The sequence below is a fragment of the Pempheris klunzingeri genome, chromosome 8 (genome assembly GCF_042242105.1).
Source record: "Pempheris klunzingeri isolate RE-2024b chromosome 8, fPemKlu1.hap1, whole genome shotgun sequence".
NCBI classification, from domain to species: Eukaryota; Metazoa; Chordata; class Actinopteri; order Acropomatiformes; family Pempheridae; genus Pempheris; species Pempheris klunzingeri.
Genome location: NC_092019.1, coordinates 6,527,917 through 6,652,121, shown reverse-complemented (window position 1 = coordinate 6,652,121; position 124,205 = coordinate 6,527,917). Strand labels below are relative to the sequence as shown.

The 124,205-nt window shown below is 41.1% G+C and overlaps 1 protein-coding gene and 1 non-coding gene across 2 annotated transcripts; one reads left to right on the top strand and one right to left on the bottom strand.

Annotated features, from left to right (window-relative positions):
* The first annotated feature begins 11,944 nt into the window (after positions 1–11,944).
* Positions 11,945–85,815, top strand: me1 (malic enzyme 1, NADP(+)-dependent, cytosolic). The gene is made up of 14 exons (XM_070835759.1): positions 11,945–12,162; positions 39,884–40,017; positions 43,048–43,197; positions 63,877–63,952; positions 65,972–66,133; positions 72,684–72,787; positions 80,471–80,580; positions 81,184–81,281; positions 82,184–82,297; positions 82,995–83,100; positions 83,304–83,446; positions 83,574–83,747; positions 84,672–84,770; positions 84,866–85,815. Exons 1-14 carry the CDS (start codon positions 12,034–12,036, stop codon positions 85,031–85,033), a joined length of 1,767 nt encoding a protein of 588 aa, XP_070691860.1. The 5' UTR covers positions 11,945–12,033; the 3' UTR covers positions 85,034–85,815.
* On the bottom strand, positions 24,362–24,433 carry trnap-cgg (transfer RNA proline (anticodon CGG)). The gene has a single exon. It is a non-coding gene; the product is annotated as a tRNA-Pro (tRNA).
* Positions 85,816–124,205: the final 38,390 nt, after the last annotated feature.

The window sequence follows — 124,205 nt, the reverse complement described above, 5'->3', positions numbered from 1 at the left end:
TTTTTAATCTTTAGTAGGGCTGTTGAGCGATTTGTTGGGTGAGTGGGTGAGTGATGATGCGGGTACCCATATCTCGTGCAGGCACATGAGGACACACATGCATGTGTGCACATGCACCCTGGTGACAAGATACACATTCCTACCAATGCTGACACGCTATTAAAATTACCTGCTAGTGTCTGTAGTGTGCTAAGAAATGCAGCAATGTGCCTGCAACGGCGGTGAAGAGGAAGAGTAGTGTAGCTAGTCAGGGAAGGACACTAGAACTCTCAATATACACTGAGCTTTTGTTTGCCTACGCAACAGGACATCTTTAAGATGAATGGACATAACATCAAGCATATTTATTGATCTTGTATGTTGTGTTTATGCTAATTGAGTGTTCACACTGAAGATGAACTGATCTGCTCAAATTCGAAAATTAGTCTTGGGTGACCAATCCGGGATTCAAATCAGACTCAATCTGTCTGCTGGGCCTTTTGCATTTGGGGTCATGTTGCACAGTTGGCCATGGAGTCTTTCTCTTTCTAGGCCACCAGCAATGTCTAACAGTGAGAAATTGAGAACTTGTAGCAGCTATAGAGCTAAATAGCAAGTTGAATAACAAATAACTGGCCTCAGTTTTGTCGAGGAGGTCAGTACATTTTATTACAAGCATTAGATTTAGACTTTTTCTGCATCAATACAAAGTAAAGGTGGCGGATTGTGGCAGACTGAATGATCGTCTGTGGATACAGGAGTGATTTTGTTGGTCACATTGGCTAATAAAAAGATTTTACAGAACATCATGCTGTATTATTATTATTGTGTCCTTGGCAACCTGCTCCCCTCCTCAGAGGCCACTCAACATCCCAAAACCGAAACAAACTGTGAGCACTGCTATCGCAACCTTCACAGACACAGACAAAGAAACACAGTAAATGTTCCTGTTTTCAGTTAAGTTCAGGGTCAAAGGTCACAGAAGAAGAGTGAAACAGCAGAGAGAGACAGAGAGAGAGAGAGAGTTGCCTGTGCTCCCAGCCCCGTGGCTTCCAAATAGAAAAGCAGTGAGTGATATTTCTGGTCAGGGTCGGGGCTGTGAGGAGTGGATAGAGGGGCTTTTGTGCCGGGCGTCACACCCTCACGGGAAGTGCTCCCTTTGCGCTCTGCTGTGGTAGATGGATGCTTATTGGTGGGAGCTCAGTTTCAGGAATTTCATTAGTTATGTTTGGGTGTACTGGATGAGACCTTGCCCACCTTCACGGCAATAAACCGGCAAATGGGTGCAGCTCTTAAAAGAGTACCCAAAAGTTTGGAGGGCACTAGCCTTTGGCTTGACTCTGAGTGGCCATCTGCCCTGACTCAGTGTTTCAAAATGCTACTAGTGAGTTGCTATCCTGGACTCATCCATGTGATTTATCAGTGATTTTTTTTGCATTAGGACAAATTTAAGAGAGCACAAAGCTTTTTTCCCATTGAAGTTCTATCTCAGAGGACCTCATTGCCCTTTTTGCAGTGTAAAGCAGCATACATTAAAGGCTGCCTGCTCCTCTGCACAGACCACACTAATAAACCAACTCGGAGGGCTGCAGTGACCCACGGTTCACTTCCACAGGCTTTATTTTGACAACTGAATGGTCTCTTAGCTGTGCTCCACGCTAAACAGACCACCATTGATATGATAGGACTCTCTACCTCGCTGCCTCTCTTTCACATACACAAACATTAATACAGTATATATAGTAAATATATATATATATATATATATATAAACAGTAATGGGACAGTTAGTAAAAAGTCTCGCTTAGATCCGCATACAGTTTATAACCTTTTTAATAGTAAATATTTGGGTAAATGGTTTGCATGCCAGCTTTCAGAGACGAGACTGTATGTGATGAAAGGCTGACTGAAGTCACACGTGTGCCTTTGAATCTCATGTGCAAATGAACAGGCAACCACAGTCCTGCTGCAAAGACAGACTTGTGACTGCAGGTTATAGTGCTGTCATCTGTTTAAAACCTTCAAGAAATGATTTTTTCTGGAAAAAAACATTCCTTTTCATATTGTTGTCCCACAAGAAATCAAAGTTATGCTGGATCGCTCCCTTCAGGGTTGGACATGAGCCACTGCCTCAAGTGAAGGATTCCCTTGGGGTCTTGTTCATGAGAAAGGGTAAGATGAAGCATGAGGGTGAGCAGCATTAGCCGTGATGTGGATGATGTACTGGATAGTCATGTTGAGGAGGGAGCTGAGCCTGAAGATAAAGGTGTGTCAGTCAATCTACATTCCAACCCTCACCTATGGTCATGAGCTTTGGCCTGGTAACCTCCTCAGAAACCCTTAGGAAAAGCTGAAGGACGCAGCTAGGGAGAAGGATGTACAGGCAACCCTGACTGTCCAGATATGTACTGGAAAACTGATGGAATAAAAATAATAAATGCTCAATGTTAAAAGGATTTCTTCACCTAGAAAATATCTGCCTGTGGCCTGTGAAGTCAACAGACACACCAGCAGCTACATGAAGCTAAATGATCATTGTAAAGAGAGCACAATAGATGAAAAGTCCAGATGACCAAAATTCACAAAAAACACCAAATTGCTAAGATGATCCATATAACAGCTGTTAGATGATTTCACTATAAACCCAAAGGTTAGCCTGCTGGTGGTGCCAAGGGGAAGGTCTGGTCCTCACCTAGTTATTAGGAGTCATCCTGTGGGGACCATGGGTGTCTGTATCAAATGTCATGTCAATCCATCATATAGTTGTTGACATATTTTAGTCTGGACCAACCAACAGGCTGATATTACTGTCCCTGAGCCATACTGCTAGCATGGCTAATATTTGCTGTGTTTTAAAAAGTAATTGTTTAAAGCTAGAAATCAAACATCCTGCAACAACTACAACAACGGCAACATCACTTAGCTGTATATCTCTGCACTAAATTTCATGGCAACCTTGTCATAGATTCTAAGCTGACAAGCATGGAAATAAAACCTCCTTGGTTTAGGTAATTATGCAGCTCTTTGATATGCAGATTAGCATGTGAGACTGACCCTGTTGCATTAAAGAGACCTACATGCTCTCCTCTATCATCTATAACTCTCTCTCTCTCTGTGTGTGTGGTCTTACGTTTACACAGAATGTCCATAATCCCTTCCTGCAATGAAAGCATAAAAATATCATTCCACATCACACGCCTGCATGCACCTGAAACACCCACCAAAGATGTAGTTAATCTCCTCTCCACAGGAAAAAAAACAACTACCTTACAGGTAAGATACAGAGTGCCTGTTGCTTTTTCATGGCTGGAGATTGTATTTATATTTGGACACTTGAGGTTTTCAGCCATGATTGATGATCTTGTAATTTGTGCTCCAGTACAGTAATGGTTAGTTCAGAAGAAGCAAAAGTGTATGAAGGAAATGGCATTTAGGAGTTGAGCCTCTTTTCAAAAGGTGAACTAAATATAGGAGGCTCCCTCAGTGCTCTTTCACTGACCTCTCTGTCACATATAGAGATCTTAAAGAGCTTTGAATTTATATTGTGGTTTAACACAGCCAAGAAATACTGGCTTGAAGAAGAGGAAACAAAACAAACATCTCAAAATCCACCTCTTATCGTGATAATAATGTTTGCACACAAGGAAGGGCAATGTTTTAAACAAAAGTTTGCACAAGATGTAGGCTGACATGGAATCAGTTCCTCCACTTTGCAGTAACTTCAACATTGCACACCAAACATATATTTTGCAGATTATACAGTAGATGTACTATCACTGAGGCTCATTTGGCAACAAGGAGGAAAGTGGAACCAACAATTCAGGCCTGTTATTGAACTGAGGGGTAAAAGATCTGCAGTGTGTCCACACTGAGATGAAACTGTTTAGACACGCTGAGACAAACACGGTGAAACGTGACATTTATCCCTGACAGTGCTCTTGTTTATAGTGAGGATTTGGACAGAGGAGGTGTTTTCATTTCACGATGTGCTGCCAGGACTTGAGACATGTGAGAGGAGGGAGAATGCAGGGAGGAAAGGTATTTGTTGAGCTCGGGTGTTGTAGAAATTGGTTGGAGAAACTAACGGATGTGATCAAAGAAAAACCATAGCACGCATTCAAGTGCAAATACAGATCGTGCTGCACAAGACTCCCTTACAAGAAGCAAAATCTGATTTCATCACATGAAAACATATAAGGAATAATAACTCACATATAGGCACATTTGGTTTGTAGGCATTTTTGTCATATGAGGTTTTCAACATCTCACATGATTAATCTGGGGCCTTTCTGATATGAAAACGTATCTGGGGAGGAAACACGCAAACACATATGCAAACAAATGCTCAAAAGTTTGGAATGATTTCATACAATAAGAATGAAGCGAAAGAAGGAAAGTCGAAAAGCCTCTGTGTGTTTGCATGTTGAAAGACAGAGAGACTCACATATTCTGCAGGGTCAAAAAGGTTACATAAACACACTGTGAGACTAGGTTAACACACTAATCTCTGTCCTCTTTCCTGGAGAAGAAAGGGGGTTTTGTTGAAGTGCAATGATGACGCCTCTCTGGCTCATTCTGCCAAATGCCATTTAGTAGTTTGACTGGAGAAGCTCCGCTGTCTCTCTGGCCGAATCTTCTGCTGCCTGAAGTTCAATGCCTCGTTCAGCTCTGTTTGGCAAATGCTGACCTGCCTGCAGCACAGCTGTTTTCAGTCTGCAGTCATACCGAGTTCAGTGGCACACCTTGTTTTGTGGGTACAGTCATCATGAAAAAGGCCAAAACACACCCACATGTTCATGCACGCAAGTACAAACACACACATAGCCTCTCTCTGCCAGAAAAGATTTCTTGTCCAACACTATTGTCAAAAGGTTTCTTTAAAAATATCTATTTCTTTGATTTCTTACCTTAAAATTTGAGCTGCTTTGAAGTTATACTGTATTTGTATGACAGGTTTCAAGGTCAAGTTTCAGGTCTGTGGGTGAGTGTTTCCCATGGTAGCGTTTGACTGACTTTTGAGAGCATTTCAACAAGATGTGGTGTCAGTTTCCAGGCACTATTGACTGCAACATAGCCCTGTATACTCATATCATAGTATTTTGTACCATTCATCACTTTAAACCATATGTCGCTTTACAAACTTCAACATTTGGGAAACTCGCAAGCAAGGTTAACTAGCTTTGAGTGTTTGTCCTTTATTATGGGAAGCAGAGTAGTCAAGTGGTGGCGGTCTCTCTTTCAAAGGTCCAGTTGTGTTGATGGCAAATTACGAGACTGTCAAAACTCACAGTGGGAAGGCTGTAACCTCTGCACTGTATACATTACCCACTGATTCGAATCACAGATGAGCTAACCTTTTCGGTGCTCTGGCTGTTGAATTTAAGAGATATTGCAAACTATTTTTTATGCCCACATACACACAAATAAGTACACAAGTGAAAACAAGCATCAAAAAATATATTGGTCCATTTTTTTCTTTATTTTGTGTTCTTAAGAGGTCACCTGCACAAGCGTATGGCTTCTTGACCGTCCTGTCACATCTGTTTTATTTCAGTCATCTGGGTTTTTCTTCTGTATCGGCTATGTGCAAATATATAAACTAATTTCTTAACTGAAATGTATTTTAACTTAAGTTTGTCTATAAAAATGTAACTTGTTATATTTAAAAAAGTGGACTTTTACTTTCTTTCTTTACTTACAGAGATGAGTAGAACACAAAAGACAAAAATAGAGTAAAAGAGATACAATAAAAAAATAAATAAAAAACTGAAAGAAACACAGTACCTCTATGTGATCAACTATAAATAGAAGAACGTCTGAACGTATGACCACACTTGACACATTCATATGGCTTGTTAATGCAAAGGCTCAGCGGTACCTTCCTCAGGATATGTTCAGGGCTTCCTTGACTCAGCCTGGCCTATTATGATCAAGCTCCTTCTTGCTGTACACTCATGTCAACTCAGCTTTCTCTAATAATGCAAGACAGAAAAGCTGCAGCTTAAAGCTCTCTCTTTTTCCACCTCCCCAAATATCCGTTGGCTCAAACAGTGGGTCATTATGAAGAGTGATCTGTGAAAGGGCCCATTGATTTGGGGGGCTGGGGGAAGGTCATGTATGGACTCATAAGAGAGAGAGAGGGGGAGAGAGAGAGAGAGAGAGAGAGAGAGAGAGAGAGAAGGCAAAGGAGCGAGGGCAGTCATGTATGTTTGCATGTATGGTAGCAGGTTTGGAAGTGCAGCGTCCCTCAGGAACCCCTCCAAAACATCCACCCATTTCCTCCGCTGGTGCTGAGGGTGCTCAGCAGGCCTCTCAGCTGAGTTCTGTTCAGGGTCCAAACAACAACATTTACAGCTTCATACCTAAAGGGAGGAAATGTGGTTCTTATTCTGATTTTCCTGTGCCAACAACATAAATGTATGTGTTGCCAGTTCTTAAAGGTGGGATGGTTAACTATGGGAGTGGTTGTTCAGTACATCCGTGAACCCACTGTGGAAACAAAGCACCCAGAGCTCTTTGTAGGTAGAGTTTTGGTTCAAGGTAGTGATAATTAAAGAAGCTGAAAGGTTGTAACTGTTCAGTTCAATTCAAATCATTTTCTGTGTCCCTCAAAGGTTAATTAGACACAAACAGGTCTAATAATAACCAACAGCACATAATAACCAATTATTTAACATTTAAAAATATACATTATGATAATCTAAAGATTAAAAGAAAAAGCTGAAATGTTTAGGTTGCTTAGGCTTTACTTCATGGCTTTACTTAGAGGTGTAAAACATTGTAAATAGTGATGATCTAAACAGAAAGAAACAAAAGAAAACCTTACCTGAGTTCTTGGTTGTTTTAAATGTTCATGTACAGAGTTGAAAATAAATAATTTGAAGTTTTATTTTCTTCATCTGCTGTACTTCAGGTGTGGCAGCTCCCTTATCTCCCTGCTCACTCACTATATCACCCTGCAAAAACCCACAAAGCTTAATATGAACTCTCTTCCCTACAGTTTATGCGGGCAGATGTCAATACAATCAGGAGGTATGGTTTCCCCACTGCATAGAGTCTGTCTGTAATTACATTTAACGACCACGTTTGTGAATCCTTTACCATCAGCTACGGTGCAGGAAGCATGGCCAGGTGTTGCTGTCAGTATGCAGCAGTGTAAATGGAGGTGAGAGAGAAAACCATGTGTTTGTGGGTGATTTGATTCTCAGTAATTGTATTTATCTTTGTCTGCTGCCTCCTCCTCTTCCTGACCAGAAAAGCCCCACAGGGATAAACAAGAGTCAAAACACAGACAAGAAAAAACAGGGCTATTGTATGATGCAGACTGCATGGATTGGGACACGTGTGTGTTAAGGTAATGTGTGTGTGTGTGTGTGTGTGTGTGTGTGTATTTATGTGTCAGGACCATGCTTATTATTAAAATGCAATGACAGGGGATTATGTCTAGAAAGCATCTGGTTCAACCGGGTCACTAAGAGTTGATTAGGAGGGCTGATCAGATTAAATCAAAGGCAGACTTTGTGTGTAACCTCACTGGTTAGCACATTTATTACTCGCTCTGTTAATTATACAACTGGGTATGGGTTATTACATCACCAGCAATTGTAGTAGGTTTTATGCTCTGTTTTATCTGCAGAGCCTATGAGGTTGCAGCAGGTCAGCTTGACAGTGATCCTTGTCCCTCTGTGTCAGATCATGGCCTTGACTGTTTCCTCCACTGAGAGTTTCCATCATTACTCATTCAAGCTTCATTACTGTGATACTTATACTGTTTATTTAGATTTTAAAAAAATCTTTTGATCTCTTTTGATGATTTTTAGCCATGCTAGTGGTGTGGCTCCATGGATAACAACATCTGGTCACTCAACCCACCACTCTTCTTTAGTCTGAAAAACCTCGACTATTGGATGCCATTAAATTTGATACAGACATACAAGTTCCACTCAGGATGAATCATAATGATTTTAGTGATCTTATTTTTCTTCTTGTGTCATCATCAAGTCCAGTGCTTTTGGTTTATGACCAAATACCTACAAAAATCTCCAACAGAGTGATTTTTGTTAGGTGCACATTTGCATATGTTAACATCCTTACATGCAATATTAGTCTGTTTATCTTTTCTTTGTCAAACTGTCCTGAGTGTCAGCAGCCACCCAGGCAGGTTTCATAGATTTGTTAGCTGAGAGGACAATAAAGTAGTGAGTGATCGTACAATCATACAAAGGCTTGTGCTGGCACATCTCCAAGGTGGATTTTTGCCTGTCGTGTTGTATTTTGCAAAATGGGGCCAATATGTACCTGGTTCATGAAAGCCTTTAATATATACTTGGCTTTCCAAGCACCTGTTGTATGATAGTGCTGTTCTGGTGCACAGGAAGTCAGGCTATTACAACACCAGTGGCTGTATTTTAACTGAAATGAACAGAGGAGGAACTGGGCACCAACACTGATAGCTGTGATGTATTAACAAGTCTTCAAATGCATCACAAACAGAAACGAACCGTTTAATTGAAATATGGTGTGTGGGTATTGTAGCGTTAGCCAATTTTTGCTGTTGGCTAATAAAACATTTTAGGAGCTGAATTTGAATTTTCTCTCCCCATCTGTACGCCACACAAGCATTATCATCAGGTGAACGACAACACCCAGCTGTTCCACCACTGCGATCACCTTCAGTGGGATAATGGAGCTTCCCAAACGCTCCCTGCATTCCTTGTGCCCGCCAACTGGCATCCTGCCTGAACCTCAAAAATAACTTCCTGCTCCTAATACAGGAACAGATGGCGGATGTTTGTCGTCCAGATTATTCATTCAAACAGAGAACGAAAGCCTGATAAACATGGTGATCAGGAGGGGCTCGGTTTTGCTCTGTTAGATAAGGAACTGCTCCAGCTGGAGACACTGATCAATATCAAACATTGACGTCCACAATGCAGCTGCTCCTAGTTTGAGTCCGTCAACATTCCTACAGCTGCTTTTAAACCTTTGGAATCAGCCACTGGTACCATTTTCCATCTTACCAGTCTGCTGAAAACTACATGCTTTTAGGTTTGGCTGATTTTATGTTTATAATGTGGAAGATGACATGGAAAGATCCTTTGTGGGTTAAGCTCTGTCACCAAGCGTTAAAGAAGTATTTGGAAGGACAATGCATGACTGACTGGAGAATTATGGTTAGCGGTCGATTATATACTTTCAGCCTAATCAGTTAATTAAAAGAGTAAATTTCTGCTGGAGGGCGACCCATTGCTCCCATACACAACTTCTTTCTTTTGATATTTCCGACCTCTTGAAGGCCCTGAAAACCTGTTTTCTCAGCCAGCTTGTTACTATGACTGATGCTGTGCTATAACCACACTTAGTTTGCATAGTTTTGCATAGTTTTGGTTATTTCATGTGTTTATGGTGGCGCTGTCTTCTCTGCGCTGCTGTCACTGGGTTAAAGTGGGCGAGGCTAAACTGGGAAAAGATTACATCAGTACAGCCATGAACCAATCAGAATTTAGCAACATTTTAATCAAAATGTGTTGACAGCTGGTGGGTTGTTTGCTTCTGGTGATGTTCCACTTACAATGAAATGTGATCAAACCACACCAACACAGCACAGAGGAAGCAGAGAAGTTCAGTTTTCTGAGTGTTTAATTCCTAAAGGATCGTCCTTTCCAATTTTCAATATGTCTTTGATTTGAAATATTACTGAGAAACACTTAAGATTTGAAACAATGTTTTCAGGGCCATTTTTCAGAATTAGGTGGTTCATATCTGCGGTATCATATATGCAGTGTTTGGCATTATATCTTGATCAGTAGCTGCTGATCTCACAGAGCTCAGACGTGTCTGTCCGTTTGGCAGCAGCAGCAGCCTGATGTTGACTCTGAGCCTTGAGGACAAAGTAGTCGGCCGCTGCTGCCAGAGGGAATCAGCACAAACCCATGTAACCCCATGTGACCTCATGTGAACCTGTTGGTGCCTTTCTCCAGAGCCCAAACCCACTGTACATAATATTGTATTTTCAGAGCTGCTGGACTTAAGTTTAATAACAAAAAAGTTTTTAATAATCCAAAACAGCAGCAGTTCAGCAGTACATGGATAAGTCTGTTGGAGAAGAAACAGAAATATAAATCTCTCCATTAATATTACTTTGACAGGAACAAAGTGAAATACAGCCACGGTGTGGCATGATTTATGGGAGAACATGATCCCTGAATCCAGCAAGTTCAGACAGTGTCAGAAAGCTGACTGAGTTATTAGGTAAAGTTGACAAATAGGTAATTTTATGTGCATGATATCCACAAGACCGATACACTGTAACACTGAATTTCCCTCTCAGAGAGTAAGATTATTATACAGTATATGTTATATTATAAATCTTAAAAACAGCATTTTAATGTTACAGTCGGAGGAGGTGAAGCTCATTTGAACTATTTTATATACTGTTTGATAGTTGTTGGATAGCACAGTTTTATAAACTGACCATATGTTTTGTTTGTAAAATCTAAATCTGAAAAGTATTCAGAAACTAAAGCTGTCGGATAAGAGTACTGAAGTTAAAAAAGTAGAATATTTCCCTCTGAAATGTAATGGAGTAGAAGTATGAAGAAACAGAAAATTGAACTACTCAAGCAAAACGACCTGAAAATTTTACCTAAATAAAGTATTTGAGTAATTGTAGGCTACTTAATTAATGCGCATAATTGTTTGTTCTGCAAACACGGTTCAGATGACTTTATCAGTGTGAACATCTTTACACACTTGGCACGAGCTCAACCTTGACATGAAGTCTGTCCTCTGACTCAGGGTTCAACCTCCCTTTATCTCTGCAGCACACAATGACAGGAGGTCCTTGGTATTGTAGACGATAATCTGAAGAAGTAAATGCTGCAACTGGTATGTCTGTGTGGATGCATGCAATTCTGCAGGGACAACAATGTGCTTGATCTGGCTGCAGTAGTTTGTAATTTTAACATAATTTGACAAATCAGCTGGTTCTGAAGCGAGACTGCAGTGAATTTAGCGCAGTCATCTCGTCAATATTAGGCATAAGCACTAAGGGTTCAATAACCTTTCTCCCATTCCCAGAATACCAGGGTATTCCTGACTGTCAAACTCTCTGCTGCCTCATGTTGCATAACTTTCCTGCTGAAACTGTGTGAAGGCTGAGGGCTGACCTTGGCTTCAGATATCCTCACGGCTGTCTCAGACGCGCCATGACGTAAAATGATCTCATTTTACATGTTTGTGACAAATGTCAAAAACTAGGGGGAAACCTAAATCATGCATGGTAAAATGTGTGAACTGACCGAACAAATCTACTCTTATTCCTGGGAAGGGTGCTCATTCACTGCAACATAGCTACTGCAATAGAAATATTGTTATTACTATTATTATTGTTGTTCTTATCACAGTTAGGTTACTTCTACTCATAGCCTACTGCTAACAATACCGCATATATAATTAAGCTCTGGTTAAAAACTGTTTTCCTCATATAATAATCCTATATGAGTGAATTTACATTGATTTAAACCTTCCATATACATTATTGCTTTATTAACTATGCCAAAGGATTCACTTGAAGGCAGACGGTGGTATTGACCTTCACTAATTGGATTTTGTGGATAGATATAATGGATATGTTGACACCAACATCCCTGCAGCCTGATCAATAAACTTCTTAATACAGTACAGCTCTCATGAATTAGCCAAATAAAAAAACCTAACAACAACCCAAGTGTGTTTAATGAATGTTCAGTGAGTGGAAAGGGAAGACAAAGGGAAATATTGTGCATGTTGGTTTTAGTTGCACATCCGGTAACTAGGATACAACACACCTGTTGCAAGGTGATACCACACGGAAGAGACTTTGCATGGTATCAAAAGCGTCAGAGGCTTATTGGAAACAATAAGAGAGCCCGATTGATAAGGACACTCGGCTTCTCCTGTGTTCATCACACACATACACAGAGAGAGAGAGACCGGAGCTCAGCGGCTGGACCTGCGCATCCACTTGTTGAGTTCACAACAGTTCACCGCGGCTCTATTTAAAGAGGCAACAACATGGCACACGGACTGGCCAGACGGGAGTCGGTGGAAACGGAGATGCACAAGTCCGGAGACCAAAGAAAAACCTCCGTTTACACCAAGAAGAGGGGCTACGATGTCACCCGGAACCCCCACCTGAACAAGGTGAGTGTGGAGTGAAGGTTGAGTGAGTTTTCACTTTGTTTCTATGGGCAAGGTTGACAAGCTAGCTGCTGCCTTCACGGTCTGTGGGAAACAGTATGACTTGTAATAGGGCGGAAGCGCTTGCCCCACAAGTGTCAACAATACCCGGGGAAAGATGTGAGTGCTCAGTGTAATCACAATTTATGAGGTTTAGCTAACTTTTCCGAGGTGGAGGTTCTCAACCAGTGATGGGTTATAGGCTTACAACAACGTTTTGCTAACTGTGACTGTATGCTAATGTTGAAGTAGTTAACACCGAGCGTTAGCTTACTAAGCGATTACATTTTCTAAATAATCACTGACGTTCCTCTTTTACTCACTACAATGAGCAGTAACCATAAAAAAAAAAATGTGACAGGAGCAATGTATCAAATAGTTTTAATACTCTCATAAGTTTCCACTTTTTGCCTCTGGGCCTCCCAGTTGGAGCCCTTGAGGAGGACGTGAACGCCACATTAGCCAGGAGGTTTAGGTATCAGCTTTAGACGCGGTTATATTTAGATTTAAAGAGACCAGGCGCTGCTGGGACACAGAGAGGGGCTCATGTTGATATCGCCCTGTCACGTATTGCTTTAAAGAGACTGTAGCAGTGTGGCAGAAGTGCTTTATTAGCGTAATGAATGGCAACTCAGGCCCCTCTTCTTCCAGTAAGCATGCAAACACAGCACACTGTGCCAAGCTGCTAGGAGCTCACTGTGCAAATTGATGATGCCAAATTAGAAAAGTCACCACTACTCTTAAGGCTACAGCTTGTTTTCACTGTCTCATTATATTACAGTAAAATGAGGAACAGTGTTGGAAGTTCCTCAGTTTTGCAACAAATACTGCTGAGCTGTTTCCTCATAGATCAGGAGACACGGGAATGACTCTGCAATGATCGTACAGAGAGAAGAAACCTGTTATTGTAGTCTCCTGAGATTTGTAACAAAACCCCTACGATTGCTGTTGAATTAGCTCGGCCCCAGGAGTGGCCCCTATGCTTTAAATGCATCCTTAACAAAAGAGCCCCTGGCAGCCATTGAGCCTTTCCAGTGTTTTCTCTTGGTTTGTGTGGTGGGACGGGCCCCCGGAGGTCAGGCTGTGGTGCCATGGTCTCTGTCCATGGTGCTGAATGACCATCAAAACAGCTTGGTTGAAATCAGGACCACTCTTATGTCAAGTGTGGTCTGACTGCTCTTTGTCAAAGTCCGACTAATTTAAGAACACTTGAGCGTGTTTCTGCACGCTCACCGGCCAAATGTGCCTCCTTCTTGGAAGCCACAGGAAAGCATTAAAAACTGTAGGCTTATCAAAGCCGAGTCTTTTTACGCTGTTCTCGTTTATTTCACTGTGAATTCTCAGATATAACAGTCCTGTAAGTCTTTAGTACAAAGGCTGTTCCAGCCAGATTAGGGTTGCAGTTGGTTGGAGCAGCTGCCAGCCTGGGTGGTGTCAACAGCGAGCTGATAAGTGAGGTTAAAACAGGCCAGTGTCTGTGGAGTGAGGGGTGGTGAGCTGCTGGCTGCACAGAGACCTGTTTGTTAAGTTAATGACTCCACTCCTGAGAGCGTCACATGCTGCACATCAACCCTTTGGGTTTGTTTTCATGGGTGTGTGTGTGTGTGTGTGTGTGCATAGTGAGGCAAGGGGAGGCGAGATGTGTGCAAAGATGCATTATGACGTATAAGAACAAACTGGGGTACCCTTGGCATTAAAGAGTGCATTCGCTACTGGAATACTTTTACTAAAACAAACTAGACTGTCACTGAGACTGTCACTGTCCTCTACTTTATGTCATGTTACACTAAGAAGGATGCTGGTTCAAAACAGCAGGAGGTTCTGTTCTTGTAGCATAAATGAAGCAATATCCTCTTTGTTGCTTTAAGTAATATAGTTTATGTGAAATATCCAGTGAGACCTGAATTGTAGCGGGATATCATTTTTTGTGGACATCCATTTGTGAGGGTCAGTTGAGTTTGTCGTCTATCTAATTTTGGAGGCCAGACAGTGACATGAATTCTCCTGAATTCATCATACTTTTTGTGATTATACATTTTCTGAATGCATCATAAAATAAGTACCAATGTTCATGCTAATACTGGCGCCATTTGACCCGTTGAGGACGAGGCTTCGGGTCAGAAATCTTGCTGTGGCTTGATGGCAGAGCTCTGTTGATACCAGCCACTCTTTAAGTCGCTAATTTGAAAACCCCCTTTGATATTTGTGTTGATGTAGTCTGAATTTGTCTTTTTCAATATTTGCCTAACTGATCTGATTTCAAATGCAGCGGAAACCGCTTCGAGTGATCATGTCAGGGGAATTACGCGACCGAGCATTATCAATCCACTTGACGAGGGTGTCTTTGAACACAGCTTTTTTTCTCCATGACTAGCAGCCATGAATGTTTCTTGTTGTTTGAGAGAACTACACAAGGTAGCCCGAGGAGGCTTCACTCCTGCATCTCATTGGCTTCTTTTTGGCATTTGTCATAAGCCTCGAGTACACTACATTTTTCATTGAGAGAAAATGACTTTCTTTTTCCCGTCATGATGTCAGTGCGCACACAGCACCAGCCTCTGATAGCCAGCCAGAGGCAGACAGGCTGCAGTGAGGCAAAGTCTCATGGGAGTTAAGTTAAAAAAAAGAATTGCCATAGTTTTAAAATGGTTTGCCATATATTGTCATGTATGAAAAGATCCAACATGGACACTGAAAGCAGAATTCTTAATTACTAAAGCAAATTATTTAAACAGCATTTGTATAGACCGATATAAAAGTGGCTGATCACTATAACTGTGATGACTAGAAGGGGTCTCCACTGTACTAACCCTTTTTATGATCTCTTGACTGAGATGATAGCTGTTTATAATAGAGGTCAATCTAGGACCTATTCTTCAGCGCTTAAAGCCTGGCCAGTAAACTGTATGTTTACGTCTCAATTTACACCTCGGGGCCTTAAATGGACCCAGTGTACAACAGTGCTCTTAAACAGGGCTAGATAGGTTGACCTAAATTCATGTGAAAGCATGACTGGTTTAAGACTTTGGATGTTCCACTATGTTTTGTCTGTTTTAATGAAAGTCTGCTGCGAGCTTGGCCTGAGGAATTCAAATCTGGAGCCTTTAATAGGAGGTTGAAGATATGTTTAAATCATAAGGTGTCACAGAGACACAGAAATATCATTTTATTCACACTTTTAAGACAAACACCCTCTTTCTTGCTCTTTTCCCTTTCTCCATTTCCTTACTTTTTCTTTGGAGTAATGTTAAGAGTGAAGGTTACGAGAGCAGCACTTCTTTGTTCTTCAGTTTACAAGGAGGCTTTTCTTCTCCCTTTAAAGTTTGCTTGCCTAAATGAGCTCACAATTTGTGTTGTTACACTGTTTTGGAAAAAAAAAGTAAAGTTTAATAAGATTAATTGCACGAGTACAAAAACTGGGCTTAAAACATTCATCAACAAAGATGTGAGATGTGCTCTGACAGTTTGTACTCAGCACAGTAGTTTGTTCAGTTAGGCCACGAAGAAAAACAAGGGGGAATTTCTAAAACCACGTCTCATTTTCATTTTATTTATTTTGACAAGTAGAAGTCTAGCTTATGTCATCATTTTACATTGTCATAAAATTGCCTATTTAGACTAGAAAAGTCACTTAAGCACATATTGCAATACCGTGTTACACTGCAGAACAGGCATTTAGCTAATCTTGCTCGGTGGTTGTATTTGATCAACACGGCCCTCTCATCAGTCGGCTAAAGTGACCCAAAACACAGGCTCCCTCAAGCACACACAGGTCAGAGTCATAGCAGAAAAAAAGGTTTCTTATGCAGCCAGGTGAACCATCCACTGTCAGCCCCGTACATGAACCAGGGCGAGGAAATTGGAGGAGAAGGTAGGAAATGACTGCTAAAGCATGTTAGAGGCCAGGCACAGGCAGGCTTCTGTGGCCCAGGCAGTGGCACATTGTTGCCCTCCCTCTGATTTCAGCGAGCCCTGGGGATGTGGACTGTTTACCTCCCTCAGCTGGCCCACCTCACCTCTAACAGGAGCTGGTCACAGCACAACCTGCTAATTGATGCTGAGGGACGCAGCGCTGAAAGCAGCCTGTCCTCACATCGACAGACTTCGATTTCCTTTTAATCTCTCCGCTCTCGCACTTATACATGCAGAGCTGATGCATGTGCGTAACACGCATACACAGCTTCGCCTCACCCTTTGGTTAACACTCCCTCCTCCCTCTCCAGAGGTGGAACAGGATATTATAGGTGTGTTTTGTGTGTGCTCACTGTGCAATAAAGAGATGAAGTGGGGTGCGAGGTGTAGAAAGGGTTCTCTGTGGCGAGGAAGAGAGCGCTGGCCACGCTCCACAGACGTCCTCTGTCTCTCTGCTTCATCACACATTAATGAGGCATCTGTGTGAATCTCAGCCCTCAGTGCGTCCCTCTGACGCTGGTTCCGCCTGCCACGGCTTTGAAAAACAACAACAACAACAACAACCTCCTTAAAAATGCTCTTAGCACCCAATCAGGGATGTTGTTTCACCTCAAACACTGAACTGAACTGTCGGTGTATCAGCGGGCAACAGATGCCCATTCACTGGCTCTGTACTGTAGGTGAGGGTGACTGTAACAAGTGCAGGCAGTCAGAAAGGTTGGAGAGAATGAGGGCTGCAGCTCCTGTCTGTTTGTTGACCTGTTTTACAGTTTCACAGCAACTGTCTGGCAGGCACGTTTGACTTGTTTGCATAAAAACGTCAAACCTGACAATAATGAATAGTAGACCGACAAAGACTTGCTTTCTAATACAGTCGGCCACTGGGTGAGAAATGGTGCTGTCATTCATGCTTTAACGCCAAATCCCGAGAAAACTCACATTGATCCCCTTGATTAAACAGTAAAGTTCTGTTTATTGAGGTTTTAAAAATCCCTAACATTATGCATCATTAGGGCCCACGAATGCTGAATAAAATGGAGAGCCCATGCCCAGACAGTGCTGCAATTGGATGCCCCATTTGGAACCACAGGCTCCACACATGACATTGCAAAATGGCCCGTCAGATGCAAGACTAGAATTAACAATCTTTGTCCTCGGCGAGTGGTGAACAACAGTGTATCTGATTGGGCATTGAGGACGTGCTGGTATGCCAAATGGCAACGGTCCTGATAACTCTCTGTAGCAACTGGAAGTCATTAGGCTCTCATGTAAGATTTACTCTGGTTTGGCTGCTACTCTCATCGACTTTTGCTCCCAGAGAAGATTTTTTTTTTGTGTCCTCACCAGGTTTGCATTTTCCTTTAACTGAGACCAACATGAATAAATTTAGCAACAAACAAACAAATGGCAACAAATATGCCGAGCTTTTAACTCAGAAATGGAAATGTTCTGTTTCTGTGTGGCTATCCTTTGGGTATGTGTCATGTTTTGGTGGTTGCTGCACAGCGACTGAACTGCTGAGTTTTCCATTTGAAACATAATGCACTCCAGCCGGTCTGTGTCTCTAGCAAGGCCTGATAAGGTTTTTATAACTGTGCATGCACTCTAATACAATTATGTCACAATTGGTAAAAGGTGTCTTGCCAGTGGGAAAACAGTTTGATGGCCTGGCGCTGACTTTAGCCAATGCAGTCTGGAACCATGATTCCCACTGAGTCACCATGTCAGCATGACACGAAGACAGAGTTTGTTTTCTGCACAGTCAAGACTTTTAAAAGCTTTGTGTTGCCAGTTTGTTGCATTAGTGAAGCATTACAGCAATGCTTTGTTTGTGCTACTAGCCAAGATTCCCATGGACCTTGGTGTTCTTTCTAAATTTGTCAGTCTCTTGCCTCTCTGGCCTCCATCCATCTCATAATCAACACTTCATATTCTAGGGAAAACCCACTGCTGGATATATGTGATGATAGGTTGGTGGTTTTAAAGTAAATAATTTCACAAATATTTCTTGACTTGATAAGATAAGGAGTGCACAATTATGCTAATTCTCTAATGTAATGCTAATGCGTTTTTCAAGGACCATTGCACAAGGGAGTCTGATATCGCTGCACTGTCTCTGGGCGGAGTAGAAATCATGAGAAAATGCCAGTATGTGTGTGTGTGTATTACAGGCTGTTAAGTGGTGGATGACAGTGGTTATGTGAGGTTGAACTCGATGATGTTGGCAGTCAGATTACAAGCTTTCGTTTAACTGAGCGCTGAAAATGGGACAAACCTTTCTCTGTTCAGACTCTATGCAGAGCAGCTGCACTTGTCAATCCTTCTCACTAGGTGGACCGCAGAGCACCATTGATATGTGTATAAAAGGTATGGGTGTGTGAGTGTGTGTGTGGGTAGTCCCCAGGTGTGGCCAGGTGTTTCAGGTTGACCGCACGCATTGCTGGTGACCAGACATTCCTCTGATGGACTGGAGTGGATCGGCCAGACAGAAAGGAGAAAGTGCACCCTCGTTCCCCTCCAGTAACCAACCCCTACTTGAGCTTTATACACACACACACACACACACACGTGCACACACAGCCACAAATACATACTCTGACATTTCATAAACCAGGTTAATAGGTTGTTAACCTGCAGCCCCATAAGTGCTTTTTTCTGTGTTTTCTTCAGACATACCTCAAATAAACCGAGTGTAATATGATCAGAATTCAACGTAACCAACCCAAACTTCAGTTTAACACACACACATGTGCACAGACACAAACACACACTCTTGGGATGCTCTGTTTATTCAACAGTAGGTCCCTCTTAATAGCCCTTCCTCCTCAGCCCAGTCTTGTGTTTTTTGTAAGATGGTCTACATTCATGTGAGGACAACGGAGAAGCCATTAGCTTGTTTCAGACAAAGAGGGGGAGACAGTCTGAACCTCATCACCTTCCTATGAAGCTCATCTCAAGCATCCGACCTCTATCAGCCCCTCTGGTGTTTTCCCCCTCCTCTTCTCTTCAATGCTGCTTTTGTCTGCTCTGTTCGAGTGGTCGAAGTCTTGCCATGTCTTAACAAAGGAACAGCAGGGAGAATTTAAAAGTAGTATTTTGTTTCAGCATTCTGCAAAACAGCGGATGCATAACCATTATGCACAAATAGTTTTCTCAGGTCAGAGAGATGGCTATCGCTGAGAGTGATCCTGCGTTGATTGACAGGTGTTTTTGTGTGGTTACAACCCCATAAAAACGACGAGGACATTACTATTAGTGGAATGGATCTGGTCACACCTGCATTTAAAGTCAATTAATTCCAATGGGAATGCTATAATTTCTGGGTTTGATTGTGGCTGCAAAGCAAATCAAACTCAGCTTTTGTGAACTTGACTGTGCTGTTGACCAACAACAACCTGTCTTGACAGTGCTGACCTTTGAGGGAACTGAAAGCTGTAGAGTCTGAAATGGAGGAAGCTAATGTAGCTTATTAGCTGCATGGCACCGTCTAACTCCATTTAAAAGAGGAATGGTTCGCAGACAGTTATGAGATAGGAGTTGATGATAAGAATATGTCTTTTGAATGAATTGTGAATTTATAGTCCCGTTAACCAGCTTGTAACCAGCGTGTTGACAATTAGTAGCTATATTCTATAGTAAATCTAAAGAATCTCTGACAGGTATTGTGACTGACTCACACTTTACAGGCCGGCTAGCAATAGTTTTACAAACCAGCCATGCGAGTTGTCTACATGTTACCAAGTTTCTACATCCAAATATTTTGCAAGGAGGTGACTGAATTTTGCAGTGCTCTCTCTGAAGTCGGCCTTTTACAGCCGACCATGAGCTACAGCGTCACTCACAGCAGTGTTATGGCCTTTTTCCTGTGTTTTCACAGCAGTTATGTTCGCTGTGGGAAGAGACAAGTTCTTTCCTTTCACATTGTTACTGTCTGGAAGAATTTAGAGAACCAGCTACCATGTAAATGGACGTTTGGACAGAAGACATTTTTGTTGTCACAGAAACTAGCAGTGACAGGAACAGGAAAACACATTTCTGTAGGTCCGTCACAATAGCTCATCATGTTCACTTCTGAAGACTGACTCTTAGCAAAGTCACAGTAATCAATTAGCATTTAATTAGTAATCAATTCAATTAGTAATTCACTAAAATATCCTCGTTAATATCCTTGTATGACTGCAGAATTAGATTGTTATTTTGAGGTGGCCTCTAAAATTGGATTGGTTCACAAGGAGATTAATTGGAGATTTCCTGTGGTATTAAGTCGGGTCAGCCTGCGGACACTTAAGTTAAGACATCTGTCATATGCAGCTTTGTTTGGTCGTTGTTTATGTACTGATGCAAGTCACAAGACCTTTGCTTCATGTTGTGTGTTGTTTTGTTTTTCACTGATGGCCTCTCTCCAATATGACTCAGATACAAAGTATTCCTTGTCGTTCCTCCAGAAAGAGGACGTGTTTGGGAAGTGCAGTGTGTGTTAGGAGAGAGTCGCTAACACCTGTAAAATCAGACACGGCTTGTCGAGGCCCATACTGTCGCCTCAACATGGCCAGTGAATGCTGAAGCACGACTAGCCAAAAGTGAATATTTGGACCCAACTCACAGAGCTGCCGATGTCTTTGGAGGTTTGGATACTTTCCTTGCAACACTCAGGCTCCTAAGGGACCTGGACTGTGGAGCATGAAAAGGCTGCCTCAGGGGGATTGGCCGCGTTTGAAGAACCCTACATGTCCGCTACCTCCACCCACTCAAGGCTGCCCTCCCTAAGTCAACAGCAGCTCGGTTTTCAAGGCTGTTTGACCAACAAGCGTGTCTGTACATTCACAAGTTGACACCTCCTGATTTAAGGAGCCCTGCGCTTGCATATTTGCTCAGGATGAGGAATTTAAGACGCTCCTTTTGGTCAGTCTCAGAGCTCAGCGTTGCTAGGTGGGGATCATGACTCATGAAAGTGAGGACTAAATTAGAGACTGAATTGCTGTCTGCTCTCTAATGGCAGATTTGGACGAGATATGTGCTGGTGAAGTACATCTTAGAAGCTTTGTAATGGATGTGAGTGAAGCCAGGGGAATTGACACATACGATGCTGTTTCTGGGATCTTTATTTTTTTCTATGCCTAGTGGATCAATGGAGTTATAGTTCAAATAAATCTAAAATTAAAGTCAAATGTTTAAAATATGATTGTAATACATTCAACATGTGGTGAAATATGGCAAAAATAGACAAAAACATGGCATACAGCAGTGCCAAGTGCACTGTACAAAATAAAGGGAACAGAGAAAATACAAAACAGTGCCTTTAGCATACGGATCTGACACAGTACCTGTAGTAACTGACTTCACTTAGTTCAGACAAAGAAGCATCTCCCTACTGCTTTGTACAGTTTGTTACTATACATATGCAAAAGAAATTAACATTACTACTAAACACAGTTTTCTACTAAACTTTAATGTCAACAAGTCTCTGTGACCTATATGGGAAGATTTCTCTCTATCTGTCTTGTCAGGCCTACAGTATTTTACACAACTATTCATCTCTACACCACTATTTATCCAATTTTCTCTTTGTCAGCTACCTTTTTTCCTTTGGCAGTTTCTTGTTGCTTCCCGAACTTTAGGTAACCACACAGCAAGACTGCAGAACAAGAAATGCATCTGCTTTTTTCTGTGACCTGTTGGTTGCAGTAATTTAAGTCCCTGGAAGTAACTGCTAATCGCTGCTACAGCTCATCATGTGGTGTTAAGGCCTGCGTTAGCCAAAAAGCCAATCTTGTATACACGGAGGCAACAGCACTTAGCTGATATATTTCGAGGCAAATTTAGCTCTTAGCCAGCACACAGAGCACTATTTCTGCCTTGATTGCCCCTCATTTGTTTTGATGCTCATTCTCAGTGCTCCTACCTAACATTTATTAGCACGGTGAATACATGTTGATAGAAAAAACACTAGTTATCTTGCTGATTAATGTGTTTGGCCCCCTGAACAAAGCTCGAGTGCTGCAGTCCTCGGCCTGCTAATGACTACATTTGTTTAGGAATGAGAGTGCACATGCAGGTCTTACACGGCACATTTGTTGGGAGGCATTCATTGGGAAAAGCTTGGTGAGGCAGTAAGATCCTGAGAAGACACGGATTGGAGCTGATGCATGCTCTTTCTCTTTCTCCAGGGAGGAAGGGATGGATTTAAAGGGCTTTATTCACAGGGCAATCCTCTTGAACTCTGTTATGGCTGCCATTATAGCAGGAAACAGGTGGGGGTCATCTGGCCTTTTGCTGAGAAAATATATTTTGACACAATAGGGCAGTCCTTACATCCTACGTGGGCATACAGTTGACAGTGACTGTCATCAAGCTTCAAATTCAATCCTAATAAGTCAGAATTAGGTAAATAATTTTACTACAAAAACACCTTTATCTTATTTTTAAATACAAGAGCTAATAACAAGTTACATTCCAATGTATTTTATTTCATCTGTAATTGTTGTAGACCTTCAGTGGCATGTGACCTTTTGTTGAACTTTTATCTTATCTTCAGAAGTAGACTGAGATTAGCCATTGTGAGATATTTACTGTAAAATAAAAAAAAGTCTTTTCAGTAATAACTGGGAAAAATAATTACACTAACTTGAAGACAAATATTTGTGGAACCCATTGGCCCGTTTTCTAAAGCTTTGTACAATCTGTGCCATGAGACGCTTTTCTGTTCTGCTCTACAAATGATTAACAGTCTCTTTGTGTGTTTCATGTGACATCCGTGCCCTATACATTCTTGCACCTTTTGCTGTTCCTTTTATGAAAGATGGACAAATAGCAACTGTAAAGATTAGACATGGGCTATAAATTCTAACCTTCCTGTAGCAAAACAAATCGGAACAGCTAACAGGCTCAAATCGTATACATATGATTTATTGTAGATGTATTGGAAGTTTTTTAAAAACAGTCCCCATTTTAACAGTTATAGATCTTGATTGTGATGCACAGTACCATGCATTTAATTTTGGAAAATGTCATACTTAATATAACTTAATTTCATTATAGTTTACTTTCGCTGTACACTGTCAGACGTCACTTGGGTTTTTCTCTGGTGATGATCAGCCTTAACGCTGTTGTCTCACATTTTGCACTGAATGACCCATTTGTCTGGTACATAATACAGGTGGTCTGGTGTGTTTCTCCCTCTGGCAGGTTTATTGGGCTCAGTGTGCAGTCCTGTCTGTCACAGCGCTCTGATGGTCTACTAACACGAGGAGGAGAAGGACTGGAGATAATGAGCTATTTTTGATTGCCTCTATAAGCCACCACAGGATACTGGCCACTACGCTACGTCATTAGAGATGGAAAAACAAGATCTAGAGTTGTATAGAAGCAATGCTGAAGTTATGGATAAAAGCCCCAATCATAGTACATGTCATTTTATATCACCATATCTATATATCTCATTATGTAGACCATCTTCTGGAAAAGAGAATGAGAAGCGTTGAGAAACGTTTTATGGATGAAATTATAGAACAAAATAGGAATTTCTGTTTTGGCTAACCTAGCAAACTAAGTACTTGAGAAATCAAGATTAATCAAATGATGCAAAAATTATAACGCAAGATTAAGAGTCGACAGCCATGCCAGCAGGCGTAAGAGGCTGTACTTTACACGGTGGTGTTTTAAGCTAAATGCTATGATGCTCATAATCCAGCATGCTGATGTTCAGCAGGTATAATGCTGACTTTATTAGCCTTCTTAAGCTGTTCATGGTCCAAGCGCAATTACTGACCTTTATAGGCTCAAAGTGCTTTCACTTTCTACAAACGCACTAATTTTGTAACCTCTGTAATTGAATTACAAATACAAATTTAATATTAATATAATTTAAAATACAAACATCTCTCTTTAAAATTCCCCTTTTATTCAAATGAGATATTTTGCTCTTCTTTTGCCGTTGTGATTTTATTTACTTTGTTTCAAGGGAGTCAAAGGTGGGAGTAATGGGAATAACCAGAACAATTTGTTATGAGTGAGATACTGTTACTCAACACACAATAGCTAATCTGATAGTTACCAAAGAATTTTACTGAAAGATTCTAAGAGACACAAACTTTCTTTTTGTTATTAATTCATTATTCAAACAGGTCATGTCATTGAGATCTCTGCACTTGATTGCAGACATGTTTCACCGTGTCATGGAGACCATTATCTTTGTTGTGGAATATTGGTGGAAATGCTGAAGAACAATTGGTAAATGCTAGATTAACTATCTGGGCTCGTCCGGGATTTGAACCCGGGACCTCTCGCACCCGAAGCGAGAATCATACCCCTAGACCAACGAGCCCCACATCAACTCACCCAGTGGGCTTTGTCAACAGCAACTAAACTGGAGCAGATTTTGCTGCACTGTTACACTTACTGACTATTGATGGGAATACCATTAGTCTTGCAGGTATTTGGTGTTGGACAAATTAATGTTTTTACCTGGTGCTAGATAAAAAGATAAGTGATGACCAGTGTTCTTACAAATCATCCTGAGGAGAACATGAAGGTCCATGGAGCAGATCCACGCTCTGATCTCTGGATATCTGAGCTCCTTAAACCATCCTCTCTGTAAGGGTGAGCCCTGCACCCCTAGGGGGAAACTTCTTTCAGCCTGTATCCATGATTTCATTCTTTTGGTCACTACCAGAGGCTCATGACCATAGGTGAGGGTTGGAATGTGGAAAGACTAATTGAAAGCTTTGCCTGGCAGATCAGCTCCCTCTTGACATGACAGGGACCCATGTATGCTTTCTCTACAGCAAGTAAACTCGAAATTTGAAACGTTATTGACTTCAATGTCGACGAAATGTATCTTTCTTGTGGAGGCTGTGCTCTTTTTTCCAGGGCAGATTTTGCTGCACTGTTACACCTACTAAATATTGATGGGAATGCCCTTAGTTTTGCAGTAACGTGGTCATAAAACAAAGTGTTGGACCACATTTTTACATGGTGATGGTACAAGATAAAAAGTCAATTCATCACCAAAGTTCTTACAAATTGTTCTAAGGAGGACATGACTGTCCTACCAAAATTTCATGGCAATCCGTCCAACAAATTCTAACCTCAGGGTGGCGCTAGAGGAAAAGTCAGGGAATCGCCAAAGTCATTAGGATACAACTGTGAATTTGCCATAAATCTGTCAATCCTTCTATTTGATATTGATTTAAGAGATTTCATTGGGAAACTGAAAACGTGGACCTGCTGGTAGTGCTCATCAGGGAAACATGAATATTTGTACACAGCAATACATCCAGCAGCTGTTGAGCTATACAGCTATTCTGGACCAAAGTGGTAGACCAAACACCTGACAGATACATCGACAAAATCCTATCTTAAACCACACTTTGAGAGTGGCTAAAAATCCAACGTTGCCATAAAGTAGTACTGAGTTATTAATTTTATTGTCCTTTTATGATCCTGTTCATTTCGGTCTGGTCTGTTGCAAGGGATATTACTGTAAATGTATATGTTATATGTATAAACAGTATTGCAATACTTAAATTTTGACCTCAAAGACCTTATGGTATATACTGTACTAAATCCTGTTAGTGTAGTGATTGTCCCATATGTCGCATCATGATGAAATAATGGCTGAGTGAACATGTCTTTTTGAGGGGTCTGCTTTTGGGTCAGCTATTTGCTATAGACTATAGCTCCACACAAAAAACTTTTCCACCATTAGCAGAATGATAATTTTAACTTCTCATGCAGGCCTGCGGTTGAAAAGTAATACTTTATTAAATCACTATGTCTGTTCATTGACGTTCACATAGGTCATATTGGTTAAAATGTGAAATGAGTAGCAGAAATGTGGTGACTTTTATGGCATTTAAGCAAACGCTTGTGTGACTGTGAAGTCTTTACTGGAGATTCACTATATTTATAGTGGAATTTCCACTAAAGAGGGAACTTCCCCTTTAACAGAGAGTCGACCAACCTCATGGTCACTCTGGGGTGTCTCAAGGTTCCCCTCAGAACGCCAAATGGTTACACACTCTTGCTCAATTTCTCTGACACACATGCAATTAGGTGCACTTGCAGTCATGCATGCAAGCATGCACATGCAAACTAATGTACACCAGGCCGAGCCGGGTTTTCCATTCTTCTGTGCTACACCTGCAGGCAGAAGGCAGAGACCATAAATAAACCTCTTTTTCAATGTCTGTGTACAATTAGGGTGATTTAAGAAAACCTTCCCTCTTACTTTCCAGTAAAAACACCATAAAGGCCCTCATATTAGCTTTTATATAATGGAGGGGTGTCAAAGAAATGGTTTTTAGGGAAACTCTGCTGCACCTGTCATGTGTTGAACAGAAAACCAGTCATATGTGTTGGAGGGCAGAGGTCAGCTAGCGTATGATTCTCTGGCATGCATGGAGATCTAAAATAAAGCAGTCTGTCCGCACGAAAAGGTAATTTGCCAGCCTTCTTGTTTGCTTTCAGGATGTGCATCAGTACTTCACCTTCTTGAGAAATGAGCACAGGCATCTCTGACCGTCTCTTACTGTCCTGTGGATGTTGAGACTACCACTTGGTTCTGGTTTGCTTGGACTGAAATGTATTAAAGCAAATATCTAATCCAATGGACTTTTCAGACTCTTTTGACATGTTGTTTATATTTGTGAAATTTACAAGCGTTATGGTAGCCATGTGCTCACATTTGTTTTTGACTCATTCTGACAGACTTCCAGTGAACATGTGCTAACCGTGTGTCAGCCTAACTGATCCGCCTATTCCACTAAATAATCTTACATGCTTTCCTGGCTCTAGTTTCAGAAGAATCCCTGATTGAGTTATTTTCAAAGCAAAGCCACACGGACAACTGTGTTTCTCATGCTTGTGCCCCTCTTAACCATAAGCAGATATAAGAAGCCAGTGGGTATAGCTTTAAAGCTGGTTGACAACACTACGATGAAAATAGTGACAAGTACATGGGCAGCAGAAGTGGTTAGTGAGGTCCCAGCTGAGGGGGCGCAGGTTACTGTTCCGCTAAAGTAACTAACTAGGAGATTACTTAACCTCTATGGGATTTGTCGACGATATATGGAATTGGAACAAAAATATAGAATAATGACATACTTATCCTTTAAAAATGAATAATGACATGGTTTATATCCTCTACTCCTGTATGTGATGATGAAAAAGTCATCTGTAGAGCCATTTTGTACCTATATTGTCAAAGTCTGGTTAGAATGAGCATGTGGTTTGTTATTAGGACGCTGCATAGGTCACATCTCTGTGAGGCCACATGTGAGCGGCTCTGCAGCCACAGCAGGACGACTCTGTTTCAGGATAGATGGCCTTCTTATGTTGCTACTGTTTCCACTTGATTGCTGATGCCTATAGAATTTATATAGTGTAGGATGACTGCTATGGCCATTTGGAACAATGAGCGCAGTGATGCCATTAGACTTGCTTCCTCAAAATCAGGAAATGCATTCCTGTGAAGCGTGGGCTCAATATGTAGCTCTTTAAAAAGATGAGGTTTAAGTTTACCATGAAACCTGCAGAATTTGCCGTTTTGAAACCCAAGAACATCTGTGGAACGACTCCATATGGGTGTACAATTTAAATGATTGACACCGACACTGATCCTGGGACCCCCCGTAGTATGAGAGATATCACATCATTCAGTGCAAAATGATTGACGGCAGCCATGCTCTCAAGCGTGCACACATAAAAACACACACACACACACACACACACCCCTCTCTGCCTTTGTAAGTGGTTCCTAGAAAAGAGAGAGGAGATGGATGATGGGCCAGAGATCATTTATAAGTGAGGAGGACAAATATTTTTATATAGGAGTTAAAGGGGGTTGTATTTGTGTTTGACAAGAACCAGTCCAGTGCTCACCTCCATTCAGATTCACGACTGCTGTGTGTTTTGCAGATCAAACAAAGAGAGTGAGCATGAACACACACACATGCATGCTCATACAGGCATAAATGAATGAATGCATTCATTTCTCCTTTACTGCCGCCTTTCTCTCTTTCTTTCCTTTTATCACTCCTCCAACACACACTTACCCACTTATTCTAATGTAAAATACAAGAGAACACATGAGAACACATCATACGTCACTGAAGGGGGTTTGTCGACTGCCCCTGCTGTGCACCGGAAACCACTAAAGACCGCACTATAGAGGTTTAACACCTGCTTTCTTTCTCTCTCTTTCCATCTCCCCAAGAGTTTGACCAGAAAGGCTTCTGAGGGCCAAGAGCAATATTTTGCTGCTATATTCAGTTCCTATGAACATTTTCGTGTAAGACAGAAAAAGAATTAGAGGGATTCAAAGGTCCACAGCTAGAATCAAACTAGGTGATGTTGCATTCATAGTGCCCCAAACAGGGGAATGTGTCTCAAGTTGACAGGAAGTACACTGAAAGATTGTGAAGTCCAACTTGGACACATTAGGTTGTGACTGAATGTGTTAAAAGCTAGTTAGCAAGCTAGCAGAGACATCTAAACTGATTATAAATGATTGTAAAGATAATGCATGGTTAAAACAGATCATCCAAAAATAACAGATAAACAGCTGGAATAGTCAGTCACATGACTGAATGGTTGGAATAGTTGGCTATTAGTAGTAGATAAGTAGTTGAAATGTTAATAGTGTTAAATAACTTCCATTTAAAACCAATGGTACACATTTTGAATATCACAGATGGTGCTGATAAAGGGACAGTTCATCTGACGGGCTGTGGCAGTACGCCTGAAGAAGAAGATCTGTATGACATGCTTCTTAACCACTGCGTCACCACGGCACTCACAAAGCTTTGTAGTCAACGTCTCTTTAAAATTAAGGTCTCCTGTCTTCATTTTTCCTTCCTCTCTCTTCGAAATTCTTCCACTTTAGCCTTTCCTCACACACTCTTTCACACCCACGCCCCCGCTCAGTCACCTCTCACCTCACCTGCTATGAAGGAAACTGAAAAATGATCGGATCATGTGGAGGGGCTGTCCAAACCCTCCTGCTGTGGCTGGATGAAAAGAGCGATGCAGCAGCCCAAAGCTGGCAGTTCTGATAGAAACTCACTTCTGAGGAGGGCGTCACTCCCACAGCCAGAGAAATTATAGTGGAATCTGGTTGGTGTCATGCCTCCAGCTAAACTCTCCTGGGCCTTTTCACTGCACAGTCATCTATGAAGTACTGCTTCCAGTGAAATCTCTGGCCATTGTCTAGAAACCCTTACATTTTTGTACATGGACAACTGACATAAACCAGAAACTTTCAAACACACTTTCTTCTTTGTACCTTAAATCAAGCTTTATTGCTTTATGTGAATTAATTCCATCTCCTGCTCCCTGTTGTCTGTTGGCTATTTTTCTACGTTTTATGCCTAACTGTAATGCAATTTGGGACAATATCAAATTCTAAACACATTGTGGTATTATCAACACAGGTCCTTCAGTCTGGACAAGTTCAGGGTGGTTGATGTTGTGTTTAGGTTTGAAGGTGTCAGTGTCTGTCCTTCCCTCTTTTGTTGTTCCATAATGATCAGCTCAGGGTCACCCAGTTCACTCTCTCTGGGGGCTCTTCTGGGAAAAAAGGGGGCTGAAGTATTCCCTGTCATACAGACGCTATATTCACAGAGAGAAACTTGTGAGAAGACTGAGGAAGGCTGAACAACTGGCAAAGATAGACGTTAAATCGGGATGTGATATGGCCGTGACTGAACGAGCTGAGGATAAACGCCATTTTAAGATGGCCGATAGTTCTTTGTTGCCTGACAAGCAGACTGAATCAACATTTTTTCCAGTTTCTTCAGTTGGCCTTTCGCTGTGTTTTTGTTTTAGCCAATTTCTTGCTGAATACCTTGTTTTGCTTTTGCCTAATCAATCAGTAGCGAGTCACATGTTCATCCCTCCAATGTCATTTTCAAGTTGACAGCTTGGCGTTGATCTCATTTGTGGACATTTTTCTGTCACTATATTTCATGAATATAGCTAGGTAGCTTGTTAGCCTTGTAATAAGAGGATGCTGCCTATTTTCAGTCCTGGCTACTGTGCACTGATTGCTAATGTAAACAGCTGTTTGTGGGAACAACACTTGACCCATTTAAATCAGATATGTTGGTGGCAATTCAGAGATCTATAACAACTTCCTTAATCAGACATTGACATGAATACCTGATTAAATTAACGTGCAGCTTCTCTGGTGCATCAGCGTTTCAAATGAAATGGCTGCAAAGCATTCTAAAATACCAGTTTCTGAGTAAATTTGAGACACAGAATAGGCGTTAGTGTGACGCTGCCTCATTGTCCACAGCACCAAAATCTAGCTGTAAATGAGGTGTAGGAATCTGGAAAATGTTCCTCATAAAGTAGCTCACTGATTGGGCTGACTCATACCTAACTAGACTAAACCAGGTGTGTGTCTGTACACTTACTGAAGACATTCAGCCGTTTGTTTTTTGTGTACCTTCCTGTGAATTGAGTCCTCATTGTGCTTTGGTTCATCGCTTCCTGTGTTCTGGAAAGATTCCCTACTTCTGATCTCACTCTGTGTATTTGGAATGTGCTCGGATGCTTTACTTTGTTTGACTCTCAGTCTTTGACTACTAAAACACGTGTAATTGTACCAAACAATCTTGGCCAGTGCAGCTTTAAATGGTTCCTCTGCTTCCAGCTCAACCCACATATGAGCCTCTGATAGACTCTCCAGTGCTGCATCTTTCTTTCTGTCTCTACGTGGCAGCACCAGAGAGAGGCTGAGTGTGGTGGTGGTGGTGGTGGTGGTGAGTGGTCTGGTGGTTTTGCTGTTATATAACGAGCCTGGTTGCCTGGCTGATCACAGCCCAAAAGAGCTGTGAATACTGGCCTGGTCTGAGTGCTCTGTTACATCCAGTCACCCCACCAGCCAGACGCTGGCAACCTGATCAGTTTGTCTTTGGCGTCATAAAAACGTTCTTTCTTTCTTTCTTTCCCGCTCTTTTCTTTGTTTTTGTCATTCCTCACCCCACTGATTCTCTCACCTTTGGATTCTATCCTCTAATCCCACTTATGATAACTATGGGATGAATCTGTCATTCCACTGGGCTATCCACTCTCTTACCCCCACCAGCTGTTTTTACAGCGTCTAGACACACATGCCGCTACTGATAAAACATGAGGACGCCACAGTGTGCTGCTGGACAATGAGGACGTCGTGGAGTGTGGGTCTTCTCCTGCGGTAGGATTAAATAGACTCACTGCTCATCTGTTTGTGTCGTGAATCTGGGTTTAGGGAGGCTTTATGTATGATTATATCACTGACTTACTAACCCCTTGCATGCCCAAAGGCAGACTGAGATCCTCGGGCAGAGCTCTGTTAGTAATTCCAAAGTCAAGGCTAAAAACCAGAGTAGACCAAGCCTTTGGAGTCACGCCCCCACGACTCTGGAACGACCTGCGGGAGGAGATCAACCGGGCTGGCTTTGTTTCCTCTTTCAAATCTCCCTTTAAAAATGTATTTTTTCAGAATTGCTTTATCCTGAATTGTTTTTTTCCCCTTTTTTACTTTACTTGAGTTTACTGTATTTTAGTAATTCATACCTTGCTTGTCATTGTTACTGTATCAGTTATACTTTTATTTATTATTTATCTAGTAATTCCTCTTTTCTTTTCTTTTTGTAAAGCACTTTGCAGCTTGTTGGTGAAAAATGTTATATAAAAAGTGTGTGGCGGTGTGCGTCTGTGAACACTTGAATTAAATCTGCATTAATATCACTCTTTGTGTGCGCACTGCGTGCATACATGCACGTGTATGTATGTATGTATGCGTGTCTGTTTATAAACAGTGGAGCGGGGATGGAGACAGGGAGGCGTATGACTCAGTCTTTCCTCCAGCTGTTGGCCAGAGTCTCCCACAGTGTGGGTCACCGCCAGCCAAACCAGTGAACTCATCAGGAGGCTTCCTGTGATAGCAAGTTTCTAATTCAGTTTCTGCTGACTCTCAATATTTACTGGTCTACTGCATGAGCCTTGGTTTTGAAATGGGCTTACTTCGCATGTCTGGAACACATATTGTATTCAGGGTTAAGAATAAAGTTGTTTACGTGGGCATGTCTGGACCCTCAAGGCAAAGACATTTCTTTGTTTTCAAGCCAAATCCAAATCCCCATCTTATTACTGTTTGTTTCATCACCTTGCATATATTCCATTCTTCTCTGCTGAGTGCATCAGTTGAAATGATCAAGTGAGATGCGACTGTATGCTGCACATCCTACTGTGACAAGCAGTCTTTTGCTGGAGTCCTGGTGCGGTGTGGGGAGAACACGTGGCGTAATAGGCGGGTAGAGATGATGCTAATGACCATGTTTATGGGAACAACCTCAGCAGTCCTCTGTTCCCTGTTTGGTCAGCTGCAGAAAGGTTGCTGCTGGTCGGAGGAGCTCTGACATCATCAGCAGAAGTGAATCCAGATGCACTGGTCTATGGTGAAACAACAGTGTGGGTGAATTTAACCACTGTAGATGATTTTCTCACAGTTCTGTTGAATGTTGCGCAAATGTTAGCCCCCCCACAGTTTCAGGTTAATTCAAAATCAGTTATTATACTGGCAACCTCAAAAGAAGTCTTATATTTTACAGCCAGCACAGAGGGTTTCCACTCTCCACCCTTCAAGTGAAGTGAAATTATACAGATTCAGTTAGACACAAAATTTATAAAAGCTGTTTGATGCTTAGGATGTTTTTTGAACATCTGTGTCCTTAAAACACCCGCAGCATGATTTGGATTTGGATCTTTGCTTTGGATCTTTTCTTTTACACGAACTTACGTCAAACTAAAAGTGATTCTGTAGTATTATTGTGGACTTGGGTCACATGACTTACACAACATGACTTGATTTTTCAAGGCATAAAGATTTGCAGCACAAATTTAACTTGGATTTGTGCTTTCTTTTGGGATTCAGGCTTTTGACTTTGAAGTACATGATATACTCCCAAAGACCAAAGATTAAAAATTATATTATTAAAAAAAAAAAAGGTGCAGAGAATCAACTGTGGTTTTTTTCCTGACAACAGAGCTTTGCAGAAGCGAGTGAGAAATGTATGCTTGGCAGTGCAGACCGACAGTTAGACAGTATATAATACTAAAGATTATTACACATGAATGTAAGGACTGCCAGGATGTCCTGCTGTGTTTTATAGTGGAGGCCTGCTGCCTCACCTGAAATAAAGAGCTGACTTTAGAATTTATGAATATATTATGAAATATAGTAGGTTTATAAAGCTGCAGGGAAAACCATCACAGAGCAAAGGCCACATATTTAATGAGTGAGGCGATTGTTTGAACTGTCATCTAATAACTACAGTCATAACGAGATCAGCTGGTTCAGAATCTGTCCGATTTAGTCCAGCGAGAGAATGACTGAATAATCACATTGTATGTTCGCAGTAATTAATCAGAGCAGCAAGTCACGATGTCGGGGGGGAAAAAAGAAAACCTAATGAAGTTTCACAAATTGGGGAAAGAGCGATAGAGACAAACAGCCCAATGCCACCCCCTTTGGCACAACATCTGAAAGAAACGGGTTTTCGCTTAGTACTGAAAAATGTGTGTGGGGGTGCGTTTACCACAGTTGCTCACTAATTTTGCACGTTAAAACCTGACAATGCTGAGGTCAACAAAAAGTGTCATCATGCAAAATGTTCATCTTAGAAGTTATTTATGATTGTAATTGTATGACAGCAATTCACACCTGATCAGTTGGTTTTAAAATGATGTGAAGTTTTTACTGTTACTCTAAATATCTAAATATACAATGGCTGTAATTTTGTTGTCTGGCACGGAATCATTTGTTTAAGATCCAAAACATAAAATTTAAGACTTGGACTTGACTTAGGACCCAAACGTAGGCTATCAGCCTAGCAATAACAATTTCCTGCATGTTCATTACAGTCTTGAGTTAACACCTTTTAAAAGCTCTTTATTGCTTTTTAATGTGACTGATGCGGTTTACCTGGTCTTACTGTAATGTGCCTGAACATTTATGTTTTCTTTGTTCTGTTGTAAACTGGCAAAACACTCTGGAACACTTTGTATTTAGAGGCCTCATAAATGTTGTTCACTTGACCTGAATCAAGTTCAACTTTTGGAAAAAACAAACAAAACAAACAAAAAAAAAAAAAAAAAGATGTGTTGGCACTAATGCAATGTGAATACAAGCGGGGTTAAGATGGCTATCACTACACATCACTTTCAGCAAGTGGTTTTACTGATAAACAAGTCATACAAGAAGGCCATCTCTTGTAGTGCTCTGCCTCTTCTGAAAAGAAAGCACTCCCTCTCCCACAGAGCAGTGAATAGAGAAGTGCTCTGTGGCCACACACATCTCTGCCAGGCCGTCTCTCAGTGCCAAACATTTGAGTGGTCTCCCTGTTGAAGGCCTGCGGGCTTTTGTCTCCGTGTCTGATGTGCGACTGTGTTTGAGAGAGGCTCAATAGGGAAAGGCCTCCCTATCGTGTTAGGCTCAGGTCTCTCCCAATAGGGGTTGTTTCTCCCGGAGCAGAGGGCATCTCCATTGAAGCTGCAGCTCAGAGAGCAAACACACAAGAAAAGAAAAGGAGGGGAGTGAGGCAGCATCCAACAGATTTTTATTTAAAGGTGGGATTTGTGTGCTGGAGGGTGGACGGCTGTGAGCAGGAAGGTCCCCTCCCTCACGTCTTATCTGGGAATCTCTCAAGCTGAATTAATCATGGCTTTGTGTGGAATTGCATCATTTTAAAATTTTCCCAGAGAGCAGAGTTTTTCTCTTTCTTTGTCAGCACATTGACAAAATTGTCCATCTAAACCAGTTATTTAGTCTCACTGTGAGTCATAAACCCAGAGTAGAGTCGCTGCTAAAGTGTAAAAATTCAATTTAAGGAATGCCCTTTGATCTTAAATTGTCCTTAAGTTGCAGTAAAAATCTCAAAATTGCATTAATTGGATGATTTGTACCGTGAGATGCTGCTGCACTATAACCAACGTGGCTACTGCTCTTATATGCATAAGCTACTTCAAAGGAGAACAGTGTGTGAGAACAGTGTGAGAACAGGGTTAATATTGTGATAAGGAGCCTTCTCCTTTGGGTGAACTAACCAAACAGTGGCATTAAGGAAAAGTCTTAACCGTAATGAAGGGAGTGGCTCTGCTGTGAGCCTTCAGCCTGCTGTTACACAGAGCTCTGTGTGGTTGTGGCAGACGGAAATTAAAAGGTTGAAGTAGCAGAATGTTTAAATTTCTAAATCTTTACGCTGAAAATGTTGCAACAAACCCACCCTTTGAACTCCCTGTGCAGCGCCGAGGCAGAGAGGACATTTTATCAGTTTCAAAGAATTTGTACTTTCATCTTTCTTGTTTGGCCTGCTGGTGAACTAATTAGCTGTTTCCTCTCTGCTGAATGTTTTAGGGTGGGCATGGCAGCGGTCCGAGGTTATGGGGTGGCACTGGCCAATGGGCAGATTACAGGTTTGGGTTGTTACCACGGCTTCTGGAACATGGAGCTGCGGGCATCACATGTGTTGGCACAGGGTGCGGGCACTTCAGATGTGGTCAAGGACATGTGGAAGCTTTCTAGGGTTTGTCCTGCCCAGCCCAGTTTTGGGCTCCAGAGAGGAGAGAGAGCAGGCATTACAGCAGTCAGACGCTGAAAACCTGTATTCAGACAAACAAACATAGGGATACTTTGTGTGTGTACATGAATGTGTGTGTATGTGTGTGTGTGTGTGTGTGTGTGTGTGTGTGTGTGTGTGCATTTTTACTAGCTTTTGGGTTTTGGATGTGCGGGTGTGTATGTTTGTCACTAGTATTTTGAAGAGCATTAACCAAAAAAATACAGTCAAGGAAGATGTTGACGACTGATAAGTATCTGAATCATCCGTTTGCATGTTTGGCTCATTTAGGTTCACACTTCCTTATTACAAGCAGACCAGGGAGTGTTAGCAGAATTAATAAAGAGTGAGAAGTATGTATAGAAGTGGCAGGTTAGGAGTTTTTGTTTCAAGAGGAGCAGAACTGCTAGATTGAATTTTGAAGATCAAGTGCAGTTCCTCAGATATTCATGGTGCGAAGTCGTCTTAACTTTTCAACAGTGAGATCCATTTAAGATCACCATTCTTGCAGTGGTTTTTCCTGGCCAATGTTATGACAGTGTCTTTCCTCGATACCTAAGAAGGCTGACTGATGGACACTGAAAAAATCCAATAGACGGGACCTTGGAATTGAAAAGACTGGCAGCTCTATTTACACGGTGAGGACAAAGGTGTCACAAAGCCAACATTCAAGTCAGAAGTCAAAGAGATGTCAAAACTGGCGTTAACAGTTCCCACGCTTTTCCAGCCAAAGTCTACGAACCATGCACTGCTAATCTCTCTCTCCCCACCCCTGCTCTTTTCTCCCTCCATCACCAGTGCCCAGCCCTGACCCAACCAGCCGTATCTTCAATCATAAAGTCACTCTGCAAGCCAGGGTTTCCCCCTCTGGATGGCCAAGCTGCCTGCTCCTTTGAGGGGGATGTTAATTGGTCATTTTGGGCCCAACTCCATGGATGGTATCTATTTCACATGTGACACTGGCAGCCTTTGAGGGCCCATAGAGCTGCGTGGGTAATTATTCTTAATGAGGCATAGTATGCTTTCATGGGCCTATTCATTCATAGTGACTGGCTGTGATATACAGTTAAATTAATATCTTATGTTTTCTTCTTCTGTGTCTTTATGCCTCTGTGCCGGCGACAGCTGTGGCCAAACGGCAGACATATGGATGGACAGACAAACCGAAAACATAAGGCCTCAGGTCATAGCTGTCACCATCCGTACGTGCATCTGTCCGTCAATTCGCTCGTCCCATTCTTGTGAACGGGATATCTCGGGAATGCCTTGAGGGAATTTCTTCAAATTTGTAACAAATGTCCATTTAAACTCAAGGATGAACTCGTTCAATGTTGGTGCTCAAAGGTCAATGTGGCCTCACGTCCGTCCCATTCTCATGAACGCAATATCGCAGGAACGTCTTGAGTGTCTTCAAATTTGTGAACAATACTGTCGGTGTCTACTGATCATAGACTAGTGCACGTCTGTTTGTGTGATACATGTGTGGTACCGTATGTGTGGGTTTTTTCAGCATTTCAGTGTCAGCCAATTCTCCAACAGCCAATTCTCTCACAGAAAGAGTGCAAGAGGAGGATGCAAGAATCCCGTAAGTGCTACTCTGAATGTACCTCAGCTAACGAAAGAGCAGCATGAGTCCACGTGAAAAGACAAATCTCACTTTACAGCCTCATATTAAACTCAGTTTGCCTCATGTATTTTAAGACTCTTCTCTTCCGTATTTCCCTCATGGTCAGCTGTGGCAGAAAGCAGACCAAGCGGAGCAGCGGGCCAGCTGCTGTTCCAAGCACACACACAGATGGTTCACTCAAGCAAACAGCTGGCTCTCTGAAAAATAGAAAATCTTTTTTGATAATTGGGGAAGGTTGTAATTCAGAGCTGCTTCTGTCTATTTGAGGTCCGTTAAGTACAGACTGCATCAGGCCTCTGTGAACGTTGGACGGATTGGGACTCGTACTTTGGTGTCTGAAATAACCGATGCCCCTTTTTGAGTCATGCTCAGATGATTTAGCACTGTCAACTGAATAACTTACATGGTCTGATCTGATGTTTACGTGTCGCTCTCTGTTAACATATGTAATGACATACAGTGATCTCTGATAGTTTGTAGAGAGTAAACACACATAAAACCCATTTCTTTAGATGTGCTGCCAAAAAGGAAATGGCGTGTTTTAGCTTGTTTCCTTCTCCCCGTTCCCTCCTTGTTAACACCATTACTCTCCAGAATTGAGATAAAATCTAAAATCAACAGTTTGCAAGCAGTCTGCTTTTTTATTTAACAAAATGTAAGACTAATAAGATTTGGAAGTGCGCTTGTGGTCAGCACTGATGGTTCCTCTGACGTCGAGACCGCCAGATTTTATTCCAAATGCCTTACTCTGTGTCGTATGCTTCTCTACTTCTCTCTAACAGTGCGTCTCGTGTGATCAAGCACATTTTTTTACAACCTCAGAACTGTTTTAACACAACCAGATACACAGAAAGTGCCGGTGGCTTGGAAAGGCTGTAAATGGTGGCTGGCCGGGCCAAGCATCCGTGGATGTGATCCAAATCAGAGACGTTTACAGCGCAAAACAGCTTCTGTCTCAGCAGTCTGCAACAGTAGCTGGCATGTTGAGGCTGAGGTTTCACCGGGTCGCTGCTCTTTTATGGATGGAGAAAAAATAAAAATGGCCACCATACTGGACCATGCCTCACTTGCAGAGAATAGTGGAGAATGCTGTTCCCATTTTAGATATGTAGGTTACTCAATGTTAGTTCTGGATGATTTGAGGACAAATCTTTCGCTTTTAGATCAAAGGAGCTGTAGCTGAAATACCTCAATCTCACACTGTCACCACAGCATCAGATGACGCCTCTCCTGAGTGGGATCTTTGTCTCCTATGTGGAATAAACCCACAGGTCAGAGGTCAGACTCTTCAGGGTTACAACCTTGACACTGAACGTGAGCAGGTTTTTCAATATTCCTGTCCAGAGGTCAGGGGTGAGTAAGATGAAAGCCAAAGTAAAGGTCAAAGTGAAGCTGTTTGTTAGTCTTGGCTTTGTTGTGTGTGTGTGTTTTTTAAGAATGTGCAACGGTGAAAGCGGACATCACGCCAGAATGTGAAATAGCAGTGGCCTCTCTGAACACGGATTTGCTGGGAAGAAGCCCCCCTGAGAGCAAACACCTCGGCTGAACAGAGGACAAGCTTAACATGCCACTTCTCTCACCAGTCAGGAATGTTTGAACAGAAAAGATTGCTGAATATTTTCCTAAATATTCATTTGTTCAAAGCTCAGAGTTTTCAGAGCATAACTGTGCTGGGCGGGGAGGGTGGCCAACAGCACTGCAACTGAAAACCCCTGCGAGAGATCCGTGATGAACTCTAAATAAAGTCAATTATCAATATTTATTTTATGAATTTTTAATCAATGAGGGGCTTATGTTTGTAAAACTTTCCCAGAGCCTCGAATTTTTTTTCTTTTTTCTTTTTTTAGATAACATCATCCGATTGTTAAGTCAATGGGTAGAGTAAAGCACATGTGCAGTGGGCCACACATCACAGACACAAACCAGGAGTGATCAAGATGCAATTTCCATTTAAATAAAAGGACGCCATCATGGTATGCTGTGGAGTCTCTGCACTTGGCAGTTGGCCACAGAACTTGTTGTTTTAATCAGCACTTTTGTACACAGGAAACAAACACTGGAAACAAACATATTAGTTTATGAGGTTTAGAGGTGCTGGTAAGTGGATTTTTGCTACCATAATCACTGCCGATTTGGAGTCTTTATGTCCTGTGTCTCCAGGCAGTAACTTTAAATTGGCCAGACATATAAAAGTGGCATTGATTGTCTCATCTAAATTACAGCAAGAAAGTAACTAAGCCTATTTGCCAAATGTTGAAATATTCCTTAATTGCCATATTAATGTGGTTGACAGGACTTAACGACAGTGGGCTTATTTACTTTAAAATAAAATAAAAGACCTCAAGACACAACATGACCAGACTGAGGACTAAACACATTCTGATAGCATTAAGTGACATCAGTCAAACTAGAGATGTGTCATGCACCATCACGGGGGTGCATACCAAAACTGTTAGAACTGATCTTGGTCTTGGCCCAGTTTTGCTGTCGCTGTATATGTTGGGATTCTGGATTATAATGGAGTTGGTTTGTGTGTTCGTAGGGCATGGCTTTCTCCCTGGAGGAGCGTCTCCAGCTGGGGACCCACGGCCTGTTGCCTCCCTGCTTCATCAGCCAGGATGTCCAGGTGCTTCAAGTGCTCAAGAACTACGACATGAAGAAGGACGACCTGGACAGGTGAGGCTGACACAAAAACATCATATCTTTTTTTTTTTTATCTTATATCAGCATCAAATCAGTAGAATTGCCCAAATCCCAAGAGGATTCCCCTGCCTCTGTGCACGCTGAGAGAACCTACATCTGGAAGCCCTCAAAACAAGAGAGGCAGATTAGTGATCAGCCCTCGGAGATCTATATCCATCTCGTGACGCCACATATTTTACTGAACAAATCTCCACACTCTTCTCTCCTCTTTTCCCCCCATTTCTCCATCTCCTCCCTTTTGTCCTTCACAAGTGTTTTTATAACCTCCGCAGCGACCAAATGAAAACTCCAGCTCAGTTTTGCATGCTTCATTAGTGGCTTAGGAGCCGTGGCTGTTAGCATTATGTAATGAATCTGTCTCATGCTAAAATTTCAGTCGGGGCCCTTTGATCAACAAGATCAGGCCGCAAAACTGAAGTCTGTTTTACTGTTTTGAATTATACACCGAGTGCTGAATGTTATCTATCTGTGAAATTGCCTCTTATTCTAGTCGTCAACTCTCAGTCAACCGTTCCATCAGCTGCCATTCCTAATGTCAAGGATGAGTGAGCTGCTTGCGAGACGGGCTTTAGGGTCAACAGGAACTAGACAGCTTCTTAAAAGCTGCCTCATTTTCCACCATAGCAACATCACAACATCAACATCTAAAAACAGTCATTATGAGCTTGTCATTGCCATTCCCATGCCCTATCAATGTCACTGACAATCTGTCTCTGGGCCTCGAGTGTGTTCCAGCTTTGGGCTTTTCCCTTATGAATCAAGGACTGCTATTTTCCTGCCATAGCTCAAGTCGGCTGTGTTTACTCTTCCCCAACTCCATATCCTTCTTTGGTATTTACTGCTGGATGCTGTCATTTACTTTTTTTTATGACCATAACTCCATACTTTCCCTAGCTCTCATTCCATTTTTATCACAAATCTAGACTGCCATTATTTTTCTTTCAGCGGAATTTGTTGTGTCTTTGAATTATTGTGACAAATAACGGCAAAGAGAGCAGCACTGCAAGCACATGCATTTATGATCTGAGATGATGGAGTGACTCAAGTACCTGCTGTGACTGTGTTTTCAACAGAGGAAATGGATGTTCAAAGGCTTTGCCAACTGAAATACTGCAGTATATAAAATGCTACAGCTAAAGGAAAACCTCCTGTCCAGTGAGGTTGTTAGAAAGCAGTAACAAGATTAAAAAGCAGCGGTTGATCACTCACGCTAAAATAGTTTAAGACAGAGATAGATTATGTCCTGGCTGCCTCAGCGGGTCGACTTTAAAGGAAACACTGCGCTCAGTAAGTCAGCATGGACCCTGCATTATAAAGTAGGGTGTACTGTAAATATTCCTGTTTCCTGGGTGTGGGTAGTGCTCACGCCTTTTATGGTTAAGAATGGAGAAAGAAAACCTTCCTTAATGTTTGCCAGCATCAAATCAAACAATAACACCCTGCAGTAATATGTTAGGCTGTGATGTGGACATAATTCTAATTATAGTATTGTTTGATGAGTCAGAGCAACTGATTGACAGTGAGGAGGGAAGTCATCAGTGAAAGCAGTTGTATATGGTCTTGAGCGGAGCTTTCTAAAGTCGGACAAACTCAGAGCTATCTTGATGTGTACTAGGATCTAAAAGTCAAGATGTCTTATCTAGAGCCGCAACTAAAGAATAGTATTATCATCAATTAATCTGACAATCATTTTCTCAAATAACTGATTCATTGTTTGTGAATAAAAAGTCAAAGGATAATGAAAAAGTCCCTAAATTTCAGGAGCACCCCTTTAATATTAAATACAAAACTGGATCATGTGTCCTTGCTTTCCCCTCTATATTGTTTACAGGATTGAGTACCATTGTCATTTGCATAGATATGTATAGACTATGAGTTGTCTATGAAAGTGATGTTCCATTAATGCCCATAATGTCAGTTTCATAGAAAGTGCTTCACTTCAGTTTTGGTTGAAGCAGTTGTTGCAGTCAGACTTCGACCATCAAGTGTTTGTCTTGAATCACTGTGCTGGAAACTTGTTAAACCTTTGAATGTTGTATTTCACGTGGAAGTGACGAACTGAATGGACCCACAGCAAAAAATACCAAAGTTTTCCACAGCAGATGACGCCTGCTCAGTTTCTATTTATCTATCTCTGTCTGTCTCTCTATCTCTATCTATCTAGTATATTTAAAAAAAAAAAAAACCTTTTGTCTCAATGGAAAAATTCAGATGTGTTAACAGGAACAAGAACACATCTACTTGGGTCAACGACCAATAATCAATCTATGGCAAAATTGATTCAGCTCCACGCTGTAATACAGATACTTGCATACAGAAACCCTTCATGTGATAAATTGCATGTGGCAGAAGCTAATTTGGTTCACCAATATAAAAACAGTTCGCTTCAAGAGAAACTGTCACCACCGTGTATTGTGCAGCTGCTGTGGCCTAACCTATAGCAGGGAGGGCCTGCATGCTTTTTATCCCCTCAACAAGAGGCACCTTGTGCTCTTGGCTTTATGGAAACTTCTCTGATTAGGAATAGAGCCCTTTCTGGCGTGCTCTGCTTAATTTGGGTCATATGCAACCCCTCAGCTCCCGGTCAATCTACAGTCAGAACAAAGAGCTTGTGTAGGCTATCTGAGGGGCTGATTTTTATTCTGCGTATTTTTCCAATCATTTAGAACATAAGTAAAACAAATCTTTACAAGAATTTACTGTATATGTGAGCAGAGTTCTTTTCTTCTCCTTCTGTCTTTGTAACTTCACTGCTTTGTTCATAAGATCCATGTAATATAGCATCCATACGAACACAATCTCATACTTCAAATCTTTTCCTTTTCCCTTTCAAATGTTTCCTTGCAGTTCCTCCAATCTTGCCACATGCATCCCACTCCCAAACACACAGGATTTAACATCTGACTTCAATAAGCCCCTCCTCACTACAGCAGGTATGAGTCCTCAAGATGTTAAAGATTAACATGCTGTGTTTTCCTCCCTGCTTCTCCCTGTCACTCTCAGATATGTGTTTCTGATGGGGCTCCAGGACCGCAACGAGAAGCTCTTCTACCGGGTGCTACAGTCAGACATCGAGAGGTTTATGCCCATCATTTACACCCCCATTGTGGGCCTGGCCTGCCAGCAGTATGGCCTGATATTTAGAAGACCGAGGTGAGATACACTTACAACATTTAACTATTTGAGTTATAAAAAAGTACATTTCCAGGCTGCAGTTTAAAAAATAAACCCAATTTGCATTAAGATTTTTTCAGGTTATTTCCCACTGCTGTGAACAGGCAGTAGGCCAAGAGGAAGCGGTTCCCACCCACTCTGTCTTCCACCACTCAATTATTAGGTGTTTCATGGCATTGGCAGATTCATTGTTTTTGTTTCAGCACTTATTATCAGCCAGTATTTTCTCCTGATGCTGGCTGTGTCGTACCAATATTCCACTGCTTCAGGCTGCCTTTACTCACATATAGTCGACCAGAACTGCGTAGTCTCAAGTTTGCAAAACTCACAGCCCACTGATTCATATATAAACATTTAGCGGCTGATGAAATCAAACGAATGCGAGTCGAGGGTGGAAGTAAACAAGACACCATTACTGTGGTGGCATCTCACGGTTAAACCCACGCAACAACACTGAGTGTGCGTCCACCTGTTTTTATGCACAAGTTTAATTTGCACATAAAACTCCTGAGTGGAAAAAGCATAAAATTTGAAAGAAAAAATCCCCCAACCTTTTCTTTATATTATTGCCTGAGGTGGAAAAGTTGGTGCATCGATGAAAGCAAAATATTACGCTAAATACTTCTGCTCCCCTGAAGAGACCAGAAATAGTTGAAAACGTCAGATCTGTATCGACCAGTGAGGAGACTGTAGGTCTATTTTCAATGCACAGTCAGGAATTTTCTGAACGTTTTGGGACAATATTTTGCCTGAGGCTGCTTTAAATTGGCTTAAAAAACATAGAAACATATCCACGGAAGCTACAACAAATTGTCAAATGATTTGATGTATTGCAATGAAACCAGAAGCTCAAGGTCTCTTAAAGCATGTGCAAGTCCGAATTGGTCTTTGATGTTATAAAACCTCAACCAAATTTGGAGGTTGCGGTAGCTCTTTCAGCTAGAGTTTGGTTAGACAACTCAGCTTGAGGCTAACCGCTGTATGGTGTTAAAATCAGCTCAGGGTTCACCTTGAGTGGATCTGGCTCTGCTCCGAGGAGACAGACGTTCACTGGTTTCCTCTCCTTGTCTACTGTAAACACACTTTCACTCTCTGTATTGCGCGCGCACACACACACACACACACACACACACACACACACACACACACACACACACACACACACACACACACAGACACGCACGCCTTACTGCTCATATCTGTTTTCTCTCAAATAGGTTCATCAGGTCCAAATCTCTCACTCTTTGGCAGCAACACTCCCTTTGCAGTTAGATAGATATAATATTGAGCTGATAGGGCTTTCATTCGCTGTGCTGCATTCAGGGCCACACTCTGTTTTACTTGGCACCGTCTCCCTGCATTTCACCGTACTCAGGTGGTTACAAGTGTTGGGTTTGTGCTTACTCTAATCAGACTGATAGGAGAAAGACCACCCTAGTCAACTGTCCTTCACAGGCTCTTAAGCTCACTTACTGCTGGTATCTATGATCACTGACACCTGCAAGGATCTAAAAGACTACATATAACCCACATGGTAAACTACAGTTGGTAGCAAGTATGGTTTGCCACCAAGAATTTCACTAAAAATGGCTGAAATTTTAACAAACAAGCTACATGTCAGCTAGCGGGATATACAGTATATGTCAGTTAGAAATATGTCATTCCCAGTATTTTCCTCTGTCGTGCAGCTGCTCTTCATTAGTGCCAGAACACATTATTCAATTATTCATTATTCAGTGATGGCTTCAATGATATTATGGCCATGACTGTTTCTGAGTAGCTGTGTAACCTTTTCCTAGTTTTGTCTAAGCAGTTTTATAATAAATACTTACTTTGGGCACTTTTAAAATACTTGGAAACCCAGGTTCTCCCATGCACATAACTTTGTTACCCAACAGCTCCCTGGTTTCCCCATCCCTGCAGAACTATGTGGAAAATATTCCTAGCATGCTTCCCTTCCTCTCACACTGAGCTGGCTGGAGGAGTCAATTTATACACTCCCCCAGTCTCACAGCACAGTGGGCTAGGATCTGCTGCCAGAGCCCCAGGGGTTGGGAGTTGGGCCTCTAATAAATGTACATCAGTGGATCAGTTAGCAGAATACATCGGGGAGAAAGCCCACTGTCTGTGACAGATTTTCAACAAGGCTTTTTTCACTGCTGACCCTGAAAAACGGGAACACACTGAGATCATGATACATATGACTCTACATTTATTCCATCTTTACATTATCTCTATGTTTTTAGCTATGCCAGTGAGGCAGTTTTAGTGATGCCAGTCTACTTCTTTGGTCCAGACTGAAATATCTCAACAACTGTTGGAAGGATTGCCATAAAATGTATAAACATTCATGGTTCCCAACGAAGGAAGCACACTAACTTTGGTGATCCACTGACTTTTCCTCAAGTGCCCCCAAAGTTTTCATTTATCCAGTGAGATATTTGATGACACTCATGGTCCCATTAGGATGAATTGTAGAAGCTTTGGTGATCCTTCTGATGATCTTAACTTTTTGTCTAGCATCAAATCACAATTTCAATTCATCTAATACTTTGGTTTATGACCAAATACCTGTCAAACAAATAAAATTCACATCAGCCACAGCTGTACTTTGTGTTTAGTGTTAGTTAGCAAATGCTCGCAACATAATACCTGCTAAACATCAGCATGTAAGGATTGTCACTGTGAGTATGTTAGCACGCTGACATTACCATTAAGCTAACTACTGTGCCACAAGTACAACCTCACAGAGCTGCTCGCATGACTGCAGACTTGTCTTATAAGATCTTAAGGGATCAGCTCACATCTCTGTTCTCTGCTGAGTGTGTCTGAAATGTAAAGTATTGTTCTGTTTCTATTTAAATCTGCATTTCTATTTAATGCAAAGGGCATTTTATTCACCAGCATTCTCTAGAAAGGCCTGCAATGGATTACTGATGCCACTATGTGTGCTATGTGTGCGCACATGCATGTCCTCCATCCAGACCACCATAGCAGCAGATTAGGTCTCTAATCACTGGCTCTCAGGTATAAAGACTTTCTGTGTGGAAGCAGCAGCCTGTCCTTGTCTTGCCTGACTTTACCCGCTAATCTGCCTCTTGGAGACTAAACACTCCAACACCAGACTCTGTACCAGAGGCCAAAGGTCAAGCGCCATTAAGTGTCAAAACACGGCTGATTCACTGATCTTTAGATGGGGCAGAGGCAAGAAGGAGAGGTGGAAAAAGGAACACATTCACATCATTAAAAGATTAGTGGACATGCACACTTGTATTGGTAGGTAAGCTCATGAGCGGACACAGTGTTTAGCAGAGAAAGTTGGTCTGTCTTCATCACACAAGGTTTATTTCTGTTTTCACCGTAAATGTGGGTTGTGTACTTTGTTTGACAGCTCAAAGTACTCAGTTGTGATAAATGATAATGTTTTGTAGCAGAAAAATGATCCCAAGAATTGCATGAAAGTAATTAGGTGTACTTCAATCATGTCCAGTGTCACTGTGGCCTCTGTGGTTCACTACTACGTAGTGTCCAAATAAACTTGTAATAAGCTCTTTTAAAATAGTCTGACTGCTCAAGGGGCGCTGTGGGTAAGTGACAGGAACCAATCCATCTTGCTGATGTAGATAGATGATCGTTGGAAGCCCATTCATGGATTCCTGGTTAAGGGTCAAGGGTCAGTGACTCGGCTACTTCAGATGTTTGTAAGGAGCTGGAAAGCAAGACCTTCTTAATGTCCCTAGAGCTAGGGTAGGGTAAAGACCAGATGCTGTCTTTTTCTTCTGGCATTTCTATTGTATATGGCCATGGATCTTACAGTCTGTAAAACTGAAGATAAAATATATCTATTTGGTGTCATCTTGTCAATAGTTATAGGTATAATCAGGAAGATGTTTACTTAACATTCACAAAATCTCACTACACAACAAATCTAAGAGGCATCCAATGAAAAGAGCTTAGTGTACACAAGGTAGTTCAGTGCTTATTGAGTCTTGCCAGACCACAAAGACTGAAGCCTAATATGTGGACTGGCTGTGTAAGGTGATTTATTTTGGCTAATAGCACAAATTTACCTCATTGTTATCTGTTTTCTTTATCATCATAATTACATAAGTATTTATGGTGTATGAGATATCAGTAGTAGATCTGTGTGAAAGTATATAAAGTATAAAACCACACAGAAGTTAAGTGCTATTTTATTCATTGTCAGCTACATAAAAGCTGCACAGTAATATAACCTGAGCGCAGCCATGATTAGGTCGTGTTAGGCTGGTCTTTGACTAAAGCAGAGGGTGAGCTGCGGAGGTTATAAAGGCCTAATGAAAGGCATCAGCTGAAGCTGCCTCGGCCACCTCTGGAGCGGCACATGCTGGATGATGAAGCGTTCCAACCTTGCAGATTAGAGGCTTTTGAGCTGTGATCTCACCCCGTTCAGGCCCACACACGGTGTTACACTGCGAGTGTGTTACACTGCGAGTGAGTGCGAGAAATTATTTCATTTGGATTGATGAGCATCCAGAAAAGCAGAAAATAGCCTTGCCTTCTGGATCATTATTCCACACACGATTATTGAACTGTGATGACCTGCTTAAAACCATGAATAAGAAACAATCACTCATTCCACATAACTTGAGTCCAGAGAGAATTTGTTCTCTGATTATGACTGATTGCACGACTTTTGCTGATGTGTTTGTTTACCACATTTTTACTCGTTGGTAGACCATGAGAGAAGCTCACAATATGCCTGTGTTGAGTCGGGGAAGCATTGGAGAAATGAGGAGGAGAGAAATGGTTTGGAATTACACTGACCTCATGAGGAACGTGGCAAACATTTGGGATTAATTCCACCCTGGATTTTGAGGACTTTTTATACCAATATAGAGCTCATGTCCTAGGACGTTTTAGAGCCAGTAAAAGCAAGAAACTTAAAGGCACAGTAGACTGTAACTACAGTTTTCCTGCAGTACCACTTAGTATAATAAATGAATGTATCAGCTAATGCTCAACATAAATCCACAACAGCGTAAAGGTTTACTGTGTAAATATGGAAAGTAATCAAACTAAATATATGCTTTGAATAACTGTCTACTCCTCTAAGACTACCTGGCTGAATCGTCTGTGAACTGCACTACCAGGGACCATTGCTAATTCAAACTGCCATAACTTTCCATGACTTTGAGCATGGCTGGAGAGCAAGGTGGTCGGATTTGGCTCTATAGGAGAAAATCCAGCCTGTTCCATTGTGTCTCTAAGAAACAACCATGAAATAATTTCAAACATATTTATTTAGGTTTTTGGTTGGGCTGAAGGCTAAAAGCCTGCCTGGCAGCTTCTGCCACTGGCTCACTTCACCTGTTGTTGGCTTCAGTCAGATTTCCCAGTCAGGGTCTGAGAACACTGCGTTTGTCAAGATCCGACTTCATCAATTTACCTGCAGTCACTGAAGTTCAAGACAGCAGCCCCCTACACAACACAAGAACCACAGACTACATCAGCTTTTCTGCTGACTGCAACCAAGGACAGGTCTTATTATACCAAACGAACCTCCGCTGCGAAAAACTGCCCTGCTAACATCAGCTGAAGCACATTAAACATCCTCAAAACTTAAAACATGTCTTTTGCTGCGCGACTGACCCACCCATTAAAGAATTGGAGAAAAAATTCCAAACTGTGATGCTGTTGGAAGGTAACTTAGAGCCTGAATGGATCGTAAAATATGTTTTTTCAAAATATGATGAACTTGTTTGCATTAAGATTCATCATCAGGTCTTTAGTTTAGTTCTCTCATTGTCATTTTTGCATTGTTCAAATCACAATTTGCCAAAACTAACAAGCAGACAAGCTAGCAAGGCTACCAAAACGTATCCTACTGATGCCTGAGGGTGTCTCCGTCAGTGAGTCGTTATGTGATGATGCCTTATAGGTCATAGTAGGCCGGGGCTCGGCCTGCCAGCTTGTGGTCAATCTAACCTTCACATTGACATGCCTCTCCAGAATATGACACAAAAAGGAACATTTTTAATATTTCCCCCAAAGACCTTTTTTTCTCTTCCTTTTTATAATGTGATTTCAGTTTGACTTTACTGGATTTGCTGAATGATGCATTGAAACGAGACTCGCCATCGCCACAAAGGACAAAATTATAGAGCACAGTTCTGTTTGGCTGCTGTCCCCACACCATCTCCACTGATCAAACTTTGGTGCACAGAAGTAATATTTCACCAGCCCACACTGGAAAATACGACTTGCTGATGGTCCCATGAAGCTCGTCTGATTCTCTGAGTGAATCACACTCAGCCTGGTTTGCAGTTTTAAAGCAAACCCAAAGGTGTCTCAGCAGCACGCAGCAGAAAATTCATTCAGCATATGTCCCATAAGTTGGCAGCAAGGCTAGATCCTCTCTGATGGCTTTAATGACAATTTGAAAGTGCATTAGAAATAAGAGGGAAACAGAAGAATTTTGAACATAAGAATATTCATCTTCACTGAGACAACTGCCAAAGCTTCCACTACACTAACTTCATGTACTTAGTGTAAATTTGGGCTTAACTATAAAACCTAGAAGCGGGAGATGTTGGTCAGTTAAATGGTGCCTTACGGAATAACCGTATGTTTTCACATGTTGGCCACTTCCACTGCTTTGTACTTATGTGCTCTGTATGTTTTAACAATGTTATCTTTTCTCCGCAATTACTGCTGCAGGGGCCCTATAAATCGACAAGGAGGCTGTAAATTGAAATAAAGCTATATCATTTCTTTATTACACCTGTCAAGGCTGAAATGTGTGCGTATGGTTGGGTGCCAAAGCACATGTTGGAGGTGGCTTTTCGAAAGCTAGTGTAGGAGGGTTGCCAGCGCCTCGGCAGTCATTTCATGCTGCTGGCCTCATTCCTGTGTGACCACGGGCCAGTGGTCACATGTGGTGTAAGATGGTTATATGTGATATAATACAGTGCATGTATGTAATGCATATGTATGTATGGGCCATGGCCATGTGTGGGCAGGTAAGCTGAATTAACAACAGTGTCACTGTCATTTCCCTTATCGACAGGCCTCCCAGTAGCCTCTGCTATTCACAGATACACTGTGAGGAAAGCGGTGGTGCAACTTTGCACTAACTGCTTTCCTGCAACAACAGTTCCAAAATCCACAGCTCTGTACATGAAAAAAAAACCCAGAGGGATTCCCTCACACTAGGATTTTTATCACAGGAATATTATGCATGAAAGATAAAGAGTTAAAGGATATAGAGTTCACATATAAGTGTTAAATGTGGACAGATCAGTGTTGCATGTCAGATCTGCTGAATTGTACACATACAAACCAATACCACCCTGCATGGAAAAGTGCCTCAGTAATTTGTTGAATCCAGCTTTGTTTCCCCTGGGTTGAGTGGAAACTCTAAAGCAAAATTTCCCCGAGTCACAGTCCAACCTCTCTGGCATGTTGTAATCTACAATCTCTGGCGTTCTCTTTCCCTTTCAAAGTTGTGTGTAAAACTCACTCTATGGTATAACGGAATGATGCAAAGATCACAAATGCAACACTAAACACCAAAACAGATCTAACCCATACAAATCTGCTTCCTCCACTTCCTGGTACTCTGATGAGGCTCGGTTACGGCCTGAGGAAGCTGTTTGGACCGTGCGTGTTAGTGAAGAAGATGCAGCTTGACAGTTTTTGGTCACTGAGTCCAACTAATCATCTGATTTACTATAGTGCTTGTTTTTCCAGGTGTGGCACTTCATGCTTCAGTTACAGATGCAATTTTGTTTTTGTTTTTTGGCAACCAAAAATTAGCAGAAGTGAGGGGGCTGTACGGGGAGACTTCACATTTAACATCACCCTAAGGAGTCTTCTAATATTTTGGTAAATGAGAGTATGGGTGAACTTTGACCTCTCATTGGTGATCATCATAAAGCAAACAGGGAAATCTTTACCTTCTACCTGTTTCCCTGTACTTCCACTTTTTGTGCTAAGCTAAGCTAATCACCTCCTGGCTCCAGGTCAGTGCTTAGTGGACAGACATGACCGTGCTATCGATCTTCTCATCTGGTAACCTGGCAAGAAAATACATTACAAATGTATTTCCCAAAAATATTCCTCAACTCTTTACCATATATATCTCTCATTTGAACCTTAAAAACAAAGGTTCACTTACCTTTAACAAATAGGATTTTTAAACTTAAAATCACAGTCTTTTCTTAAATCCCAACCAAATTGTATTTTGCCTAAATCTGGTCAAACTAAATTTTGACAGATTAGGAAATTCGAAATTCACAAACGGTGTATTCCGTTAATTAGTTTAGAGGTTTTTTGTCTTTTTGGGAAATTCAAAAGAAATTCGTTTAAAAAGCCATTAAATCAGTACACATTTATATGGAGGCAAGATGGTTTACAGTCTAGACCAGCAAAAACTGGGTCTGAAACTGGGTCAGCCTCATGTTGACATGAGACACTCCTCACTGATGATAAGAGTTAAGTCAACAGATCACACATTAATCACCGTCCAACTGCACCACTTATATATCTGCACTTAGATAAGACTGTAAATTATATGAGGCCTACAGTATCTGACACTAATATCTCTTAGCGGCTCGGCTTTTTATTTGCCAGTTCAGAACTACCCCAATGGATGTGGTAAGAGAGCACTAAAAGTTAATTTCTCTTTGTTTTGACAGCTCCATCAGCTCTCAGCTCAGCTTTGGCTGTGAACACTTGTAGTCCTGTCAGGCATTTGGCCCGAGGTTAGACAGTGAAAACTTGAAGAGCTCCATCTGCACTTATGGGCTGTGTGCGAAGGCTCCCAAACTGTAAACATTTTCATCATCATTTCATTCACTCACACACACATAATTTCAGAGCTATTTAAGACAGGGAGACACGTGCCGGCCTGTGACATTGATTTGAACACTGAAATAATGCACCTTATCTGACGTGCATGATAGAACAGTACACTCAAAATCATTGTTATGTATTTGACTTGCTTTTTGCTTTGCCATTCTTCACCACAGCATAAAGAAGCGACGCATGTGCCTGTTAAACCCTTTTGTGTTTGAAAAGTTAAAGTTGCCGAATATTAACTGCTAATCCATTATGATATCTATAGGCTTTGTAATAAATCACCGTGAGTAATCAAAATCCACTGTGCAGTGAGACTAAAACACACAATAGGCTGTTTGGCACGACTTCAGAAGTTAAGACGTGCTTATATTTCAGTGTTTAGCACATTTGGTGCTCCAGCGAATCTGCTGCATAGTTTGTTCCATCTGCAAATTGAAACCTGTTCAAACAATAACAATACGAAAACCTATTTGATCCCAGCCTATGTATTGTTATAACATTACATATAAATATGCATGACAAATGTGATTTATGTAGAGCATAAGAGGTTTGGCAGAGCACACTGAGATTTTAAGACGTCTGAAACCTTCCTGCTGTTTTACAGTGTTCATATTGTACGAGGCACAGAGAGTATGCAGGGTTTCAGTGTCACTTTGCAGGAAATGTGACCATTAATGAACACAATAGTTCTTTGGGTAAATTGACCCTCTGGTTATTGTGGGTGATCTCACCTTGGGAGGACTGGTTTTGGTGCTGACGTAGACTAACTCTCCAGCACTCTGTCTGACCTCTGACCACTCTACGGGAATGGGACTTGACCCCCGGTGACTTTCCTTTTTCACTCTGTTAGATCATTTATTACGTGAGACTTGCCCCTGGCCCCCTGAACATTCACTTTGGTTTAGGCCTCAGCATGACATCACTGAGAGCTGCATCTCCAGTTTCCTTGTTAGTGGAAAAATGTCACCATAATGCAACTGACATGTAAATAAAAAGAATGAAAAATGAATGACAGATGGTAAAACTAAAAAAAAAAACTGTATTCTAAATACTAGATACTTGTAGAATTAATTAATCTTTTTCAAGTGAATAACTGTTAATGAATAATAATGAACCTTGTAATGATCACATTATTTTTAATGGAAAGGGACTAATTATAATGTAAGTGTAGTATACTGTGTGGATGTAAAAGCTCATCACTCCCCATAAGGAAGCTCGAAACTCAGCTCAGAAAAGGATGGGGAGGAATGATATTTTTCTAGATTAATTATTTCCTCATCTCACCTGCTGTACCAAATACCAAAACCTGCTCTAGGTTTGGGTATGACAAGACCTTTTTCCATATTTATTACATGGCTGTGTTGAATACTGGATTCTGATTCGTCAATTACTGCATTCTACGGCGGTCTGTTATTTCTGTGCAGCAGACTGTTGCCATGTATAACAGACAGTTTCTGTAGGTGCAGTTTTTATAGCAAAACGAGGCATTTATCCAGGTTAATGGATTACTTGAGTATCCCAGATAATTACAAAATATTAATACAAATATGAAGGTCTGCTGGACAGTAAGAAGGCTGCAAGATGCTCCAGCAAGACTTCACATTTGTATTGATAATAAATTAGTAAAAACTAAATTACAATTGATTTTACGGACTGCCTGTGTTTAGCCTCTCACTAGTGTCATATAGATATGAATGATCTCCACAGCTATAAGTCATGAAGAATTGGAAACTTAAAGCATTTCTGCATCTGTTTTACAGTGGACAGTAGTAGCTTGTCTGCCATCACCCAGTGCATGCTTAAAATTGAGTCCACATTTTTCTGTGAATGTCAAAAGGAATACAATGGGCCATAAATCATTGTCATCCATACAGTGCTCATTGATTTTACAGTATTCTCTTAACCTGTCTCCAATTGTCAGTTATCTTTATGTCTGTTTTTCATGACAGGATGACCTATATAAAGGCATATAAAGCCGCTGTTACTAACTCAAAGCAGCATTTGCACATAAGCATGCTACAACAGCTTCTTGTGTCACTGCTGGCCGAGACGGAACCAATTTCTTTTGACTGTGACTTTGCAGGCCACATGAAACGTCATTGGCATGTCCCAAATGTCAGGATGTGTGTGAAAAGGCGTATGAATGGAAAACGTGGTTGCAGAGGGCTGAAGCTCCTCTAATAGCCAGCTGGGTTCATCCGGTCTGTGCCTCTGATTCCTTTAGCAGGACCTTTGTGCTGGACCGGGCCTTTCCCTGCTGTTACTTGCCCCCTGAGTTATGTAAGGCTGGCTGAGAGAGAAGCTGGACATCCAGCTGTCTGGACACTCGACTGCCTCTCCTTCACCCGCACAGCTACAGTAGAAGACAGGGTTTGAAAGCCCAGAAACTCACACTGTCTGGTTGCTATTTTCATCACCTCCAGGTTGGCCTGTGTCAGAGATTCCGTGCTTTCCTATGTTTTGTCTCAGCGTGTCACCCTGAAGTGATGAAAGGCCGATCAGATTGGCTAAAGTGTGTTCATTTTGGCCTAAAATTCTCTAGAGTTTCCCCTCTTCTCCAAGTCTGGAAAAGCTTCACAAAGGAAGATTAGTTGTTTAGTGGAGGCCGGGCTGATTTCAGTGGGCTGCAGTGGAATGAGGTGGGGGTGGTTCACGGTTTTCCAAGGCCAGGAACTGGAACTGGTTCTTGCTTGTGTAAAAAGAGGGGGTGATTCAGGCAATGTGTTGAATACTTGTAATGTAATGGCATCCTGTCAAAGTCTGAGCATGCCATGGAGGGTGGGAGGCAGAAGAAGAAGAGTGCATTGTCTTGGGAGAGTCATACTGTATGGAGAGAGCAGGGTGTGAAGGGAAAGGAAAGAGAGGGGACTGGAAAGAGAATACCTGCCCGTCACGTTTCATTTCCAAGCGATGAGAGCTGTGTGTTGAACAGAGATTACTGGGTACAGTTGCTTCTTGCTGCTAAGACAAATTCCTGGAAGAAATAGACAAAAAAACTGATGGAACAAACACAGGGGACTGAAGGCTTACATGTGCTTAGATAGAGACTGAGAGGTGGATTATGGGCTGGGTAATTGTGTTTGTTGGGCTAAATTATTCATCCACTATCCGGATCCTTTGTCGTTACTATTTATTTCTTTTTGTGTGTGTTTACTGAGCACTTTTTCCTTTTCCCAGATGTCTGTTGCATATTTAGTTTCTTTGACGATCATCTTTTCCATTGCAATTAGTTATTTTTAAAATGGGCAAAGTTTGCGTCAGCTCAGACTGCAGCATGAACATGGTTATTGATTGGCGCTGCCAGACCCCCTGTTCTCACCGAGTTTTCTTCTTCTCCTCTATTGGTTTAGTCAGTTGCTTGGCTGCTTCATGTGCTGCAGAATAAGTACGTTATTTGTGATGCCAACAGCTTCTCTCCTTTGGCTACTCATACTTAATCGCTTTGGAAATGATCAGTATGAAGAAAACCAAGTACAACCTAAGTATTAAAACTGACTTGCTCTCCTGTCATATGGACACTTATAGATAATTTACAGTTTGTGCATAAACTGAAACTCTTTCCATGGAAATCCATTAACATATTAAATACCACTCAGGAAAGGAAGCAAGAAAGTTGAAACCAGCGTTCTCATTTCTTAAATATTGTGCTGTCAGTCCTTTTCTTCAGCTTGTGGTCAGATACCACATCCAGTCATAGAAATTATTCTGTCTCCGTATGAGTGTACTGTATGTCTGTGTGCATGTGTTAGTGTGCTCAGCTGTCTCATTTGATACCAGTCCTCAGAGGACGCTCTGCTCAGTTGATACGATGACAGACAGATGTATGTTAGGCCCAGACCAGTGTCGTTCCAAAGTACTGATAAATTGCCTATTGGCATTCATTACAAATGAAAACATTGAACCAAAACCAAGATACTGGTTATGTCCACGTCATGAAAGATGAAATGTCTGGTTTACCTTGACAGAGATGCAACCAGGACTCCATTCTTGCCAGTAATAAGCTTAACTTTCACATCCCTTTGTGTTTCTGTTTGTCCCTGCTGTGGCTGCTGGGAAACCGAGGTGGAATGAAAGTGTTGGTGATTGTTCTGAATGGTATGAAGGACGTATGCCCAGTGTTGGGGAAGCTACTTTGAAACCGTAGCCCTCATTGGAAGTCATTAGGGCTAGATTTGTGTAAATGGTAGCAAACTACATTACAAGCTACTTAGAAAAAACTCATTATTTTGTGGTGTAATTCATCACATTACAAAATATAAAGGGGTTCTAATACTGGTTCCAGTCTGCAAATACACTGATAAGTGCACTTGAATGTACTAATAAATGAGCACAGAATTACCAAACAGAGTTAGATTATGGTACATGTATTTTTATAGATATTCACCCACTGATGGCAACATCACACCACTCGACATATGTATTCTACATGATCGGGCTGTGTCCTGCTTTAATAATATTCCACACAGTAACAGTGTATTCTATCATTCCCTTTGTGAAACAGCACAACTGAGGGTTACGACATATTTATGTAACTGGCGTTACATCCAAGTAACTTCTATTTCACTGTGTCTCAATACTAAAAAACTAATCTCAGATCTCATTTTTGTCTGAAACTGCACTAAAAGCAGACAGGTTGTTCTGCTGAATTGTAGTAAAGTATCTTCCATCAGTTTCTTTTAATTAATGGAAATGTCTCTTCACATCACAGAATTAGCACAATATATTCATCGGACTTTTTTTTACAATTATACGTCTTGTTTGATGAATTGTAGTTCTGGGCTGATAACGACTGAAACAGCACTACTCGTTTTTTAAAACACAGTTTAAAAATGCAGACACGACTAATTTTTGGAAACAAAAGTTGGCCTATCAAAATCTGTGATTTATTATTGTGGTTTTAACTCTGTCTCTGTTGTTTGAACCCTGAACAAGTGGCGAGTAGATGAGTCCATTATAATGAAATTCTTAATATGAATCTCTTGCAATTGGCAACTGTATGTTTATGTTTCTGTGAAGGCCTGTTGAACTTCCTAGCTTTAATAAAATGATACCTCTAATATTCCAGCAGCTGGTCTGGCCGAAGGATCCAGTGTGTTAATTTTGGAGTGATGTTCTTGTTTGAACCTGTTTTGAAAAGCAATAGATCTCCATGAGGGAGTTCACCCACTGAATAGATGTGTTTTCCCTGTCTATCAAAGGCAGAATGCATCTTCGGTATATCCCTGCTTTTACAAACCACATGTTATAATGTTACTGTTAATGAATTTTGCAGTTTCTGTTTGCAGAGGTGCATCATTTTAAATGCATGTGCAAAGCGTTCTATAGAGGATCTCAGTGCTCTACATGTCATTACTAATTGGGTGTAACACCACTATGACTGACATGGGATTACATCACTGACAGAGCTAAATGTGTCTCACTATCTCTTGTGTGTGAGAGACTGTTGGTGTACAGTTACTGTCATACCCCCATCTGAGAGGCACGCAGCTTCTCATGGCTTGCGTAACCTTTCTTGTTGCGTAACTTTTAAAATACAGCGTGTCAAACAGCTCTCGGTGAATGAAAAAGTAATTAGTAACAGTTTTCTGGGGCCCAGTGACGGCTCCAGCTGGCTGATGGCTCGAACAGGTACAGAGATGGATGATTTGTATCTCTTAGCGCTATTCTGCAGGCAACATCTCTGAACAGTTCATTTTAATGTCTGGTAATACTGTAATTCTGGGCTGAATGTGAACTAAACACTTTCAGTTATTAGATTATGCACACATTGGACAGTTTGGCCTATTATGCATTTACTTAAAAATCTAACAAGAACAGTAAATAAATACTGTAATAGTTTTACTCTGTAGCCTGTTGACAGTTAAATAATTCCATCTGGTAATTACACATTTTCCAGAATACAAAGAAAAAAGCTTCACTATCTGATTAACTTTATATGTTTTGAATAGTATAGAACTGCAAGTTAGTGATCTTAATCTTATAATACGCTTGTTTAGATCTCAAGGGGTAACAAGGTGATTGAACAGAAAATGCAAAAGCTAATTTCTTTGTACATTTCTCCATTCTTCTTTATTCATTGTTTTTTTTCCCCTCTTTCCCTCTAACTTATTTCATCTGTGTCACTACATCATATATCATGCTCTGGATCATGAACAGGAGAATATTACGGAAGAGCAGAAGATTTGCAGTTGAAATGGCTTCGCTAGATGTGTGTTACTGAAAGGAGATGATAACTGAGCATTTCATCAACTTTTCTTAACGCTGTCTGCACCAGCAAAAACATAGGAGAAAACTCAGCAAGGCCAAACTGTCCTCCTTCCTTAGGTATAGTTACTTTTTTGAGAAAGTGCTCATGAGCTGCAGCTGAGCCTAATGCATTGCTACAGTGTCTGTGTGCCTAAGCTCCATAGCTATTACGTAGATTTTTAATGCACAATAAATGCACCTTAATGTCATACACTGTGTTGAAGGGTTACAACTAGATATTGCTTTATGCCAAAAGAGTTGGGAACCACTGGTGCAGCACATGTACTGGACCTGAGACATGATTTTGGTTCCCATAATGCATTTGGTAAGGTGACAAATGGGACGGATGCCTAGAAATGTTTCATATCTAGAAATCTGTTAATACCCTTTGAATAATGTTTTGTTTTCTCAACCATGGAAGCATACTATAAATTCTGGCATGGGGACATGTACTAGGTTTTATATAACCCATTGTTTGCAACTTTGGCTTTACCTCGTGACAATTACATCACACTGTCAATGTGACATTTCAGAAGCTTTTACAAACTCTTATTCAACAGTTTTTCTTTAAGTGAAAAAGTTACTGTACAAAAATAAGATTTGTCTACTTCACTTAGTTGACTTTGCAGAGTCACACTACAAGTTGTTGGCTCCATTCAGCTCCAATTAGACCCTTGAAAACAAATTTAGAAAATCAAGTGGAAAATCCCTTTGTCATATTTTTCTCAGGGGACGCAGACTAACCAAAAAAACCTGTCTGTTATGGCAGATTTGGAACTTAATTAGTTGGAGAAATCTCATAGTGCGTGACTGTGACCTTTAACACTATTTTCACAGTCTTTTCTCAGTGATTTGTGTCCACTGTGTCAGTTGAACCTTATGTGTCTTACTAAGTGAGGGCTTAAGTGAGGGCATCTAGCACAGGGAAGATTAAGGTTATGTAGTAGGGGTGAAGAATGGTCACTGGTAGTGTTTTGTGTGGACACGGGTCAACGATCGGAGCCCAGCTTCCTCATGTGGCTCTTAGAGTGTTTTCGGGTCATAGTGTGGAAAGCAGCTTTTCCTCCTGCCAACCCCCGCAGCCTTCCACAGTCCCTGGGGTATGTTTTGTGTCAGGCTTCAGGTCATCGGTGGTGCTGTTTCAGGCCATCAGGTTGTTTTCTTTACCCTCTCTGTTCTCGCCACACTCTCTTACAGGAGGAGCCAGACATGGCAGCTTCAGTGCATTGCGGCCCTCCTCTCACCTAGAAAAAGAGGCGACTGCTGTTCATCGTGGTTAAATCAGCAGCAGCAGTCAGACACACACATGCATTCACACAAACACAGACACTTTAACTCCATAAGCATCAATATTAAGAAATGAGTGATATGGGATTCCCCAACAGAGGCTTGAGGGAACGTGGAAAGATACTGAACTAATTTAAAACAGAAAAAGATTTGAATAAATAAAAGTATCCAGACATAATAACTCAAAATAATGGATAAAAGGATGAAATAGTTAGATAAAAGTGGATGAATGGTTAAGATTGCCCCCAAAAGTATGGATAAACACTTCAAATAGTTAGAAATAATAAACAATAATGGCTAAAATGGATAACCTAGCTAAAAGTTATGGATTGTCATTGAAATAGTTAACTAAAAATAATGGAAAAAGAGTTGCAATAGTTTAAATCATGTTTAAAATAGCTGAGTGAAGTAATGGTTTGGCTGTGTCCTTAAAGGGCTCTTCTGACAGAGTACCTCTTCTTGTACTTGTGACAAAAAAGGTTTGGAACTGACGTTGTTGGAGATGAAGAAATATCAATTTTTCCCCAAAAAGCAGTCTTTATAGGCTAAATGATGCAGGACATGTTCTGGTTTAGCTTTTATTAGAAATTTTCCTTTAACCCTCTTCCCAGATCCTAACCCTAAACTAGCAGTAACCCCTTCATGCCAAAATGACTTCATTTCATAAAAATGTTCTAACGCCAAATATGTTAAACACATCTCTCTCTTCTTTTCTCTTTTTTGTCTCCCTCTCTGTCAAACACACACACATACACACACACACACACACACACACACACAGCTTTCATATCATGCACATTCACATGACAGCAGCTGTATATTGTCAATGATCCATTCAACAGTTTTTTTTTCATAATTTCAAAATGAAAAGATCATCATTATCTTAACAGACAGTGATGATGGATTTAAAACAGCATGACTCCTGATGTCTTCAGATACTGTAGATTAGCTCCGTACTCCTCTGGTTGCTGTAGATGCCTCATGTGATTTCTTAGAGAGGTCGATTCGTGTGTGTTTGTGTGTGTTATTTCTGACTGTTAAGAGGTGTCAGAGGCACTCCTGCAGCTGTACATCAATGTACTTGCCAGGGTCAAAGGTCATGACCTCTTAAAGTGCAGAGTGGCAGAAAATAAAAATTAGAGGAGGAATAATGTCAAGCGGAACCTGAAATGTTTTTGGTAACCTTCAGGTTGACAGAGATTAGTCATTACTGCCAGCCTGCCTGTCTGCTTTGATCCATCTCATAAAGTTGTTTTCCAACAATCATAATGTGGGGTCGACCTCTCAGCCTCACTGACACTCTTTCCCCAAAATTCCTAATATTGCTGTAGCTGGCAGTGGCTCATGTCTTCTCCTGGTTCAGGTAAACACACACAGCAGGCTGCATGCTCTCCCCTGGTTCCCCTCTCTCACACACATCCAGTGGGTAAAGACAGTCCAGGTCCATACACTCCCTGTGCACACACTTTCTTAAATTCTTTAAATTAGCTACCTATGGTGCTTTACATTTTCATGCAAATATGTGTAAATGTGCAGATGCATGTCATTATATTGCTTAGAAAAGTTGAAAGTTGTTGATGCCAGATGTCTCTGGCCTAGAGACCCTCGTGTGACCTGCAGAGCTCTTTGTACTGGGAGAAATGTGGGTCTTTTTAGAGCTCCAGTCAATCTCTTTAAACCAGTCACGCTCTCTTTCCTCCAGCTTTTTTCTCTTTTTTTTAGGGCTGCAACTAATGAGTATTTTCATTCATCATTTAATCTGGTATTTTTTCAGTCATTCAATTAATCTGACAGTTGATTAAATCTTTGAAAAAAGTGGAAGGTCACATCTTCAAATGTGTTTTTTTTGTTGGACCAGTAAGAATGACATTTAATAGAGAAAAGCAGGAAGTCCACAGAGAATGACGGGAGGATTTGATAACATCAACAACAATAATAAGCATCTATTAAAGAAAGAATTGTGGTGAGCTCATACAGGTAATACCAATATCAATATAAATACCAAACTTCAATTGTTGCAGATGATCTTTCGATGTATTTAACTTGTGGAAAAATCCAGACAACCTCTGCTCAAAATTTTGTTGGAATATTAAGTGGTTTGAGATTATGAAATGAATATAGGGAAAAAACCAATATAGGGGGTAATAAACCTAGAGAACAAAGATTTAATAGGAAAACATTATCTAAATGATCAGTCAGTGAAAATGTCATTCATTTTCAGGGACTTATTGGCAATTGTTAGATTAATTTCTCCTCTGAAGGTTTTCAGGAGGCATGTTTCTTGTTGTCGTGCCAAAATGTCGTCACTCTTATTAGTCTTATAGATATGTTTTGGCCTGTTTCAAGGGGTAGTTTCACTGTTATGCAGTAAATAGTGCAGCCGAAGCTACAAGTTGTTCAGACTCTAACCCTCAGTATACTGTAGTGTCTCTAAATGTCAAAGTAGCTAAAAAGTCACAATCAAGTTCAAAATAGGACCTACAGTGTTTGAACTCAGCCTAATTGATTAAAGATTAGAGGAGACACAGTGTTTACCTTTGGAGAGCAAACACGCAGTGCCCTGGGGCCTCTGATGGCAGTTGCCATGTGTGAGCGCCTCTGGCATTTAACAAGAGTCATGTAGCCATAGCTTTGGCCATGTGTCCATAAGCTGCACACAAATACCTCTACTCACAAAGGTTTTTGTTCCCCAAAAGTGAGGATTTCTTTGTGAAAAACAAATTGTTTGAGTGTGCCTAAGTTGTTTAAAGCTATGTTGTGTTTCTTATTCTTCAAATTTTCAGATTCAGCTGCTGAAATTGAACGTCTCCTAAAAGTGTATTTAAGACGCTGCCTGATGTGTAGCCTACATGTGGGATTTCCACTTTCCATTTTGGCTCTACGCATGGTGATATCAGTCATCTTTAGTCCAAACTGAACTACCTCAACACCTATTTGATGGATTGCCATGAAGGTTTGCAGACATTTATGGTGCCCAGATGATGAAGGCTGACTTTTGTGACCTCCGGACTTTTGCTCTGGTGTCACCATGAGGTTGACGTTTGCAATTTTGACCGAAAAAGAGCAAGAACTACTGGATGGATTGCCATGAAATTTGGTAGCGATATTCGTGTCACCCTCAGAATAAACTGGCATGACTTTGGTGGATCGCTCACTTTTCATCTAGCGACATCATCAAGTCAAAACTGTATTTTCTCCACAGCTAGTTTATGAAAAACTAATGACACTCCCATCAGCTGAACTTATGCTTAGTAGAAGTTATTTAGCAAATTCTAACATGGTATTAAGCTAAAGTAAGATGGCTAAGACAGCAAACATTACTTGTTAAACATCAGCATGTTATCATTGTCACTATAAGCATGTTAGCATACTGAAGCTAGCATTGAGCCCAGAACACAACTCGAAGTACAGCTTCACAGAGACACTAGCATGACTGTAGACTGCTGTCATTACTCGATTTAAGTGGAAACCCATGCTTTAAGTGCCCCCCACCTCATCCCTGAGACTTTTTATATGACACTTTTATGTATTTCTTTTCCTCACGCTACATTTTATGCTTACTTTTGATGTGTCATACTGTCTGAGTTTGACATCTCTCCACTGTTTTCTTCCCCAATCATTGACCTGAGGGGTGTTTTTACTCTATGAGAAGATTCTTACATAAAGGGATGTTTTCACTGTCACTGGCACATGGAGGAGGTGTTGCCCCTTTACTATAACCAGATGGCTGTGTTGGGTAGGAAAGGCCCTACAGATGGACCCCACGCATAGAGATGATCTCCTTGTCCTGGAGGGAAGAACCTTGATGCCAGGGAGTGAGGAGAAGAAAGAGGAAGGGTTGTAGAAGGGGGTGATACTAAGATGAATTAATATTTAGGGAGCCTCAAGGGTCCTAAGCAAACTCCCTGCAGAGGCCCTGGGCTCAACATCAAAATCCCAGGTGCCATCAGTGTTCAATGAAGCCTTGGTCAGACGAAAGAAAGGCAGAAAATAAATAGCAGCTTAACTTCAAACAGCCTCTGAGGCACTTAAGAACTTCTCATCTAAGATTTGTAGGGAAAACAGTTTTAAGTACAAAGTGCTCATGAGTTATTTGAGTTCATGTTTTGCCATTTTTATTGCCAATGTTATTTTAGTGACATTTTGCCATACATCCTGACACGAAACTTTGGGATTGAGAAATTGGAAGACAGTTGACCACAGTGCCCTGTAATGCCTTCTGAATATGTAAAAAATGTGGTCTGATTCTTAATCTATTGTTGTATTTGTTGTTCTCTGTTCTAGGGGGCTGTTCATCACTATTCATGACCATGGCCACATTTCTACACTGCTCCAGAACTGGCCAGAAAAGGATGTCAGGGTAAGTAATTTCATTCAAAAAGTGGCATGAACTCTTTGATAATACTCGTGTTGTTCTAGCGCCTCCATGTTACAGACCCCTTGGAAACTACTGGAAACTGTTCTGGATAGTAAAGCAGAACATAATTTATGTGTGCAAACATGCAAACAGATTTTTGGTTCTCATTGTCAGTAAATCCAAAGACAAGACCAAAACCAACTGATATAAACCAGTGTAGCACAAAAGTATCCTAGTAAACCAACCCAAAGTAATTTTTTGCAGAAGGAAATAGCAAAAAAGAACTGTACAATACAATGGAGTTACACTCCCAGAAGAGATTGTCTGAACTAGGTTCAGAACTTTATTGTAAGTTAAGTTAAGTAAAAGCAGATTGTTGTGTATTATCATAACAGTGAGATGGGAAATGGGAATTTACTGTAATATAATCCTAAATAGACACAATAAAAGAGTTGCATTGTTGTTTGGTTATTTTTTATTTAAGTTTTGTTTGAAATATGATCAACATTTAAAACCTTTGAAGATTCTTTTTGAACTATCAGGGATGACTTTACCTGTTACATTGTGAAATGATGGTGGTGGAAAGTTGGACTTTTATATCATTATTATAAAAAAGCAATCTTTCTATTACTTAAAGGTCACGCATCTCATACCAGGCTGTCACAAAATAGTTAATGTGGTAAATCCAGTGAATAATTAGGGATCTGTGGATGATTTTGGTATTTGTTCTCTTGACCTGCTGTACTGGCCAATTTCCCAAAAACCTGAAATATTCCTTTAATCTTCTGTCTAGTGCAACTATGTGCAAGTCATAATCTAGACATACTTAGAATGACGAAACCAGTAGGCATTCTTGGCATGTCAAATATACCTGCAGCCTCAGCCACCTGCTCACAGCTGTCAACAGCATGGCATTTACCTCGGCGCTGACATGCCGCCTCTCATTGTCAGGGTGGTCTTATCATAAACTCACCTAATATGTCCTACTGTTAACATTTCCATAGAGAGAGAGCAAACAGTCATTAAAAAAGTTAAACATTCAGTGCACTTTTTATTATCTTTCCAACATAAATACGTGTGAAGAAACACTTAAACAATGAGAAAAGACAAGCTCTCTCTTGTCATTCTGCTCCATCTTTAAGTAAATGAGTGTGAAAACACTCTTGGCCCCTTCCGTGATTTAAGAAGTGGGGCTTTTGAACATGTCACCTCCTTGAGCTCGCTGACAGACCTGCCCACTGGCTGTCCGCAATCCTCGTTATGTCGCTAACACTGGCTACGGTAAAACTAAGATGTCAAAACTACGAGCAAGCATGCTTTATGTTGTTTTGCTATTTATTTGGCAGGCTAGCCTGTTTAACTTGGCGTTAACGTGTTGTGCAGCTCATGTGGACGGTGCCTGCTCAGGCTTGTGGAAACTGACCAATCAGAGCAGACTGTACTTTTCTGAGGCTTTAAGGAGACAAGAGCTAAAACAGAGCGCTTGGAAAGAGATTGATATGAAAATGAGCATAATATGTCTCCTTTAAACCTGTTAGATTGTGGGAGGAATAAGGCTATAAAAAGTTTTAATGCCAGAGTTATCTGCGTCACACCAATGGTGGAAAAAGAAAAACGCTCAGAATTAGGAACATTTCAAATTAAACACTTCTGTTGGTGATATTAAGTGTTACACAATTGATTTGTTTCATGCTGTGGAATCAGCCCAGAGGAACGTATTTATTGCTTAATAAGTAAAGTGACTGGTGAGTGGAAGGCCAGGAGGGTGTAGGAGGAGCTGGCTTACACTGAGGAAAAAAACATGTTTCTGTTCAGCAGGGTGGACTTTGGTTTTGGTAAAGTAAGTTTGTGCTCATGAGACATGTAGGCAGAACTTATTTTCTCATCAAATTCTGTATTAACATTATACAAAATCAAATTTAGGAATAGTCTACATGTAGCAGCATCATAGACAGATTTAAACGCATGAGGTGGTTGATGTGAATGCTGCCATTTATGACTGACAGTTGTGTTAATTGACAGGCGGTGTGTGTGACGGATGGAGAGAGGATCCTGGGGCTGGGAGACCTGGGCTGCAATGGCATGGGCATCCCAGTGGGCAAGCTGGCCCTCTACACAGCCTGTGGAGGTGTGCCACCACAGCAGTGCCTGCCTGTCATGCTGGATGTGGGCACGGACAATGAGGTAAGAGCTGAGGTCTTAATATAAGTGATAGACGTTTACAGAACTGTAAGCAACTTGGTTTGTTATTTCTACATGATTCCCCTCAGAGTTAGAAAGTAAAATTTACTCATGAACTGTATTTCAGCATACATTTCATGCATCTATATGTACTTTACATTTTAAGAAACTATGTTTTTAAGGTACATAATCGCTTTGCAAAGAACATTTTATGTCACTCCAGTTTTTAAAGATTACAGATAATAGTTTTAGACATAACAAATGCTCACAATAATTTGGTACAGAATGAATAACCTTTGGACAGAGCCAGGCTAGCTATTTCCCCCCTGTTTATAAGAAGCTAAGCTAAGCAGCTCAGAGAAGTACTAACTTTTAATCATTTAGGAACAGATGCTGAGGAATAATAGTTTCCTTTACTTTTTTCTTACTCACCTTTCACACAGAGGAAATCAGGAATGAAACTCAAATCATTCCTGTGGGGATATTAGGCTCATTATAGCCCCAAGTAGTAATGATCAACTGTGTTTGGTCTTCTTGCTCACCTCTCGACCTCACTGCCCCAGACCCTTAAACTCAAAATATTGCTTCAACAATTGGACATGCCATGAATACATGATACTGTGTGCCAATAAGGAAATGCTGTGTATCCACCGTAGCCAGGTAGGCCTAGCCTTAGAAATCAGCCAAGAAAAAGAAAACAAATCTCATACTTTACAACCAGGAAACACCCTTTTCATAAGTGAGGTAAGCAGCTCCGTTGATGGATGCCAGCTGGGAAAGTACCTCTCCCCTCTGCCAGTCTGAGAGTAGCGGCCAACAGAGCTGCAGTTACTCACCTATGGTCCTTGTTCTCTATTGCAGGGTCTCTGAAAGATGAGTCAAACTCTGGGTAGGGTAGCACGTGGGTCTGTAGCCCTAAACAGACTAAGAATAGCCTGTGTGCTCTTCTATATATACACAGCTCCTGGTCTCAGCCAAGGGTGTGGCAGCCTCAGATGCCTGTGTGCCCAACACAGCTGAGCTCAGCCTGTCAGAAGCTGTCCTTCATTTTCTAAGTCAGTCTTCACATGACTCAGTCCCAGGACTTCAGTTTCAATCCAAGGAAATGTCTCAAGTGGATTAAAGTTGAGGGATGCTGCTGGGGATAGAAAATAGAATTAAGCAAGAAATAACTAGCAGAAAGAATATGGAAGAGTTGTTTGGCTGGACAGAGACCAAGGATATCCCTGATTTCATGCAGGTGATAGTGTCATTGATGGACTGAGGTCCCTCTGTGACAGCACTTACCCGATACACACTTCATCAGAGTTCTCCAGGTCACAGCAGAAATCCCTTGCATTACACAGAGTCTTCCCAGAAAGCCCATAAAAGATATTACATTACTGCATTAACGTTTTTGTGCTATTTGAACTGGATTTAGAGAAAAAATCTCTCATTCTGCCAAGTCCTCCTCCTCAATTGTCTATCTGTATGAAGCTCTACCTTTTGACCTCTCATCACTATCATTCCAAGTTTCCATACTAAGTCTACTACTGTGTTTGAATTATTCTGGTTTAAGGTGATAATACCATCTGCAGACAAGATTCTTGCATGGCAACATTTATGGGGATCACAACATGACTTTAACAAGCTGTCTGATGATCTTTGATCCATACATGCCTCAATCTGCCTTATACTTCCTGCCAATACAATGGATACAATAGCTGTGTGTATGTCTGAGATGTGGAGTAGGATGTAGAGCTCACAGTTGATCAGGTTGTTGCAGTACACAAATACGCAGACATTTTGTAGGAATACTTAAGCATACACTTAATTAGCTTTCTTTCCAAGAGCTAAATGAGAAGACTGATACTAATCTCAGGTCTGTGGCACTAGTGTAGCCTAGTGTAGCTTAAAGACTGGGAGCAAGACCAGCATGGTTCCAGTCCAACTATAGTTCCTAGTACCTCTAAAGCTCATTGATTGATGAAAGTAACGAAGATTATAGAAATGTGATGTGATGTGAAAAGTGATGTAATGAGCAATGTAATCAATTAACTTCAGTTTCAAAACTTCCATTAATTGCACTGGACATAAAACTTACTGCATATTGATCTTCTTAACTCTGAGAAAGACAATAAGCTTGTTTTTATTTTAGATAAAGACACTAACTAGAGGAATCATATACATACACTTGGAGAAGTAGTATTGCTGCTTATGCTTTAAGAAATAGATAAAAAGAGATTTTACTGTAGTCTGCATGGCCATGGCCTACTTTTCCATTTCTCTATTATTCTAAAGAGATGACAGGCTAAATGAGTTGTAATGGGATAAATGGTGTGTGTGTGTGTGTGTGACTGGCTTCATGGGAGGCAGACTAGCTTGCTGACTCTTGGTACCTCACCTCACTCTGCAGCCCTGCCTGTGAAGGCAGGGTGGGAGCAGATGGAGGTGGGAGGCTATGAGGTAGTGGTAGCTCTAGCTAATTATTAAAATGACTGTTATTATGGGATTATATTTGTCCTTGAGTGGATGTGAGGGTAGAGCGAGAGAGAGAGAGAGGCCAGTAGGCAGGCATCAAAACAGTCAAGCAGACAGACCCTCTGACAAAGACATATTTGTTTGTTTTGTTTTCTTAAAGAGTGGTAACAATCTTACAGTATATCCCAGTGTGAAGCTGGTTGTCAGGAGTTCTGACAAATATCTGTCCAACACTAACATGTACCGGTTTGCAAGATTCACTACTAAATGGTTGGTTTATGGGCGTCACTATTTTGGTTTCATGGTCGTCACCATCTTGTTTTTTTGGAGCCAGAAGTGACGTTCATTCCATTTACTAAATGAACACCACGCTGTGTTGAAGAAGACTTGGAAATAGAGACTGACACCATAAACTCATTAGGAAAAAGTTTACTTGGGTAATAAATCAAGGGGAACTGTACTAAAAGTGTTCCCAAAATGTCAAACTATTCCTTTAATCTTTTATCAGATCATGGGGAGGCTTAGTGCCAATAAAATGTCTGTCTGGCTGCTGTGTAGTTGTTATTTTTTCTGCAGAGGAATGTGGTAGCTGTGTAATCTCGTGTTAGACCGAGCAATAAACTCTCCCTACCTGGACAGCTCGTATCACTTTCTCTCATACAGAGACCATACAAGACCTACTGACTTGCAGTATCTGCTGGGAAAGAGGCTCAGAAACACACACACACACAGCATGAAGAAAAATAACCAAGCTCCTACTGCATCATCCTGTTATCTTCCTGGACTGTGCACTATCTGTCTGTGTATCCCTGGGCCTGATGTCACCTGGAATAACCTCAGCACACACATTCATGCTGAAATCAGTCAATGATGTCATCCAGGACAATATGCTGTTTGTGTGTCTGTACTGGGTGGGCTTTCTCGTATTCAATGGCGGGTGTCCTTTACCTGGTCCAGGATATTCTTGATCTCGGGCCTAATTCCACTGCTTCTTTAAATGTAATTCTTCATAAATGCTGCAGTCACATTTTAAACACTAACAGCTACATGTTTAACTACATAAAGTCTCTCATCAAAAGTCCAGTGCAACAAAGCAATCAAGTAATCAAGTATAACTTGATATTATTTCCCTGGTGTCCAACACTCATCAGTTTGGAAACAGGGAAAATGGAGCTTCTGTGTTTCTAGCGAGCATGAACTGTAAAGCCATACACAAGGACTAATCCCTCCTGAGAGAAAAGGGGCTGTACTACACAGAGGACAGTTTTGCCAGTCAACAGAGGATAATCTTGGACAGAAAGACAACTCATGTCAACAGTTCAGCGCAGTGTCATCGAGGTCATCCCACTTAAAACTCACTCCTGATTGTCTGAGTCACCTACAGTGCAGCCAGACAATAGAAGACACATGAGCTGCAAGTGAAAATCCACTGCAGAGGTGGACGACGGTAAAATAACATCTTTCTTCTTGCATGCTGTTGCATCATCTTGTGAAATTACCACCCAAAGTTCTCTCTGATATCAAACCACTTCTCTGTGGGATCACATGAAAATGTTTTGCTTGTTTTGGTTACAGTTGAACTTGGCCACCTCCAGCCCATTACTGCCCATTAAAAGCCTGCCAGGAAATGAGTTGTCAACTTCAAATAAATATTGCCTTAAATAAACCTTTTGAGCTGTTCTTGGACATGGCGTCTTTTGACCCTGCCATGGAAAGGTGGCCGCTGCCGTCTCCAAGCCACGCTCATCTTAGTGACACCCTCTAATTATCCATCTCCAGAAGTAAAGGTCGCCTGTCCCAACGAGGCATGACAACGCTTTTGGTACAGTTCACTACCCTCTGGGATCGACATTCCCTCCAAGTCTAAGTTTACAGGGTGTAGCATGTTTAGATCATAATCTTCTAAAATCTGCCTAGGTTGGAATCTACAGAGTGTTGTGTGTTGAGAGACAGCCATGGTATGTCAGGTAGGTGTAGCATGTCAAAGATCTGGTGAAATATGTGTAGATTCTCCAAAACAAAGTCTGTAAGCAATCTTTCACTGCTGGGTGGCATTTACTTCCACCTAATTCATCACAGTCTCACTCTGTCTTTCATTCTGTGTCTCTGTCTGTCTCAGGGTCACACACACACGCAGCTCCCCATCAGCTTCTGCTCTTAATTTTCTCACTTCCACGCTTTATCCCTCTCATTCTTCAAAATACTATGGTGCAGAGGTCAAAGCTTACTGCTGCTGCTCTTTCATGTCCTTCACACAAGTAGTTTGCCTTTGAAGGACTGGAAAAAAAAAAAAGAAAGAAAACAATGCCCCAGCCAGTTTCGTATTTTTGTTTATTCTTACTTAAGCAAATATTAACCTGCAAACACATTAAACTGAAATTATACATATTTTGAAATTATAGCTGCTTAACATCAGCATGTTAGCAGTGTCATTGTGAGCACTTTAGCATGCTGACATTAGCACAAACCACCCCAAACGTCTGAAGCAAATAATGACTGAAATACTGGAGAATTTGGATGCATATAACTTGAGTGAAGCTGGAAAATTTACAAAGAAAAATGCAATATTATAGAATGATTGTTCATTACCAGAGATACAGTAATTCGCTCATTCAGTGTAACAGTGACATCTCTGCTAAAACCATGTGAAAGTGACTCATATTACAATAAAAATGACAACATTTACAGCTGGGTTTAGGGTTTGCTGTAAGTGGAGGAGTATTTGCAGACTTTATGTTAACTGACATGACAGGAGGTCTTTCTCAGTGCTTCAGGATCACACACATGGTTTACATCTTAGCAAAGGTCTAAGGTCTACAGAGACTCAGGTGTGTGTAAGTGTGAGAATGTGCTCACACACTGCATACTGTATATCTCTCCTCTCTCTTTAATTTTCACATCCAGCAAATGTCAAGAGCAGACAGAAATCACTCACACAGACTCCTCAGTCATACATTCCCTGAGTTCTTCTGTTGCTCCTTGTACAGAGGGGTTCATACTCTGCATGAGCATGCACAAGAAGTACAAGCACATGCATACACCCATATATATTTGTATTTGTAGTTAAGGCATAGAAATGCACAGTTCTACTTTTCCCCATTAAAAAGTTCAAAGTTGCTGAAGCATGTGTGATACATGTGAGGACAGACGTGGATGAATCTAAAGGACAGAGTGACTGAACTCTAAATCAGATTACTGAGATTTCAAAATAAAGATGAGAAAAAATGTACCAAGCTAAGATTATTTAAGGAAAGACCCTATGAAATTGCATTATGGGAAGTGTATGATTCAGTGTGTTTAGAGCTTGATCCATGCCATGGAATAAAAATCAGGCTGTTTTTACTTCTGCTACACATATCTTAATTAGTTGAACAAAAGTCTCCCAACTTTATAGAGTGCGGTCTAATCTACAGTCATGTTGGTAACACTTCATTTTACATGTCTTTCATTTCCTCAGAATTCTTTTAGGCAATTTGGTATGAACTGTAAGGAAAATAAAATTGTCTTTAATGGACTATTTAAATAACTGTTCCAATTAGTAACTTAGTAAATATTCATGTTAGTAGGCTAAATATATGTAAGTGCTCGTACTTTGGTAAGTGAGTGTAGTGTTTGTAAGTTTCTTGCATCAATTTACAAACTTGGAAATCGAGATTTTAAAGAGGAACTCCTCCACATTTTAAACATCCAGGTCTGCTTAGCCCGCTCTTCATCTCTGCTAGAGGCTAGAAGCTTAAGGCTACATTAGCCACTATTAGCATAACACATTCCAATCACTAACCAAACTGTCAGCTGTCAAGTTGCATTGTGGGTAATGTAGGCATCAATTTTTAACAAGAAAGGAAAATACATGGAATAAAAACAAAACAACATCTCTGCTGCAACGATTCTGATTTTATTTCAACTGTCCACTGTGAACCCAACAATGTTTTAGGAGTGTGTTACTAACTGGCACAGTTTTCTAGTGCAGCTTTAAAGACAAAAATATTAAGTTGAGATGCAACATTAAAAACAAATTCTCCTGCGTCTGCATCTCCTTCAATCTTCCTCTTAGGTTCATATTCTCTCCTCTCACCTCCATGTGTTTCTGCAGGCGCTGCTGAAGGACCCTTTCTACATTGGGCTGAGACATAAGAGAGTGAGAGGCCAGGCCTATGATGACCTGCTGGATGAATTTATGAAGGCTGTGTCAGACAGGTATGATCATTTTGGCCCTCAGTTCATCTTTTGCCCATTCCCTTTATGCTGCCTGATATTGTCATTCTAATACAGACAGCACATGGAGCTGTTAAAAGAAATATGTTAAGCAGTTTAGCATGGTCAGTGCATGCAGTGTGACGTAGGATATGGAGGTCTGGAACTTCAGTCACCGATGATTTGGTTTTGCCCTCTTCGAAATAAGTTTTGGTTGCTAAGCAATGTCAATCAAAACTCTGCTTACTGGCTAAATGGCAATGTGCACTTATTGAAAAGTGATCAGAGAGCCTTGGTAACCATCACTGCTTTTGATTTCATTGATACTCGCACGATTCTTTTCAGGCGGTTTGCTGAGATCACAGCTAAACAGAAATTCACCAGACGGTTGATCTGTCAACAGCTGAACATTTGTGCATTTTTGACTCTTATCATCTAGTCTGAACTCATCCGCAATGATCGGACTAGTCTATCGGTCTAAAGTGTGACAGAAGAGCTTCTTTATTTTTTGTAAACAGGATATGTAGAAATGTATGAACTTGAGCTTCTTGGTTTCGGAACCAGAGGTGATGCTCGTGCCATGAAGACCCTCACGTCTGATTGGTTAGGTTTATGCACGACCTGCCTCTGATTGATTAGTCATAAGGTAGTCCCACCCTAAGGCATGCCCTGCTTCATCATCTATTTTACTCTAAATGGGACCATAATTTACTAAATGAGCTGTATTATAGAACTCTTTAAACTTGCGATCAAGACTCATTAGGTTACTCGTGTGGTTTTCATGCACAGATTTAGTCTCTTCCCTCTTCTGTTGATGAAGTGAGTTGAAATTAGTTGAGTCATATTTCCTCCCTTTGGGGCTTGTACCTCATGTGTTTACTGCAGTCCTGACCAGACTTTTGCATACCTTTGAATTACATACATGCCAACACGTCTATATCTTTGTATCATAGTGTGCTGTGGAGTCGTCACAGCCACACACACATGGTTAACACTCATCCTAACCCGGAGAGACCATAGTCCAGTAGAAGCCTGGGTCTGGGCCCCCTCCAGCTGGCAACAGGAAGCCATGACTCTAATAACTGGGTGGCTTCTCAACTACAGGGAACAGCGAAGCTTTTTCCCCAAAGGAGCCAGATTGGCGGAAAATGAGTAATTATGGGCTCAGAGATTGAATGAATGATTACAGCTCTGCAGTCTTTCAAGTAATATTCGTGTTTAGTTTTCTAGGAAACTAAACATGAGCTAAAATACTTCAGATTGACTCATCATCAATAAGCAGCAGAGGTCTGGGGGGGACATTTAATCCACCATTTAAAAATACTTCTTAGTTTAAGTTTAACCGAGTGTTTGATTTCAGGCCAGACTCCACTGCTCCCGCTGAATAATCAGCAGGTGTTGTCTGCTGCTTTTGTCTTCAGGCAGAAATGAATAATTCTTTAATCTCCTGCACACACCCACAACACTTTAAAGAGGATGAATGGAGGCTCAGGAAAGGTTTTAAAACTTTGAACTCTGTATTTTCTGTCCGGGAAACACTCACCATTTTGTCACATTACATCCCACTTAATCCTTAATGTGCTGTTCTTGGTATGTGCTGATTTCTTTTCAGGAATCCCACTGCATAAAGGTAATGAGATAAAACTGGAGGGATGTGTTTAAACAGAAAACTCATTAAAAGAGAAAAAATGCTTGCAGTCACACAGCAATAACACGTTCTAAATGCCCCTTTATCGGTATCTAATATGGTGTGATGCCATGGGAGCTTTCAGGAGTATTCAGTAGAGCCTGACCAATATCAATTTCTCTATTTGAGGGCTTAAAAAAATCTGATTATGATATATTGACTGATGTTATAAAAAACACAAAGTTAGTCTGTCACACAGCCCTGTTAAAACCACAACTTATAACACTTTAATTAGTGATTAGAGTTGATTAGCTTTAGAGGTCTGCTAGGTGGATTTTGTTCCCTTTGGAGCGAGCCAGGCAGTTTCCCCCTTTGTGCTAAGCTAAGCTTCATATTTACTTCTTTAGATCATATTTACTTCTTTAAATCATATTTACTTCATCTAATTCCTTGCAAGAAAGTAAATAAGCATATTTTCCAAAATATCAAACTTTTCCTCTAACACAAAAGTACTTTAACTGTTTGTGCACTGACATCAAATGAGGGTAGATACATTTCATTAAAAGTATATTTTTGGGTAGCCGTATACTGTATATTTACCGTTTGCCAAGTATTGGAAACAGTAACAGTATTTGACAGAACCGGCTTTAGGGTGTTCTCCATACACCTCTGAGTAGCATGCAAAGACTACAGGAATGACATCAACTATTTTAAACTCTTGGCACTGAGACTAGAAGCAGAAGGAGCAGAGACAGACCAGACGACAGACCAACGGATGGATAGATGAATGGACGGATGGATGGATGAAAGCTGCAACAGAGGAGAGGAGAAAGAATGCAGAATGCGTCTTTGTTTTTAATGACGGCTCGGGGATTTGAGAAATAATGTGTGCTGAGAGATGCTGGCTCTCAGGAGAGCGAGAGGGGGCTGGGGATTTATTAAGGCTTCAGCCACGAAGCTATGAAGCCCCGTAGGGACGGCGCTAACAGACAGCCTGTGTGTGTACACAAACACACATATGTGCACACAGGTTGGACAGCTGTGTTTGGACAGAGCACCCTTGTCTGTGACCTTCCTTGCAGAGGTCCTCCCTGGCTCTGTATGCAGTCCACCTAAAAGAATCACTGCTTTTTAGTCTCTTCCTCAGTATTGGAAGTATATATGACATCCACCTACTTCCTGTTAGCTGGAGATTCAAACTTCATCAAGTCTCAGATGAATCCTGATTGTGTTTCCTGTAGGAGCCGGGTCCCTCACTAACTCCCTCGTCCTACAGGCGTAACACTAATATCTGAGTGATTCGCCACATGGGAAGGCGTCTTATGTCTCACACTCTTTTTCATACTATTAACATTAATAGCTTTGTCACAAGCATTACTGCTCAGTATACTGCACTGGTTTGGCAGTAAGTATCAAGAAACTCAGAAAGTACCATTCCAGAAAACAATGAGTCTAGGTATTTGTCTTTCATTCTACTACCCATATTATTGTGGCAAGTCATAAATCACAGCAAAATAAAAGTTTGTAGCACAAAGGAGCTCTGTGTTTCCCAGATGGCTTCAACAGCTCCATGGCAGGAAAGGCTATTGTCTCCTCTGCAGGTGTCTTGTCTGGCTGTGTAGTTGTTTCAAGAAGTCTGCAACGTGAAACTCATTAAAATCAAAACACCATTCTTCATAATGTGATTTATATCGTGTGAGTGGATCGAGGTCATTGGCTTGCAGACAAAGTTTGCAGTATTATGAAGTATTACATTTAAATTTTCACAGTCAGCTATTTACGATAAGTGATGTGGTCTTTTCTGCCAAAGTTAGAACAGTTGTAGTTATTTTAGGGAGATTTCCGTCTGTGCTCTTTTCACTGGTTTGAAGGGGGCAGGGCTCCGGTGGAAAACAGTGATGTCACATACTGCTGGCAATATTTAAGTCTAAAGATATTGATAGTGGTGGGGTTGTTTACTTATTTTGTCAGGTAACCGTCAGTCCTGATGAAGCAAAGGAGCTCAGATCCTGAGTTTTTGGTTGATGCATGTTTAATTAATAATACTTATAGTAATACAGGGGTTTTTCAAGCTTGAACCTGCAGTCATTGATTTGTCAACCACTTGTTGTCAGTGGAAACAGGGTGTAAAAACAACACTGGCATATTAGCATCTTTTAAGTTTATATGTCAAACTTGTTTTGAAACAATTACCTATTTACATATTTAGCAAATAGGGACAACATTACCTATTTATGTCCAACCAATGGATGTCCAAAATCCAATATTTACTCTCCTTTTAGCTCTGCTTTGACCCCCACCAGCAAATATCTGGCTTTTTTCTGTAGCTGCTCCACTATGGCCATCAGCTAGTTGCTTACTTTGTCTGTTGGCTGCTTGGTGATGAGCACTTGTGCAGTGGGTTTTTAGAGATTTATCACTGTAAAAGACTGACTGCTGTGGCTAAAAACGACTGTGTTAGAGCATCAGTCATCAGTCATGTGATCTATTGTAACTATCGTCATTCATTTCTACCATTTCTGTCAGCTATCACACAAGGACACACAGGTCAAAGCTGACACAAGGCCACATTTGGCAACTTTTTGTAGGAGTCATTGTTAAGAGAAGAATTACAGGACATATTTCTGCACACACTTGGAAACCTGAGCAGCCATATCAGAATCATGAGTTTTCACTGTCACTGTTTTACATCCTTAAGCAGGTGTAGGCAGGACTTTTGTTGCCAGTTCTCATATCCAAGTGACAGATTTGAGTGTTTTCCCACCAGACCCTTTTGGTGTCAGTGCTCACTGAACAGACTCTGCTGTTGACAAAGCACTGGACAAAGAAATGGAAAGCGATCTCACTGCTTAATTTGAACAGCAGGGAAAGATCGTCTCTTTCTTTTTTCAACAGTCATGAGAGGTGGAATAAAGTCACTGTTTTCATGGATGTTTGTTTTAAGTTCCAACTCATGATGTGCTCATCACCAAATTAAATACTAATTTAGATATGTAAGAACAAAAGCATTTTAATAGTAACAAGTTAAAGTATTAATTACTTCAGTTTAGTTTGTTTCCAAATTAAAGTCGTATATAATAGCTTATGTAAGTACTTACTTATTAAACGTACATATTTTATTGTTTAGCTGTAAAGGTATCAGGGACCCAGTGTTTCCTTCCCCAGCAAAAATGACCATGTACACCATAATAATAGGTTATTCATATTAAAAATGTTTTACAATCTATTTACCCATTGTAACAAAATTATAATTGTATAGTACAGCACCTTTTTTTTCCACTTTCCTGTGTACCAGTAAGGATAATACCATACTCTGTAATTAATAAATAGGTACTTAGTAAAAAAACAGTCTTCATATGAAGTCTTCATAGTCTTCTAGTCTATATTCTTTTACCCAGCAAGTGTATTTTATTGATACTAAACAATGACTCTGTAATTTGCAGGCTGTATTTTTTACCCTCTGCCCATCCAAAACAGGGGATCCTACATCTGTTCATTGCAAATATGGTACTTTTTGTGCGAGGACAGTCTCTCTCCCAATCCCTCTGTCTTTCTCCTCTACTGCTCAGGGATGAATGGATTTCTCTCAGCACAGTCAGGAATATGGTCTGTGTTTTTCATCTTTTGGGTGTGCCCTGTCATGCTTAGGTTACTGCCCTTGATATTTCAGCTTAGATACAAAAGCAAATCCGGCTGTCTTTGTCCGGGGTATTTTTTTATTCGGCTGGCAAAGAGGCGCATTGTCAGATTTTGGCGTTCCATTCAGAGGGTCGTCAAGGAAAGACAACAGACTTTCAGGCAGAATGGGGACGACAAACACAAATGGCCTCCAAGAGAAGCTTTGTTCTAGGCAAAGCTTGCACACACACATTTTCAAAAACACCCCCCTATCTTTATAGACTAAAGTGCTTTCTTCACTGGGAAGATGTTCCTTTCTTTCTGCAGTACCACAACCACAGATCGTCACTCTATAGTTTACGGTCAGTGGATGCCCATAAATATGCATGTGTTCACAGCTCAGTCACTCAGATCTTTGTCAGCAGTCTTTCTGGGCTGTCATTTTAAAATAAAATGATGAATTCAATATCCAATATTGTTTCTCGCTCTCATTTAAAGCCTTAAATCCTAATCCTCTGTCTTTCCTGAGAATACTTGCAGGATGTGAGCACGGCTCTCAGCTTCAGCAAAGGACTACACTCCCAAATCCACCTCTTTGGACTCTCTGCATGAGCAGATTGGTTCTGTGTGAACTGGTGTGACCTCTCCAGTAAGGAGCTGCACCAAACCATACCAGAGGGCGCTGCACTGGCAATGGGGCAAGGCCACATCTATCCTCGCCTGTCGCCTGTCTCCGTCTCATACAGCCCCAACACAATGAAAAGTTTATAGTTCCATTCTTGGCCTCATTATTCATCCTTTTCACACAGCCGCTCAGTGCTTTAGTACTGCTCACTGCTTGATAGAAAACACATTTCTCTCCTCAACGCTACTGCCGTGTTGGCAGTAAGTCAGCCGGGCTGTCAGTCTTTGTATCAGGAGTCTGAGTCTTGCAGTGTGGCAGAGCGAAGGATAAACAGTGACCCAGCGATGGCACTCTCTCATCAGGACATTAAGTTTTATTACAGTTGAACTGGGGTCGCTCCTCATCCTGCATTTCTTTCTTGTCTTGCTTTCTCTCAGCTTTATGCTCGTCCTGCTGGAAGTTTAAGCAGTTTCGCAGCCACTGTAACAAGTGGGAAACAGCTTTAGTGAACTGTACAATAACAGTGCAAGCAAGGCACAAAGTGGTTTTATGAAAAGACTGAAAAAGTAACAGAGAAAGTTAAAATACATTGAAGAAAAGGACAAAAGACAACAAATAACCTTGACTGTGAAAAACAAATGACAAGGAAGGATTTCACTTCCCGCTGCTGTTCAGTTCTTTGACAGGGCTGCAGGTGGCGGAGGATGGGGGGGGGGGGCTGTTCGAAGCGTCTCGGCCTGTTTTCTTGACACGTCCCCAATTTCCTCCCTCATTCACTCACTGAAACATGATCTTTACTGTTTTTAATACAGGTTACAGACAGCCTCACCCGTTCCACCCAGATGACTAAGACAATCAGTGTTAAAATCTCCATTTATGTGCTGTACTTTCCCTGCATCTATCTGCCATTAGCTTTTCACACAGAGTGTTATCCTGCACACCTTCACCAGGTCCCTCTTTCCTTTTCCTGCCACTGAAAAGCTGTCTTTCATCTTGAGGATAAAGCAGCAGCAGTTGCTCTGCAAACATCCAGTAAATTCCTGAAGAAACGTTCCATGTGTTGAAAGCCATGGGGACTTGGGATTCCTCTCTGTCACTGCTAAATCTAATTTACAGACTCATAACATTGGCCTTAGGGCTTATTTTTGTTGTATGATGTTTTTGTGGGCGCTTGTTGGCACAGGCCTCTGTGCTGCTGTATTGACTGTATGTGATAGGTGGTCTGAGCAGCATCTTGTAAAACAGAGCACTGCTGGTTTACTGGGAGACTGGGTGGGCTCTGTGTTCTTTTCCTTCAGATTTGGTGTTTTTGTAATTGTCCTCCTTTGTGAAGGTTTGACCTCTGTCGCTGATGCTCATTGTGAGGCGCTCTCGTAAAGCTGAGCAAAACAGGTGTCAGCTTGTCAAATGTCTATTAAACAAAACCGTGCACAAAGTTGCTTGCTTCAATTTCCACTTTACACATTATGTCTAAGAAAAGAGACTGTTACTCTCTATCTATTCAATGATCACGTATAGCTGTGCATACTCAGAGAAACTGAAGTCAACGTTTTTATAACTTTGGCCACTAACAATCCAGCATCTTAATTTCTTGCCCTGTGCTGTGTAATGCAGTGGGAGAGCGCCCCCCTCAGGACTGAAATAAAGTTGATAGATTACTCTCTTGATGTGTTTTTGTGTGTGTGTGTGCAAAGGTTAATCAAATGACCCTTTATGATAACTAACATTTGCTTTGTCATCTCCTTTATTTCTTTTTTTTCTGTCTTCAAGTTCTCTGTTGGTCCAGCGTGATTAAATGCAGCTGCTCTGTGTGCAGGTACGGGATGGACTGTCTGATTCAGTTTGAGGACTTTGCAAATGTCAATGCTTTCCGCCTGCTGAGCAAATATCGCAACAAATACTGCACATTCAACGATGACATCCAAGGTATGTCAGCGACACACACACACACACACAAATCTTCTCTGTCCATCTAAAAACCATTAATTCATTTATTCATTCATTTGTCTTTCAGAAGACTAAGTGATCAGTGAAATTCAGAAAAATTTATTTATGCATTTGTTCTTTTGTTAGACCATATTTTCACTGAACCATCAAAAAACGGAAGTGATAAATGAAAGTATATGAAATAAATAAAATGAATAAACAGTCTTGCCATATTCTTATAAGGTTAATATAAATCTATTTAAATACAGGAAATACCATTTACATAGATTTAGTTTCATGTTTTTGTTTTACTCAGTCATTTTGGTTGGATTGGCCCTGACTTGATTTTCATGCTCATCATCTGCAAGAAAACATCTGATTCCTTCATTTCTGTCTGGCAGGTCTTTCATCCCTCATTTCATCCTCACCTCCTCCTCCTCACTCTCCACTATTAGTATCACAATAGAGCAAGTTTTCCTATTATCCTCAAGGTGTCTTGGATGTGCAGCAGTAACATAAATCATAAATCCTATCCTATGCTAAATCCTGTGAAGAATATCACCAAGAGTAGATTAAACCTAATGAAACTGTAATTCTCCTTAGGTACTGCTGCGGTGGCAGTAGCTGGACTCCTGGCCGCTCTCCGCATCACCAAGAGCAAAATGTGCGACCACACCATCGTGTTCCAAGGTGCAGGGGAGGTAGGTGCAGCTCTCTGAAAGTGAGGCTAACTATGTACGTTTGGCTAAACGGCGGCTACTGTGGCCACAAGAGGTAATTAGAAGAGAATGACGTCTGCCGCACTCATGAAAGGCGGCAAGCTATGATTGGTCAGGGACCAATGTGTGGTCTGTCATCTCAGTCGAGTCACAGCAAGAATGTATGATTCTATTAATGGATAATCTGACATTATGACCATCTTAACAGCCAAAGATATTGAGTAGTCTGCACCCAGCATTAAAGTCCTGGTGGTGTCGGTGGTATTTAAGATGCTTTAAGATGATTCCATTCCATTGAGAGCTGACTTTCAATTAAAAAAACCTCTTTATTACGGAAGTTGAAATTGGACCACAAGCAGGTCTGAACACAGTGAAGTGCAGTGTGTTTCATTTTTGAGACAAACCATTGAGAGGTTTAACTGTGGCGCACTAAAATGTAGCCTAACTTGTAGCAAAAGTCATGAAGTCAGCAAACTGTCTCAGTAATTTCACTTAAACAGCAACATCTAACTAAAGTTTACTAATTATAGCTCACTAAGATTAAGCCTCTCAACATCCCAGACCACGAATGTAAAACGTCAGAGTGTAAGGGTGTGTTTTCTTGCTTGTAAAGTCCTTTTTTATTTGTTTTTTTCTTCTTCTGTCAAAGTTACATGTTCTCACTTTAAACAAGGGACTCAGACATTTTGCCCTGATTTGTATGCAGAGGAAGGATTTCCATTTTAAAAAAACAATTGCTTTTAACATCACCAATCAGAACACAATCAATCAATCTCTCAATCAGTGAGCTGTGTGGATTTTCAAATGAAAAGACTGTGTTGTGATTTCAGCTCAGATAGACTTTGAGATTTGAGATTGACCCGTTCTTTTTGTCTTGCTCCCAGGCAGCGATGGGGATTGCTGAGCTGATCAGCATGGCCATGGAGAAGGAGGGGCTCTCCAAGGAAGAGTCACTGAAAAAGATCTGGATGGTTGATTCCAAGGGTCTTATTGTCAAGGTGACTTAATAAAATACCACAAACAAACACACGCAGGCATAAATACCCTAATCCTACAAAATCTGACCACTACAACTGAAGCTTCAAACACAAATGGCAGGAAGTTGATAAGATAAGTCAAAAATCCTCAATAAAACAAATGCTACAATGCACAAAACATCAGTTTTGAGTTCTCACAGGTTAAGAGTCTCTAAGGGTGGATTTAAGCTGTTTGACATCAGTCATCTCCACAATCAAGTAAAAAAACATCTCCAATGGTTCATTAATTTATATGACAGCAGTCTTTCCTTGGAATTACAGCAAAAGGCTCTCCAGGAGATGAACATTAACATCTGTCATACATCTGTTTTGTCGACAATATTCATATTATTCATCCCTCATTCCTCCTCCTTCTCATTCCTCCTCCTCCTCCTCCTCCTCCTCCTCCTCCTCCTCCTCCTCCTCCTCACTGTCCTCAATTCTTCTAAAGAATTGCAAAAATTGCTTCTAAAGAAATTGAACAGCAATCTTCCCTCTCCTCTTCATATTGATCTCTTTTCTGTTTCTTTTTTCTTGTTTTCCCAATTGGTGATCCTCCAGTCCAGAGGAATACTTAAAAGGCATCCTTGTTAACGGTGGCTCCAAGTATTAAACTGTTTCCACAGATGGTTTTGGTCTTTAATGACCTCCTCCTCACTCATCCTCTTCACATCCCTAGGGCCGGGACCACTTGACTCATGAGAAGGAGAGGTTTGCTCATGAGCACGCACAGATGAAGAAACTGGAGGATGTGGTTCAGGAACTGAAACCCACGGCCATCATTGGTAAAACAACAAGCATTTCATATTTCCATAAAACATTCTTTGTGTTAGACAGATGACACTGCTGGATTTGATGCAAAGGATGGTTGGCAGACAGGACTGATACATTTGCAAACTTTAATGAGACTTTAAGGTCACATGAGTTCTTAAGAGTTGAAAGAAGTCTGAAATGGACTATAATGCACAGGGATGGCTTTCTGTCTCAGGTGTGGCGGCTGTTGCCGGAGCCTTTTCCGAGCAGATCATCAGGGACATGGCTTCCTTCAATAAACACCCAATCGTCTTTGCCCTCAGCAACCCGACCAGCAAAGCCGAGTGCACCGCTGAGCAGTGCTACAGACTCACAGAGGTGGTGTCACTTCATAGCAGCTGTACTCCCATTGTGTGGCTGTGAATGATTTTATTGCTCATCTGTAATGAGAAATGGGAACAGAAAGGTATACATGTATATGTTACTGTAACACATTGTGCTGCAGGGGCGAGGGATCTTTGCCAGTGGCAGCCCATTTGACCCGGTCACCCTGTCTGACGGGAGGAAGTTCTTCCCTGGGCAGGGAAACAATGCCTACATCTTCCCCGGTGTGGGCCTGGGTGTCATCGCCTGTGCTGTCCGACACATTACTGAGGAGATCTTCCTCACTGCAGCAGAGGTAACACACTGACATGTAAAATTAAAAATATTATTATTTATTAAATGAAGGCATGGTCAGTTATGTTATCAATGAGTCGTGTTGTCACTGAACCTCTACTGGCTCTCCTGAAGTCTCCTGAAGTCTCCTGAAGTAAGGTCACATCTTGAAAATCTAATGAAGTGCATAAGTGATATTAGCAAAAAGTACTTTAATGTTGTAGTTGGTTGAGGTAAACCTGATATTAGCCACTTGGGTTGTTTAGCTTGTAACTATGCTTCATATTTTAAAGGCTCATCTTATGTATTGCATATAAAATATGAATTTGTAACTATAGCACCTATGAGTTAGAAGTCCCTCTGAAATTTAGTGGAATAGTTGCTTAAAATAAATGGCAGAAAAATAGAAATATATAAGTACAGTAGTTGAGTAAATGTACTTATTACGTTCTACCACTAATTACTTGTTGCTGTATAAATTTGTATAAAAGTACCGAAAAGCAACGAATTTACCCAAAATCTGGCACATGAAAGCATTCGTCACATTACTCAGACAGCCTGATCAAAGGCTACCCTGTTCTTAAGATCATCAGGAAGAAAGTGTACAATTCTAGAAATAATGATGATAAAACTAATACTTCCTGTGTAATTGAGCAGAGGTATTTACTTGGCTTTGTGAAGGACACAGAGAGAACTTGATAAAATGTAATAGAAAACTAATTCCTCTGTGAGGCTGATACCTGAGATCACATTTAAAACTTGTTCCACTGTAAGACTTTTCCCCCGTGTCATGTTTTAACATCCATATTTCCTTCTTCCTTTTTCACAGTCAAAACGTGATTAGAAACCGATCGCTGTCTCTTTCCGTATATGTCCCAACCTTAGAATAATATTACTCGTGTCATTTCATTTTCTTCTCGACCGTAACATGTTTGCTGTTTAACAGGCTCTTGCTCACCTGGTGACAGAGAAGGACCTGGCGGAGGGAAGGCTGTATCCTCCTCTCACTTCTATCAGGGAGGTTTCTCTCAAACTGGCTGTCAAGGTGAGAGCTGAGGAAAGACACAATAAAGAGCAGCTGTACCTCACCAGTCCTCAGTTGTATAGACACTTTAACTTCCACAAACCTGTGCATTACAGATCGTGGAGTACGCCTATGAGCACAACATGGCGACCCTTCACCCGGAGCCATCCGACAAAGACGCATATGTGCGCTCCCTCACCTATAGCACCAACTATGATGAGTTAGTTCTGGACTCGTACCGCTGGCCAGAGGAGACTATGACTGTGCAGTCATGCAAACTTTAATGCACTGGACAGAGAGTCCAGCAGGGGCATGGTCACTACTGACAAGATGCTGTTGGGATATGAAAGAGGCTGTGTGTAGTATTTTCTCACTAATATATTTTGGCGAAATTTAAAAAATTTACCAACAAAATGTGAAACAGAAGGTTGCAGAACTTATGATATATTGCACTGATAGTTATATTATACATATTATATATAGTCATAATACATTTTACGATGATATATTTGGGGAAAGTCCTACACAGGTTACTTTTAGTTGTACTGTAATAACTTTAAAAAAAAAAAAAATGATGACTGTTTCAGCTATAATCCAAAAACTCTTTGTTTTCCAAATCTGATTAGTACATTTATACTGAAAAAAACAACAAAGATGCAACGTGGGTTTGACTTGGATATAAAAGGGACTTGTGATGAGGATATAAGAATGAAAGCAGCCTCCTTTTTCACACAGACCCTGTACTCCCAGTGATACCACTTGCCTTGATAAACCTCTGACTTCATCTCTTGTTTGCTTTACTGTGAGTGATTGACTTGAAAATGCTCTGCAAGGTGTTTCTAATGGTGCTCTTGCTCCCTCCACAGGCCAACTTGTGTTATTGTACTACAGTCAGCAGCTTATCTTACGGCTTCATTTCCAGCTCACTGTGCAAATTTGTGTTTGTTATTATGTTTTTTAAAGTTGATTTTATGATCAGATTTTAACAGTAACTATGTTATCAATATAATCATTAAGTTGATTTACATCATGTGGTGTGTATACATGCAAGCCACAATAAAAGCAGCAGGTGAATCAAACTGGTTTATGGCCCTGCAGTGTGTTTTGTGTCTGTCCGGTGATGCCTGATTTAAATTGAGGATGATTTTACATTAACTAATCAGTCGCTGGCCAGACAGTCAGTCAGTACCAGAGGCCTTGGCTGGCCTGCTTGCCCATCCCAGTCTGAAATCAATAGAGAAGCAACCGGACCAGTCAGCGTTCAGTGTTGAGCGTCTCGCCCCAGGCACGCTTTCGAGAGACAAACATTTGTTTCCCTCACTTTCCTTGCTTCGCCCTCTCTCTAAATTCAGCTGTGGGCGACCACCACTCTGACATGGTGATCAATATGTCTCAATGTCAACACCATCCAGCTGCCAGCTGTCTACAGCATAAATGGTTTATCGGTATTCCAGCACATACATGGCTTTCCCTCAGCTGTCTATGCATACATCAGGATAAATAGTTAACATATTATTTCATATATAATTTATCACAACATATAGATTTTCCTTACATTTAGTAACATTTTGCACTGTTTGAACCTTCAGCTAACTATTTCAATGATTTATCCCTTTTTAGATATTTAGACTTCTCTGCTAGCTTTCTAACTAGTTTTCACATAACTTCCCAACTCTCAATTCAAGTATGTGACCTTTAGGTGTTATAACTGACTCAAACTGTGGATATATATCTTTTTTTTTTAAATCTAAATTTGTTTTTCATCAAATTAGTTGAGTTGCTGAACAATCTTTCAATGTAATGAACCCCCGGGGGAAACAGCTCGCTGCTGTTTGGGAGTCCTGCAGCATGTAGCTCCTCTTTTGCTAAAGCTGACTTCAGTCTTTGAGGCCTCAGCCCGCAGCCCTCTGTGGCACCTTGCTGGTCACAGACAGGCCTGGTGACTGGCAGCTGTAACCGGACGACATTATGACCTTGTTTACGGTCTCACATTAAATGGCACCTTGCTGAGACCTTGTGATCAGTGCCAATCAGTAAAGCCCCTGAGGGAATGTCGCCTGTGTGAGTCTGTCTACCCATCCTCCCTTTCGCCTGTCTGGCATTAAGCCCCAAAACCCTCTGCAGTCTGCCCAGCCACCACCACGCTCTCAGCTCGCCCTGCTTCCATTTGTGTGTAACCGCGGCATCAACTCCTCCCAGGACCCATAATTTACCTCTTTATTTAATGTACTATCACAACTTCTGATTTATTTATGTGATCTGACAATATTGCAGATATACTAATTTATGTCCTCTGACCATTCACTTCACACACACTTGTGGTTCAAAGGCTGTGAGGAAGAGCAGCGTCCTCTACAGACCAGCAGAGGGCGCTCTGATATATTGTTTGAGCACAGACCAGTAAACTGCATTAAAAGGCTTTATGGTGCAACATTCTGGACAATAATGATTTAAATGCACACATCGGGCTATTATCATCTCTCTTCGCCATCACAGCCTCTTCTATGGTTACCGTTTCCTGTCAGTCTACTGAATTCATATAATGACACAAAGTGACTACTATGAATGCAGCAATAGCCCCACACTCCAAATCACTGCATTTACTCTCAGCTAATTTCACCAACAGCATCTTCATATAACTATAGTAGTTCAGACTTCTGTATTGTTCCTGCCCTTTATATGACCAGGCTAGTGAATGGGCATTATAGCCTTGCATTATAGCTGAGATGATGATGGAACAAAACCTATGTGGATATTATAATAAAGCAATAAGCCCGCTGGGGCTGTGGTTTATAGTGACCTGAGAGCAGCTAAAGGGGGATGTCAGGCACGGCGTCATTTTATAATTGTACATAATTGTCCAAATTGAATATGTTACATTATGATAACACATTACCTACTGCTGGTCTGTTCACGACTAAAAAGAGCCATTTCGGGTTAATACATGCAGTTGTAGGAGTACTAGGGTAACATTTGGTAATGCAGCCAATATATTTGTCATTGCATTATTTTTAGATATATTTAATATAGTTTAAAAGCCAAATGATGGTATATATTGTTCACACACGACTAAATATTTAATTAACGACCATTGTTTGTGATATATGTTTGAATTACACCTAATCTAAACTACGTAGGCTGAAAAAAATATTCCTGTTTAAAAAACCTTGTGTGTCGGTAAAGCTGTGTAAAAACTTGGTAAACTGTTTGGAAGAAGTGCTTTTAAAAACTTGTTTGTTTTGGCGGTCTATCGTCTGCTCCTTGAGTTGTAAAGCAGCGTTGTAGTGGGAACAGTTTACGCCTCAAGGATTTATACACAGCACAGCCATAAACTGATCTTTGTTCTCACTCAGAGAAAGCAACATGAATCTGCGCTGAAGGTGGCTGCAGTGACGAGTTGAAGCGTACTGACTGAAGAATACAGTACAACCAGTAAACTGAATAGAATGCAACCAACATAAAACTTTTTCTATGCTCAACACTGTACTCTGGAGAAAAAGGATCATAATACAAAAGCTCCCTGAAAGAATAAACTACAGCTTGCTTGCACTTGTCATGCATTCGCTTTAATTTTGATTTTGTCTGCTGAATAGATACAAATCACAAGAAAGTATAATCACATAATCGCACAGGTCTTGTGCTATTGTCAATGTATATTTCTTATGTCTGCTCTGAGGGGAGCTGAAGTAGTCTTATACATCACTGTGCGTAGGTTGTGACACAGATCACACCACCTTTCTGTGCAGCCAGTCTCAGAGCATCTGCAGTAATGTTTCTGTGCTTTGGTAGTGAATAGTTTCAGAATGAAGTGTTTACTACTGATGCTGGAGATAACAAAGATGGTTGACTATCAGTGTATTCACGAAGGTGAATCTTGAAATAAAAAAAAAAAAGAACATCTGTTGCATTAAAAATAACCAAGCTATTTTGAGATTTACATAAATGTCTTGGTTTTCTGTCAACCAGATAGTGTTTGTAAGACTCTTATCTTTCTAAGTCATCACTACAGTGTCAGTGCAGAGAACAACATGCATCAGATGCTACTTGCATTCTGCCTCCAGCGGAGACTGTGCTGAACCTCAGTGTACATACTTTGTGCTTTTCTTTAAAGAACATTTACATGCAAAGGTCTTCACTGTGGCTCAAAAAACCTGTGGTCATTTCAGGCAGCATTGAAGTGTGTCTGAGCAGCACATTATCAGCTTTAACCCTGACCTCTGACCTCCCTATGGAAACCAGTCAGTAACCAAGAGGCAGTTAACTCTGCACGATCGATAACACCGACAACATAAATAGTGGAATTTCGTTTAATTATTTTTCTCTCCACTTTATGCAGCATATTACCTGCTGTGTGTAGACTACCCAAAGGTGAGCATTGTTACTGTTTGTGGTGTAAGATAACACAAGTTGATGCACCAAATGACCTTTATTTTCTCAGTTAATTCAGCGCCCCGCCTGGCTGGTGGTGGACTGAATGAGGACAGTGATCAAAAAACACCTCTGTTCAGCAGCTTTATACTTTTCTGCTATTCCCATGAATGACTGTGTGAGTAATTTAAAGAGACGCCTCTGTTTCGCAGACAGTTCGTGAGGCCTGCACGTCGCACAGGTTTTAGCCTGAGAGGCAGTGGTGGGCGCAGGTTTCCAACAGCCTGTTGTTTCTTGGACGGGTACCACGCGCAGATACCAAGCGGGAGCGCCAACGCCTTGACAACTTTTCCATAATTAGACGAAGCCTCGCACTCAGCGTGGGGATTCTTGCACTGAAATCTAACGTGACATGTGTGATCACGACCCAAAGTCGTGCTTAATTAATTTTTGTTGCAACACAGCATGCGCAGACATCGTTCCCTGCAGCTGTCATCACTGAAAAAAAACAATGTACAACTAAAATAGGCCACTTTGTAGCATTTATGAGCAAATACATGTAGGTTTTCTAAAGCTAAAGCTTTATTTTAGGCAAAATTCAACAAGTGACAGGTCCAGATATTTGTTTTTAAGGACAAGAATACTGTTCACTTATAAAAGTAGGGGAATTTAACATGTTTTAGCCTAGTTTAGTTAAGCTACACAGCACGTTGCCTTTAGCTGTTGAGCATGTCTTTGCCGCCTTTTGAATGTCGGCACATGCTAGCCAGACTTGTGCTTATTATTCTGCTGCGAGCTCCAGATGGATCAACACATGCTGAAAATATTACAAGCAGGGCAATTTGCATGTGACCTAAATCCCTCACTTCTGCTCCACCATGCAAACTAGTCAGTCTAAAGCCATTATTGAATGACCCTTGAATGGAACATTTGCACCGCACAATGTGTTTTCCCATACTTGGCAACAATAAATGAGCAGAGTTTGGTTGATCAGTTCCAAAGACATGTAATATATACACTCAAACAAGAAGCATTCGGCTATTTAAATACTTTTAAGATATCTTCAACATCAAGCCACCTGTGATGATCAGTACGGTTTTAAGTCTTAGTTGTTAGTATTATTGTATGTGTAACAGTTTTATAGTGCTACTCACATGTTCGTCAGCCTAAATGTACCCTCATGTCAGGCAGCAATAAGAAATAAAGTACAAGGTAGACAGTATTAGGACTATCGTTAATGTGTTGTTTAGTTGTATTATTTTATGTAGTGTACATAAGTTTAAATTTTATCTCCAACAACCACAGACTATACTCCAAAATTAACTGAATTGATTTAGTGACATAGAAAGGTAAGCCCACCATTACACTTGAGGCACTCAAGACCAGTAAAGAGAACACTGATAATAAGCCTGAATACACTTTGAGGCACACTATTGTTGAAATCACATTTAACATGCATGTGTTCCAACATATTAACATGCATGAATTTGCAACAATAGCCGTGGTTATTGTTTTCTGGATCTTCATTAATTCTGTAATTGTTTGCTGCCAGTGATTTACTGCCAAGTTTTGAGAACATCAAAGCATTTCCTGTTTTTTTCTGAAACCAGACATAACCCATTAAGTTAACATGCATATTGCTTCTTGAGCTCAATAAGTTGCTTAATTAACTGTGTGAGGCAACAACAGATCCTGGTTGTTAAGGGTATAGAAGGTAGTTTGTGCCTTTAGCTTGTGTGCTTATGGTGCGTGTCCTTCCTGCCATACGTATGGTCGGTGTGTGTGTGTGTGTGTGTGTTGCTGATTATAAATGAGGACAGCGAGGTGTATGTGATGGTAATGCAGCCTCCAGTGCTCTCCTTGCCCATTAATAACCAGGTTCCCTTTGATGTGGTCATGATGAGCGAGGTGGCCCCTTTTTTTTGCATCAGTTGCGGTATGTAAATCCGCCTCCTGTGTTATCTCCTTAACTGCTCAAGGGTCCACCTGAGTTTGTCCACCTGACAGATAAATTAAAGAACCTACAAAGGCTGCATTTTTTCTTCTTGATCAATATTATTGTTATTGCCACAGTGCCCTGTACCATGTCAACATCACACACTGCTCTGGCAATCCAGTGTGAAGGCTGCAAAGAATGAACCCTGAAAACACTTTCCATTTCAATTGATACTGACGGCCTGTTTGTGGCCTGTTTCTCTTGGCTGCTGGATGACTATTTGCTGCATGTTGTGGGTACCATTAAACCCACACAATTATTACCCCGTGAAGTTCCTCTCAGTTCTAAAATGCATTGCAGCGGGCAGCTGATACGAAAAACCTAGACCCCTTTTTAACTTCCTGACCAGCACCAAACTGAACATGTCCCTCAGGAGCCAGCCAGGACTGTAGGGACAGTAAATGATGGGCAGAAACATGGATCCAAATGTTTCATTCGCTGCATCAGCTCAGCAAAAGGTGATAAAATGTTCCTGCTGCCCCCAAGTAGCCAGAAAGGATTGATAAAGGTTTAAGTTATAATTCATACTGCTTTTGAGTTTAGATGAGAGCTAAAGACTGGACAGTTTAAAAACAACCAGACAGACAAACTATTTGTGATTTCTCTACAATAAACTTATATATCTGCAATAAGCACTATAAACGGCAAGCATACAGTCTGAGGTAACCATTTCTACACTTCTTCTTCTTCATGAAAAAATATTCATCCGTTGTGCTAGTCATTCAGCGTCTCACAAGCATCTGATCGGGCTCTTGACCTTGTCTAGAATGCTCCCTGTGCTTACATCCACTCCAAACCCAAATTTCCACACAAACAGAATAGATCAATCGATGATAACTGAGGATGACACTGGCTGTGTGCTCATGTCCCTGTCTTGGCAAAATCATACTTTGTGTGTGTATAAGTGTGTCCATCTTCTGCTGCTGCATATGGGTGCATAGCTCATTATCTATTGTCGGCAGGCACAATGGCCTGGAGGCCAGGCTGCGCTGGCCAAACAGCCCCCAGCACAATACCTGTAAACAGCAACCTAATTGAAAACACGGTCTAGCATCACCATGCTGTCCCACAATGACAAAGCTGATGAATAGGGAGGTGGGTTTTTAAAAAGAAAACCTTTATCTGCTGAAAGGTGGGAGTGTGTTCCAAATGAAGGGTTATAGCAGTGACAGTATCGAGTGTGACCTCAAACATGCTGTCTGTTTTTTTTTGTTGTTTTTTTTAAACTGGTTCTCAAACTGCAGGTGCTCTTAACAATACTGTTTTTAAAGTGGATTATGTTTGGATGCACTAAAATGAAAAAATATCGACACCACTATCTGTAGATAACTGCTCTTTCACGATTAGATATGCTGGGCGAATCAGATGGCGCACAGCATTGATTTGCTAGCTTTTAAAATGCTATGCATCGGCTCACTAATGCATTCAACCCTCATGTTGATTGGTACCAATGTGCCCCTCCTATGAGCCTCCAGGCACTGAAATCAGAGATATAATCATCCTGTATGTTTCAAATGAGGCCTATACGTCCTTTAAATGGCGTACACGCGTGTGGAAATGTCCTCCATATAGGTCAGTGAGTCTACATCCATCCATCACCTCCACCCACCAGGATCCCAAACAAAACGAGAGAGAGAGAGAGAGAGGGAGTGAATCTAAAAAAAGAGCTTTGCGTTGCTCACGCTTGGCTGCATGTGGTCTAAGTAACAGTAATCCAATCAGATAAAAGACTAGTCAACATACAAGTTTTGCTGGATATCTCAGCCGCTGCGTGCCCACCACAAATTCACTAGTTCCCTGTCAACTTGTTGGCTTCCATTACGCTGAGCTCTGACATTATGGACCTAATTCTTTTGACGCTGTTCTTTAAGTGGGTTTTGCGATCAGGCGCAGATTTCTGCCTCTGCTTCCTCTCATGCGCAATAAAGAGCATCAGCCATGTCTCCTTCTCTGTCTCCATATATCCTTTGTCTCTCTCTCCAAGTGGCTGCTATGCTTGTTCTGATTTGTCCTTGTTTGTACAAGTCTGCATTCAAAGCCATAAGCTGGTTATTGTAGTGGGGTAGTGTCTCTCAGATGCTGTTGCTTGGCTGGTGTGCTTCATAGACAGGTTGTCTTGAAGGTCAGTGGAAGGGACAACAGACTTTCATATAAAACACTGGTGGAACAAAGATGAAAATAAGCAGGTTCGTCGTATCTATCCAACTACCTAATTTTGGTTCTATAGAGTGCACAGTCTGCATGCCTGCTGACATAAAGAAAACTGGTGTATATCCACACATGCTGCACACACTGCGTTTTAAAATTTGAAACATCGGCTACATGTTTACATTAAGGGGGCACTCCTCCGAAGATTAGTTTATTCATCACAGTGGGGCAGACAGCCTGTGGAAACAGTTGTATAATGTGAGATGTTTCTAAAAAAGAGCTCTGGTGATATCATCAAGGTTATCTCAGCTCAGGAGTTTGAAAGACATGGGCGTGCACTTCATTAGCATGCGTTCATCTCCAATTCTTTTGGAGATTAACCCATACTAAAGGTCAGGATATTGACGCCACTGATCTCAGCCATTCTTTTCTTAATCTAGTTTTTTATTGTGTAATGCAGTGTCATGTGTCATCTGCCACCATTGTTATTTCAAAATGTATGTGGTGTGCCAGAGTGCAGGCGCTGGAACAGTAACAAAGCAGGATGGAGTTTAGCAAATGGTCCTTTGATATAATAAATCTTGAAGATTCTTTTAAAGGCCAGAGTTTTCCAAATGAGTAGAAAAAGTTAAGTTTGACAGCAACTAAATTTGGAACATAGTCGAGAATAAGATGTCTCTCTCTGTCCATGTCTGTCCCCTTATCTGTCATTCCTTCCACTGACCAGCCCCACTTCAGCCAAAGACATGCCTCTTGCTGCTTGCGGCGATGCCCTCCAGATGTTCTTTGAACCAAACCTTTGTCCACAGAAAACGGGGAGGGGTCATCATGTGTCTGACCATGCTGGTATTTCTGGGTCGGTCAGCCATTCTCCTCCTCTCCGCTGCTGCTGTTTCAGTTCCCTGAGGGCATCAAGGCTGGTCAGTGAAGCCACATGACCCGAGGCTATGGGTAAATTCAGGCAGGTCTTGGGCCCAGAGGTGCCGCCTCAGATTTGTAGTTAGTTGGTGTGAAGGGCCTCTGTGATGGGCCTGGATGTGATCGGATCCGAGTAGCACTAATCCACTGGGCTGGTTGAGGCGGGTTGGGACTCTGGTGTCCCATTAAGTTTGGCCTGGAGGATCATAAGGTTACAATTTCGAGAGTCTGGACTGGCCTTGGGTAATGTGATCCGAAGGTCCTCAGCGTAGAGATACTCGTAAGACTACCAAGGAAGAGAAGAGCTATCAGACTATCAGAGTGACAGACAGAGAGAGAGGGAGAGAGAAAGAGAGAGGTGGGAGGGTAGGAGATGAGAAGACTACACTGATCACTGACTGGAACATTAAAGCGAAAGACCGCTCAACATGTATGGTAATGCATGTGCAAGGTTTTAGGTAATGCATTATGTTAATATACAAAATAAGAAGGTCCTGGGTTTGACTCTGTCCACTGGGGGTGTAGTTTGAATGTGCTTCCTTTTGTTTGTCAGTGGTGGAGGAAGTATTGATATGCTTCACTTTACCACTAAAAATACTCAGTTACAAGCAGAAGTCCTACATCCTCACTTGAGTGAAAATATTATTTGCAAATTATAACAGATGTATGGCCCCTGTGACTGTTTAACTATATTTTGCTGTTTTAAATGTAAAAATGTCCATAATGAGACTTCTGCAACAAATACAATGGCGGAGAATGAAAGGTTGAAGCAAACATGGGCTTTTGGGCAAGTCCTGCAGCATTTCTCAGCATAGTCCACAGATGACAGAGCTGGATGTCCCAAACCACTGCCAAATAAGTCTTAATACAGATGGTAGTAAGCTGGAAAGCATATTTCTTTTTGTGATTTGAGTAATTCAGTGTACCTCAGTTTTTAGAATGTTTCATTGGTTCAAACAGCATTTGTTTGTTAATGGGTCAAATCAATGAGATTTCTAACACTCACATAACAGGTGAGTAATTTAGGATCAGAGGACGTTGCATGATTTAAGGCTTTTCTTGTTCCAACGTGCATACCTTCAAGACAAACTCATACCCCGCAGGCACCATTGGTCAAATTAAAGCTGATGTAATCAGATTCAATTATGTCCTGAGGAAATGCCCCCGTTAGTTTCCCATTTTTATTTTCTGTTTGAGGGTTCAGCTCATGATATTAATTGGATCCTATCCCAGCCCACTTCATTGAACATGACACTTCAAACAAGCCCTGTCTTTATATCTAACAATATGGAGGAAAGTGGAAGACTGGCATGAGAAAAAAAAAAACCTGAATGATTAAAATTAAATTACCGACCAGTTAATTTGGCAATTATGGTCAATTAGCCAGCGCGTGGGGAGTGTGAAAATTATAGCGGGCCCTGATCCTCAAATGAGCATTTACACACTGTGACCTGTTTTAGCCTTCAGGGGGGGAAATGGATGTTTAGGAGCGGCGCATGGTGAGGGACTTCTCACAATAAACATACATACACAGAGTGATAATTCAAAGCACCTTGAACTCTTTAACACCTGCATTCAACAACAGACATGAATATTACAAAACTAATCTTCATGATGGCATTTTTCCTGACTGGAAAGTCTCAAATTTCAAATCTAAGTTGACGTGATGAATATAACAGAGGAAGTGGACCAGACTGACAGCGCTTTAAAAGAAGATTGCTTCTTTTAAACTTGAAAAACAACTTAAAATGTCCACATGGTATGAAAAAAGTGTTTTGTCAAATGTTACATTAAAGGGGAGCTGTTCATTTGTGATAAACATTGTAAAAGCCTGGGAATTGTGGGAAATCTAATAAATAACCTCAAGTGATGCGGCTTGAGTCAGCATCAGTGTTAGAAAGAAGCGAGGTTGCCAGACCTCTGTAACCCAGCTGCTCATATATGTTTGAGGCTACATTAGCCACTACTAGCATCACGCTGTTGAATCTCCAACCAAACTGACGGTTGCATTGTGGGTATTGTAGGTGTTCGTTTTTGAGAATAAGAATAAGAATAAGAATAAGACCGACTTTATTTATCCCGGAGGAAATTGTTGTGCCCGAGTGCGGTACAGAGGTCGTCACAACAATACAAAATATTAAAATACAAAATTGAACAGAAACTTAGACACAATAAAATACAATTAAATTAAATAGTCTGTCCCTTTTTAAAACAAAAAGTACAGAATTTACTAGAAAATAACAAATTTGTGAGAAGTGTCACAGTGTGTGAGGTGAAGTGTGCAAAGTAAGTGAAACTATACAGAATAGACTTTAACAATTAAATCTGATATAGAAAGAGTAAAAACCACAATAACTTTGTGTTCTGCTGCATCAATTTTCGATCGACTTTGTTCCAGATTAAAACGTCTCAACAACAATAAAGTCCTACTGATTATTCATCTGCCACCAAGTCAAGTCTGTCACACACATTTGGAGAATGAAATGTTAACTGTTGAAATTACATGTGAAATTGATTGGGGTCTGTGTTAGTAGTTATGTCGTCTTGCATTACCACAGGGCATAAATCAAATGCTTTAAAACGATGTATTGAGGGCTGGAAAAACCATGTAAGGATTTGTCCATGTGAAGTGTAATGTGAAGTAATGTAGTGGTTGGAATTATGACTGTATATCTAAAGCACCTCACTCCACCTTCCTCATTTAGTAAGGTTGAAATCACTCAGGTCATTTCAAATCAACATGTTGGAACCAGTAATCCAAATTTCTTGCAGTTGTTCCTGGCTAGTTTCATATCGCACACAGAGAAGATAATTATTCTCATCAAAATAAAAGCCATAACGCTGATAAACTAGCAGTAGTTTTTAGCTTCAAAATACAAGTCAATCTATCTATTCCTGCTGGAGAAGCCTGGAAAAGACAACCTGCCGTGAGAGAGCATAGTGGCACTCGTGCTGTGCTCTGTTCCAAACATAACAGCTTTCGTATGGCTCAGAGGTTATTGAAGGGATGAACGTTAAATGCTTCAGTTCCCCACAGTAATAAGCAATGTTAAATAGTCACTGACAAGCCGATGATCCAAATGAAAGTCTGTGTCAAAAAAGGCAGCGTATTAATTCCTGCTGGTGATTTTGGTCTTTTGTTCTGAGGTTCCTTTGCCTGTATGTTCATTTCTCACATGTCAGCTGAACAGGCAGATAGATGAAGTGCTGTGTTTCCTTATCACTTTTAAAGAGAATGAATTCTGTCTTCTTCTTCCGCCTTGATGAGAAGACCTGAGAGGAATGAAGTCAACCATAACCGTACGTCTTGTTAGGGCACAGCCAGCGTTATCTCTTCTGCAGAGATCTGAGGGAGCAGGGACATTCAGTATGACACCAGCAACGCAGAGAAGAAGAAAAATCCTTCTTTCTCTGCTGCAGCCTTTTGTTTCTCTATTTACACCAGTGTACCAGGTTCCTCCTTCTTTCAAATTCAAAGGTTTGGGGATGCACAGTATATCAAGTGAAGAGCTTGTTCTGTCCCCCAAGGGGATGTTGGGAGTTCAGGTCTAAATATTTGGAGAGAAGGGTGATTTGGCGTGGCAGAGAGGCCATTAGCAGAGCTAAATGGCCAAGAAGAATCCCAGTGGCTAAGACAGCATCCTCCAAACCTCTCACAACCACCACATACACGTTTACGCAGGTTCACACTCCACTTCTGTCACCTCTCACCTTCATGACACCTACAAACTAAATTGATTGGAAATGCTACCAGGTTAACAAGTAAGGCCTTTACCTGTAGTCAAACGTATCTCAATATGTCATTGTTGTGGTTTTCTCCTTTAGAAATTTTGTTGTGGCACAAACCTTGAAGCAATGGTGAGCTTTATTTGCAGTTAGATAAAGGGAGACTTGTATCCCAAGACCACAGTGTGACCTCTTTCATCGCTCATGAATTGATTTTATTCAGAAGTGGAGAACTGGCAAGGCCAGTATCAATTGTTGGAAAAGTTTTTTGAGAGAGCAGAAAAATAATCAAAGTAGCCCATCTGCCTTGCAATTTCTTAATTCTTAAGGAAATGTGTCCATACGACTATACCATGCCCTCCGCTGTATGGTACGCTTCAATAGGGATGAATGTGTTTACATGATTTTGACTGCTCCTGAGGTCATTTGCATTACTTGGTGCCAATCCTTTCAGTTTCCAGTTCACTAAGATTCAGTATTTCCTTTGACAAGTCATTTGATATTCCCGTAGTGGAGTGACTTCTAATGATGAGCCGTCAGGTTCTTCCTTATACGAGGTGCGAATGAGAGAGAGTACGCACTGACGGACAGCCCTCACGTGGCCTCAAAGTCTTGACCTTTGTGACTTCTGCGCCATTCATTACCCCTGAGGTCCCGGAGCCCCCGAGGCAGTACACAACCTCCACTAACACATGGCTCCTGACAGAGACCCAAAACACAGCAGCTCATTAATAGCAGGATTTTATTCAAATATTATTTGTTACTTTTTGATAGTACTCAAATTTAGTACTAGTGTATCAATAATAAGAAGATAAGGGTGATGTTTAATGATTAAATAAACCAAACCAAAATTTCAAATCACTCATATTTTGAAGGTTTTTGTGTGAATGTGTAATTTTCAAAACGTCTGCTATTTGGTGCACATGTGTAAAAATATGGCTCATATTTATAAAATTACAGCACAATGTGCTATATAAAAATTGTGATTTGTCAGCAAATTATACGTTTTTGAGGTTTTCAGAATCTTGTATAATGAATTTTATTGCAGCAATCAGTGTAAATATGATTAATATAAATAGCTGAACTTAAAAAGCACTAAAACATAATAATACATTTGTATGTGGGGAAAAAATACATTTAAATATTTGCAATCCCCAAAGACTCTGTGAAACTGCTTCTGAACTGAAATGTCAAGCTCTTTTATTTGGGATGATGATTAAATTCTGTAAGGCATAAGAATTCATTAATTTGGAGCCTGTGCCAATAGGATGGACGGTCACGGTTTATCATTGGGGTCGTCCAGTCAGAGCGACTGAGGAGCCAATTAGAGTGACGAGACACAGGTTGTAAAGCTGGTTAGAGTTAGTTTGAATCGTGAAGCACTGTCGTGTTTTAAAACTCCTGCAAGGGAAAAGACTGGGGAACCAATTATGATAACAAGAATACTTCCTCAGGAAGGCAATGGAAATAATGAAAGAGAGGCTTTCCATAGTATTATTCTGCTTGATTTGGTTGTTTGCTGAGGCCAAGATATTCGAAAACAGCACTTATAGCCTTGAGCAGGATTATTAATTCGTAATAAAAGAGACAGAGAAAGAAAGAGAGAGAGAGAGAGAACGCAGGATGCATAGCAATACGAAGATGTTTCCCTGATCATGCACTTGAATCCAGTCCGATGCGCTTTTGCACAACACAGTATGCCTGTCTGAATTCACAAGCCGATCCTCCCTCCAGGTTTGAACACTGCACTGGCCTCTCACAGACCCCAGGGCAAGGCATTCATATGGCGGGCGAGCCGCATATTAGACACATATGGTGCCGAAACAGATTTAAGAAATAAGCTGTCATCAAATAATCAGATCATTCATGTTTCAGAGAGCAATAATGGAGGTATGTGAGCAGATATGTCCAGGACCTTTCCTAGTGGGATGCCTTTGTGTGTGCTTGGTGTGCCTGTGGACAAAGGCTTGTTACTGTCTCCTCTCCACCTCATGGCCGCACACAAACACACGCAAACCAGAGATCTTCCAAAAATTACAGCAAACAAGCTCGATTCTGACAAGTAAGCCAACTGTCTAACTGACAGCAATTAGATACATACTGTACGTACAACTCATCAGGGAACGACTTCTTTATCTCTATTAACTTTTATCTTTATTCTCTTCACTGTTTTTATATCCTTTTTGTGTTTTCTGTATTGTTTCTCTCTTTCATTTTGAAGCACTTTATGACATCATAATCAGAAAGGGGCTATTTAGATAAACTTTATTTTACTTTACTACAGTTGACACTCAGCAGATCTTAAATGTTGTCTTTAGTAAAATACCCAGCAAGTGTTCAACAGTTCTGAATTTCTTTTCCCAAACTATGTTAAAAAAAATTGTACTGCTTTTCATTTAATCTATTTTTCCTCTTTTGAATATATTACAATATCTTACAGACAGCTTTTTCAAACCAAAAACAAGGCGTGACGTGTGTATAAAGCAAAAATATAGCAGCTGCAATCATGGAAAACTACAAGTGTTGGGTAAATCTGTGCTTGTCTTCCAGTCAAAAGAAGTCGCTAACACTTTTCTCACTGATAAGATGACTACTGATCAATTCCCACTGGTCCAGATACGCACTTAAATTAATTAATTAGAACCTTAGCCAAGCACTGGCTGGATATGATGCACACTATGCAAGCACTAGAAAAGACAAGCCAGTGCTTCCTGTACCCTGTCTGCACTCATCCCATCAACGTCAGCAGATCGCAGCGTCCTCGCTGAGAAAACAAGCCAGCACAGAGGAAAAGGGGGGAAAGAACATGCACCACTCCGCCCACCAAACCCCAGGCTCTGCTTTTTTAAACCCGCGTCTCCGCTTCAGCCAGCTCGCCTGCTACCCCCCCACCCCCACCCCTCCAACCCCCCACCCTCCACTTGCAACCCTAGGCCATGCGTCCAGGCTGTGCATGACAGCTCGCAACATCCCCTGCCACAAATGTTTTCCCAAAGCATCCACTTCCGTGACCCTATCAGCAGATAAAACCTCCCCACAACCCCTGATGGAGTGTGCCTCTCACTTTTCTGAATGTGTCAACAATTTCTGGCTGGCTGGCCAGACACTGCGTCCTGGCGATGTTTGCTGCATGCGTGTGCGTACATGTGTATCCATGTATGTGTGTGTGTGTGTGTTTGTACTTGCTTATGTACGTTTCGATATAATCTTTGTGTTTTTTTTCTACATAAAACAGGAAAAAAGGGCCATGTCATTCTTCCACAACTTAATCAGGAGCTACACACAGGAGAGGGCTGCAGCAGCATGGACCTCCCTGATCATGTTAATGAGGTCCCCTGGCTATGCAGTCATTGAAGTATAATTGACTTGTTCGTCTCTTATCTTCCTAATAGACACTCTGACCCAGAGCACGTTTATTTCGCTATGAGAAATGTCAAGAAGGATTGGAAGTTTTCTCAGTGTGCCCATTAAAACTGAAGGCATGCCACCCTGTCTCCGGCCAGCCAGGGCTGCCATTGGCTCCCTGCCTCATTATGCAGATGCCAAACGTAAATAAATGATTTGCAGATCACTGCTGCCCCCACCATTGTCCCCCCGCCCTCGCCCTCTTCCCAAACTGTGGTCTCTCCTCACCCAGGACTGGAAAGGAGGACATGAAGGAGGGAGGAAGGGAGGGAAGAGAGGAAAACACAAAACCGTCTAGGGAGCACCATGGCGATTTGTCTCTCTAGAGCAAAATAAATAATACATAGGTAGTAATTATAACAAGACATGTCCCTGACTTGAAAACCTGGCGAAGCGCATTGATGTTGTTACAGCCACGTATGTCTCCTGGCTTTCAGGACCCATCAGAATCAAACAGGGCCATGTGCAATGTGGAGAGAACAAGAGGCAAGCTGCGTAAGCGGGCGCCAGGCGAGGGCGAACCAGTGACTGTGGTCACACGCTTGTGGATATGAGGGGGAACATCTGTGCATATCAGCCGCCTATATCCTCCCTGCACTTCCACCATGTCTTCTCGGCCCAGTCGCACAGTCACAAAGAAATTGCTTTCGGTCGCAGAGCGTCGTCTTCCTTGGAGAATCCTGGTTTCTGCACGTTACTTCCTTCCTTTATCTTCAGTCTCTTGAAATTCCTCTTCCTACACTCTTTAAGCAACACTTGTTTTAAGAGGATGCTTAATAAATGCTTATGTAGAGCAACAGCGTATTGCTAAATGACAGCAATGGCATGGACAAGCCCACACAGTTACAGCAAACAGATTAATAATAACCAATTGATTACATTTTGGCACTTGGTAGGGAAGCGTTCGTCTGCCAATCAAAGAAAGAGGCACACAGACATTGATATACCTCTGATATAGAAACATGAGCTACATTTATAAAGTGAGAAGTGGCAGCTCTATCAGCCTCTGACTAACAGCTACAGTATTTAGCCTCATTTCACAAGCTGTGTGTTTCTAGATAAAGATACATACCTGACATTCAGCCGATATCTGACACATTAGAGCATAATTCATGCACGTATCTGTCCCCCATATATTATCATGCACATTCTGTTTTAAAAGCTTCTCTACACTGCCATGAATACATTTCTGGTGGGGAATAAAGTAAAATGTTCATTTATCTATTTTCGTTTACACAAAATGTAGTTAAATGTCAGATCTAAAAATATTAGAATCAAATAAATCCAACCATGTACCTGTTTAAGTGCACAACAGCTCCAGATTTGCAAACACTGAAATTTACAGAAAAAAAAAAAGACAGTAGGACCTCACTGTCCAGAAGAAAATTTAGACGATAAAGTCTAAATCCACCAAAAGTCTAATTTTTCAAGTTTTATTAATTCATTTAACTTTGTAATAATACACGCTGTTATTTTTTTCAATAAGACAAATATGACACACACTGCAAGCTTTGCGACACCCGTAGAAAATACTAAAAACATGGGCTCAGAAAATCATACACGCACGTCACTGTCACATGAAAACTCTTTAAATCAACCCAGAACAAATACAGAAAACAGGACCTCAATGCCCAATGTACAAATAAACAGTAATTACGTTCATCAGTCACACAAGTGATTGTATTTGTAGAAAATGTTTCTTATTTACAACCTAAAAACTTCAAGATCATTCACATGAATAAAATAATAACATAGCTGTCTCTGTCACTTCATATGTGTGAAGCCAAGACAGATCCTTCTGTCATTTCTCCTCATTTAGCGTGCATTAATGAGATGACTGTAGCTGCCTTATGTGCCCCCTGAAATTTTTATTTTCTGATCAGCTTCTGTGTGATCGCGGCACTGGCTGTGCCTTGACTTGGAGACATCATTATAGTAATTACCACAAGCTCTAGTAGTTGCAGGCAAATAATTCTGCCGGGTACATCCCCCCCCCCCCCCTTTGCTGCAGCTCCACAGAGGAGGGGAAATTACGTTTTTCACCAAGCCTTTCTGTTGTCTGTATTGTGACAGCGGTCATACTCCATCACATAGCCCCTCTCTCGGCTATGAGTATCCCACAATCGGAGTAATGGTGAAAAAAGAAAAAAAAAAATCAGAGCACAGGAAACAGCCTATTTATGGCACAGTTCCATACCACCTCTGGCTTGTCAATAGAAGAATAGGTTTAGTTCAGTGACTACCTTTCATTTGCATTTGTCTCCGTGGTGGCTCAAAGATAATTTTTTTAATTAAATTGGACTGAGGGATTACAATTAATCTTTTCACACTCTTTCTCCCAATTCATCCTTACATGATTCAAATTCTGTATCTTTTTATATGAGGATTCACAACATACATTATTCTCTGCTGAAAATTCTATGTAACAAAAATTTCAGCAGAGATGTTAGAACAACAATGATATAATAGTTATTATTATTGGTGTGAATGCTGGGAGCAAACAGACCTTGACACAACCTAAAAAACCTGATATTTTGCCTTTAAACAAACTTAACTTCACTGAACTTATCAAAACTGCTATATTTTTAGACATGTGAAGCATACTTTGAAGACTGTCTTGAAAGGGCAGGATTGACTGGTTTAAAATTTGAATTTAAACTTGACTTTAAACTACTCGTCTGTCTAGAAGCACTCAAATCTGCATAATACAAGTTTTGACCTATGGTGCTTGAAATTTGTAATAATGTCTGTACAACCAGCTCAGACTTAGTGAACTTTCAAAGTCACAACCATGCGAGGTTACCGGTGATCATACCCAAGAACGGGAAGCTGCACCGGCAGAGGTTTGCTAAGTCTCAACACAACACTCAACACCAGCTGAACAGGCAGCGAGTTCTCATCATCCTCATCGTAATACAGGAAAAAAACAGGTACATTTTACATATGTGATGGCATCCCGCAGTCAGAGAAATAATAGCTAGCTTTTCTGCACGAGTTACACCCCCTCCTGAGGGCCGACCTGGGTCATGTTTTAGATAGAGGCCCTGCAGTGTATGCAATCTGTTGAGTGCTGATGGGCACTCAAATACCTAAATACAGGAGAAATCCCTGAGACTGTGTGTTTGGCACCAGACAGCTGCACATAACATCAATGTGCGTTTACTGCTTTGACCAAAAGGAATCTCACAAACAGACTTCAGTGCTTGTCATCAGGGGTGGTTGGTTGGTTGATACTATGCATCAATGTTTTCTGAAACTATTAAAGAAGGTGTGGATTGTTTGACCCACACTCTAATTGACCCAATGGCCGACTCCCTGGCCCAAGCTGGTGAAGATTGTTGCGCGTTATGTTGGAACAGTCTGCAATAAACATTTCTACATATGTGTGAATGTTTTTCATGGTTTAAAGGTCCCTGCGCTGGGATTTCCTGATGCAGATTTGCTGATAAAGCTTCTCTAAAAATGTATAAAGGACCAATCAACTGGTTTTTCTGTCAATTTACCGCCACATAATGTATCACACAGCAGCTTTAAGGCTATAAAGCAAATCCTTATTCTAGCAAAAACTTTGGAAACCTCAGCTCACTTTTAAGTGGTCATTTAAGTCCTTCCTCTAAATCTCCAATTTACCTTCATTACTCACTTTATACTTTGCATCTTTCATCCCATTCCTACTTTTCCAAATATTCATACTCCTGCAGCTGATTTGTCATTATCTACTGTTTCATATTCCATGAAAACCTTGAAATGTTCTTTCATGTGATAGTTATTCAACTTTGAGGAAATACTTTATACAAATATTTAAAGCAGCTGATTGATATTTCCTAATTAGACCCCCTTTCTCTATCTCATTCATTCACATTTCTTCAGGTGCCTTTTTAAATAAACTCAAGCCAACAATCCAGTTTCTTCAGATTCAGTTATCATTTATTTTAGAAGATTTCCCTCTTTAGTTTGTATTTGATACTGCAAAGAAAGCTTCAAGCAGCCAGACATTTGCATTGAATGAGAAAAAGCCTTCAGTAGCACAATGTGGAATGTTCTGGAAGAAGTCCTTTAAACAAAAAACACACAAAACAGAGTAGAGTCACTTTTCTGTTACTTGCTCTGACCTGCACAGAAAACCTGGTTGAAGCATCTCTGCATCTGCAGACCTCTTGACCTTCGGAGGTGAGATGCTCGGGGGATGCATGGTTTGAGGTGCCGCAGGTTGAAGTTTAAGAAATTAAAACTGGAGAACAAAAAATACCCCAACTGCAATCACTGCAACCTTCTATGGAGAATTTAAATGTAGATTTTTACTTCTTACTTCTCATCATTATTATTATTATTATTACTATTATCACTCTGTTATTCTATTATTCTATTTCTATTATCAGTGACGAGCATGTGAAACCAATTGTTTAGGATGTAATAACAAACATAATCAGCATATCTTTTATCTTTAAAATGATTTTTGACTAAGCACAAAAAAATTGCACTTTGTCGCTGTGCTGGAGTGGGTTTGAGTGTTAGCTTGTGTGGAACATTTCTGAAGTGCCATTGTTGTTCCTCACTTGTTGTGCACCATACTAACTCACTAATTAACAGATGAACAATTAAGCGAGATGCAATTAATGCAAAATAGATAAAGAAGAACTGGTGAAAAGAAAGGAATAAAGAAAAACACAACAATAGTGGGATAATATTGGCTGGAAAACACATTTTATGGGCCTGAATATCAGCAACCACTTCACACACACACACACACACACACACGGGTACATGAGCTCAGGAGGGACTGGCATGTGTGCTTTATATCAGCAGCATAAAATATACAAATTAAGACTGCCCCCTGGGATGGTCAAGGTAAGAGTCTGTGTTTGTTAAAGCTGACTGTAATTCTGGAGAGCGAGCTGGATAATCTTTCCACTCTGTAATTAGGTATTCAAGCCAAGGCCGAGCTGGTCGCTCTCTACAGCCTCTGTTCTAATTAGCCCAAATTGAACAATTTGTTTCTCCTTTCAAACCCCAAATCAGGCCCTAGTCTAATTGTCATTTACATTCAGAAGAGTGACAGAAAGTGACACTGATAAACCTCCTACTGCAGCTCTTCATAACATAAGCACATCACAACTGTGCTCCTGACAACTGGCAATTACAATTATTTTTATGGGCAACTACATTTCCCATAAAACTGTTACTTTATGTACAATTCATCTCGTCTCTTACACTCTGGCTAGTCTGCATACTGAGATCCTGTAATTTTGCCAGTGTAAATGTGCTACCTAATGATTGGCATGTAGTTTTTTTACAGTTTTATCTTAAAAACAACATCAATAACATGAAATACATAAAATGGATCATACATAAAATGAATGGAAACGCATCTGTGATGTGTAACAATTACAAAACAACTTGTCTGTGGCTATAAAATGTAGGTAGAGCTGAGTTTTCAACAGCCCAATGACTCTCATGATGAGAGATGACAATCACCCACACTGAAGCCACTGGAGGTTTTGCTGCAAGAGCACAATTAATTACAAAACAGAAGAAGACAAGAAATGTCTTACGTGATCCAAAAACGTTTTTATTCCTGCTACTCTGCTATTGGAAATGTACCGCAGGAATTAAGTTATGTGGTATTGTAAACCTTCTGTTTTGTGTCAAACATAATAAGTTTAAGCAGAGTTATAAACATGTTTCTTGTTCTATTTGCCTCACTGGTTTTAAACGACAAAAGGCCAGAGAGTCCAAAGCAAAGAAATGTTAGGCCATGACAAACACAGATGAAGTGTAACAAAGACAAAGTTGTCCATTATCTTTCTTTCCAAACACGATAGTTGGAGTTCTATGATTTACTTTTTGCCAGCATTACAGTTTTAGATATTGGGGCTATTTGCAGAGACAATGTCAGCCTGAGGTGATTTATTGTCAATGGCTACACTGGTAGAGTAACCTTGGCTACTGCCTTTAATAGGTTTTATCTTTTTAAGGAACTATCCAAATATCCCACCTTCTCTCGCTCTCTCTTGGAGCAACAGCGGTTTACCTCTAATACAGAAAACTGTAATGATGAAGCTACTATTTGAAATAGAAATGAATACTGCGTCCTACCATGACCCATTCAAAGGGATTAACGTTACTGGAGGATGTGCAGTATTCACTGTGCTCAACTGTAATTTAATTCATGTCATGGAGACAATATTTTAACCATTAGGAAATTATAGAATATAGACATGGACATTCAACACGATGACAAAAGCCTCCCCAGGCAGGTGCATTACAGTTGAAAGGGAAGCAAAGATGCTGTGTGAGGTGAATTTCTCAAAAATTGTAAAAAAAATAAAAATAAAAATAAAAATAGAAAAAAGAAGAAGATTCAAAATCTTCTCAATTTTTCTTCTTGGCTAAAACACAGTTCAAAAAACATCAGTTAAATATCAGTACCTACCTGTAGCTGCCAACCCAACAGCCCATTTGATATATAGGGTCCTGAAGGCTTTAATTCTTATGTCATACTGGTTCCCCTATAGGGCTATATGTTGGTGTTTGTATATTTCCATCTGTTAGATTATCAAAAACTATTGTGACATTCTTAATTTCACATTGAAAACGTTGAAGCTCAATTACAGGACGACCAGCAAGTTGACAGAGCTGTAATATTACTGGACATGAGGTGAAAATGACCCACATACATACTACGAACAAAATTAAAATCACTTCCAAGCAAAGACTGTGTTAAAATCGCAGCACCTGAATATAAATTCAGTCTGAATCGAGCCAAGTCTCAGTTTGTGCAGGCAGAGAGAACCAAAATTAGAGCTGTAGGCTACAGGTCATTGTGACTTAAACCTGCATTACTTATGTGACCAGACTGTGACCATAAATAGCCATTGTATTACATGGGATTTATCCAAAAAAAAAAAAAAAGACACAGACATGCATGTGAGACAGTGACCTTTGCCCTTTCACTGATGACTACCACTGGTGTTGCTTATCATTGCTCAAACCCTCTGCAAGTGTCTCTATGCTAGGAGTGTGTTTGTTTCTTTTTGTGCATCTGTGTTAGTGTGTTTTCATTTGTGTATGAATAGATTATGACTGTGGGGGTGCACGTGTCCTTGAGTGGGTGTGCATGCGTGTGTGCCCGTGTGTGAGCGGCAGCGTGTGTTGAACATGTGCTGGCGTTCTCAGAGGAACAGCAGGGCTCTAATAAGGACTAGTCCTGGATGGCAGCTGGTAAACTCTGTCCTCAGAATAGGTGTCCTTTATTCATACACAAAGGAATGCAAATTAGTCCCAGTGGCGAGTGGATACTGAGAACGGATCCACATGGCACACACTCTCACTTTCAAACGCGTATTGAGTGTTGCACTGCAATGCAACTTCCCTCAATCAAAAGAAAAACAAGCAGGACTAATGACAAGGCCCACCCGCACAGCTGTTTTGTTTGTTTGTGTGAGAGTGTGTGCATCTGTGTGTGTGTGTGTGTGTGTGTGTGTGTGCGTGTGTGTGAGTTTAAGCACGTGCGGTCACCAAGGGTCATTTTCTACTATGACAACAAAAAGTCTGATAGAAGTCTCAAGAACTCAAACCACACACACAAGACATATAGTCAAAGCATCTCATTTTCACCGCACCAGAGAGCTAAGTATGGATTACCTACTGGTGACCTAATCATTCCATCTTTGGCAGGCTTTTTTTTTTTTTTTTCAAATGCCTCTCGTGCTTTTTTCACGGCAGCAGCGCAAAAATGGCTGACAAATATCTTTCACTGATTCAAACAATTCAGCCTTAGCCCTTCAGCTTGATTTTCAAGTTCGTATAAATATCAAGTGTGCGACTTTCCGAGTGGGTCGGATTACACTTCTCTTCATACGGTATTCAAAATGTTCCAATTTATCTTATTAGAATTTTGATTTAATAATTGTGTTCATGGCTCATGGTATGTTAAGAACTGGAGGCCTTGAAAACAAGCTGATGGGTTGAGGGAGAAATCATAGATGTGTGTTCCCAAGAGAGAAATGAGTTCTTGATAATAATTACCGTATGTATATACTGTCTCTAGTATCTAATCTATCTATCTATCCTGTGCAACACCAAACAGCAGTAGACAAATTTAGCAACTAGCTGGTGAACATAATGGAGCTTTTAGCCGCTAAAGAACCAGATGTTTACCCTCAGGAGTTGTTGGAGACCAATAATAGAGGTAAAAGGACAGTTAATATTGGACTTGGAGCCGAGCAAGAAAGATTAAAAGTGAGTGCTCAGCTTCAAACTGTTAACGTTAAAATCCACACACCAAGACATCTTGGTGTAGACGTGGACTCACAGTTATGAAGTCAGTCGATTATCACCTAAATAATACATCATTAAAGGATTTATCTCTCAGGATTTGGAAAAACTTGTCCAAGCATTTATCTCCAGCAGGCTCGACTACTGTAATGGTGTCTTTGCAGGCCTCAGAGAGCTACCATTAATTCAGAACGCTGCTGCTCGAGACCAAGGGAGTAGCACATATTACCCCAGTTCTCAGATCTTTACACTTGCAACACATATCTGGAACAAACTCCCAGAAAACTGCAGGTCTGCTGTAACTCTCAGTTCCTTTAAATCAAGGCTGAAGACCTCTCTGTTCTGTTCTGCTTTTCATCCAATCAAATATTTTAAACATTTCTTGTAACTTTTGCTATTTTATCCATGTCTTATTGTATTTTAGATGTTTTATTTTCTAGCATCTCTGCTTTTTATTGTATTTCTGTTGAGTTGCACTTGTTTATTTAATTCCTTTTATAATGTCTTTCTTTTGCACTTCGTCACAATGCATTTAATATTTTATGTGAGACACTCTATACAAATGCTATACAAATGAACTTGCTTTGACTTACCTTGCCTTACATTCATCAGGTGGTCTGAAATGTGGCTTTGAATGAATGTCAAGAGAAGTTTTTCAGATGAAAAAATGTGGGTTTTGTATTTACAGCTTATTACAGCCTCCAAGTGGCCAAAAAAGTCCAGCAATAACTCAGAGTGTAACTTGCATCTTACTTGCATCCTGCTGATAATAATTACATGGTGACACAACAGAAATAAATCCGATGGCAGAAATGAGCAGTCAGAGGATCAGACAGGTTTAAAACATACAACTTCCATGTTAGCTAAATATATTTGGAATTATAGTACGTATCAGTCACAGTTTATAACAGACATTGTTTGGGAGCGACTGGTTTATTCAGGCTGAATCTTATTGTGTAGCTGCTTTTTCTTGCCATGTCGGACATCATTGCAATGGTGCGTATTATCAAAAGTGATGTAAATTATCACCGCGGCCACAAAAATAAGTTGGAATAAACTGGAATGATCCTACAGATAAACAAATAGAGCTGGCAAAGCAGAGATGATTTGGGTGGATTATTACCCAGTAGAAATATTCTGTGGATCTTTTTGGCAGATACAGAAATACGTGTTCAATGGACCAAACTGTCAAAGCATATCTGTAATTTTGGACTTTAGGTGAGAGCTATCAATTTTTAGGTGTCAGATAGCAGTGCAAGAAGCCCATGATAGGTATTTGTAGCATGGTGCCATATAGAAAAATGATTTCAATGTCCTGAGAATAGCATGAATAGATACCCTGTCAGATGCAGCTGAGAAGGTGACCCAGTACTAGGCCAGTCAGACATCAAAGAGTGCCAGCTGTTTTCTCAAACTGAGGAGGGGTGGAGGAGAGGAACGAGTAGGGTTGAAGAGGAAGATTGAGATGACGCGTCGGATCTCCAGGAGTGTCACTTTGTGTAATAGGTGAGTGGCGGGTATTCATCTCCTTCGAGAGAGGGAGAGAGAAGCAGAATACTCTACCGGGACTTCAATGAGACTTCAGTAATTACTTATTACTGCACATATGGATGAGATGGGCGATGAGAGGACTTGAGGCGTGCGCGGCTCTTCCTCCATCTGAAAACCACCTCCAGGGTGACTTCAAGAACAGCCCTGTAATGCTCCAAGACAAAAGTCTCATTACAGGTAATTATGGACTGCCTATATATCACACCCCCCCACCACCCCCACCCTCCCTCCCCTTTCTCCAAAAGCCCTCTGCCTCACCCTCACTACACTTTTATCCCCTCATTCAACAGAATGGGAGAGGAAAGCAGGGATGGAGCCGGGGGGAGGGGATGCGGCTATTACCTGGGAGCAGACGGTGATCATGGCCGCTGACGCTTTACTGCCCTTCTATTCATGTGGAGTGGCTCACTTGTGGGCAGCAATTACCGACCAAATGATCCAAACTGGGCCTTGTGATGAAGTAGCTGGACTGACTGAGTGACTAGCTGCACTATTCTTCTTTGCTTGTGTGCACATAATTGTCCTATATGCTTTTAAACAGAGTAGCTGCTGGGTGAGTGCATGGCCTTGTTCATACCTGGTATTAACATGCATCTTGGACAATCAGATCTGGGCACTCTCTAGGTACGTCAGTTCACACCTGGCATTAGAATGCATGTCCACATGCGTCGCAATAAAAGTATGGCGTACGGCCTGCAACTTTATTCCACTGTGCAATAGAGAGTTACATGTTAGAGAGGAGTTGTGTGGCTGTTTTTGTAAGAAATGTTTCATCAAAAGGCAGAAATGTTGAGTATTTCCTTCCACTTGACAGGTATGGTAGGTCATCTGGCCTTAAAAAGCTGCTCACCCTCAAATAATTTGATTAGCCAGCGGAAAGTTGTAGCATACCTTGATGCTGTTTGTTAAATGTCTCCGTACTAACAATGAAAAAAAGGCAGCAGGTAATCACTGAAATTCCAGTATTTCACACCAGAACGAAACACTGACAGCAGACTCATACCAAATGTCCTTGTACTGGTTTTTCCCTTCATATCGGTCAAACCCTGGCATGTCGTACACGTCCCTGCACGCACGCCCTGCTCCCCTCTCACCATGAGCTCGCCAGAGTGGAGCTGGTGCAACAGGCAGGGCTGTCATCGACAGATCAGAGGCAACAATGGCGCCTTCCTCGGCCGCCTTTGAATATGTCACTGTGGGAACAGCATAATCAATCCCATGTCACCACCAGCTGCTCCATCCGGACCACATTAGAATAAACAACAAGCAAGGAAGAAACAGAGGTATAAAGAGAGGAGATGAGTGGGTAGGAAAGAAAGCAATACACTCGTCGTGTCTGCCACCAATGGGAAGATGATATTGTTGTGGGTTATTTGGCCCAGTGTCAACACTGTGCTCCATCTGTGGCCGCTGGTGAATGAGGAGGCATGAAGCACAACTTGTGCCAGTAACTGAAGAGGACAAACAACCCTCGTCTGATTGCCTTTAAAAAGCTAAAGCCTATGGAACCTTATGTTAGTGCAGGTTTTCCCTCACAAAGCTGCCCACACGTTACGATGAGTTTTTTTTCATGCACATAAATGTGTGCAAACAGTTTGGTTAATGCAGTGGCAGAGATTTACCAGTATGTCCCCAGACTGAAGATAATGGAGAAGGCAAGAGAATAGACAACCGAAGTAGTCCGAGCACCGTGCCCACTAGCCGCCATTGTTCTTTATTATGAAAGATTTCAGGCAGCGATATGTTTCATGACAATGGGGTGTCCTTGGAAAACTCTGACGGACGGTGAATGGAGGTTTTGTCATCATCTTCGACAAAGGACCAGCACAACCTGTACAGAGAACGGTATGCTTCCAATTTCCTCCAAGGTTAAACACAGGTCATCCAAACAGGCCAAAGCGTAACATTTTAAAATAGGCGTGACTCCAAAACCCCCCAAAACTGTGTTGAAGTCACCTTGAATAAACATTGAGGGAGTAAAATATCTCACTGCCATTTCCCCTATGCAGTAAATTACATTAAATATAGGTTGTGTAATGCATATACTACTACCTATTCATGCTGTCTGAAGTGCCCTCTCACTAGCCAAGATCTCTTCTCATCTCCAGTACCTGTGAATTATACAAAATGATGCGTTCGCCATTGATTTTATCAGTCCACTGTAGTCGCTAGTAATCCCATTATAACATGTCTGTTAGTACAATAGCTAGATATGGCCTGAATAAAGGAAGCCTTTCTTTGCCTTGTAAAAGGTAGGCTGTCTTCCAAATTACTTCTTCAGAAGTTAAAAGGCCCACTGCCTAATCAGTCTATTATACCAGACTAATAGATGACCAGTAATTGCAACTAATAACTTATTAGTCATCTACACAAATATTCTAATAGCTTGTATTTAGAAGCCAATTTTTTCAATGGACATAGTAAGAAGGAGGGGGGTCCTATTCACAAGCCAGACAGACAGCAACACAAAGAAATACTCCCACAAAGGAAGCTGAGAAAGCAACCTGTAGCATGTTTTTTCTTCTCTTAGCTGGATTAATATCTAACCTTATTCATGGGGATGTGAAACCTCAGCTTCGTCTTCATGTGCAGAGCTGTCTAGCAGCAGGGCTTTATTTGTTGCCTGGGCCCCTTTTGAGAGAGAGAGAGAGAGAGATGGCGCAGGGAATTATAGATAATGTTCTCTATCCTCTCCCCCTGCTATCCTGCGAGGCCTCAGACACAGAGCTCAGTGGGGACCAGAGAGGTGGACACACTGTACATGATTTGAGCTACAGCAGCCATTGTAGTCCCGACAGGGCTCACAGGTGGAAATGTATTCAGTCACAGCCAGGAAGCGAGGAATTACCTATGTGACAAAATAATGAAGCCTAGTGTGCAGTGCATGATGCACACATTTGTTTTGTCACGGTATCTGTTGTGCTGGGGACAATGTTCATTATTTATCATGTATAAAAATATCATAATGTGGCATGTTATGCAATATTTTAATAATGATACGATTACTTCAGCACACACACTGAGAACCAGGGGTGTTATGCAAGCGAAAAAAGTCAGCAAGTCACATTATTTCACTCATTACTCAAAAGCAAAATAATAAGATACATTAGGCTACGGTGCAACACTGTGCTACCTTTTCCATTACATTTGTGTTACATGCTTTCTCTTTAGCTTCTCACATGTCCATGTGCCAAACTAACATGTACACGACCCTGATATCAACCTTCCATCAAACTCTAGGTCACAGTGAACAAGCTGACCCCCAAACTGTTGAAGCAACTATACATCACTATACATTGCTTTGACAGAAACATAAACTAGTGAATCTCACATTGCAATGCTCTGCACTCAAAAATTCCTGTAACATGTTACAGAGTGATACGTAACAATGCAACACTGAGCATAAGTTCCTGATCTACTAAAAGTTGCATGTGTAACTAACACATTATGGTCCATAGTATGTAAACATACTGTGGACTGAATCTACACTTGGGAGGAAGCATCATTAACAAATATGTTTATTGACCACAGTGCATTGAGGATTGAATGGGCAAAGTACAATAGCGGTAGTTAAAGGGGCAGGACACACAAAAACCCACTGGGAGTATACAGCCCCTGCAGATCAATGACCTCATCCAGAGTCAGTTTCTCTTTCAAAGGCGGCGAGACCAAAGAGCAGTGAGGCCTTTTCAGCACTGCAGATAACAAACCAACACCAGACATCCAATAAAGAGACTTCCACTTCATTTAAAAGCAATTAATATTCTTGGCCGGCCGGCGTGATCCCTTTGGTGTGGCAGGTCTGTACACGCCCCCTGCACTGTAATGGAGTTGACTGGTTAACTTTGAGTCTGTGGCCACAGTGTTGGCTGCCTGGGTGAGAGCACTGATGCACAGTGGGACACAGTGTTTAGATCAGAGTGAATGGACCTGTCTTACAGCCCACTGCACCCCAAAAGAGCCTCCTCTTCTCCATCTCTTTCTCTATACGTGTCTCGCTCTTTCCGTCTCTCCCTCTCTCTGTCTTTCCCGTCCTCTTTCTCTCCTCCATGCTCTCTCAGAGACCATCTCGGCTTTTGTTTCCTTTTTTGTCCTTCCTTTCTTTCTTTTTTAAGTTCTCTTCTTCAGTCGGTATGAATTGGCTTTCAATAGGAGCAAGGGTTTAAATAGTTAGCCTTTGTAATGTTTGGTAATGATTGTCCCTTGAGGATGTGAAAGACAGGCTAAAGGGAAAAATATTTTGTTTCTTTGAGCACATACTCTGTTACCCAGAAAACAAGGTTATTTCACATTTATTAATATGTGTATTTTACATGAAATAAATGTACTCAGTGATTATACATTTACATCTGTTACATTTTAATATAAATCAGAAATATAATAAAGCAATTAATTAGACACCCGTAGAACTTTTGATTGTTCACATCAAAAATATTTGTCTAACAAATGCCTTCATTTTGACTTTTTGCTCCCAGCTGCTGTTTGTATGTGAAAAGCTGGACCTCTCTTAAGCAGACGAGAAATAGATCATTTAGACCAGGGGTGTCCAAACTACGGGCCACCTGCGGCCCGTGGTCCAATTTTCATTGGCCCGCAGGAAATTCTAAAAATGTATTGTAATACGGCCCACACACATGGAACCTGCGCTGGACTGTGTTGTACTTCTTAGTCTCACCACTAGGTGAGGAGGATGTTTTTGAAGCTGTGCCAGCTGTAGTTGGCATGATCGGAGTTAAATGGGACGAGCTGTGTGGAGGTACGATGGATGGGGCTCCAGCTGGGACAGGCAAGCGAAAAGGAATGGCCTCTACGGTGTCCACCAAGGGGCAAGAAAGTGGAGGTAAGGCTGTTGATTCAAGCACCAGGGCTCTAGCACAGGCTATTTCAAGCTTCCCTCTCTGATGCTGATGCTGGGGGGGTGGGCTGCTCTACCATCCTTGTGCGCTGGCTAAGTCGTGGCTCTGTGCTGCAGCGGTTTTATTCCCTGAGATCAGAAATGGACCAGTTTAGAAGACAGACGGACCTCTTCATGAGCTCAGTGACCCTCTCTGGTTGGCATTTTTAGTGGATCTCACTGATCACCTGATCACCTGAACAAGAGCCTACAAGGCAAAGAATAAATGAAAGCCCACTAATGGAAAGGCTGTTTTTTTTTCTTGAATCATATTCAGTTATCAAGCAGAATTTACCTACATTTGATTGATTTTGCCAACTTTAATCCACTAGAGGTGAGGCGATATACATCACCTCTAGTGGATTAAAGTTAGCAATATAGCTCACTTCTAGTGAGAGGCCCAGCCCTTTGTATGTTTTACTGTATGTGGCCCTCAGTGAAAAAAGTTTGGACACCCCCGATTTAGACTGACATGGCAATGACACCTCGAGTGACTGTCACAAAACGTTGAAAAACACTTGAAAGGAAATAAAAGATGAATAAAATTTAATTCACTGTAGTTGAAAAGACAGAAGCCTCATCAGTTCTGATGTCCGCAATCAAAGTAGATTGTGATTATTTCTGTACAGCTTAACCTCGTCATAATCACACTCTATCCCGGCATGCATTTTCTCTAACACTCGACTATTAAACACAGACACACACTCATTTACACTACTAGTTTTCAATCACTTTAACCTGCATGTCTTTTGGTTTTTAAGAACAAAAAGGACTAAGAATTAAGAATGTCTGTGCCAAATTTCAAGACGTTCCATTCAATAGTCGTTGAGATATTTCACTAAAATGCCAAAATGTCTGCCTCGTGGTGGTGCTGTAGAAGAAGTCTGATTCATCCTCTGGGAACATGAATGTCTGTAGAAACATTTCTCCATCTTTGCACCATTAAAACTGAATAAAATAAAGAAAGACGCTATTGAAGTGTTTGGTTTGAATAAAAGTGCTGTGATTTCTATGTCTTAATGTAAATGTAGCACATGTACGGTATACAATAACACAAAAGTGAATGTCCTTGGAGACTGTGCCTTCAGAGAAAAGTTTGCCTTCAGAGACCTTTTCCAGCATGTTGAATGGTAATGACTAGTGCATTAGCAGTCGCCTGGTTGTTCAGTAGGCTGAGGGTAATGAGAAAATCAATGGGCCACATTCAACACATCTTTATTCCCAAACAGCACTGAATGATAAAGAGCTTTTCCAGCAGGAGAGTTCATTCATCCTCAGTTCTGATGACATCTTTTTAACAGTCACACACCACACACACGACACAGAATAACTCAAGTCTGAATGCCTGACTGAGTTACGCAGCAATGTCAACAAGAGTGCTAAGTTGACCAGTTAACTCTCACTCCCTTATAGACTGGCATAAGCAGCCTGCCAATAGTAGCTTGTAGCAGCCTGTGGGCTTCAATTAAATCCAACTTTTAACCCGCCAGCCAGTCGATGAGAGCCAGACCTGCTACTTTTAACGCCTCACACTTGTTTCTCTCACTCTGCTCCACATCCATACAGCACTCCATCTTTCTACTGAACAACCAGTGCCTCTAAAGCTCAATAGTTAATGAGTTAGTTAATAGCTCTTGTATATCGGGTTGCCTGGCCACCTCGGGAAGACAAGATTCCAGTAAGACAGGAAGACATTCGGTGAAGAAATAGTCTGACACATAAAACCACTTACTGTTTTAACATTTCACTTTTTGCACAAATTAAACAAACTAGACATGGCATGTTAATTAGTAAGCTTTGGAGGTGCTGGGAGAGAGCTTTTGTTTCTGTCTTGGGACAGAACCAAGTAAGCTTTTTTCACCCCTTTTTGCTAGTCTTAATGCTAAACTAACCTGGCTCCAGCTTAATATGTCATTATTCATTATAATTATCATATTCATCAATCTTCTCTCTGCCAGAAAGTGAAGCACATTTCCTATAATGTCAGACTTTTAATTAACATCTTTGCCATACAATTGGTTACAGGGTTTATCATTTGTTTTTGTGACCTTCATGTTTGCTGTTATGTGTTTCTGGTATGTCTGCCCACAGGCAAGGCACCACTTCACGTCCACTTTGTCTGATGTCCATCATTGCCAGGAGGTCCACATGTCTACCTCTACCTTCACATACTGAGATACTGAATGTCCCAATCCTTAGAAAGTCACTGTTTTTTTGTTTGACTCAGTAGCTGTGTGCTGTCTGATATCAGAGTACTAATTTTACAAAATCTGTTAACGTGTGGGTTTGAATTGTATGTGTTTGTAACTTAGATATGAATAGACTGCAGAGCTTGCGGACCTGACTGCTTGATGTGAGGGACCTGAACAATAGGCGTTATAGTTTTCAGAAACCTGCGCAAATGAAAATTCATCCTCATTATTCATGACATCAAACGGGGCTGGGGCCCAAAGCAGGCTCATTTGCAGCTGAATGTGGGAGGCAGTGGAGACAGTGGCCTGTTTAGCATGTGTTTGTGTTGCAGAGGTGGTGGAGGGACGGAGGAGGAGAGGGCACCAGTGGGCCACAGCTGGTGTGCCACAGTCTCAACCTTCTACCTGCTGCTATCACAACTGACAGGCTGGGCCACGACCGGGGACTAATAGTCTCCCTCTGACTGAAGTTGAGGCTGTGGACTCTACCCACTAACCAACCTCATTACCCTCACGTCTGCCTCTTTATCCGTCTGAGCAAAGTCAGCTCGTTTCTCCTGCTGCTGTCTTTCATGTCAGCCTGTCTGCCTCGACAAGTGAGAAGGACGAATAATGCCACTACATCATGCTCCCTAGCATAATGCCGGGTACTGTCTTCCTTAATCTTCCCCTTAAATAAAACCAGTTCGTCTTACCTTTACGCTGTGGGCAAAGATGTTCAGCTGTCCATCTTTCTGATTACAACTTGTGTCCTTCCCTATACTTCCCTACAGTTACGTGGATGCATGCCAACATGTATTACAGTGTCTTTTCGTGCTCCTTTATGCTTTTTTCCCTTGTATGTGTGTGTTTCATCTTCCTCTGCAACTCTGTGAAACCAGCTGTGTGTGTTTACTCTACCTGGTTTACCTGCTCCAGGAGAGCTGGCTGCCAGCAGCAGCCGCGTCACTTCACATCCACTCTGTCAGACCCACATCATTGCTGCGAGGGCTGCACATCTACCTCAAGATTTGTGTACACGGAGTCTACAGCCAGGTCACTTTAAGTTGGTGCGTATGGGTTCGTGTGCTTGTGGAGCCATTTGTGCAATCTCTTTCAAACTCTATCTGACCAGTTGTGCGTGACTCTACCTGTGTTCATGTCCTGGTCTACCAGCTCCAGGAGAGCAGGCTGCCAGCAGTGGAGCAGTCACTCGACATCAGCTCCGCCAGACCTAAAACAGGCCCAGAAACTGAGACAAGCACTCGCTGCCTCTCTGTCAAAGACAAGTTATTTTACAAACCACGCTTCATCAGAAAATGGAGTCAACTGAAATACTAAGCCGTGTAGCAAATCTTGTGCTGCTTAGTGTAAGAAAAAAAAAAAAAAAAAAGAGATACAGCAGTGTTTATTTTCCTGTCCAGGTTGGTGAACAAAGAACTTAGACTGTGGCCTTGAAGTAAGAATACAGTAGCATCACACTATGTTTACTTGTTCTTTCTTTACCTTTGTCTGTGCTTCATTGTGAAAAAAGCAGGTGCTGTGGCAGAAAGGCTTGTGATGCTGAACACGGACTATTTCCAAGCTGTTTTCTATATACTTCCTATAGTACATTGTGGGCAACCAATGGGAGAACCACAACTCTTTCAGTTATAATCCTAAAGATTTTCATCATATCAAACCCAGATTTTGATGTTACAGTTACACTCATTAGTTACCTGTTTACATAGTAGTTTGCATTGTCACTGGCAGAGTCTGCCATAACTGCATTGAATGATATGCAAATACTTTAAAGAAATTTATTTTATTGTGTTTAAGATATCAGCCCCTAAATTTTCTGCTTTCACTCCCAAACTATGAAGCGGAATAGAACTGAATTAGTGAGACTTACATTTTTTTTTTTTAAATGCCATTAAAAAAAACAAATCAGTAGCAGTTTGTCTTCCCAGTGACAATTCCTTTGTTATCTGCCTCTGAAATGGGACCATTTATTCAAATAAAAGATCAATACGCCCAAATTGGTCACAGCAAGGTCTCCAGATCATCCAAAGTTCCAGGGACACAGATTCTGTGAGGGCATGCTGCTTTTAAGGTTATTTTTTTCCATTTTCATTCAACTAAGCACATTCAACAGCAGGGATAAAGGCCTGACACATACTTTAGAGCACATTAAATTGTGTCCACATAGGCCAATTGATCCTTGTGTGTCAGGTGGGAAGTGAGACAGAAAGTTACTGCACCTGTCAAATGATGAAATGAAGAAAAAATATTCCATTGGCCTTCACTATTCTAAAGGAAATAAGAAAGCCTTGAGATTTTAAGCTATATCTTCATTTTGTTGGTACTGACAGAGGACTAAGTACTTGCTACTAGTACTAGCGATCTGAACCTGTTAAGTGCCATCATTTTACATGAGGTAAAAAAAAAAAACAACTTGTTTTATTTCTTTATTTCTTGATTACTGTGTGAGGAACCTGACAGAGAATGTGTATATATTCTGTCAAATAGGTACATGTATTTATTTATTTTTTAATTAATATTGTCATGTAGGTTTTCTTTGTGACCGGTACAGCAGTAAGAACATGAAAGTGGCATGGTCTCAATGGGAGGAAGAATGACGTGGTAATTGTAATAAAGTTGTTTGCAAGTAATACAGTGCAAAACATAGTGTCTAGGAGCTTTCTCTTCACTTGATTAATGTTAAGCTTGTGAACCTCTTCATAATATGGTGGTTTTAATCAAATCTGTGTTTTTAATACATTTTCCTGTCCCTTCTCCCCTTTATCACTGAAGATCTTGCTCTCTCTCTCTCTAAATGGAGTTTGCATAATCTGTTACTCACCAGTGCTACTAGTATCAAGAAGAAGATCAAAGTGTCAATGGGCATGCACAGTGTGAAGGTTTTGTGCCACGTAAGCCCTTCTTAACCCCATCAGGGTCTGTCCATGGCTCTCATCGGACAGGGCATTATTAAATTATCTCCTAAACACACACACACACATCGTCACAGTACTACACAGCAATACACAAGTGTGTATCTGTTTTTGTATAATTGTCCAATATATACAGTCAGACTGGTTTAACATGAATCATTCAGTATTAAAACTATAGTTTTGATTTAGTTGCCATGTTTCAATGAGGATTTTATTCAGAACCTCAACTCTTCATCTTGTTCAGTTGAACAAATTCTTACATGAAATATTCACATATCCTTTTCAGCTTGACTGCATCCTGCCTTTACAGTGAATTGGGTACTTTACTAGTTCAAAACCTCAACATCAGTCTGAAATATTTGTCATCATTTCCATGATAAGAAAAGGGTTCCTGTGATCAAAGATACCCACATCAGGCTTTAGACGAGGCTGAATTGTAGCCTAGAAACGAGTCGGCCTGCTGGTGAAGTCTGGTTTTGGATCAAATTCTAGGCTGGGAGTCAAACTCTCTCAATCAAACTCTTTTTTCCCAATGTTCCCACTAATGAACGGCACTAATTGATTGAAAACGCTGGTGGGAGGGGATGAGCGAGCAGGGTGTTAAAGTGTGAGAGACTGAAGGGGGTTTGAACACAAACAGTGCCTGGATTGGGTCCAGACTGATGTGGGGGCCCAGAGTGGAGAGCTCTGAGTATTGTACATAGAGCAGAGGAGATAATACTGGGTACACTGAGCGCAGGGGAGCGGACGCATAAAGGGACTGACAGCTCCAGTCCTCTGAAGCCATTGCCCTGCTGAGAGTGAAAACACTTTAGAGTTAATTACAATAAGTCCTGTGGATTTATGGCCAATTACAATGAGAAGACATGTTGGTATACATTGTAGATTTTATGTACATCATAACTGGTTTTTCTTCTTTTTGTCTTAAACTGACTGTATGCAAATAAATTTGAGCCACCAAGAAAGTGAAGGCATCACAAGACATGCAACTGCAAACAAACATTTCTTTTTTTCCCCAGATAATTCCTTGCAACCAAGCTAGCTTGGGTATACAATCACTGAGCTCTTCCTTTAAAAAGACTGAGGTCACCATCCCTCTGGAAAAATGTAATTTGACCACTTGTATCTGCAATCGCATTCTTCCATCACTATCCAAAGCTTGTGACCAGTAGGTGAACAAGGATCAACCAGCAAATCAAAAGCTTTGCTTTGTTGTTCAATTCTATCTTCACCATCACAGGAACCTGACTCACACTCAACCCCCACCATTCACCATGCCCTCACTAATAGAAGAACCTCAAGATATCTGCACTGCTCCACTTTGGGTTAGCTGTTGTCTGGAAGGTAAAGGCCAAATTTTTCAGGAACTGAATCAAAGCTTCCACTCAAGTCCACTGAGGGCTTGAGTGGAGGAATGGAGTAGCAGCACAGTATGTTTCAGACCAACTTGTTACTCAGCACCACCACTTTCTAATTAATATACAAAGGGTATTATTGTTTTAAAAAAAAAGACCTATTTCTTGCTCAAACAAGCCAATAGAGTCAGCAAAAATGTGCAGCTGTGTGAGGCACAAAATGTTGTGTGATCTCAGCAGGTAACAGGTGAAAAGATATTGGTAAATTGTGCGCATTCTTAATGACCCTCGGCGTTTGTCCAGTAATGCATTACTTCATACAGAAATGTGATGATTTTTTCCACTAACAAAAAGTAAGGGCGTTGGGAGTGTTGGATCTAAACAGCAAGCTCACAGGCCCGTTGTATTCTACGTGCTATATACAGAGATGGGTGTGGAGGCTTTCATGCTGCGCTGAGTGATAAAATTAATGTTAGTACCTTTTTAATCTATGCCATCAGGGACACTCATACTTGAATGAATGGCCACAATCGTGCCCCAGTATCTTCCCTCTCCCTCTGTTGTTCCACAGCTATGTCTCCAGATGTGGCAACTTAACTTTGTTACTTAGATCCCCTGCTCTCGTTCCTCCTTCAGACTCAGCAGACAGCCATCGGCTTGACAAGGGTTTTTCTGCTTCTTTTTTTGTTTTCGTGTTTTGAAGGGAGACAACGTTAACCCTTCACCTCATCTCGTTCCTCCTTAGCCTTAGCGAGCCCCCTCTGCTAGCGTCCAGCCAACTAGCCTCCACTCTGCGTTCCTGCCAGCGAGCAACAAACCTGATTCCCAGCCTGCACCTCAGTCGGCCAGCCTCCAGCCTGGCAGCCCTCTGCCTCCAATCGGTACGGGATCGTTGTTTCAGCTTCAACCTTTCTAGTGTGGTGCATTACTCTTCATGTTTCCAGGCCGTCACTAACTGTCTTCCCTTGTGCAACAGGGTCATCTTCGATCTGCCTGCAAGCCTGCTTACCCTAATGCACCTCCTTCCTGCTCATGACATCCACCCTCACTCCTCTTGCCTACGCCAGCCCTCGTACCTCTTCTCTCCACCTTGTCACTGCAAGTCATTCAACAAACGTTCTTGACCTCACAATAGCTCCCATGAGTGCATCATGCGCTTGGGTCTGTCCTGTAACAATGTAACATACAGAATGTTCCCTGTCGGTCAATCGATGATGGACCGGTTGTGTGACGTGTCACACAGAGACACATAGAGCATGAACACCATGAAAGGAAAAGGGAAAAAAAAAATTATATGTATATATATATGTATATGTATATGTATATGCGAGTATGTGTGGTTCCTACTGTATGTAGTATGTAAGTATGTTTCCAGTGACACCATCATGACAATACAGTGAAGACTAAATGGATTCAGTAAGCCGTGTCAAGGTCACAACTATCTTTACTGCCTTTACATCTTGCATGAAGGAGATGTCATTCACCAGCAGCTAATTTAAAGTATTAAATTGCCAGCAACCATCACTGTGGGATGTCTACTCTTTATTTTCGCTGTGCATTTATTCTACATTGACACACCACAGCCAAGCCAATTGTGTGCAAAACAAAGTACAAATATCAGGTAATCGTAGCGTGGAAGGAACTCATATTTTTCTGCAAGAGACTATCACAATGGAGACACAAAAAATGAAGTGAAATCTTAGCAGCAACAGAA

Excerpts from the sequence above, each read along its gene's own strand:
- me1 (XM_070835759.1), top strand. The coding sequence starts at position 12,034 with ATGGCACACGGACTGGCCAGACGGGAGTCGGTGGAAACGGAGATGCAC. Across the intron at positions 12,163-39,883 it reads GGAACCCCCACCTGAACAAG|GGCATGGCTTTCTCCCTGGA; the intron begins GTGAGTGTGGAG and ends GTGTGTTCGTAG. Across the intron at positions 40,018-43,047 it reads AAGAAGGACGACCTGGACAG|ATATGTGTTTCTGATGGGGC; the intron begins GTGAGGCTGACA and ends TGTCACTCTCAG.